General features: G+C 32.9%; 3 protein-coding genes and 1 long non-coding RNA gene across 5 annotated transcripts in view; 3 read left to right on the top strand and 1 right to left on the bottom strand.

Annotated features, from left to right (window-relative positions):
• Positions 1 to 17,731: 17,731 nt before the first annotated feature.
• Positions 17,732 to 24,587, top strand: LOC124354209 (rutC family protein UK114-like). The gene is made up of 6 exons (XM_046804494.1): positions 17,732 to 17,994; positions 19,339 to 19,499; positions 21,110 to 21,178; positions 21,891 to 21,946; positions 23,746 to 23,782; positions 24,361 to 24,587. Exons 1-6 carry the CDS (start codon positions 17,822 to 17,824, stop codon positions 24,441 to 24,443), a joined length of 579 nt encoding a protein of 192 aa, XP_046660450.1. The 5' UTR covers positions 17,732 to 17,821; the 3' UTR covers positions 24,444 to 24,587.
• Positions 24,588 to 31,383: 6,796 nt separating this feature from the next.
• LOC124354210 (rutC family protein UK114-like) lies at positions 31,384 to 51,125 on the top strand. Of its 2 annotated transcripts, none has more exons than XM_046804495.1 (5): positions 31,384 to 31,621; positions 45,309 to 45,469; positions 47,372 to 47,440; positions 49,238 to 49,293; positions 50,959 to 51,125. In XM_046804495.1, the coding sequence occupies exons 1-5, from the start codon at positions 31,554 to 31,556 to the stop codon at positions 51,019 to 51,021; spliced, it is 417 nt and encodes a 138-aa protein (XP_046660451.1). In that variant the 5' UTR covers positions 31,384 to 31,553; the 3' UTR covers positions 51,022 to 51,125. The 2 variants fall into 2 exon arrangements, with proteins under 2 accessions (XP_046660451.1, XP_046660452.1); XM_046804496.1 differs by lacking the exon at positions 31,384 to 31,621 and adding an exon at positions 37,976 to 38,172.
• A 2,483-nt stretch (positions 51,126 to 53,608) lies between these two features.
• Positions 53,609 to 104,082, bottom strand: LOC124355690. The gene is made up of 3 exons (XM_046806850.1): positions 103,806 to 104,082; positions 70,087 to 70,351; positions 53,609 to 60,449 (listed from the first exon to the last, which is right to left on the bottom strand). The coding sequence occupies exons 1-3, from the start codon at positions 104,080 to 104,082 to the stop codon at positions 59,477 to 59,479; spliced, it is 1,515 nt and encodes a 504-aa protein (XP_046662806.1). The 3' UTR covers positions 53,609 to 59,476.
• A 7,059-nt stretch (positions 104,083 to 111,141) lies between these two features.
• The window catches only part of LOC124354208, a 19,893-nt gene continuing 9,213 nt past the window's right edge, over positions 111,142 to 121,821 (top strand). Inside the window, exon 1 of the long non-coding RNA XR_006921664.1 lies at positions 111,142 to 111,326. This is a non-coding gene — a long non-coding RNA (uncharacterized LOC124354208). The remainder of the gene's footprint in view (positions 111,327 to 121,821) is intronic.

Genomic DNA, 121,821 nt, shown 5'->3' with positions numbered 1-121,821 from the left:
GAATGCAATGTTCAAATCAATAGAAACAAAGGAATAGAAGAAAAGTTAGTAAATTTGTTCCTTATGTTGAACCACACAAAAGAGTATGATGATAATATAGCTCAAAGCAGTCAATTCAAAAGTTAATTTAACTTTTAGGACACATTAAATATCCCAGACGAGATAATTTAAAATAAACAAAAGCAATATTTGTTTTATACAAAACCATTAAAAGTAAGTTTTTGTGGTTAACTTTGTTTGATTTTAACCACAGTGAATTGTTATAAGATTTTAAGTGCTGTGAACCATTTTATACATTTTTTAGAACGTTACAAGATATTTTTTCTCTGTTGTTGACAAGGGTTAGGGAGTTAAAATATTTAGATGGTCTTCCAAATGGCTGGAACATAAGAATGGTTGTATTTTTTCAATGAAATGTTAATATGTACACAGTTATGTAAATGTGAAAAATCCTCAATAATGTTAGTTGCAGTTAAAGTGTTATTGTGTAATTGATGTTGGTTGTCACAATGTAAAGTAGTTTGTAAGTACTGTGTGTTGTTTTCACCAGGGTTGTCAGTCTTGAATGAGATAAACCTGAACAATTTTTGTGACAGGAAAAAATCAGAAGTTTCTTCACAGTGTTATTTGGCTTGGATAGAATAACACAGTGATGGTGATTAGTTAGTAGAGGGGGAAAACAACTTTTGTGTATATGAAAAATTGTATTGGAAATTTACGGGGTGGGGGTATAAAACAATATTACCAACTTAACTGTAGTAATAACAAGTTTGGTAAACAAATAAAACCACTTGATAATTCTGTATACATACACAATTATACGTATGTAAACCATATTTGATAAATATATTTCTTAAATTAATTTTATTATAAATAAGATATAACAATTGAGCACAAAACGATTATTAGGACCTGTTTCTCTACTGCAAAGATATATTTTAAAATGTGTATAAATACAACTAGAATTAATAAACAGATATGTAAAAAGACAATTAAATGGGACAAATGAATGTATTAAAACAATCCGGTTAATGGTTTTTTTAGTCCTCCTCATAGCTGTGGAATATTAGAAGTGATACACAGGAGGAGTGTTTCAGTTAAAAAAGAACTAGGTAAAAATAGGATTAGAATGAATACATATAAACTATTCTGTTGCCAATTTATAAAATCAAAATCCTGACAACATGATTGTTGTATCATTAATCAGTTAATTAATATGCTTATTAAAGTTAAATTGGAATAAGCTTATACTGTAAATTCAATATATTACACTGCAAAATTTAAGCCTACAACAAAATTTGAAATATATGCTGATCAAATATTTAATTTTAAGTTCCAATCCCAGATAACACAGTTAATAAGAAATTAGTACTAATCAATGTCCTCAAAATGGACAATGGCTATAGTTAAAATTCATTACAATCACCAAAGAAGTACTAGGTTATGAAAGATCATATTTTTTTCCAAAATACTTGCTTATTAACAAAATATGTAATCAGTTTATGTGGCTGCTTTTATTAATTTTAGCAAGGTTGGTACTGGTCAGAGCCTTTACTTGCATTTTTCTATATACATTAATTCAATTAATAAATGTTTTTAGGGTTTAAGACTTTGTAACGTGATAAACTTTAAACAGATTTACTCTTATACATATAGTGGCAGAGTCCCATAGCAAATCTCACTTTGAAGGTGATTTATATGCTGTGTCTTTTGTAAATGGCCAGTAATTTAATAATAGTACATTTTTGTGAAAATTATTAATTCATTTATTAAATAACCAGTATATTGAGATAATAGTTACATGGCCAAATGAAAAACAAAACAGTTCACATTAACAACCAATAGAAGGGTAAAATGGGTCATTGTTGGTTTTATAGTGCATAATCATAGCTATCTCTTAACACACTGAACTAATGAGAGACAAATATTATTTAAAAGCCAAAATTGCTCTGATCAAAATAATAACAAGGTAGAAGTACACCATACTAAGTTATATAATAGGCTTTGCTGAAGTACAATGCAAACTTAAGTCTATAGCTCATTTAATTATTGACAGACAATCATACAGGGACATACACCATCATCAAATGATGTTGCTCAAGAACGTAGCCAGGAAAAAAATTTGGGTGGTCCAGACAACTCTTATTTTCCTGTAGTGGACAGAGAGTAAGACCCCATTTTGTTCTTAAAAAGTTCTTGACCTGTTTCTCTGTTGAAAACAATCTTTCAACAGTACATGTCAGTAATACTGATTATTTAAATAATATTAATTTTTTACTAAGAAAGAAATTGATAATTTGGGGGGTCCGGACCCCTTGGACCCCCTCCCTGGCTACATCCTTAGTGTTGAGCATGTGGAAATGAAGTTTCATGCACAGAAGTCCATAGGTTAGTTTGTCTTAGAGATATTACATGGACAGACAGAAATTAAATTTTCTCCCCCTTTCCTAAAGCTCAACCAATAATACTAAAAATTTTCATCACTCACTCATAAGATTTGGCAACCCTGTATTTTTTAGAATTTAAATGTATAGAACAACATTTTTTAATGTTCTGCCTCCCCAAGAATCTATTACTTAATTATTAGTTAAACTCAAAATACATTTGAACATTACAACTACATGTGGACCCTGTTTGAACTAAGTATTTTAACTCTTTTAAATATTTCTTTCATTTGTGTCTCTGAAATAGTTATTACTTGTTATGCATTTAAAGACAACACGAGAAGACTTACAGCTCATTTAAAGCTCACTCATAGATTTCATTAAAGTTATACATTATTGTAATGAATTTTCGTATATAATTTTGGAAAGAGATCAGTTCAAACATTTATAAATGTGAAAGATTGCTTAGCCAAATGTTTTAATTTGGTTTAATTGTAATAGGAAATTATTTATTAAAAAAAATTAGTAAGTACTAGTAAATTATGTAAGAAATGTGCCATTATATTTAATATCTACATATTCCTAAGCCATTTTTTGAGTTAATTCCGATCGTCTTAGATGTGTACAGTTGGTGGAAGTCTAGGATTGAGTGTTACAGTGTGGCAAATACATGCGAGTTTAGATTTTGTATTGAGGAACTCAGAAGTCTGCGTGTGCTTACAAATATTGCTAGACATCATATGAGGCTCCTGTTGTAACAACTTATTGGCTGCAATTTAATTTTGTAGCAAAACGCCACTCGTTGTTTTTCCACCAACTGTATTTCCATCTTAAAGTTTATACTCTTTTATCTTGTTCCTAGTAGTCTGTATTTGATCACCATCTCTATTTTTACAATAAAACCGCTCATAAAGGCGTAAGGGAATGTGACATTTTACCAGCTTGCAGATATAAAGTTAAAGCAACGCAAGTGTTTAATAATGTAGTTGATTGCATTTATACGAGGCCGAGGCCTCATAGCTTTTTGTATGGTAAGCTAGCCTAAGCTCGGGTCATGCAGCTTGTTCTATCCTTAAGTAAAACATGTTTTATATGTTTGTACTGGCTTGTATTTATCTACATAAAAGGTTAAGAAAACAGATTAAAGTATACAGTTAGTGCTTTTATACTATTGAAACATGTAAAGTATATTTTTTGATCTTACATTTTTTATTAGTTTCAACTGTTGTAAGTCTATTTAAAATACTTATTTAAAATTTTTAATGGTTTTGGGTATAAAATGTTGCTTGTTGCACTGGACTTGTCCATAAGACACATCGTTTTCCTTGAATAGCTGAAGATGTTGCTTCAAATTTTTAAATTAGATTCAAGTTTTCTCTATCAAAAAGGACTAGAGTGTTGTGTACCCGTATAATCTTGCTCAATTTCAAATTTATCCTCCTGTATCTTTAGAATCAAAGCATATAAAACTTTCAGTATTTTTGGGTATCTAAATAAGTATAGGCTAAGTGGAAACCAATAAGGTTTGTATCCATCTTCAGGCATTTACTTTACATTAAAGTGAAAACGTTTATACACTTGAATGAGGGTTTAGAATAAGATATTCTTGTGAGAAAGTGGAAAGGGAGGAAGGGCAAAGTAAGATGGTAAATACTGAAGCCACTGCAGGAAAATGAAGGGAATCAAGAGATAACATTGGATCATTTATCATTGTAACCATCCTCACATTTCAAAGCTTCTGTACAGTGGTTTAAAATAATAGAACAGACCCAATTGTTGATGATAACACTACCCGGTTGATAAAATGTAAAAGGAGGCTTCAAGATTATGTTTGGACAGACAAGGAAAGTTTTACTTTTTATTTACCTTACATTCTAAGAGAACTAGTTCATTGATGGTAAAATTTAATAGCATGAAGTAAAGCAAAGTTAATTCATTTTAATTAAATAATTTTATTAAAAATAGTAAGAGTTACAAAAATCTTGAAATTTCTCTTTTATTTTGTGTTCTGTTACAGTAAAAATGCTTTTTATTATATTTTTGTTGATTAATTTCCAAACAAATCTTATATCATATAATATAACACTAATAAAAATAAACAAAATTAGGACTATTGTAGAGTAACAGTTAGATATATAAAATCATTATATATCCAGAAGTATTGTTTAGTAAATAAATCATAAATCTCTTAAACAAATAAATAACGCTGATTTTTTAAATATCTCAAATGTACTTGTAATTCAATGTTTTCATGTGAAACCATCAATTGACTAAGTAGGATTTGTAGTTAAAATCCCAAATTATAAGTGGTACCTAATTGTTTTTAAAACAAATTCTTCAAACAAAGTCTGAAAACTGTTTTTAAGACTATAATTTGGTGATATTGCTTCAAAATAAAAATGACAATAATATTTGGTTTTTAAGTCATTTCCTGTGTTATTATGAACTATACAATATGAGACTGTAGACTGTGTTTAACTAAACAGATGCTACAATTACTAATTTTTGTGTAAAAACTAATTCTTTTTACTTTAAGCTATTTGATTTGTGTAAGGCTATGGTAGGCGAGAGACAGAATTCTGTAGAGATAACATATTTTACTCCTTATGATAAAGTTAGAAAAAGGTATTAAAGTTTTCTTTTAACAGAGTATTAAGTGTTTTTATGCTCAGATTGTAAATTGTTAAGGATATTTGCCTTTGTTACACGTTACAAATAAATTGAAGCAAAAACTTCAGAACTGCTGCTCTTTTTTCATTTGGAAATCTTTATCTCTCTATGTTTATGATCTCTTTGTAAATAGTTTTAACGAATGTGTTGTAAAGGATGGAAAATATTAATTTTTATTTACAATGGAAGTATCTGTCTAGAATTACTAAATGCAAACATCTTTCTGTAATAACTATCAGCCGTTCATGGCAAGCTGCCGCATGTACTATGTTCTGTGCAGTGATAGTTTCACTGTTTTAAAGTAGATTTCACACAGCTTTCAGTACCTCTCTGTTCTCTGCCTTTATGCCATTAAATGTCTTGTTTCAGAATGAATGTAAATGGATGAAAAAAGTGAAAGTAGGCACATTTCTCACATTCTCTGTTTGTTCATTGCCATAATAAAAATATAAAACAACTGCAAATTAAGTATTAATTTCAAGTATAATTTCTTAAAAAGGCTGAAAAATGGAAGAGATTTCAACAAACTTTATTTATATCTATAAAATATAAATAATTGCAGGATGCATGTAAAATCTTGCATTCATATACAGTGATAGTAATAAAAATGATAACAGTTACTCTTTGTAATGAAAGCAATAGTGATTACATCTGTGTAATCTTCTTAACAAGAAAATAGTCAAGGTACAGTGGCATTCCATGTGAATGCTTTTCTTGGAACTTTCATCCCTTCCCTGCACCAAGCAAGGATTCAATGAAAGCCACGTTTTTGACATCTACTGCTATATTGATAACCTCTCACAAAAATTCAAAATATTCAGAAACTGAACTTGTTTACACCAATTAATATCCTACTACTAAAATCAATATTTATTAGATAGTACAATAGTCTATGTAAGTGATATCTACTTTAAAAAACAAATATTCTTCCTACGTTTTAATTTTGCATATGATTTTATTAAAATTTAAAACAATGCATTCAACATATTTCCATGCCTGTTACTAACATTGTAAACTATAAAAATGCAATTTAAATCAATATTAAAGATCGCAAAAGTGAAGTTAAAGTTATATGTAATCATTATAAAATGTTTCAAATAGTCAAACTCAATTAATTAAAATATTTTTCCATTCCAATTATTAACTTCCAACTGAGTTTTTTTTATATTTAGGATTGATTTATTTGCAGAATACTAATGTTTGTGCATTTTCATATAATTTGTTCTTTTAGTGTATCATCGTTTTTATGGTTTAATAATGGCAAATATCTTTCACAATTCTGTTGTCTTTTTAAATCATCCCTTACAATATTTTAAGGTAATGTAAGCCAGCCAGTACGTTATGTTTAAATTTATTTCAATAAATTAAAGTTGTGAAATTAATGTTAAAAAATTTTTCAAATGTTCAATGTATATCTTTCACTAAACCTAATTTACACAAAGTTTATAAATATACAAGCAAGTATAGTTTCATTTCATATATTTGTCATAATTTTATAACCATCTTTGTTACTTTATGAGTTATGAGAAAATCATTAGTATTATATGTTTTTGTGTTTTTTATGTAAATGTACATCTGTATATTGTAAATATCAACAAAATATACTGTATTATGTTTGAATTTCTGTTAATGAATTTCAGTCACCCATGTCATAATTAGATAAATTAATTAAAATATATCATGTGATCCATTTAAGGATTAATAAGGAATTGGAAGAAATGGATGTAGAACGTAAGTATGTTGATGAAATAATATGTTTTACTTCTGGATTTGTAATTCAATTCAAACATCATCCATTTAGTAACATTAGACACATTGAATAAATATGTAGTATACATGTATATATTTCTGTTCCGAGTGCTGTACACAATATTTAAGAGCATGACTATCTCCATAATCAGGGCAATATAATTATAACACAATATATTTTCATAAAATAAACACTTTCACCAATTTTATTTGGTGGTCAAGTGGACGCCATTAACCTTATTGAAGCAGTGCTCCATAATAGAAAAGTAAATTTTTTAATCAAAATTCAAGATGCTTTTATTTTCATTAAGCACAATTGCAGATTATGCAATAGACAGTAAAAGTGTCACTGTACAAGTATATTATATGGAATAATTAATAAAATCTTTCTAAACCTATTCACTTGTTTAATACAACAAAATTATTAAATAATATACTGAAATAAATAATTTAATAAATAAATAATTACAGTAACCATAACAAAGAAATAAATAACATTTTATGGATTAAAATCCTACAACTAAGTTTAAACGGGTTTGAAACATTAATGAGCTAACATCACAGGTCAGTTAAATAAATGATAAGTAATCAGAAACAGAGTAAAAAACCTTGCTTTTCATCCATTTTTCTATAGTAACTTTAAATTTACTGACGGAAATATCACATGGTCTTTTTTGTAACTGGTTAAACAGTTTTGTCCTTACAAATGTATATTGAAGACTTGGAACAATTGGAAGAATTTTTTAAATAGTACTAAATGTTAACAAAACAATACTTTTCCAAAATCATTTATGTTTGGGAGAAATAAATACGGTATATGATGATTTTGAATTTGATGTAATCTAACTGAGGGCAGGTTTAACAGGTATTTATTTCTTTTGTGATGCTTATGACCATTTTGTTTATTTATATAGTTATTCAAATTTTATTTCAAGTGGAGTAACAAACAACAAATATAAAAGCTTGGAAATGTCATAATTTGAAATTATTTAACAATGGCACAATGAGACGATACACAATTAGAATAATTCTTTATGATTCTTGATGCCATTTTTTTACTTGAATACTTTTTTTAATTTGTACTGTTCCCCCATAAAGTCATACTACATCTTGAACATCTTGAATAAGAATGGGAAAAGCATAATAGCCAGTAATAATAAATTCCTAACACAGTTTTTGGATTTACATAAAAAATAGATAGCTGTAGAGTATTTTCTATGTAAATAATTTACATGATATTCCCAACACAATTTAGTGTCACGTTATACACAGTAATTTAACAAAATCATTACTACATTCAATAAATTATTTAAAGAGAAACAGTTGTGTGTTCAGTTTTACTACGATTTACTGCCAGACTATTTGCATCAAACCATTCTGAAGCAAATTTAATATTTTTCAACTTTCAGATTTTTGTGTCTATATTTAAATATTAAAGAGTAGTATCATCTGTATACAATATGGTATTGGAAGGTACATTAAAAAACATATTAACTGAAACGACAAACAAAAAAGGTGCAAGAACAGAACACTGGGGCACATCTAAGTGAACTTATCTGAAATTTGATTGTATAGCCTATCACAATTACCCTCATGGTAGCACTTAAAGAAACTTTCTGTACAACTTCATTGAACATGACTCCCAGAGCCATATATTTATATTTATGCTATATAACATTGCTTGTGGAAATGATAACTTTTCCAAAAAAAGCCTAGGCAAGTCGAAATGTCTCAGATGAGTTTGTTAGCCAGCTTGGTATGCTATTAAGTTTAAATTTCAACATGCTACTGGTGCAACCATAAAAATAGTGACCTACCCTCAATATTCTAAAAGGACTCTGTGGAATGGACTATCACATCACTCTTTTGTTAGGCATCTTAAAAACATCATCCTTGTTCAACACCTTCAGAACACTTCACCTGTCAGTGATCAAGACCGAACTTTAATCCCTGCCTCACCAGCCCTAATCGATGACTCCTTAGACTCTGAACCCACATCTCATCCACATTCTGAAGAGCAAACTTCAACCAATCAACAGGACACTGCTTTTTTAAGGGATCTAAGCCTGTTTCCACCATTGTAACAGACTTGGAAAATATTTCAGATAGCCCTCAAATTAAATGCTCCATATTCCACCAAAATGTCCAACACCTAAGTTCAAAAATTGAAATTTTAAAACTAAATTTGATTGAAATAAAACCTGACGTCTTAGCTCTGTCAGAGCATAAAATGTCTGAACCGGAGCTTTCTTTATTACATATTCCTGAATACCAGTTAAACTCCTATTTTACAAGATCTTCCTTTTCAGGGGGCGGAGTAATGATTTTAGTACATAAAAATATTAAATGCAAAAGAGTTTTAATGCCTTCTGTTCAATCATTATTAATCGAAAAAGAATTTGAGTGCTGTCTGTCTGAAATTTCTTTGCCTAATTTTACATTTGTTTTAGGATGTATCTATAGATCACCCTTACAAAACCTTGTTGACGGATTTCTGTTTAAATTTGAAGCAATGTGTAGTATCTCAACCCATAAGTACAAACATATAATTTTAGTAGGAGATTATAACATTAATATTTTAAAAAGGGATAGACTATATTACAAATTTATTAGTATTTTGAAATTATATAACTTAACCTACAGAGTTAACTTTCCAACTCGAGTATATATGGGGGCAGAGAGTGCTATTGACAATATTGTAAGTAACATTAAAGATAAAGAATGTAAGGTAACAGGGCTAATAACACATATCTCAGACCATGATGCTCAACTCTTTGAAATATTTGGTTTAGTAAACAATAGTAGGAAAATCTTAAAGAAATACTGTAGGAAATTTACACAGAATAATATGGACCTTTTCTTGAATAATCTGTATGGAGAGTCTTCTTGGTTGAATGTTTATCAGGCACCAGTAGATTCTAAGTATAATCAATTTTCTGACACCTTTTTTTACCATTTTAACAACTGTTTTCCCAAAATTATTACTTCGTTGAGGGAAGGTGATACAAACCAATGGATGACAGATGAGATAAGATTAAAAAAGGATAACATCTTTCAGTTAGAAAAAGGTTTAGACAAAATAAAGATGAAAAATTAAAGATAGTTATTAAACACCAGAAAAAGGATTTAAAATCATGCATAGAGAGGGACAAAAAAAAATTCTTTGACAGTAAAATTAAAAATTTTGGAAATAGCGCTAAAATTGTATGGGACTTAATAAAATTACAAGTAAAAAAACAATCAAATCAAAATTCAAACATTAAAATTGACTATAATGGTAAAACAATAGCTGATCCTATCGAAATAAGTAATACGTTTAATAATTTTTTTGTTTCAGTAGTTGATCATTTAGTACTACCTAAAATCGATAAGGATAATAAAAAGTGTAATTTTTATGATCCTGTAAAAAACAGATTCAAGTTTAGCTCAGTAAGTGAAAAAGAACTAGTAAAATTAATAAATTCTTTTGAAAATAAACTATCAACAGGTCATGATGATATTTCAATCAATATTATTAAACAAATTTTGCCTACAATAATAAAACCTTTAACTCATTTAATAAACTCATCTTTAATCTCTGGTAATTTTCCTGATAAATTGAAGATAGCAAAAGTAATCCCAATCTTTAAAAAGGGTGAAGTTAATGATCCCTCATGCTACCGCCCGATTTCACTGCTTCCAGTATTCTCTAAAGTGTATGAAAGGGTGGTTTATACTCAACTAGTTAGTTATTTGGTTGAGTGTGAATTATTTGACAAAGAGCAACATGGGTTTCAGGCAGGGAAATCTACAATAACAGCTGGGATTGAATTTATTAATTCTATAATAGACTCAGTAGATAAAGGTGAGAAAATTGTAGGAATCTTTCTAGATCTTAGTAGGGCTTTTGACAGCGTGTCACACGAAGAATTGTTAAAAACCTTATCAACATTAGGTATTCATGGTAAAGAGTTAAATTGGTTTGAGTCATACTTGAAAAATCGACAACAATACGTTGAAATTGAAAATGCAGTGTCCAATATACATCATCAATATGTTTACATCAGAAAATTTAACTCAGAAAAGTTAATTATCCCACATGGTGTCCCTCAGGGATCTATTCTGGGCCCATTATTATTTTTGTGCTACATACGAGGCTTACCACGATTGATCCCTAAGAACAGTACTATTTGCTTGTATGCAGACGATTCTAATGTAACAGTGTCGGGAAAATCAAAGGAAAGATTAGAGGAATCATCTTTTATTTCACTCTCAATAGTCAAAGAATTTTTTGACAGCAAAAATCTTTTAATAAACTCAAATAAAACAAACTTCATCTCATTCTGTACTAAGCAAAATCGAAGTAATATAGAGCCAACTATTTTATTAAGTGAAATGCCACTAAAACAAGTAGAGCATACCACATTTTTAGGCCTCAAAATTGACCAAAACCTTAGTTGGGATAAACACATAGACCATGTAATAAACAAAACCTCTTCTGGGTTATATGCATTAAGACAAATGTCTAAAATATGCAACTTAAACACTTTAAAAACAATATATTATGCTATGGTTCATTCACACTTGGCTTACGGTATAAGTGTGTATGGTTCTACAACAAAGAGTAATCTAGACAGGTTACTTCTTCAACAAAAAAGGGCAATTAGGATAATATATAACTTAAAAAGAGATGAATCAGTCAAGCATCTTTTTGTAGAAACAGCGATACCAACAGTCATTGGACTGTATATATTGGAAACTGTTAGCTATACAAAAAAATTTGCAAATCCCTCTCAAATTCCCAGTAGACATGATCATGATACTCGAGTACACAGGCAAGTGGAACGGCATAATTTAGAGTTCTACAAAAAAAAACCACGTTCATAGGGACAAAACTACTATATCACCTTCCCAGAAGCTTTTTACTGGAGCAAAATAATGAGAAATTTAGGAAAAAATTAAAGGAGTCTTTGATTAAATTAGCTCCCTACTCCTTGGAAGAATTTTGGGAAGCAGATTTAGAATGAGAATTCACTTAATAATTCTATTTAATTATTATCAGTTGCATTAGTTTATAAAGTGTAAATTTAGAATAGATTTTTACTGTAAATACTTTGATTGATCACATATTTAGTTGTTCTTTATGTATTCTTAGTGTAAATCTTTTTTTTTTAGTTCTAGAATAATTTATTTCTTTAAATGCTACAATAGTACTTGTTTTTTGTTGCATTATTGTTAGCATGTTGTAACAGGGACAACTAATTTAGATTTTATTTTTAACTTTAAAGACATTTTTTGTAATTAACAGTTAATACATCAATCTGAGCATTTTAAGCAATAATAGTCTTTTTTACTACCAATGATGGTCCATATTGTAGTTTGTTTTTTGACCATTTAATAATTGTATTTTAATTATAAAACTTCTGACACTATTCAATGTATCATATGTACATTATTAATGAATAAAGGATGTTTTGAATTTTGAATTTGAATTTATATGTGTTTTATAAACTTAAAAATTACAACTATGTTATTTATGAACAGAGAGAAATAAATTTCTAGAATGCTTATAAGATTTACTAAACTTGTTCTTGTTCTATTAAGCAATTTTTTGGTATTTCAAACGGTTTTTGAGATAGTGATTACATGTGAATCCCATTAGAATATTAGGACCAAGAAATTGGTGATAAGAATGCTGAAAAAAGTTCATACTTGCTACTTCCATCATGATGGGCATTTAAATTTTTTCTTAACTCACAACTGTTATTTATGAACCTAGAGATCAAACTAAAACTGTTCTCTAATGCTTATATCATTTCCTAAACTTTTTATAGACACTTGTTTGTACCTCTAATGGTTTGAGAGAAATTATCTCATGAGAATAAATTATTAATATGTTTGTTGCCACAAAACTACCTTCTTCCGACTGAGTCAGAAGGACTATTTCCAAACAACCATTTGTTCCTTGTCAGACAAATAAGATGTTAAAAACTGAAGGTCTTTATTTTGTACACCATAATTACTACATTTTTGTAGCAATAATTAATGAGTGATACAATCAAACTTTATTTAACTCCATTAATGTAGCAGATATTAAAACCTTCTTTTCAAAATTTTGTAAATTACAACTATTTTGTCTAACGGTTTTATTGTATTTAACTCCTTAAGAAACCCATATTGCACTTTGCATAAAGGGGTGTTCATGATTAAGTGGATCAGAAGTTAAGCAAAAGTGTGAGTAATTCTTATTTTAGGTTTTGCACTTCTAATTAAAATTATGTATATTTCCAACGCAAAATTAGAGTTTGCTATTTTACTCCAAGAAACAATATAAATAGACCTATATATAGTTTTGTTATGAGGTTGGATTCAAAACAGTTTTCTATTCTTTGGTATAGTTTTCTAAATTATATGGATATAGATATTGGTATTGAAAATTAAAAAGTAAAAAAAAAACATTAATAGTACTAACACATTTCAATACTTACATTATGACAGTTGCCATCCATATGTAAAGATAATATATGATATAGTAAAGTTCTTGCTTCCCAATCCATGTTCACTATATACTACTATTTCCTCGGTTCAGTCTAGGAATTATATTTTAATTGATATACCCAATCGATATTGTATACCTCGTCAGTGAGAAATGGATGCGATGTTACCTTGACGATTTTCTGTCATAAAAATTGCATTTAGTATCTCGTGTATTGCTTTGTGACCCAGAATAAATAAATTGGTTTGCTTTGTTGCCACAATGTTAAAATAAGAAGTGTTGTTACTTTTGTTATGCTTTCACTGTATAAATGTAAAAATGTGGGGCAATCTGCTTCTCCTGAAAGAACTATGGTCCGGTTCTTTGGGAAGTCCTGACTATCCAGGGTGAAAGACTCTGATCGACTACATCGAAAAGGTACCTCGGAATGATACTGACCAGGCAGCTCTCGATAAACATTGCTGCAACCTGCAGGATCCAGATTGGCCAAGCTGCTTTCATGTCTCTTGCTCCACTTCTTCAATGCTCTTCATCGCTTACCACCTCCACCAAGCTCCTCTTTTACACCTCGATCATATGACCATCCATCACCTATGCCAGCCCTGTGTGGTACTACCAGCTGGCTGCTACGCCCAGGAAACAGCTCGAATCATTCCAACACAGGGCTTTTCGTTTGTTCAGAGCACTGTCATGACATGCTTCCTTAGCATCCCGACGCTGGGCAACTACATCAAGGCGCAACTCTGCACCTATTTGACTCGACTGATTCCTTGGAGTGGGATCACATCAGGGCTTGGTCTTCCCGTGAGGGCCCTGCTCCACTGCACAACCTGAGACGCCCTAGGGCATTGCTGGACAATGCTTCCCAGGCGTTTCCCTCATCTAGACTTGCTGTACATCCTCAAACTCCACTGACCATGTACATTTTCTTCATTGTTCATCTACATGCTATTGACTTGACTCAATTAACTACACTTCAGCACTGTACCATTCTCCCCTAGCACTAAAGTGTATGCTGAAATACACTGATGCTTTGCTCTCCAGCAGTCAATGGGACATTTGTTTCATAAGCTGCTCTGAGGGGAACAACCCTGTCTTCCATGTTTCAGTTCCATTAATGTAAACAAATTGAAAATATTGGTTAAAATAATTAAACATATCGTTGTGCTGTTATAATACAATGTTTACACATAATAGTTGAATACATTTAACTGGCTCTTTGAATTCACATTATACAACTTTAGAGACGAAGATTGGGTTTTCTATGCAATTTCTATGCAACATTCCGTGTATTATAATAGCTCTTACGATTTCAGTAATACAACCTACTTTATATCAATGTAGAGGTTTGATTAAAAACAGTACAGTTTTCTAAATTGTTTTAATACAGACATTGTTATTGAAAATTAAAAAGTAAAATCTTCATCAATAATAATTACACATTTCAACACTTACTTTAGACAGTTGTCATCCATATGTAAAAAGAGATGATACGTGATACAGTAAAGTACATATTCTTGCTTCTCAATCCATGTTCTATATATCATACTACTTCTTCGGTCCAGTCCACGTAGTCCATGAGGTATATGATCAGTATCTACCTCATCAGTGAGAAATGGATGCAAAGTCCCTTCGACAATTTCTGTTTTAACATAAACAAAGTTTTTCCAGATTTTTGTTTATGTAAAATATTTTCCAACCATTCAAGAATGTTGTATTTGTAACTTCTTTTAATAATCGTAAAGTTTCATTGGCAATATTATGTCCAGATTCAATGCAGTGTTATGTAATAACAGATTTGTTCCATATTTTATATGTGCCAAATGTTCTTTAAATCCTGTGTTGATGTTCCTTTTTGTTTTTCCAATGTAAAATTTAATAGTACTAAAAGTTAATAAAACAATACTTTTCCAAATGATTTATTTTTAGACAAGGCCTTTTGAAACCATAACTTTCACAAAGTGGAGTCACCTGTGATGAAACCTTTGGTTTCGAAAAGCCTTGTTCAACAAATAAATTGTTTGGAAAAAAATTGTTTTATTAATTTAGTACTATTTAAAAATTTTCCAATTGCTCCAAGAGTCTTCAAGTATAACTTAATGGCCAATGAAAGCCATTGCATTTAATTTCATAAATTCCTGATTTATTTTGAGATTATTATTTTGTCTGAGATTTCCTAATATTTGTGATAATTTATTGTTTATTTTGTATGGTTTTTAAAATGTTTTCTGTTTACAGAAAGAGGACTAACTCATACTACAAGATCCAAGCCACTTGCTATAACCAGAGGTGTACCTCAAGAATCTGTCCTTGGCCCTATGATGTTTATCTTATTCACAAACAACATGTCACAATACCTGAACAGACTCGGTCATACGTTTATGTATGCAGATGACACCTCCCTTCTGTCTTCAGGGAATTCTGCTAATTAACTGGCAGTAAGCTCATATAAATAAATCATACTTTATAAATAAATTATGATATACATACATATATATTATTATATTATGTATGTATATCATAATTTATATATATATATATATATATATATATATATATATATATATATATATATATATATATATATCACTGAATATGGCTTACCAATACTGCCACACAAATGACCAAGTGGTTAATATATCAAAGACAAACCAGTTAGCATTTGGCAGAAGACGAAACCAAGTCCCAACTCTTCCAGAATTTGAAGTGAAACCACAGGCCAAATTTCTAGGGGTGACTATTCACAAAAATATGTCATGAACATATCATGTTGACGTCCTGTGTAAGAAATTGAATACAAGCCTTTACATCTTAAAACGAATAAAAGCCATCAGCTACACTGCAACAACAAAATCAACATACTGTGCCATATTTGAATTGAAACATACATACAATATGGCACAGCTTTCTGGGTAGGAACATCGCAAGGGAACCTACAAAGAATTCTGCGTCTTCAGAAGTAAGCGACGAAGATCCTAAATTGTCTGGGACCAAGAGATACCCGCATAGGATTTTTTACAGACCTCAGAATTATGACCGTGATTCCTACATCCACGAAGTTATATTACATGTTGATGGGATAAACTTACCTCGAGCAGCCGACCTCCATGACTACCACACCAGACATGCTGCAGACTACCATCTACTGGCACACCATTTCACACTATACCAAAAGAAACCGCCATATTCAGGCCAGAAGCTGTTCAACCTACTACTGGCAGAAATGAAGATTCTCACAGAAAAGAAACTAAAGAAATCGCTAACTGAATGGCTGACTTCTAGACCCTTCTACACACTAGAAGAATACTTCCACTAAGTAGATTTTCAAAAAAGAAATCTTGCATTTTAACTTTATAAACAACTAACTATATGTACTCGTGTGCTAACATTATTATTGTAAATATTACAGACATGAAATTATTGTGAATTGGCGCTATACATTTCTCAAAGATATTGCAATAAACAGTTTCTGATTTCTGCCTTAAATGAAAAGTAGAAAGATTTTTCTAGTTTTTCTTTTTATTGATTCGTGAAGTATGATTCAATAAGTTGTGGAATATAACCATTAAAATTAGCAATATCTTTTATGTAGATAAAGTCTTTGTTGTAGTTGTCAGTAGAGTGGTCTTTAAAAGTCTGTAAATCATTGAATTAAAACTGCTCTTGAGATGGGTGGCTAGATTTATTGACATTAAATATATTTATAAGCAACAGTTTCCTGTAGATATTAAATTCAAATTTATTTGGTTTCTTATTACTACAAAAAAAAATACAGATTTTACCTGCTTCTGAAATTTATTTTAATACCCTAATTTGAAATTGTAAATAGAATTGTATTTTTATTTTGCAATATTATAATTGAGGATATTCACAATGAGTATAAAATTTCAGCACTTAGGTATGCATATGAAAAGTACCTTGGATTATGAACAAAATATATTTGGACTCACTCAAAATAGAGAATATACTTTTTACAAGAAAAATAGGTCTATGACCTGAAAAGTAAGGTTTTTTATTCTAAAGACTTCAGTGATTTTGGTGCACCACTTAGTTCCATTAAATGATAAAAGTTGTATGAACCAAATCTGCATGACAATTATAGTTGTCTTACAAAACCTGAATAAATTTTGATTTTTACATAAACATTATAAAAATTATGGGTACCAAACCTCTCTCTTGATATCTCAGAAATATTTTGAAAATGGCAACTGAGGCATACAATATCTGATATGTAAAGAATTCAGTTTTGTGCTTATTCAGCAATATTAATTAATTTACATAATAATTTTTAGAGGGTGTATTAACTAGTGACATTGTTATGCATTAATAAATTACTTTTATTGTGGTACATTGAAAGACAATTAAATGAAAATTTAATGCAAACTGATATAGCTTATTAAAAGATCTATTGTCCATTGCCTCATTATCAAGCTATAGAATCAGTTAACAACACAATTTGTAATCTTTATTGAATCAGAAAATGGACTTAATATGGAATGTCTGATGGACTTCTTTTGATATACCATTTGTGACTACAGTCAGTATGTGTAACAAACTATATGTCTTTTATAGTGGATTTATTTTATTCTCAACGAATTTTGTAAGTGAAATCAATGCAGGTGTGACATCTGTCTCTGAATCGTTTGAAAATGTTGACATTTTTCACAGGCTGCAAATATATTCAGAAAACGCTCCAAAACCAGTTGGACCTTACAGGTGGGATTATTGAGTTGTTTGTTACAAGAATAAGCTTCAGTTATTAAAATGTAAAGCTACGACTACATTTACAATAAATTAAAGCTTAGGTTATTATCTAATTTAACAATGGAAAAGTACATTTTTTGATGGAACTGCTATAGGATAACAACAGAGCAAATTGTTGTAATAAACTCTCCTAAAGAGAGTGACATAATTTTTGCCATAACCAAGTAGTTTATCATTAAAATTTAAGTTAATTTGATTATAAGTATATCCCCAATAATAGAAAAAGTTTGTTTTTGATCATCTTTTTATGGACCTTGTACTTGACCCTGAACGTTCCCATTTGTAACTGAGGAGGACACTGAAATAATTTTATATTATAGAAATTATATTATTCCTGATTTCTAAAATTACACTGAATTTCAATATGTTATGTAATTCATATTCTTGCTTAGAAGAAGTACTAACAATCAGGTAAGCTAGGTACTCATAAATGTTAGGAGTATTTCACCACTCACTATCAACTAACTTTCATGTCACACTATCATATTCAGTAAGATACACAATATTCTTCAGAAGTTATACATGATATATATCACTTTGTTTTGGTTTTTAGTGGTTTCCATTGTTGATTATGATGCAAAAATACAGAAATTACATAACATAGCTAAGGTGGGAAGTGTTGACTCAATGTGAATGTTGCGTTTAGTTCCATTTCACCTTCCTCTTAGTGCGACATCTGAAATCTAACGCTGTCACAGACTTGTGCACCTGATGAGACAATGAGAGTACCTCTCCACCTAGATTACAATATATTTTGTAGTCTAGGTGTCTCTGAGGTAGAAACGATGCAAGGAGTTTTATTTCTTATGATTTATTCAGACAAACATGACTGACAGTTTCCAGCAGTCAAGTCTGTAATAACAACAGATTTCAACGCTGCACACTTGCTATGGCAGTGTAGGCTGATTGAGTTTAGGCTGCAAAATTGAAGACGAGAGAATTCTGTCTCAATCCAAATCTCCTCTATTCTCTGAAATTGCCACAGATTACAGATCACCTGTCCCCAAAATAAAATTTGATAAATTTAATTGATCCATTTTCTTAGGCTAATGAAAGTTTATAGAAGTAATAAAGTTATCTAGGTTTGATTAAAAAATGGACGTATGAAATAAAAAATAATATTATAACCAATAGAAGGTCTGAAACTCGCATTGTAATGCACACTTATTCCAATACTCCTTAAATACTTCCCCTCAGAAATGATTTCAATTCTTTCAACCTTCAAATCTACTTGCCCCGGAATCCTGAATCTCTTGTTACATTCCTAACAGTATAATACCAAGTGATTGTGGACAGTCAGGCGATCCAGTTTGGGCGGACGGTGTATGTCTCTGCTGTGTTGGGAATGGACAAGGACACCATGAAGCTGGTTCCTGGAGGAGCAGAGGCAGAAGCTAAGCAAGCCCTGGAGAATCTATCTGCTATACTTGACCAGGCTAATACTCACTTCTCTAATGGTAAGTTGCTTCCTCTTCTATACTTACAAGCAGCATTTACTGCCAAATCAAAACACTGTTACAAGGCTTTAATCATATGTATTGTAATCTTTGTATATATTTATATATCTTTTGTGCGTGTGTATATCACTGAACCCCTCCTTAACGGCTAGACCAATTTTAATAAAATTTGTTGTGTTTCTTTAAGATTCAAGATTATTTATTGACCGTACACAATACACGGAACGAGTCTTGTCAAATGTAGAATACAATTAAAAGAACTATTGTAATTTCTATTACAAAATTTGAATTATTTTAGCCCATTGTGAAAGAATTATAATGTCTGAGTCTGTAACTTTTATAATGAAAGCTATCTTTATAGAGCTCAATGATAGTTTTGAAATTGAAGTACCTTTTTATGTTCATAATATTTTTATTAATTTCAACCCAATTGTACATAGTAGCTTTTGCGTTACAGTACCACAAACATCCAAACTATCACATGTATAATACTTGTAATTAGTTTAATTCTCTATAAGAGATCCATATGCATTTTTCGATAGCCACCTGGAAAACTCCAGAGGATCTCAGGCTACAGAACAATAATGGAAAGACATTAAAAGAATTCAAAATGTATGTCAAATAATCTATTATAAATATCGAATATAATCAATTTTAGTTCAATACATGTTTTAAAGCCATAATAGCTCTATCCCCACATCCATGGTGGTGCTATCAATGGTGCATATGAAGATACATTTCCTCTGAGGTATGAATTCCTGAAGGAAGCTCAAGTCCTCCTAAGTTTACTTAGCAGTTACTGAAATAGTTCGTAGACAATATTATAAACTGCTTACACAATTACATATAGCTATTCTAATGCAATTATATTTTAATCACTTAAGGAACTATAATAAACTATTAAATTTAGTACCTTATACTACCATTTTCTGACAGGACATTAATGTATTTTAATAAAAATCTTGCATAAAACCCAAATGACACTAAAAATTCTGAATTATACAAAGTATTCCGAAAGACATTATTGGTGGTAATTAGAGTTTTGAGTTAATTTTGTTACTATAATTGAACTAACTGAAAGCAATAAGTATTTTAGATTTTTTGGTAGAAAGAACATTGTAAAAATGATTACTGATAGGAACTCAGGAATGGTCTGCTACAGGACCCAAAAATACTGACTTCTGTTGTAAATGGGTACTGCTGTCCTTTATTAATGAATTTATTTCAAAATACCAACATGTGGTGGTATTGTGTGAAACAGGCATAAACTTTTTCTATCCTTAAGAATTAAGTCATGTTTTCATGTCCTTCATGTTTTTGAATGGAATTTGAAAAACCACTGATCATGAGTTTAATACTGAAGAGTTAATTATAGTATAAACTGGTTTTTTTATAAATGATACGTGGAGGAAATAAAAGATTTAAATTCAATATTACTAATAATTAACACATTTTCCAATAAAAATGTATATTTAGTGCTAGGCCTTTTAGAGGCAACTCTATACGTAGAAGATGTTCATTTATATTAAATAATGAGTGCTCATTACTAATTACATAGAACTTTGATTTGTTTGTATTTGTAAAGAACTGTTTCTTCTTGTTTGTTACAGTTGTGAAAACCACAGTGTACTTGCATGACATGAATGATTTCTTGGCTGTCAATAAACAGTATAAAGAATGTAAGTAAAGTGATTTGTATACTTTGGGAACTTTTAAAGAGTTTATGATACAATTTTGTTTTACAAATTAATACAAACACACACATATACAATACCACCATTATGTATATACCAATATGTGTGTATGTATTAAAATGTATTTAAACTACCTTGCTATTTAAAATATCTGTAATGAAAATAATCTATAATTCACTATAAGCAATTAGTTTTTGTCAAAATTAAAAGATACATTAAGCACTTAGCAATCAAATCTTTTGATTTTAAGAATTCTGTCTAGCAGTATGTATTTATTTCTAAGACTATTTTGGTTTAATTATTTGTACCCATAAAAAAACAAAATTCTTTTCATAAAAGGAAAAAATCTACCCACACACATTTTACACAATGTATTGAAACATACAATAGTTAATTATAATATATCTATCTATAATACTATCTGGTGTATAGTATCTTTATGAAAGGTTAAAATTCCAATTTTCTTTTAATCCTACCGTTTAAAAATACAATACACATTATAGATCTACCAGTACACTCATAAATCTGGATAAACAATAAAAACATATTAAATTTATTTTAAATTAAATGATTCATGATTAAAAATGGTTTTTAGACATATATTTTTAATGAGTTTTAGATATTATACAATATTAGTCTTATCTATTATAAGAAGTTTCTCACAAAGAAGAAGGTTGTAACTAAATTAAAATGTCAGATTTTAGACACCCTTATCCTGCCAGGACCACTCTGGAGGTTTCCAAGCTTCCCTTGGTGAGTAGAAAATCATATTCGCAGAATACTCCATAAACATTCTTGATGGCTGAGCATTTGATGGCTTTTCACTAGAAGGTCTAGAAAAATGTAATTTCTCTCTGTCTTTCTACGCAATATCTCGAGAACAAAATTACCTATGGACTTTAAATTTTGCATGAAGTTAATTTCTATATAGATAACATGGAGTTCAATGATGATGCATGTCACTTTGCTGAGTACTATCGAATATTTTTTTACATTAGTATTATGGATAACCATGATTGCAACTAGAGAATTGTAGAATAATAATATACTGATGGCGAGAGAAAAGAAGAGACCTGGATTCTGGCCTATCTGAAATTTGCAGGCGCTACTACTAGTATGTTGCCGCGCGTCTTGTTTCGTAATTCCATTATTGTTTCACTGTTCCATTGCTAGGATAAACAATTCGCAGGGTTGGCTGTGGGGCGAAGCGCCTGAAATAACTGCGCGGCAACACACTAGTACACGGCTGTGCGCCGGCACGGGCCAGGTCTCTTCTTTTCTCTCGCCATCAGTATTTGTGAACAAAGTACAATCATATGACATTTTAACATGTGATGTAGCCTACTAGCACATATGTAGCCTGATTATCCACAACATATCTTGAGAAAGATTTTGTCTGTAGACTAAGTTTTACATGAAACTTTATTTCTACATAGACAAGAATGTGGTTCAATGATGGTGCATGTCCAACCATAGGATTTGACTGAATGCCATTAAAGCACATTCAGTACTGTGGTACTGAGTGTCATTTTACTTAGTAGGCTGGTAAATGTCTTCTCTGTCTGTCTGTAGGACGTCTCGAGAATGACATAAGCTATAGACTTCAAATATTGCATGCAATTTTAGTGAAGCCTTTACACAGCAGGAGTAGTTGAATACTCCTAACTTTTATTATTATGTGAATGTATAAACAAAAATTTGTTTATTTCTGTCCCTATATGTTTAGGTTTCCTCGTATGTATAAAGTATACATTATTTAGACCCAAGTGGCATAATTTAATTGGTTATTACATTGTTAACTGCTGTTATTCCTATAAACTAGCTTCTTACTTTATATTTTTAGTTAAATAGAGATTTGTCTCTGTAAAGAAATTCGTACTACTTTCATATAACTTTTGTTTAACTCTAATTTGAACTCTGGAATAACATTTCTCAACTTCTACAATAGATGAACACTGTAGTATAACCCTGCTTGTACAGTATTCCCCAGCTGTTGTCACTGTGTATTGTTCTCCACGATCCTGGCAATAAAGAATACTGTTTAATATTACATTTTTAGATATAAACAGTTTTCAGATATTTAATTTTAAAATCATTTTAAAGTCTCACTATTTTTAAATAAAAAGTGACACTTGATTTTTTCAAGCTTTCCTCACATTAGCTAAATATATCTGTAAAGTTCCAATTTATGTGCTTATATCTTTTTAAGATACGTATTATTTCTGAAATAAAAAGGCACAGACACTAAACAAAGCAGGATAGAACATGCGTTCATTGCCATCAGATATGTTTTTGTGTCTACTATATTCTCCCGAAGATGTGTCTACCTTCGCTAGAGAACCTATGTAGTAGAACTTACATAGTTGTAACACATTTAAAATAAGAGAAAAATTCATATTTTTTGCGTGGTAAAAGTTAAAATTAAAAAATAAAGAAAATTTTGTATTATTTTCAGTCTTTACGAAAATTAGTTTCAAATAATATCTGGATTAGTTATTTATTTTCAATCTTATAAATGCCATAAGTTTATTGTCTTTTAAAATTTGTTCCAGGGTGCTAAAGTAGCGATTGAAGCTATTGTTGGACTAGGTAAGACCATTTTTTTTAAACATTTTAGTAATGTAGTAATTTGTTTATAACTTGTTACTCACGAAACTAATAGGGAAATAGAAAGTTAATATGATTGTAATGTTAACTTCTTGGTGATAGAGAAAAAATTTTCGTCATCTACAACCAAACTGACTGATACATGTCTGCAAATAAGTTTTATTTTTTGTGTGAGGCATGTTATATAATTGTATAAGATAACCATGTATATAGATATATTTCCAAATTTCAGTTACAGAGAGGAATAAGAAAGCACTCAGAGAGAGTCAGCATACACTTTTCATGTCCAGTAGTAGATCAAAATAATTTGTACTCCTATTGTGAACAGTGTTGTTAATTACTCAAATGCGAAATCAGAATTTTTTAATATTGTTAAAAAATCCTTAGTTTAAAATTGGACATCTCTTTGAACTAAGCATGTTTCATGCACAATCAAAAACAGTCAAACTATTTTTTTTGTATACAAAGGATGATTCTTGATTAGTAAGAAATTGTCTGATTTTACAAACTATTCAGCTTGTAGTAGTGTTTCTATCAAGTGAAATATTTTTTGCTTTCAGGCGATTCTTGGAGTGTCGCTCATGCCTCCACCACGGATGCAACAGGCACAACGGAGAAATCTTTGGAAGAAATCCATATGTAAAAATATATCAAAAGAAGAACCAATGAGCAATTCAGTATCACTTCATGCCATTAAGTGTGTCCTTTGTATTTAAATATTCTTCAGTTTTCTTTTAAACCATTTCATCGTTCATTATTGATGCAGAAATTACAGACAGTATTTCTTTTTATTTTTCCTTTTTAAACCTTATTCGCATGAATGGGAAAGTATTTAATTGAGCAGAAAATGAATCTCCAATTTATATGGGAAATTTATACACTTATGATTACATAGAATTAAACAGAATGTATTACAAAAAAAGTTAGTGTCTTCATCCATGTTGCTATTAATAACCTATAAAATGGTATAATTTGATCAAATTTTGTTTAAAGTTATACTTTATTAATATCTGTAGACAAAAAACATTAATTTTACTACTATTATGTAACTCTGAAAAACCATAACATTTATGTCCAATACTATTATTTCATGTGATACTATCATGTTTCAAAAGTGATGCTTAAAATACTACAATTTTGTTCCTAAAGTACTGCTATCTTGATGCATGAGTGGTTATCTTCAAATATGATCAGTGCAGTAATATTTAGTGACACTACTCATTCATTGGTTTAATCAGAATCAAGTTCACAACAGTACACACTGACAGTGGAATTCCAATTCAACAGTGGAAAGTGCTAAATTTGTTTTTTTAAACCCCACATTACACTGGGGATCTAAAAACTTTTAAAATAATAATTTTAATTTGAAATTTATACAGTTATTGAGATTAGCAGCCAAATGAATGTTAATAAAACCGATCTTCCGGTCCACATATGACTGAAAGCGCTAGGCTTTCATGTTTGATTCCCTCCAGATATTTCAACCAAGTTTTCGGATTATTAAATATATGAAATATTACTAACAACTTCTTAAAGAATTCTTTTTTTCTCATTTTTCTTGACTCTTTCTCAATTTCAACTTATGCTGCTATTAGGACATCAATCTGAATATTTCAAGCCAATTCTAAACATCAAAATTTCACTAAGTTAACGTTTATTCATTTTTCATATCTTTTTTTACCTAAAACAGTTGTATTCCTGAAAACTTAATTTCTTATTCAACTCTTTTAAGACTTTTCATTTCAGATTCTTCCATATGTAAAGTTTTTATTTAAATTATTTGTTCTTGACACAAAGCGTATGTTTACTATATATTTGAAAAGTATATATTAACACTTTGACTATCGATCAGCGTAGTGTCTAATATTGGTACACACACAACAGAGTGCTCCTATGATCATTAGTAGTGGACATGTGAATGTCATACGTATAACACATATTCATAAAATGAGACCCTATAGTTTATACTTAAATATTGGCATGCTTGTTCTCCTTAACACTTTCCTAACATCCGTTATATTTGAATTTTCTTTTTTTTCATTTGTGATGTAATAAAAATGATATCTAAAAATATCAAATAAAATTCAGTTTCTTGCCCATATTCTCTGTAATGTAATAGGCTGCTCTAGTATATAATTTACATTGATCATTTAACATTCTACAGATGTTTAAGTGATAACATGCACAAATAGCAAAGAAATGTCTATTAAACATTTACATAGCACGTATCTATTTAGATATAGCATCCTGACTGTGACTAGCATAGGCGTAGCGTGACCTAATAATTTGGGGGGGCACGGGGTCTCCGGGGGGGGGGGGGGTGGTCCCTGTGGAAACTTTTTTGAAAACTACCACTTAAGAACTAAAGTAAAGTATATGTGTATATTTTTGTTAAACATTGGTTTTTAATCAATTTTTACTATATTGATGGATTGTAAAAAGACTCAATTTCAAATTATACAAAGTTTATTCTATTTCTAGACATAACTGCAAGGACATTTATAAACACAAAAACAAATTTTGTGTACAAGACAAAGGTTTTAAGGTGAACAGAACTACAGTAATGGTTTTCAACGAACCAATTTTCGTTACTTCTAATGAAGCATTAGCCTCCTATCGGCTAGATTTGAAAATCTGTCAACTAACAGATCTAGTTTTTTATCTTTCATGTATTCAGACGTCAAATTCTTGCTCAATAGACATCAGGGCAAGCCCACTTAAGCGGTCTTCTGTCATGGTGCTTCGAAGAAATGTCTTTAGCCTTCGGTAGTGTAGAAAACGATCTTTCTGCGCTTGCTGTTGTGATAGGCCACGAAAGTGATATTTCTAGTAGCTGCCAAACATCTGGTGCACTGGCTTGAAGATCATTCTCAATAAAAAAAATCAGCCAACTCTTGGAACGTTATTCTTGTGGTTGCTTTGTCTGTTTTGACAAAATTGTTCTTTGCATAACAGTGAAAAAACTTAAGATGTACAGAGAAAACTTAAAGACAAGTTATAAAACTTTTGGATTGCCATATAACAGCGTTGTTGTCAATTTCGGTCCAATTAAATAGTAACTGGGCAATGCAGTTAGATTTTATCATAATCGTTCTTGGAAAAAACGAGATTGCAGGTTTACAATTACTGTGTCTAAAGCAGCAAAGTAAATGCAGTCTTGAACATCTGTTCAGGGTTCAGGTTCAGGTGATTGATGAAATGCAGCATCTGAAGAGCTACTACTAGCTTCAAGTTTTTTTCGGAATCTTTCCGTTTGCGTGGTAGTGAAGGCCTTTCAACTGACAAAACCTTTCATACCATATTTGTTACACTGTTCTTCTGACTCATTCACATCTGAATAAAGCCATCATCATTTCTGTCCAGTTTTTAAACAGTCAATGACTGATTCAACTTTTGCAAAAACCTTAGAAATGTCAAGAGATTCACTCTGCAGTTCTTTGGGAGAGTATATCAGTCTGACTCAAAAACGCTGTGCAATAGTTTTAAACTGAATACAAATTCAAAATGTGCTGATTTGTTTGGCTAGACCATCAGCTTCGGCTGCAATTTTTACGATTTTGATACATCGTTTGCAATAACTTCCAAAGTTTCGTACACTTCAGGGGAGCTGCTCTAGAATTACATGGATTGCTTTGTGTCGAACTGTCCATCTAGTTCGAGACAAGCTCACCAGTCTTTTCATTTTTGTTTCTCCGCTTTGCTTACATATTGATTCAAATATTGAAAACCTGTTAGCTGATGCATTAATTAAGTTATTACAGGTGATTTACTATGGATAAGCAATTCCGAAGCTGTCTTATTTCTTCACAAAATCTCTGAACAGCCAGATCAAGCAAGTGGGCATGGCAGTGTGTGTACAAAGCTTTAGGCTCTTCTTCTTGGAACCTTGAGGCAACACCTTTGAATTTGCCGCTCATGTTACTAGCTCCATTCATATGCCTGGCCGTGCATTTTATTTAAGCTTATACCCAACTGCCTGCAGATACTGTTTAATAGTGTGATGTAAATTTTCACCAGTAGTGTCTGACACATCAACGAAGCCCAAAAAACCTTTCATTGATTTTAATGTGTCCATCTATTTTAGTAATGTATTCGAATGCAAATGCTAAGCTGTTCACGGGTTGAAATATCCGTAGTTTCATCACAAATAATTGAGTAGGCCAAAGCCTCACTCACCTCTTGGACAATTTGTTGAAGCATTTCACTTTTTATGCAATCTATTATCTCATTTATGTACCTGGGCACTTTTGTATGAATGGACTGGGGATTTCATTAAATGTTTGGATTCCTTCCTCCATTTGAGTAGATCTCAGTTGTAGCAGTTCTATAAAGTTCCCCCTGTTAAATGAAGCAGTACTCTCATCATGTCCTCTAAGGCAAGATTCTGTTTTCCAAGGAATAGGATGTTTTCAATTATGAATTTTAAATACCTCCTATTCATCTCAACCATTTTAGTATGTGCCCGAGGACAACGAATCTGCTACCGTTGCTTTCCTGCTTTTCTATACTCATTGAGAAACTGTTTAGATTTTTGATGCATTTCACTATTCTCATGTTTCCTGAATTTTTCCAAAGCTTTCTTCCAATTGTTCATGCCCCAGTTTAGTGAATGACTCCTCCCCGCGACCAGACTTATGTTGACAAAATAGTCGGCATTGGGTAACAAAATGCAGCGTCTTTAATGGGGCTATATTCGACCCAATTAAATTCACTGTACCAGGATTCTTTGAACTGCCTCGATTTGGATTGAATCTTGCTTACCTTAAAACAATCAACAGGCTGAAATGCCTCCTTTGCAATATCTGCACTTTGTACTCCCAATGAAGGATCTCTACTTTCGCCCTGGAATGTAGCATCACGATCTGGGCGTAAACAAGATGGCGATTCATCACCAACGCTACCTCCAGTGCTACTTCCCGCTAAATGTCCTATCTTCATTTACACTTTCACTTGAATTTCCAAGTTTTTTAAAGAATGTTAGTACAGAGGACTGTTTCTTAGACATGATAACAAACGAAACATCCGCAAAAATTACACAAACAATAGCAGCTCAGCTAGTAACAATAAGCTTATTGAACGAATAAAACGTGGCGACCACCTACACAACACAACACACGCGCACTGAGCTGGTATGATATCCCTCCGCCAGGCGTCGTCAATGCTCGGAGGCCCTCGGCCGGCGTCGGCTGGGCTCGGGTGCATTCGATCGGCTGCTCCAGCTCGGGCGCAACCGGGCCAGAGTCGGCTCACCGGCACTTGTAAATTTAGTTGTAACACGCGCATACTTTACACACACAGAATCAAATTAGATGCATACAGAAAAATAGACTAACGGGGGATCTATATTAGTTATTCATTCGTAACTTTTAGTGTATACATTTTACGTAATTTAAAGATAATTTATATTATTTTTTTCTTTTTTTGCATAATGTTGGGGGGGGGGGCACGTGCCCCCCGTGCCCCCCCGGCCCGACGCCACTGGTGACTAGTCAATTAAAGAGTTAAGCTTACAGGACTTTCAACTATGAGGTACAGAGTTAAAAAAAGGAGCTGCATATGCTGTTTATATATCCTATATTTTAGAATATATACAAAATAGAAAAGTCTATATCTGTGAGATAATTCTAGATGGAAATATTTTAGAGACTTGAAATTTGGTGTGTAGGTTACACTCTTGCTTCAAGAAAGAACAAAAAGTTGATTTTGAGGGCATTAGGTCAAAGGGTAGACTGTCTATCCATCTGTGCAATAACTCTTGATAGATAGGTCCTAGATACTTGAAACTTGGTACATAGGTTCCTCATGGTCCAACATTTTCTCTTGGACCATGAGGAACCTATGTACCAAGTTTCGTTTTTATTTTGGGGTCACAGAGGGCCTGTGTGTCTGCTTGTCTGTGCAATACTGTAACTCTTTATAGAAATTCCTAGAGACTTGAAACTTTGTATATAGGGTGTCCGGTAACTGTCTGGACAAAGGTATACCACTTTATTGCTCATTCGACAAACATATTTCACCATATGAACATGGGTCTCCGATGCTTAGTTTCCCATCTGTCTGTCTGTATGTGTTCTTTATTGAAAATTTAATATCTTAAAAACCATTAAATTAAATTGCACCAAATTTGGCTCAAATGTTTATGATAATAAGCCCAGTTACTGAAAAAAATATCATGACATTATCTTTAGAAATTTCAAAATGGTGACTTTATAAACTTTTAAACTTTGAATATCTTAAAAACCAGCGGTTTTCTCAAGAATTACATAAATAACAGTTTTTAGAGGATATTATCACATATCTAATGACACCAACATTATTTAAATGGAATAGTAAGTTAAATAACTGGTTTAGAGCAAAATTTAAAGACATGACCAACATTGAGGTTCTTAACGAATAGCTAACAATACAAAAACTGAATAAACAGCAGCTATTCATTCTTAAAAATGCTGGTTTTCAAGATATTCAAAGTTTAAAAGTTCTTATGGCCACCATTTCGAAAATACTAAAGATAATTTCATGATATTTTTTCAGTAACTGGCCTTCTTATCATAAAAATTTGAGCTAAGTTTGGTATAATTTAATTTAATGGTTATTAAGATATTCATTTTTTAATAAAAAACACATACAGACAGACAAATGGGAAACTAAGCATCGGAGACCCGTGTTCATATGGTGAATTATGTTTGTCTTGAACAGAGAAATAAATCTCTTTAGCCAGAAAGTTATGGGACACCCTGTATATGTTCCTCTAGATCCAATGAAGAGATTTATTGATTTTAAGGTCAAAAATTGAAGGGTTGTATGCACCTATCTGTGCCTGTCCATCACTGCTCTACTTCATAACATTCTGTTATTCCATTACATTCTGTCGGGTTTTTCAGTTCTCCGATGTATTGGTTTATTACTTTTACTATATTTATTACTATAGCTTTAATTGCAAATGAAAATAACAAAAGTCCCATTTTTTATAATAAACCTACAAAACTATATATTTTTATCTGTAACAACATTTTCTACAGTTATGTACTATTCTAATTCTTTACAATTTGACAGTTCGGTACATTTGGATTCTTTTATGCAATGACACAATTTATATAAAAACAATAGTAACAAGTAATAGGTTAATAGGTAAGAGGTCCTATAAAAAACCAGTTTTATTTCTTGAGAAGAAGGGTACCTGATTGATTTTGAGTTTCTTAACAAGAAAAACTAGATATTACACTTTAATACGCATTAGTAAATTTAAGAAAATTTTGATTAAATTTTAAAAAGTGAACTTATAAAAACAAATACCTTTAAAATTTCAGAATTTCTCATTAGAATTTTCGGAACTAAGGATTACCTAAAAATCTGACTATATTATGCTACTGTAGATGGTAGCTAATAATATAAAAAAAAGTTTTGATATGTTGTACTCGTGAGAAGTTTTTGATAGTAACAGTGTTATGTCATCTATTGGAAGCAAGAAAATCAGAGTTTACAGCCTCATCTGTTCTGGATTGAATGCATAGTATTAAAACAGCATGTTGTCTTGAAGGCCAGGCCACTGAAGTTTCTAAAGGTCACAGCTGAGAGATACAGACCTAACTGCCATGAACTGTTTATCAGCTGATTATTAGTCTTATTGTATATTCTAATCTGTTGTCAGCTGCTCTGCTGTTGAGTGTGCAACAGTCATACTTTGTACATGCAAAACTTCTAGTATTTTAAACTACTATTTGTGAATAAATTTAATAAAGTATACATATCAAACATGTCTTCTGGAATCATTAGAAAAGTGATTTTTGCAAGTAAAGGACCTAAGCCAGTTGGACCTTACAGGTTAGTGTTTGTATCTGCTATAAGCTAAGACATAACACTATCATTACATAGTATTATTGATTTTAAATGCTTAAAAATTCTAAACTTTTTACTTTTTTCATTTAAAACTGTAATAATATATTTTTTATTTCTATGATTTCCTAAATGCAACAGATAATTTATGGTTGTTCACTAAAAAAACAATTATTGCTGTAATCTGCTTTCAGTTTATTACTTTGTTTATTTAAAATTTTGACATCAGTTCCTTAAAGAGACAGCAAAACAATCAATTGTAAATATCGATAATATTGTGATATATCAAATGCAAATATCAATTTTATCACATTAAACCAAATATATATTATTATTATTTATATTTCCATATTATGTTTAGACATAATTTGCTTACAAAATGAGCAATAGAGAAGATGGTGGAAAAATTAAATGTTATGAAGGGTAGACTTGACGAAGTGGCCTACACTCGTTATTTGGTTGAATTTATGGTAATTATCATATTAACCGCCGGGGCGGAAAAATACGAGTTTTGCGTTCTTAACTTATTGGAATCGTCCTATATAAAAAAAAGTATAAGGTTTGATGGGGTGGAAATGAGAAATAACGAAGTTCTAGAAAATAAAAAATTAAATAACTTTCCAGTAATATCTCCATGTTCTACATCCACGTCTAGCGTCACGTGACCTTTTGTGGCCAATGATTGAACCTCGTGATGACGTCATCGGTTGCGCCGCCATCTTTGCAAACGTAAATGAGAAATTACAGAAATGAGCAGAATTTTGATCAAAATTAATAATGTTTTTTCTTAATTTCGAGAAAAAAAATTAATTACGAGTGCTTCCGGCCATCAGCGCGGGGCTTCGGCAGCACCTTCGGTGCTGCCCCGCGCTGATGTCAATAAAAGAAAAACATCCCTCGAGATAGTACCTATCAGTAAAATATAAAATTCTAGAGGGGCTGATCAAAAATATAAATTGAAATGTAATGCAAAGGCAATTATGTAAAGTTTAAAAACTAAATAAATCACGAAAAACTCAAATATATAGATGGATATTAACAGAGAACACTTACCATTAGTGTGTTGGCGGATATAGCTAAACAGCAGCAACAAAAAAGTGGTCTATCACAACGAAACGACACAGTCTCTCCCGGTTTAAAAACACCACTCGACCGCACGACGAACAAATACACTCATTTTTAAAAATGCCCTGTTCTATTAAAAAAGAGATAATTTCGTTTCGGTTAAAACGTAAGCTCTTTACGTGCCCTACGAAACACTCCGACACACACAATTCACTAGGGTTGGTTGAACTAGTGGATGGTTGATTCATCATTGTAAACTCACTCACTCAATCCGACCTACTGAACACAATATCTTGTGTAGAACTGACCTATGCCCCGGACAACTCAGATAACAGGTATGCTATCAGGCTGCTATCAGTCCCGGCCGCAGATAATATTTAAGTAAGTAAACAGATTATCCAGACACAGCACACAAACTGAACATTAAAACATTAGAAACTTTACCACTTATCAATATACCCCCTAAAATCATGTTATTTGTCATTTGCACCCCCTAGTACTATATATATTTTTTGTTCAGGAGGGTGAGCAGAATACGTTGGTAACGTCAAATTCGTGATTTGCCGCCCCGGCGTTTAATCTTACTGGTACCGAATTGATTGATTGTTTTTATTCAATAAATAATTCACTATTACAATTTATTTAACTTAAACTATACGTTAAACTTACTATAATAATCTTTTATATAAAGAACGAATAACAAAAATCAACTAATTTTGGAGAATTTGAAAATGGTGATAAATATGAGATTCTTGGTGAGCAGTCAGAGAGGTTGAGGAGTGGAATACTGGCAGACTGTCTACCAGACAATCTTTGTGATTTTTCTATTGCAGGGAAGTGTGCCTATCTGGGGTGAATCTTTTCCTCCATTTCATAAAAGCAGTTGCTCATTGCTATCCGGGTAAGCTGTTAAGTACTGTAAAGTATCTCTGATATGTAGGCCTAGGTTAAAGTTGTTTTTTTAATTAAAATTACTTTTGTCATTGTAATGTACGATTCTTCTTGTTAACGTATTATAATTCTTGTTAGTACGATTATTATGTAATATCAAAGTTGGATAATATACCAAATTGTTTGATAATTGAAATTGAATAACGAGGCTAGGCCACTCATTAAAGTCTTTCTGTTACGAATTACTGATTCATGTGTGAACATTTTTTACAAGGTTTCATACTGAAAACACCAAATTATAAAGTTGCTGCTGAAAAACTGGTAACAAACGTGAAGTTCCCCTTAGTGCACTAAAAAGCACGTTTTTTAAGGATCAAAACTTGGAATGAGGTACATTCTACCACTGATGTACTTTTTCAGTACAAATATAACATACTATGACTTCCTTGTAAGGAAAAGAAGTAATACATTTATTGCAACAAGTAGAGAAACAATATAACTGTTTTGTATAAAGTCCTTTTTTTCATTTCTATTTCTTAAACTGTTATGTAATATTGATATTATACAATCGATAACAATTTTGTTCCTTATCGATGTTTACAATTAATTGTTTTGCTGGCCTCTTATGGAACTCTAGTCAAAATCGTTTCTAATATTTAACAATTTAAAAAATAAACTAATTTTGAAAACCTGTAAAACAATTTTAGTATAAAGTATACACATGAAATGCAAAAATTGTTATATTTTGATTAAGCTCCATCAAATGAATAACTTATGGTATTGATAATGTAATCCACATACAACAAAAACAAAAAAAGAAGAGTGGTTCAGAGTCTAATAAAAAAATCAAGAGTGCAAGAGTACACTAAAATGCTTTCCAATAAGAATACAAACAAACAGAAACAATAATACTAAATGTTAATAAAAACACTACTTTTTCCAAATTGTTTATTTTTTGGACGAGGCCTTTCGAAACCAAAGGTTTCATCTTCAGGCAACTCCACAAATAAATATTTACACATTGTTTGTTACAATTAATATTAAAATAACATATGGTGTAAAAATGTAAATACAAAAATTTTGGAAATATTTCAGCCAGTATGAAAAATTATATTTGACTAGAGTTTAATTTTTGAATAAACTGAGGAGAAATGAAACAGAAACAAACTAAATACAGTAATTAGCAATATTGATATAGAACGCTAACAGAATGTAAAAATGTTTTTACATGATTTTACAAAGAAAGTACATATGCATATAATATAATGGGACAAAATTGATTACTGAGAAAACTTTTTAAACCTGTATATTAACCATTACATTTTCAATATCATTGACCGTAAACAACAATTTTTTTAGAGCTTTACCAAATGAATGAATTTTTGTGTGATTAGCTTTTAAATAAGCTGGAATATGGTTAAACATTCGTGGTCCTAGAAAAGTTATTGCTTTCGTAAAATAAGTGTTTTCAGGTTTCAGAACAAAAAAAATCACAATTGTTTCTCAGTTTGTGTCTGCAAATGCTATTTGCAACATACAAACTACTTTTTACATAAAAGGTTTTAAGAACTTTGTATACATACATATAAGAGGTTAAACATCGAGGAAGGCAAAAATTGGATTAGAAGATTCATGTTTGTGCTTCTGTGCGATGACTCAAACAAAATGTTTTTGACATATGATTACAGGATTCAGATTTGGTATATATGTCCCACCCCAAGTAATTCCACAGTCAAGCCTGCTGTGCACTAATGATAGGTATAGTATCCGATTAGTTAATTGTTGCAAATTTTCCTTAAAAAATAAAAAAAGTCTAAGAATGCAAAACATTTTTAGTTTTAGTTCAGATACATGTATTTTCCATGAATATGTTAGACCGTTATCAAGCATTATATCTAAATACTTTATCAAATCTACAGTTTGAATTTCATAGGACTTTTCGATGCAACACCTGTTATTTTCAATACAATTAAAACATTTATAAGTAATTACAGTTTGTAAACTTAATTTACGCCTGAGGTTGAAATTTATAATTTTTGTTTTGCCTATTTATTAATTTTAGGAAACAGAGTTAATCAAAGCCAATATCTCACAAAAATCTTTGAAGGTGGTGCCAAAGTTTACCTAGCCTAAAAAAGTGATGATGTGTTAGTGAAAAAATGACATTTGAGGGTAGAACACCATTATATAAAATGTGTTTAAAAAAGACCATCATGTGTATTTTATTGTTATATGCTAGCAAGTCAGTTTAATAATCTGTATTTAAGAATAATACTTTCATGGAGTATACAGCATCTTAAGGGTTATACATAAACATGTATTCATTCACTTCTTAATAAGTAATACCTATTACCTACCGATATAGGTACCTATTGATATTCAACTGTTGGATCCATTATTGTTTTGATGTAACTATTATGCTTCATTTTGTTGCTTGGGAGAACAGTACTCATTATGAAGGACTTTATTAAGGTGAAACGCATAACTTTGGGATTAATTGTCTAATATATTATAAGTTTATATGTTAAATATTTGGCACCACCTTTAGAAAACATGAGAAATCAACTATAAATAACTTTTATTTTCTAAAATTAAAACTATTTAATACATTTTAGTCTTGATTTCACTAGTAATATTATGACATGTCTTTGTAGTCGGTAAAACTTTATTATTTTTATGAATAAAATTTAAACAATATTTAAAAAGAAAAAAACAATTTCAATAGTGTTTAGTAGGTGAAAATTCATGACATATTAATTTAGATCACTATCATTTTGCACAATCCACCAATTATATATTGATTTATTAAGATTACTGGTTCATAATAAGAGAAACTAATCTTGGGTATTAAATCAACAGACTATAGTGATGAAACATCTCTTTGATACTTTATTATTATGATTCATTCTCTTCATCCATTTTGTTGCCAGATGATTAGACTAGGGTCAAGATAAGAGCCAGTCTTGGGAAAAAACTACAAATACTTTTGCAATATTGCATGGAAACCAAATTAAATTTTGATAACCATTGGAAATTTATATTAGCACCTCTGTATAAAAGTAATTATTGACAAATGTCCACCCATATGTTAGTAGTTAGTGTATATAATAGTTAGTTTTATAAAATCAATCAATTTATAAAAGATTTATAGTATACATTTTAATGCATGATACTATGAAAACAATATATATTATGTAAAAGTAGAACATTTGTGGCATATTTTGGAATTATTAATTTTATTTGCTAGTACCTTTAAAGGTACTTCTAAAAAGAAAGATATTTGTGTCTGGTTATGTAAAAGCAAACTAACAAAATTTGTCTCACAAATATATTTATATATTTGTCCTTAGTTGGTATGAAGGATGGTAAATATCCTTAAAGAAAATTACTTTTTGCAAGTCACATGAGAAGATTTAAATTAAATGGTGTATGTAAACATTGAAGATAGTGTTTTGAAGAAGATATTATAAATAATTGTTATAGTTTAAAACAAACTTTTTCAGTCTCAGTGTGGGTTTTTCTAATCACACTTTGTATATGGTTGTGTAACATCAAAAGACAGAAGGGGATTAGGTTGCCACAGTGACATAGTAAAATATCTAGCAAGTGAATGATTAGACCAGTTGTTACTTTGTTGAGGTGTTGTTCTTTTAAGTTCATCTCCTTAGTCTAGGAGTGTACCCTGGGAGAATTAAGGAATCAAACAACTTCCCCACCCACGAAAAATCATTTTACCTTATTATTTTCAGTCAGATACAGCTAAAATCATTGAAAATTCTAAAAATATGTTAATAAACAAAATTAGTACATATTCTTAATATTTTATTTTTAACAATATATACACGCTTAACCTCTGAAACTAATGCTTCCCCCTGAAATAAAATCATAGGTACACCCTTAGCTTGAAATGAAATGAAACTTGGCTGAAGTTAGGACCTGAGGGTTAATCAGTATCTGAACTTCATTTAGCATAGTTCGATGATGCACCATCTAACTGATCCTCTAATGATGTTTAATGATTTTGGGATAAAAAATCCAGTTCAAATTGTTGAATGATTCTCTTATGGCATGAACTGGTTCCATTTGACGTTAATGAATTTTTAATACCACAATGAAAAATTCTCGTTCCTTGGAGTTTTAAATTGACAACCAATTAAGATACAAGAGTTTTTGATACAGGATTATTTACCAACAGTATACAATGCTATTATTAAAGTGATGTGTGTACCATTATTGTTTTAACAAAACATATACAATATTGGATGATGAACAGTATAGTATGCTCTGAGAGGATTATGCTATGGAGTGGGTGTTAGTATTTTGTAATTGATTAGATCAGCGAGGAGGTTCATGTCAGATAACCAAAGTCCAAGAGTCCAATCATTCACTAGTACTCTGTATATGTACACTTCCCAGTCTGACAACACTTGAGATAAGATATATGAATGTGAAATATTCTTGTGCGCTCTTCCAGTTCACTCTAGCCTGGTTGGGTTTCAAATTTTCTCAGTGAGAATGTCCGGTGTGATCAGAAGGGTTATATTTTCAAAACTGGCCCCAATGGTGGTCGGTTCTCCTTACAAGTAAGTACCACTAACCAGGCAGTTTATTATATTATTATGAAGTATATTACGTCCAACATCTGTATCATTGTTTTCACACATTGAAAGGCTAGATGGATGTGTAAATTTACAAGAGCATTTTTCCATAAACATTTCTGAAATTTTTGCTTTTAAGGGAATTAGTTTCTTAACTGTGATGAGATCAAAGTATTATGTGTGGAGTTTTTGCTGTCTTGCAATGAAGCTGAACATTTCATAGATTCTTGAAGCTTTTAATTTTGAACTCTTATCTAATATATTTATAAAATTGTTAACTCTGTAAGTCCCTGTTGGGATCCCAAGTTGGTCATGACAGTTGGGAGGAACAAGTCTGATCGTAGTAACAGAATGCTTGTTATTTTTTACTGGCATTCATAATGTTTTCCAGTAGTGTACAGGTCTTGTATATTGTTATTGTATTCCTATTGGGCTATCTTGGATCTAGATTGTGGAATTGCGAAGGTAGAGGAGAGGAGCTGAAGGATGGTATCCTCCTGGAAAACATCACAGGTTGTTATAATGAAGGAGAGCCTGAGTACCTATTGTGAAAGTGAGACTAAAAGGGAAAGTGAAAATAGAAGAGTAATATGTTGTAGAGCAATGTTATCTCTCAGTCAAGTGACTGAGTGCATCTTTTACCTTCCAGCATAAGTGTTACTGTTATTTAGTAGTTTTATAAATGTTGTGGTATACTTTCCACTCCTCTCCCACCTTCCAGTCTCTCTCTGGTGTACAAAGTCTTAAAGACTGCAGTACACAGTTCCAATTAATATCCTAATTATCAATCCAAAAACAGTAAATCCTTTACATGATATAGAATATATGACACCATGTAACATATTTTTTTCTAAATTAAACAATTTTAAGATAATATTAATTTTTTATATTTAACTATCTGTGTTGTGTTATTTCTTTTATAATTCCTTCTATAGTCTAATTGATAAACCCCAAGACTGAAGATTTAATTTCAAAATTTCTCCTCAGTAATTGAAATTTTAATTTAGCATCTTCAAAAAAAGTTTATACAAATTCAACTTTCAATTGTAGAAAACAAATAACTGTTTTATTACTCTGTGTTTTGAAGTACAGTATGTATTATAGATAATCAATCTGCATGGTTTTATAACGCATAATAATTCTGTAAATTAGTCTTTATTGTTTATACTTTATTGAAGAGAATTTGTTAAAAATACATTGATGTATATTAAGATAGATAAGAGACGGACAAAAACAAAATGACACAGATGATGAGACGTAGCGGTATAAAACAATATAATAATAATAATAATAATAATAATAATAATAATATTTTATTGCCATACAAAATTTTTACATTCATCGACAAAGTCAAAGTACAGCCAGTAGCCAAGTCAAACTTAGTTTACTAATCAAAATGTTAGTGTATATAAACTAATTTACCATAAACTATTATCATAAACTATTACAAAACAAAAAATTACATAAAGTATTTTTGGTTAAAAAACCAATACAAGGTACAGCAAAAAATTCTTCAATTGAATAAAAAGGATTGGCTAGAAGCCAAACTATAGAGCCTATTACAAAAAACCATTTCTTGAATATATTATTTACTAACTGAGACAACTTATTATAAATTTTCAATGATAAAAACCTGGTGACTATTAACTGATTTATCTAGCCTACAGAAATTAATTGTAGTAAGCCCTACTTGCCTTACTCCTCGTATTATAATTGTGACTGGCATACTTTATAGTACTAGGGTGCGAAAGGTATACAAAACCAAGTCATACACAAACAAATTAATAATAGTTTGAATTTTTGACTTAATAAAATAATGGTCTACAATGTTCTAAAAAATTGGCACCACAAATGATTCTGATAACTTTTTTTTGCAAAAATTAATATTTCATTTATCCTGCTGCAGTTTCCGTAAAATATTAAACCGTATCTAAGAATTGACTGAAAGTAAGAAAAATACGCGGATCTAATATAATTTTGTTCAATACGGCTAGTAAGCCTTATCATTAAGAAGATAACCCTAGACAATTTTGAGCTTAATATAATCAATGTGAGGTCCCCAAGATAGATTTTTTATCAATTTGTACTCCACAAAAACTTTACTTGATTAGAAAATTGATCAAAATTGGTATTAAATATTAATATCAAAAGGTTCTTAAAGTAAAAATTATGTTTTGGGTTTTTTCTTCATTCAAAAGAAAACCGTTTGCCTTAAACCAACCCGATGCCCTATCTAAAGCACTTTGTGCCAAGACATTAAGAGTATCGATATTTGAATTGATGTTAACAAATGTTGTATCGTCTGCATACAGGATTGTTTTTACAATTTATAAAAGCTGGTAGGTCATTAATAGAAATTAAAAAGAGCAAAGGACCTAAAACCGATCCCTGAGGGACACCATATTTAACTGAAACCTCCTTTGACCAATCGCCATTTACTAAAACCTTTGCTTACGCTCAAAAAGGTATATGATCTAAAAAATAAAAAATTCCATCTGCAAATTAAGAACTCCATAGTATTTCAATTTGAACAATAATTCTGAGTGATTCATACAGTCAAAGGCTTGCTCAAGTCACAAAGAGTAGCCCGAGCAAAACCCTTACTTTCAAACGCTAGTAGCACTTCATGCACCAGCTTATCTATGGCATCTACTGTGGACTTACCTTTTTCTAAAACCAAACTGAGAAAGACTTAAAAAGATTGTTTTTTTTCAAAATAACTACTTAACTGATCAAAAACTAATAGTTCAAATACTTTGGATATTACAGGATAACTGAAATTGGCCTGTAGCTCTCAGGTTTTTCCTTTGATCCTTTTTTTAAACACTGGACTAATCCTTGAAATTTTTTAATTCATTAGGAAAATATTCCTTCTGAGAGACAAAGGTTAAAGCAGCAGGATAACGGTATAGATAGGTTATAAATGATTTTCTTTAAACAAATTATTAGACATTAGGTATACATCATTACAATCAGAGTTTTTTAAACGCTTAGTTGCTTCAATTACATCGAGTGGTGTTATAGTATTCCATGTGAATTGTACATTCGGGGACAGGTATTCCAGTGGATGCAAGCAACTGCTCAGAGCTAGTAGGAGGAAAGCCTATGCTGTTTTTAATGGTCTCAACCGAATTAAGGAAACAATTATTAAAAGTATCGGGGCATATTAATGAATTTTTAAGACTTACATTGCTATCACTATTATTGCTTTTAATAATATTCCATTGCTGTTCTACACTTGTTACTACTCCCTTCTATGACACTTGTGTTATATTTAATTTTTGGCTTCTTTAATGCTTATTCTGTAATGGTGCTTTAAGTCATTGTATGTCTGTTTGATTGCATGGGAATTCCCTGATGTTATTTTTTTACTAAACTGTCTAAGAAAATTAATCTATTTTTCATGACAGCTAATTCATTATTGAACCAAAGGTTATTACTTCTTTTTATAATTATTGGTATTTACTTTTACTGGTTTAGAGAGATAGTTAATGTTATTTGTTAATATATTTAAAATTATGGAACAGGACATTCTGAGCGTCAAAAACATTAGGGCTCATAATATTATTCCAAATCATAGCACCCCAATCTGTCTGCCAACTCGCATATTTTTTGTTTTGGCAAGATAATTTTAAAAAGAGGCATACTACACGATACGTTAGATTGATTAGGATTGATATTCATTTTAAGTGTAAGACCACAGTGGTCTGAAAACGGAAAATTAAATATACTACAACTAAGATTATTATTTTTATGGGAATTTTACAAGAATATTGTCTAAACAGTTATTTCCTCGGGTAGGCTGACTATTTAGGTGATAAAAGTTATACTGTCGCAAAAGATTAAGAAATTGCTTAGAAAAATTACTACCCTTAGTTACATCAAAATTACAATTAAAATCACCCCCAATCACAGTTGTGTAATTAGACCATTTTATAAAGAATTGCAGTAATTCCTCAAAAGAATCAAGAAAGATATGTGGGTTACCTGATGGAGAGTGATAAACATTTACAACAATCAATTTCAGATTATCGATAAAGATAGCAGCCACCTCCAAATCCAACTCAGAACAAAATTGCTTTACGTCACATTTTCTTACATTAAAATTTGCATGTGTAAAAATTAGAGAACCGCCTCTAATATGGTCAGTTCTACAGTATGCGCTTTTACAAAGATAACCATCAGGCAGAACTGAGAAAATTTCTTCTTCTTTAAGCCAGTGCTCAGATAAACCAATTACGTTTATATTGTTAGTTGTTAAAAAAGATTCTAAGATTAAATTTTTGTTGTTAAGCCCTTGGATGTTTAAAAATAAAAAATATAGTGTCATGTCCTCAGTCGTATTTGCCGATGGCAGTCCCTGTATTGCAGGCCTTACTACTTTTGATTGGATTAAATACCCTGCTTACCTATGGTTAATGGCAGAGACATACTTGAATGATTAAGTTGGACAATATTATCTACACTACATTCTTCTACTTCTATTACACACTCATTTACACTGGACTGACTTTCAACACTGCACAGGACACTTGGACACTGGTATGAAGACTGTAGAGATGTTGGTTCACAGACGATGGGGCTGACAGGACAGGGAGTAGATGTGTTAGTGCCCGTCATCAGCACCCGCTCCCGTGAATCACCAGCTGGTAACTGAGATGCAATTAGGCTCTTCAGGGTCTCCACGAATTTATCATGCGCAAGTCCCCTCCATAGACTTCTTCTTGCTGTTGATCGTACGTGATAATTTTCACATTGGCCCCAGTTACTTTGTGAAATTTTATGATATTTGTAATGAAAATGTTGTGGTTCAATAAGGTCACGGACACACCCCATCGCAGAGCAGATCAGAGTAGATAACCCACTGGATTTGAAATCGTTTTGAAGTTGATCAAAAGCCGCATCATAGTCCAGCCAACGTGGGCTTGCCAAAGTATCTGCTTTTTCGTTACTAAGCTGTAAATAGTAGGTCCATTTATAGGATTTTGCCTGGCCAAATTGTTGTATATGAGGTCAGAAATTTGCGGACGTCCAAATTTCTTCCTAAAAGCCACAGCAGCCACTCCGGCAGACATAATGTTTTGGTCTTGAAAGGTCTGATGATATGGTGTGAGCAAATGCAGTGGATTTAGTTGTCGTGACTTCCCCAAAAACAACCCCTATGTCAGATTCCACAACAGTTATTCCACTTGTTTTTGGTAATAAAGGTGAGCAAGTAGAGTTTAAGGTAGATTGACTTTTTCTGCTAGTTGTGGTAAATGATTTAACTTTCATTTCGGCTACTCTTAATTTTCCTCTCTTGTTCAGGTGTAAGCCGTGATTAGTAAAGAGGTGGCGAGGTAGATGATGAAGCGGAAGAACAAGACAGTTGTTCTTGGCAGCAATAACTTCAATTTCCCCTATTAATTTTGGAAATTTTTTAAATCTAAAATTTAAATTAGGCTGGTCGTGCCTCATTGGCAGCGTCGCAAGAATCAGGTTTAAGTTATTTGATTTTGTTAGAAACTCCTGAACCTCATTCAGGGAAACGTTCTGTGCCATAGCCTCCATATTGTTTGTTCCAGCTATGATAAGGACACTGTCTTCTTTTGTTAAGTCTTTACTCAGATCCATGAAATCCTCCACCACGCCACCAAATCTTGCTCCTGGCCGAACACAAGAGAATGCATTCACTGAAGATCTTTGCTCAACCAAGTGACCTAGATTTTTTCCGTGACTATCAGCCAGTATGAGAAGTCGGTTTTTAAATGAGTCAGCTGACAAGGATGTGGATTTGGTTTTATGAGGTCCAATTTTTGATGGTGTCATCCATGTATTAGTGTTGGTACATACCTTTAATGAAGGAAGACAGTGCATACAACCTTTAGTTTTGTTTCTGAGTAGTAATCATATCAGTATTAAATTTTTTGTTTCAAAATTAATATCTAAATGGGCCTTTCAATGACAGAAAACTTGTATGATACTCTAATGTATCTATGTTTACAAGATACTTATCCTTCTTTATTTAAATTACTATTCTTACTCTGTGTATTAAATTTAATAATAGTGAAAAGTCTAATAAAAGTTACTAGTATAATACTTTGTATTATAGTACTAGTATAGTACTTTATATGACAAGGGGTCTAAAAATGTGCATCTTAACTTCAGAAAATTGAACATAAGGGGTATTTTACCCCTTATATATCTTAAATTTCTTAAAAAGTTTATTTATTATAACTCCCCGATCTCTCTTATATTAGTGGAGATTGTACACATGTAAAATTAGTTTCTCCTCCATGGGAGATTAACATCCTCAATGACGAGATCAACCTCCTACAGTAGAACAAATCTCCTCTGAGAAGACCAACCTCTTCCTACCAAACTCTCATGTGAAGATATTATTTTCTATTGTGAGAGATCAATCTCTTTTGCCTTAGATCACTCTCTTTAAGAGAGTAAGTGTAAGAAGGATCGACTTCTCCAATGAGAAGCTCCACATTTCCCATGGATAGATAAACCTGTGCTAAGAGGCTATCAAGATTTCCTTGATGGAAGCAGACTCTTCAGAGAAGATTATTCTCTATTGTGAGGAGATCATCCTCTCCCATGAGGAGATTAAACTCTCCCATAAGCAGATCAAACTCTGCCATGAGGGATCAACCCTTGATGGGACCAGACTATCTTGAGACAAGAATATTCTCTAATGTGTGGAGATCAACCTCTCTTCTTAAAATGTTGGTTTCATTCACCTTTTCTATGATAAAACGTCACAATGTGAACGACCATGGCCTGCAACACCCCTGTAGTTTTGATCTTGGGTACGCCCTTGTATCTATATAATTTTGCAAATAAAAATGTGTATATCAGAAAACCATATGTGTAATATACAGTTAATTTATTTTTATTTCACATGTGTTATTTATAATTACTTATCTTCATTCTGTAGAGTATAGTTATTCTTCTAGGGTATTTTAAGAGTCAAGTAGTGCTGATGATTAGACTGTATATGTCTCCTGAGTGTTAGATCTCAACTATGAGACCATGAAGCTGGTGGACATTGAGACGGAGAAAGCACTGCAGAATCTTAGCTACCTTCTGACAGCAGCAGACTCTGACTACAGCAAAGATTTTTATGTTAATAGTCAGGCGGTGCAGGCTGGACAGACTGTGTATGTCTCGGGAGTTTTGGGTCTCAACTGTGAGACCATGAAACTGGTGGAGGGAGGGGCAGTGAAGGAGGCGGAGCAAGCGCTGCAGAATCTTGGCCACATTCTGACAGCAGCAGATTCTGACTACAGCAAAGGTACCTTCCACAGTCTTCAAATTACAAATATACATTTTGGAAAGTGAAATGAAATATATTCCGTATTTAAAAATAAAGAAATGACTGAACTTTTCGCATTAAATAGTATTCTTGTAAAATTCCTGGAACTTGTAAACAAGTCTACTAATATTTTAGAAATCTTATTATACACCGATTAAAATTAAATCTTTTTATTCCATTTAAATGAACGTAACCCATCTTATTTACAATAGTGCCTAGGTCTAATACAAAGACTAAATACCAGTGCAATTTCACGATTATGTGTAAATGTATAATTTTATATAATATACTTGAAGTCCTATAACATCTTATTAATTTTGGAATAGTTTATCTTAAAAAAGAGATTCCCTGTACAGCAATATGAGGTATAACCGCTACTTTTTCATACCATTGTAGACTATAAAACACAGGTCTCTAGAATCAGTGGGGACTCTTCTCCACTTCATTAAATTTTGTTCACATTTACGCTTATTCTGATATAGTAAAGAGCCAAACTTCATACAAGGTATTGTAAACATATTGTTATAAAGCATAAAAAGCTAAATGGAAACCTGGGTGATAATGCATATAATTTGGAAAGCCCTAATTATACAGTTATGGTGCTATAAAATTGTGTAATTTGTGTAACATGAGTAATTCTGTTTGGTTTTTAGAGCCACGTAGAGTGTCGAGGATTACAACTATAATAAAAATAGGTGCATATTCTTCTTTTTTCATTTTCCCCTGTTTTAAATTTCTAGAATTTTCATATATAACTGTGGTTAACTTTAAAGAAGTGTTCTACATAACTTGATTTCATATTTGTTTTCAATACTTTCAAGTTGTTCACAAATCTTGTTCTAAAATTTCTACTGGTTTATCCAATATATGGTAGATGTTACTGGAGAACTAATTCAATTTAATTCACTCCAGACCGCATGTATAATTTGTATTAATAACCATTTAGGCTACCTTTATACTCTCATTTCATATAAATATTATGTACTGTAGTTGTAGTTTGACTTTTGTGTGCATTTAACATGTGAACTTACATTGGTTCAGGCCTGATCCAGGTGTATATGCACATATGTTTGAACATTGACATAGTTGATACCTAAAACTTATAATCCATTTACAAGAAAACAAAACAGAGTTTCGTTATAAATTGCTGTACTTTGTTCTTACCATCACTGAAAGTTACATCATAGTATACTTATTTTGTCAGAAGAAGTTAAGAAAACTATTTGCTTCTTATTTTTCAACACACTAGTTGCCTCAGTACAAATGTATGATTTATAAATCCATAAATATATAAATCCAATTGATGCCTTTATTGTGATTTTAACAATTTTGAAAGTTTCCTCTTACTATAAATAAGTGCTCTATTATTTGAAAAATCACGTGTCAATATTGATACCATATAAACACCTAAAATTCCTTTTGAAAATACCTGTAAAATTAATTTTTCAAAATTATTGGATTAACATAGTTTATAATTTCATTTTGGTTATAGTGGGAGGGAAAAATCAAGATTTTTGCCAGTAAAGTAAATTCTTCAGATCTCTATTTACTTACTTTATGATATTTATAATGATAAAATTTGGGTGCAAATATATTTTATATGTTGATTGAGTGCATGTTTGCTATCATCAGTTTGAAAACACAGTAATATTGTATTTATTATTGAACGAAATTCTTCCTGAAGAATGTATTTTTAAAATACACAATATTTTTAAATATAGAGATTTTGTTTATCATAGATAATTTGCATGTTATATTATTTCTAAAATTACTTCTAGAAACTTCCTAATAGATCAATAGTTTGCCTTTAATTGCTTAATCAGCTAATCTTGGTATACCTATAAATAAAACTTACCCTGTACCATTTATGTCTTTTTTTAGTTGTAAAGAACACTGTATTCCTGGATAACATTGAAGACTTCGCGGCTGTAAATGAAGTGTACAAAAAGTGTAAGTTGTTAGTTACTAACACATATTTTATATGAGTTAGAGTCAAAAAAGTTCCCGGAATCGATTTAAATACACACCCAGCAAGCTTGCACATGGAAAATTTATTTTGCAGGTGTTGGTACCACTCATGGGGAGAGAATATCTGTAGTGTTGGTATCGCTCCAATTGACATTTCAAGTTAACTTTTTCAATTTAAAAAAGAGGCAATAAGTGAACATAGATCAAACTTTAAATTCTACGTTTTGCTTCAAAAGTCACCTAGTGAGACTCTTGAGTTATTAATTCCTGCTTAAGGAGACGAGGCGATGAAGAAGAGTCAACAGACAAAATTCCATTTGAGATAAATTTATCACATGGTAGTGAAAATCTTCATGACCATTTTAACATTTATTGAATTTGTTTAACAATTGTTCCAAAAATGTGACCATAAAGGAAATAGAATATTAATGACTGGTTAGTTAACTGATATAGCCGATTTAGATCCAGAATTCTGAAAAAAAAAATTGTAACTCATGATGAAACATGGTGTTTTCTCTAAGAGCCTAAAACAAAACATCAGTCCTCTGAATTAAAAACAAAAACATCCCAGGAGAGAAAAATTTTGCTGGAAGTGATTTTCAGTTACAAAGGTTAATTACACCTTTTGAAAGTGAATTACACTTCGAGTTCATTCCAGAGTGACAAACAGTAACCAAAAAACTTAATGTGGAAATCCTTAGGTGGTTGAGAAGGAAAAATTTTGAAAAATGGGTAGAAAACAATTGGTACTTGCTTTATGACAACACTCATACACATCAGACTTTGTTAGTGCATAATTATCTAGCCAAGAACAGTGTTACTATACTAGAACATTTATCCTACTCACCTGACCTGGTACCAGCTGATTTCTTCCTATTTCCATGGTTAAAAACATCGTTGAAGGGAAAATGATTTGCAGAAGCTGAGGCTATCAGGAATATGGCAATGCAAACAGTAAAGAACTTTCAAATAATGATTTCCCAAAGTGTTTTGAGCATCTGTATGAATGTGGGGTCAATTTTGTTGTTACAGAAGAAGAGTATTTTGAGAGAAAATCTATTTGTAAGTTTTTAACTTTGTTCATAAACTAGTTCCGGGAATGTTTTGACACTACCTCATATTAGCACATGTTTATACCATACAATATTTTTAACTCAAGAACTTGTTTTGTACTAATGTATCAATGGTTTCCACTTCTCAGTTAATTTGTGTTTTTTAAGTTGCAAGCTGTGTTAAGATTTTTCCTACTCTTTTAGTGTAATATAAGTTTAGGATTTTATGTTGTAGGTGGAGCTTATATTGGTACTGATAACTTACTTACATTAAAACATAAAACCAATATTTAATACTTTTATTATTTTGTGAGGCCTTTCGATATCAAGGATATCTTCTTCAGACACATCACAAAAGTCTTTTCTTCAGACTTTTATGATTTGTCTGAAGAAGATATCCTTGATATCAAAAGGCCTCACAAAATAATAAAAGTATTAAATATTGGTTTTATGTTTTAATGTAAGTAAATTAGGATTTTATAGTTTTATAATTTCTCATGTTGTTATGCCATTGTATGCAATACCACAACTTTCTCTTATTGAATGACTGTTCTATTGTGCAAGCTGTGATGATGTTTATGGTATTATCCAATGTTCTTACATTATAACAGTTATCTTGTGATAACAAAGATTTAAGTTAATAAGTTTAAGTTAATATTTACTTTCCTAAAGATATGTAAGAAAGTGTTATTGAAACAAATGTTTAAAGATATTTTTGTTATTTCAGATTTCAAAGAACCATTCCCTGCCAGATCTTGCTTCCAAGTTGCTAAACTACCACTGGTAATACAAAATATTTATTAAATTTCATAAACATAGACATTTAGTAATCTTTTGAGTTAAGGTAATGTGTTATGTAAATTACATTCAATGTTCCACTTACTAGAAGTAGTAGTATTTGATTAAATATCACATACATAAATGAACATACATAAACTATACAGTTTTAATTGATTGTTAAGCAATTATAGTACCCAGATTTATATACTATAGAATACATGTTAGGGTGTGGAGGATGTAAGGCCCAACATAACCTGGTTAGCACGCTTTAATGTTGGACTTGTGTACGGCCACCAAATGAGGAATTCAATTTCCAACTGGAAAATAATTAGTGGCTGTTGTTCCAACTTGTAGCAAATGGGAAATAGTATGATAGGTATAGGTGGATTGATGAGTTCAAGGGCAAATAATAGTCTATGAATGGATATTACCTGCATCACCAACTGTGTTTGAAAACCGTTTTCCACAATGCAATACTCAAACGTCAGGTCATTCATCCAAATCCCAGGAACAAACTGGTTGCAAACAAACTGTAAGTAATACTACACACAATTATACTTTACAAAAGATGACTTTGTTCATGTTACTGCTCTGAGCAGTGTTTGATGAAGATGGTTGTACTGAGGGTGGTTAAGAGGGTGCTTGCTGTAATAAAAGATAAATTGGATCATTATGTTATGAACTACCAGGTGTTTCACTTTTATCGATAGGTATTTCTTTAACTAATAGAGTCTTTACTCTCCTGGACTTAAAGAATCCAAACCCCTTCCCCATGTAGCCAACCAGTTACAGCAGGTAGACCTGACTTCAAATCTGATGTCAGTAATATATATATATATATATATATATATATATATATATATATATATATATATATATATATATATATATATATATATATATATATCAAATATATATATATATATATATATATATATATATATATATATATATATATATATATATATTACTGACATCAGATTTGAAGTCAGGTCTATCTGCTGTAACTGGTTGACTACATGGGGAAGGGGTTTGGATTCTTTAAGTCCAGGAGAGTAAAGACTCTATATATATATAGCCATGTTTTTTCATGTTTTTTTTTTTAGTTATCACTACCCTTTTTTAAAATTTCACTCTGTTGAAAACCAACTGTAAGTAATAAATACAATGCACAATTATATTTCACAAGAGATGACTTGTAGTGACTTGTCCATTGTTACTGTATTGAGTGTGCTAAAAAAAAGATGTGACAATTCCTGGAACAGCAATGTTGGTGAATATGGTTGTTTCAAGGGTGCTTAAGAGGGTGTCTTCTGTAATAAATGATAAATCAATACTATTGCACAATATATGTTCTTGAAGTCCAGTTGGTATGTTGTATTATTATTGTACTTATCCATACTTTGAGATGTACGCAATCATAAATAAACAAAATGGATTTAAATTGTCTGTTTATTTCTAAATTTTTACTTATGAAACATCAATTTTTGTTAAACAATAAAAATACTTTTTACAATCACTATTTGGAGTTCACTGTTCAAAGTGATTATAGTTACCGGTACATAAATAACATTCCAATCTGAGTTAAAAAGTAGCAGGTCCTTATTTCACTGTATACCACTACTTTGAATTTAAACTGATTTTAAGCAAGTTTTTTTGTGATTTCAGGGAGCCAAGGTGGAGATAGAGACTGTAGCCTTGTCTGGAACTGTGACGGATGTCAAATCCTGACTGGATAGGAAACACAAAGACATTGGAAAAATCAAATCAGCTCTCTGAATTCAAACCACTTTATTAATTTACAAACAACTGTTGAAAATATATTACAAAAACTACTAGATACATTTATTTTCCAGTGTAAACTGTAACCTATTGTTGAAACATCTTACCTTATAAGAATATTAATGTAAATTGTTACTATAGCCTATAAGGAGCACCATCAATATTTATTTACTTTATTTATCCATACTAAAAAAACACAAGAAATTACATACTCTAAAAAGAAAAATTAAACTGTATTTTATTACGTTTCAGTTGTGTAACAATGTGAATTATTTCCTTTGTGACAATTTGTGCAGGAACGGAACAGTACCAGAAATAAAATACTGTTATCACAAAATGGCTACTCTATGGAATCCCACTAAGTTGGGTTATTGTTACATTTTCCGGGCATTTCTTAATATCACTTGATCACATAAAAGTAGTGTTCTGTGTAATGTTACTTTTGTTACGGTAATGTCAAACACCAAGATTCTGTAGGGATAAGATGTGAACAGAGGTGAAACTGAAACTAAATTGAGTTTTTGTTCTATAAGGCCAATGTTAAATATAAAGTCGTTATTTCTCTTATTCATATTTGCAGAGTTTTGTCAGGTATTTAATTTTGAAGGGATGGATTGCATACTTTTTTCAACAAAAAAGTCAACTTTATAAGATTAATGTGCTTAGTTATAAAAAGGTATAAGTATGAATATTTTACAAAAATCAGAAACGTATTTGGATAGTTACAAGTCATACTTTTAAAATGAGCCATTTAGCTGCAGTTCAACCAAAAATATAGGTAAACAGTTCAATAGCTAACACTATTTTTGTGGAACAACCGTGAAGATTGTTTTAGCAGAAACATTATTAACTCTCATAATTAAAATAAATTACTATACATTTTTCCAGTTTCAAAATTTAGAAGATTGTTTAATGTTGAGACATAAGTTACTCAGTATATTAGATCTTTAAAAATATTAAACAATAATTCCATTGTTATAACATGTGCCACTTTGTATTTTAATTTCTGTTGTTTTGAGATTGTTTACGAGTTGGTGTCTAGTTCTCTGAATGGACGGACTAGTGGTGTAGGGCTCATGCATTACTCTATATTAAAGTGATTTACATTTCAGCTACAGACAAGTAACTAGCATGTCCAAAATTATTAGATCTTTCAAAATTTTCATTGATTTAAAAAGTTTTTATTGCATATTAATGCTTATCGTTAATAGTTATAATGTAGTTTCACACCTTTGTTGAGTTATGAAATGGTACCTTATATTTTATTAAAATCATAATTTATTAATGACTTGTAATTACATTTTTAAGATAAAATCAAGTATGAAGATGCGACAATTTGGAATATATTGGGACTATTTATTTATAATGTGTTTTTAGAATCAGAAAAATTCTTTGAAACCTTATCAATTGAAGAACCCTTGAATTTTGTTTTGTAAATGGCAGAAGTCTTTTTGTTATTAACAAGATTTTTGTAACATTTGTTTTTTTTTTACTGAATACCTAACTATTTGTTTATGATTAGCTGAGTGTTATCGAAGACTATCACTTGTGAGACTGGAAAAATTTCATTGCTGTCTGTCTGTCTGTCCACATGATATTTTGAGAATGAACTGACCTATAGACTTGAAATTTTGTATGAAACATCACTTATATATTAGCAACACTAAATTCGATGATGAGGCATGTCACTTCATGGAATTTAGTAGAGCATTAGCAAATATTTTTACATTTGTCTAAAGAGAAAATAGTAAAGTTAATAAATTTGTAAACAACTTGTTTACAATCATACATGATTTTAACATGTCACATATTAACCCATGTAGATTACTCATACAGTAAAAAGGAAATATAATAGAGTGAAAGTCAATGTTAAAAGTTACTGACAAATTCTGATTTCATCGCATTCTATTATTGTAGTGCCCTCCCTGACCCACTGGAAGTTCTATTACTTAAACACTCTCATACAGGCCCGTGCGCATGAAGATTGGGATATATCATATTGTTTCCATATATCAGTTTAATTGTGCTCTATTGCGCCATCAGTTTACGCGCATGCGCGTGCAAATATTTCCAATCGTTTGATTGCGCGCGCTTTCCGCCTGATTTGTGTTATATACTGTTTAAAAATTGGAGCTCCAACGCGCTACACAATTGGTCGCGCGGGACCAAAAACGGAGTGCGCATGCGCGGACCAGAGCGATAGAGCGACGGAGCGTTCTACCATGAGTGAAAATCGATTGAACGGATTGGCATCACTGAACATTCATCGAGACATTGAAGTAGATGTGAACTCAGTATTAGATGAATTTTTTTCTGTACCTCGACGCATCAACTTATTGAAAGAGTAGATCACATATGTTTTTACTTGAAAAAGTTTTTACTTTATTTAAAGAATGAGTTACAAATGTATTAAAAGTATGTAGTTTTACAATTTTATAATAAACTCATTTTCCATACGTATTAATTTTTAATCTATTACTTATTTAAGTTTCTTCTTTTTTATTTCATAAAATAAGTATAGAACCCCCCCCCCTAAATAAAATTCTGCGCACGGCCCTGCTCTCATATGAAACCTAATTAAATTAACAAAATTGTGCATGTATCATATTAGAAGATATCTTGATAAACATTTGTAGGCTTTCAATTGTGCATGAAACTTCTTTTCTATGTAGACAAGAATAAGTTTTATGATGGTGGTGTCAACCATGGAATTTGGCTGGAAGATTCATAGAATGAGCTGATAGGCTAACACAATTTCTTTTTTGTCTATTGGGGATTTGTACAAATTGATATCTGTATAATGTATTCTGTCTATCTGACCACAGGACATCTGGTTTTGTTGCTTATTTTGAATGTTTTGAATACATTACAAAATAACAAAAATGAGATTTGGTAATAAGGTTATTTAAACATGTATATTTTGGTTCATAGACATCCTCTAATACAAAACACAAACATATTTTTGTGCCAATTCAAGAAATTCAGTTTTATTATTAAAAATACAAAAATGTTGAATCAGAATCAATCAAGTTAAGCCAGTTTTACTGGATATATTGGTTGCTCGAATATCCAGAAAATCTCATCCAAAAATGAAAGAATAAAAATTATATTAAAAATATACGATTTCCCAAAGAACTTTTGGACATAGCATGACCGGTTCCAGTGTTTGCCAGCTTGAATTAAAATGATATTATAGGTATTGGAATGTTTGTTATTTTTTATTATTTTAATATATAAATTATGTGATAAGTTTTGCAAAATTCCTGATGTTTTGACTTTTCAAAAATTGTGATTCCTAAACCACTGTTACAGCTAAAATTGGCTTATATGAAGTAGAACACTTCTACGTTTACTACCTGGATTTTATTTTTGAATATTTTTTGCTTGTTTATGTAAATGATTGAACATAAACAAACTAATAACCTTCAGAGAGGTGACATTTATTAGCCTTCGTTAGTGAATATGTCATCATGTATATCATCAAAATTGGGTTTTCAGTACACATGTGATTATATTTCCTGTGAGAGCTCAAGCTAAACAAGGGAATACAATCAAATAATTAAACACTTATGCTGTGATCTCTGAATTGACAACACATTTTTTCAATAAAATGCAATTACAAAATTCAGGATAATGATATCTAATAATTTAACTGTGTAGGAGTAGGAGGTCAAAACTATTACAGTATTTTAATACTTGCTGAAATAAACCAAAACTCATATATTTTTCTTCTCTCAGCAGTAAAAGAAAACACTACTTCTTCACTACTTCGCTCAGTGTTTATGAAAAATATCTGTTATGGTGCAGCACAACCAAAACAACACATCAGCAAATAAATTGTTTACAACCTATAGAAACTAAAAATATGCATTGTATAAAAAACAGTTGCATTAACTAATGAATTGTACAGTATTTTTTAAACAATACTCTATAAAAACTATGAATGCTAAGATTATAAATAATATTGTGCGTTTTATTACCTCTCATACAATTAACCTCGAAACTCAAGTAATGAACAATGTTTAACCAGAAGAGCAAGTAGAAAGTATTGGTTACAAAGCTATTCGTTAAAGGCACACATTTCCAAGTCTAATAAGATAAGCTTCATAAGTTACATCCTGGTTTAAAACATGCAATGCCACTGCAACACCACAAAACAGATTCAACAAAAATTCTAAATAATTAAAACTTATATTTAAGAATTGGGGGAAAAAATTAACTATACAACATTGGTATCATCACAGGTATTTACCTCAATAATTCTGTCAATAATCAGATATTTTAGTTTTGTAATGGCCATTTAAAATGAAAAGAATATATATTTATTACATAAAATATGATTTGGAAAATGTTATTAGGTATAATAAATAGCATCTATTAGGCCTATACTGTAGTATCAAAGTTTTTTTATAACTTACTTGATATTAGTGAGAGGTTATATGTATACAACTTGTCTATTCCTCCTGTTACTTGACTTTGACATATTCAGTGCCATTATGTTGTTTAAAGATTTAACTTGAAGAAGAGACCAGATATTAGTTCTTGAAATGTTTTGCTTCAGTTATACTTGTTAACATGGGATATAAGAATGGAGAATGTCCGTAACAGTCCTATTAACCATTACTTTTTCTGTTCCATGTCTCATTTTAATTTATTTATTTATTTGTTGTTATTAACTTATCATATTTGTTTTATCAATTTATTTTCTTTTTTTGTTTTATATTTTACATTTGCCATTAATTTTTTATTACAAGTCTATTATTATTGGTATTTGGTAATTTGTTGATAATTTCAGTTTGAAAAAGTGGACAGTTCTATATTGCATCTATAATTGGGTATAAATCTCTTCATAATATTATTACTGTTAACATCCCCAATTATATAGATGCTCTCAAAAATATAGGATTATTAGGAAAACTCATTGAAATTATTAAAAAGTAACTTCTCGACTAATACATTAAAAACAATGTGTAAAGCATCTTGGAGGTTGAAAACAACAGTATTGAAATGAAACTCGTGTATCTAGTGTTTGTGATAAATTATTTATATACAGTTTACCATTATACGAAGTGGTTAGTCCGTTGTTTGATGTCAATAAAGTTTGCTTATTGTAATAATCTCACATTCAGTTGCATTGTTACAAACTAATGATCTTTATTTTACAAAGTAATTTGTACCATTCATCTTCTCACAGATTTTCATGTTTGCTGCATTGTTAAATTTAGTCATCTTTACTGTATTACGATGTGAGTCACCGCTGACTCATAAAGATGTATTATTTCAGTAAACCACATGTATTGTATGACTCATGAAGAAGACGGACAGATTGTTTATGGTAGATCAGCACTAGAGTGCTTTAGGTGAAATGGCAGGACTACCAGATTGTGTTGTTAGGGAGTACCACCATGTCTGGTGTTTAATTTTAAATGTAATGAGCAGTGGTGTAGTGGAGCGGGAACACGTGGGAACAGTATTTCCACACTGGTTTTGCAGTTTTGGGCAGATAACGAAATGGCCAATTTTTACTGAATATTAATTTGGCATAAAATGATTTATGTCAATAGTGACACAATGTTTTACAAAAATTTATAACCTAGAACTAGACTGACGTTGATCAATCCTTCTTTATTCAGTAATAATATGAATTACTATCTGATTTCAAAAATAACCTCTCTTGTACTCTAGACTATGCATAGAATATTGCAAACCGCACGACTTGGGTGTTTGCAAGGTCGGTAATTGCCAGCCGGTGGCGGGTTGATCCACCCTCCCTCTTTGCTTCTCTAATCCACCGCCCCCATCACCACTATTTATTGCTGGGCTGTGTGCCTGAATTAGCACCCCCTGTCATGACTTCAAAGCCGAGAGGGTGCTTATTCCAGAGGGTGCTAAAGCAGCATCACCTGTCTGTTGTGCATCTAGCGTCCAGCATTAGTTAGGTGTGGTGATGTCTTAGTGTCTATCTTTAGCTATAAGTCTACTTTAATTGTTTATTTAAAAAATGAAAGTAGCAAAGATCTTCCACTACATGTCTTATTCTTGGACCTGATTGAATTGACTAACCAAATTTCTGATTCTATTTATGACGCTCTTTTAGGTTGTTTGAGTTTAGTCGCATTTGCCTGTGATGGTGCTAGTGTCATGTTAAGAAAGATATTTGGTGTCGTATTAAAACTACTAATGAATCATAGAGTTAGAATCATCACCAAGTGATTCAATAAATGACGTAGGAGCCTATAGCCACTTTCAAATTTGTATTGATAAACTATATACTCTTTATAGCAAATCACTTAAAAATCAAAGCGAACTAGCAGAGTGTGCTAGTGAACTTGATTTGTAGATAAATGAAATCGGTTTTCTTGGGCATAAAGTGGGTATCCAGTTCCTTCAAATCAGTAACGACAGTTTAGTATGGCTATCAAGCATTGTACTCCCATTTTAAGAAGGCCCAAGAAGACAAAAACAGAACCACTACTGAACGAGTGATGTATAGAGGATTAATCAAACGCCTCATAACAACTCAATTTCTGTCACATTTGACGATATATACAACATATTAGCAGAGTTGTTGATGGTTTCAGAATGTCTTAAAAACAGGGAAATAACTATAGTCTAGCAGACAAAATCATACAAAGGGCAATTGCTTTTTTCAAATGCTTTAAAGAGAAACATGGTACTAAATACTTTGAGGCCAAAAGAGCTGCAATTTAAGGTAACTTTGATGGTGTCCCCTTAACAAGTAATAGAAAAATATCTGCCATTAATGACCAGCAGTTATTATCAAGTTTAATTAACAACCTTGATAGAAGACTTTTCCCACTAGAAGCAGCAAAAAACCATCTACAGTGACAGTAATTATATCGCCATCTAGATCGAGACTTACCATCAGACATGTGTCAAGCTATCATGTATCATGTATCAAGATGTTTATCAAGCTGAATGGAGCAAACATCTGGACATAGGAACCATAGGGCTATGTCAGGACATGACTACAACAACGCCACTCAGCTGATGACACTAGAACGAGGACGAGCTCAACCTGACAGAAAGAAGTGGAAGAACGTATTTGCTGACTATTTATAAACAGTTAATTTATTGTATTTTTGTTTTATTTCTCTCCTTGTGATTTTTGGAATATATGTTTAATTTAAAGAAGAGGTTGTGATAGTAAATTTAGTTGAACCTTCATAACAATGCTTAATAAAATTACTATTTCTTTATTTTATTTTTCTTGTGATTTTCAATATAAGTTAACGTCCTGAAGGCTCAGTGTTATTCCATGAGCTTATATACGTTATTCAATTTTATACTCATAGCTATTGTAGGCATTCTAGGAAATAATATACATTCAAATTTCCTTTTAATTTGTCAAATGTACCTAGCGTTCCAACACTGGAAAATGTGCCACTAAACCACTGGTAATGAATGAGCCACCTGTGACTCATGCCACACACTATTTATATAAATTAGTTGAAAGACATAAACTTTAGATTGAGGCTGATATATAGTAAAAGAATGAACAAATGGTTGACAAAATTGGTCTTCCCATAGAAATCAGAAACCACAGTTACAACACAAGGAATTCATCAAGAATCCCTCTCCCAAGACAGAACAGCTCTGTTCGAAAAGAAGCCAATCTACATCGGAACGTTTTCAACCTCCTACCAGATGACATCAGAGTCCTAACTGGAGCTGAATTAAAACAAAGAATGGACACCTAGCTGATGGATCGACCCATGTACAAGATCCAAGAATGTTTTGAAAACATCAGGAGATGACTTCTTAGTTAATAATATCATTATTTTATATATTTGACACCATTACTTTTCTTAAAGAAAATGTAAACAAAGATTATGATTGATTTATTGAATTGGCTAAATAATGTAACACATGTAATAAGATACTTCATTGTAACAATTATAAAATATACTTCTCTTGCCATTCCAATTCCCAATTAAATTAGTAAAATGACAGAGTTCTCAACTAAAAGTGTACTATGAGTAACTGGGTCATGCTGCAGTGAACATCCACATGTCATCACATAACTGGTCTAAAGATTCCACATTGAATAAATACTCCTCTCTTTGAATTAATTTTCATAAAGTGCAACAATGTACAGTACTGCAATTTATATAATACCCCCTCAAGAAAACCCCTCATCTTTATTTAATAAAAACTGTGTGCTACATTACAGCTAATGTACAACAAGTTTGGTGAATTGTATTCATCATATTTTGACAAAATTCAAACAATTTGCCCAATACATTAGTTCCAGGATAGGTAGTGACAGTGTTAATTTGACATTGTTTCCTTCAGTTAACCAAAATATAATAGAAATTGCTTTGAAACCCCGTTATTATATTTAATGGGAATAATTATACTATGACAGATATCTATGTTAGCTTTATGCAACTTCTATAACTGGTGTACCTTGTCTGTCATCAAGATCTGGGTCATGCAAATTTTTTTCTGGGCTGATAGATGAAGATGATATTGCGGAGTCATTTTTACCATCTGGACTATTTGTTAAATTGTTCGATTCTTCATTATTGCTGACAGTTTGAGCCAATTCCGAATCTTCTGCAGGGATTTCACATTCTGTGGGTGGGATGACTGTAGCTTCTACAGGGGTCTCAACAACAGGTTGCCTTACATCATTACTACTCGATGATTGAGATCTCAAATTGTTATCTTGAGAGGAAGTTGTTGGAGTTGGAGTTTGGTGAACAGTTTCAGAATCTACTGTAGCAGTTTCTTCTTGCTCTACAGAGCCAGATCGACTTTCTGCTTTTACCTCAGGAGGTAATTCAACAGAAAGAGGTGACTGTTTTCCATCCTTTTCTTTGTCATCTTCAGTATCTTCTTGTTTTGGTGTATCTTTTCGTTCTATTGGAATAGCAGTAAGCGGTGTGTCATTTTCTATTATAACTGTTTCTTCACCTTGAGTCACATCAATTTCACTGCTATTGTGCCTTGAGAAATTTTCTTTTACCTCAGTATTTTTCTCTTGTGTTGGTTCCGAAGTGCTGGATTTTCTTGACTGACTATGATGGGACTCAGCATCTTTGTCTTGTGGGTATTCAATGTTTGTATCACTCTCTTTCGCTTCATCTATTGCAAGACCAGAGTCAGATGACTTTTGTTCACATTCATCTCCATTACTTTGTCCACTTCCTACTTTTAAAGATTTTACTGATCCATCCTTCAAACTGTTCAGTGAGTCATGTTCTACCTTCTGATCTTCATCTTTCTGTAAATCACCCGAACCAGGTGCATCATTCTCCCCCGTTTCAACTTCCTCCTCTCCAGATTTCCTGGACAATCTCGCTGTGCTCGCTTGAGACCCAGGCCGCACCTCTAGTGTGTCCATCTGAAAACTAAGATTTTAGTCAGCTTTGAAGAAGTATGCAACAAATATTAAATATTTTTTAGTTTAAACCTCAAACATTTACTCTAGAAAAAAGTTTAAAGTTTTTATTACTGAGGCATTTATTAATATAGGAATAATACAGGTAAATATTACACATTGAATGACTTTGCTCCTACAATGTCTGATTGGTTGAGTAGTATGATTATTCACGCAATGTACATGATTATCTTACTAAAGTCAACATAAATGGTGGAATAAAGTATCCAATATCATAAAAGCATCAATAAGAGCAATACTTAAGCAAAATATTATAACTACCATATCTAATTTGTGTACTGTAATAACTGTAATCTGAAGTGACTAGTGCGAAACATATCATTTTCTAGTTATCGTGTCATGTTTTGATCAATAACTGAAACAATGGATAACACTTTAAATATATTCAGTTTAGGTTGATTTTAAAATAAAACACTAAATCGTTATTATATGGTTATTGATCTAGGTAATAAAATGTGCCATTGAGAAAGTGAATAAATGTTTATTCTAAAATAAGCTGCATAAGCATAATGTTAAACATGCTGGTGAATCTAGACATGCAAGTGTGGAAAAATCTCAATGTGTGTTGGGGAATTTTTAAAATGAAATAAGGAACAGATTGTTTAAAAAATTGTAGTTTTATTACCATTAAATACCCTTCTATAATAGGGCCTAAATGTGAACAGCATGAGGGAAAACTCTTGATTCAAACTGTTATGTGGAGTTCCCTTAAGTGAAAATTATTCCATTATTATGTTTTTGTAGTAAAACTAATCTTGAAGGTCCATTCGCTCAGACATGATAAATGTCAGGCTTTGTTTAGACACTATGTCATGTTTACCAATAAGTAACATGACATAGTAGTGTTGCAAGTATAAACGTCAGCAGATAAGAAAAAGGAGTGAATACTAGAGCTGTAACCATATAATCAATGTAATGGTAGACTATAGATCTTAATGGACTGAAACTAATATGATTTAGTTTACAACCATTCCAGAAAGTAGTACACAATACAGTGGCGTAGCGAAGGGGGGGTCCAGGGGGTCCGGACCACCCCCGAAATTTTAAGACATATTAAAAAAATAAAGCATGGAGCAAGAGAAAAAAGGAGAGTTGTCATTACTCTTGTCTACAAACATTAAATTGATTGATTTAATTGATTAAAGTGACCGTTGTTAAAAATATAATTGTCCTTTCGTTTAAATCATAAAGTATCAAACGATACTTTTGGGCTCAGCCTTTCGGATAGTGTAGTGTAATCACGGTATTTCTATAGGGCGCGGTCACGTGACGTCGCAAAGTAACCTGAACCGTAACACGGCGAACAGTTTAAATTAGCGACCACTTCGTTCAAATTCGTCTTGAGGACGTAAATTGACTGCTTAGAATTAAGTTACGACGTTGATTTCAGGTGTCATTAAACTGTAGACGTGCATATAATTATCGAAAAAAACATTAAAAATCACTTTTGGTCGGAAAATACACTTGAAAAACTCTACTGATTAGAACTTCAACTAATTTGGACTTCAATGATTGAGGTAAATGTGGTGTTTTCGACTGAGTTAGGACGACGATTTTTGTTATCATTAAACTATACTATTTGTACCTATATAATTATCGAGAAAAAAATCACTTCCGGTCGGTAAATACCGAAGAAAAGCTCTCTACAGATTCAAGTTTTGACGATTTTGGATTTCACTGGTTGAGATAAAAGTAGTACTTACAGGTATAAATTATGTTAGGACGTTTATTTTAGGTATTAATTCAACGTCGACTAATACATAATATATAATTATCGAGAAACAAAACAATAAAATCACATCCGGTTGGAAAATACCGAGGAAAGCTCTACTGATTCAGATTTTGGATTCCACTGGTTGAGTCTTTGAGATAAAAGTGGTACTTAGAATTATGTTAGAACATTTATTTTAGGTATCAATTGAACGCCGACTAATACCTATATAATTATCGAAGAAAAATTGAAAAAATCACTTCCGGTCGGATAATACACCGGAACAAGTCTAATTTGTGGTACTAGAGTTGCTGTGAGAATTGAATTTGCCTATTACATCTTTCCACTTTCTATAAGGCGTAGTTACTAAAGCTCCATATTTTTGGTATTTACCTTTTACCAGTGAACTCATTGGCAAATAACACGGGTCTTTTTCGTTTAAGGGCCAGCACAAAAGACCCTAGCTTGCCTATTCAAAACTCAGATCACGCAATGCTTGCCCGCTGCCCAGTGCTTTGCGCTGCTTGCTCTTTTAGAAAAAAAATTAACTCGAGCTTGCAAAGTCCAAGCCCAGATCAACTCACCACGCTTTATTGAACAAGAAAAACTAAGTATAACTCACAGAACTAACACAGGTTTCATTACAGGCAAAAGATAAGCGGCGCGCGATTATCGCTGATAAGATAAGACGAGTTTATACTAGAAGTAGTACCTGGACTACTGCCCTAAGAACTAATAACACCAAAAAAACGATTAAATGCACTGTCAGTCAGGTATAGTATGTTTGTAAGGTGCTGGCCCTTAAACGAAAAAGACCTAATAACACAGAAAACGTCCCCCCGGATCCCCCGGTTTCGGACCCCCCCCCCCCGAACGAAATTTCTGGATACGCTACTGACACAATAGGCAATAGACAATAGTATTTATTTATACAATTCTTTGAGAATTGTAAATACATATAAAACATGGTTATAAAATTTAAAATCAATACATAATGTCAATTGTGATCAGTTTAAGACAAAAGTTACAAAACATTAACAACAAGTTTGTTAAATGACAAGTTTTCCAGTTTAAAATTCTTCAATTCAATAAAAGAGATGAAATTAACACCACTTTTTAAGCTATGTCTTGAAATTGACTTCTATCTTGATGTCAGTGGGTAGGCAGTTGAATAACTTAGCCCCCATTTAAGAAGGTTTCTCTTCAAATTGGCTTGTATGATGTACTGGCAGAGCAAAGTTGGCAGCACGGCAGGTGTATTAATGAAGATCACCTCTTGTCAAATTATTTTGTACACATACAATATTGCTTCATAGGTATAGAATGAGACCATAGTTGGAATAGAGAGCTCCACAAAGGCTGTTCTGCAAATCGCTCTCCATTGAAGCCCTATAAGAACTTTTATCCTTTTTTTTATAAAACCAATAACCTTTGCGTATTTAAACACAAACATTACATTGATAACTGCAGCAGCCTAGAGTGGTTATGGATAAGACTGATTTCAGTGTTGCATTGATGAATATCACCTCTGGTCAAATTATTTATAGACATATAATATTGCTTCATAGACATAGAATGAGACCATAGTAGGAATAGAAAGCTCCACAAAGGCTGTTCTACAAATCGCTCTCGGATGAAGCCCTACAAGAACTCTGTTCCTTTTTTTATAAAACCAACAACCTTTGTGTATTTAAACACAAACAATACACTGATAACTGCAGCAGCCTAGAATGGACTTTTATATAGATAAGACTGATTCAGTGATTAGTTTTGGCTCCTTCGACATAACCGAAGCTAGCTCTATAGTATACATTTGTTGATACTGTCTTTCATTCTTACCCTACAACTACTCTCTCATCCTGAATTGTCTGTGCTGATGGTATCTACCTTCGCATAAAACTGATAGCATCACTTTCCTCTCAGCTGAGATGTTTTAAACTGAGATGTTTGGGTTTCTGCCATTTAACATACTATGTGAAATTTCAAAAAATGGCTTCACAGAAGCAATATTCTGTACAGCAATCTTTACTCCATCATTCCTCTGCTCAAAACAATATCTAGTCATAAAATCTCTATAGAATACCTTTGGAGAAGACTCTGGTGTGTGCACAGTAGTTTTGACTTCACAGTTTATTTGTTTGCATATAGAAACAAGCAGATGTATTGTTGGCTAGAGCCAGCAGCATACATGACTTCTGTGTGTGAGCTGAAGGAGGTGACCAGATACAAAGAGAAATCATTGTCACGACTGACAGTGTCTGTGCCCAGTACAAAACAGTTTTTATATGGGTGATGTAAAGATGGCTTAGTCAGAAATTAATATTCCGGGTAACCTTTAGGCAAAAGTGTGATTTATTGGTAAAGAGGTGAGGATAAATTAATATTTTCGTTTAAATTAATTTTATGCTGACATGCTCAGGCAGTATTTGTTGTGCCCAAAGTTCAGTACTAATTTTAAATACAGAATTCATTATAGGTAAGTGGTCTAAACTTCAGTGACTTAGCCACTACCAGGTTTTTTGTGGGAGAACTTATGTCGATTTCAACAGGTAATATCAGAAATGTCTTTATTTCAAAATTGGATACAGAGAGTTGTTAGCAGTTGTAACTCCTGTGAGGCTGAGGAAAATACGTATCAAGAACGGAGATTTAAAAATGTTTGAGTCTTTTATTTACAAGATACCAAAATGTAGGTTTGTAACATTTTTATTAACTGGCTTTCTTAGATGTCAGTAAAGTACACATTTTGTAATAGGTTTTCTACTGACTTCCAGATAAGGTTGAGATTTGAAACTTTAAATACTTAGAACTGGATCACAATACAATATAAAAAATAAATACAAATCCACTATTAAAGTATACAAATAATTCGTGGAAGTTCCCAATATTTTCAATAAGATTAATATTAGTATTACCTTTTTCCTTAAAACAGTTCTCAGACAAAATAATTAGCACAAGGTAATTTTATGAAATGGATCTGGTATTACTTTATTTTTATATTGAAATAATTTAGTTTATTGAACAACCATACATGTATTTGAGTTTGAATAAGATGATTTTCATGTGTGCAATTGTTAAGGTTGAGAAATTCATTGATGATGCACTAACTTACTGTGTAATAATTTACTCCTAGAAAGTAAAAGTGCATTAGTCATAAGTTTGACTAATGCACCAGACTTCTAAAATGTATTTGATGTATGTAATGGAAAGAAAGTGGAGATTAAGAAGAAATAGTGGTGCAATATTAGAAGAATGACCAAAAATGCGAAAGAAGACACACCAAGCTGGTATAGTACATGATACTAAAATAGCAAATAGAAATGGTCACGATGTTTTAAGGGTAACATTATTTCAAATGCAGATATATCTGAGAAATGAATTCTTTAGTCTTTCTGTAAAATATTTATCACTTCACTTGAAGGATAGATTGATTGATGAATATAAATGATGCACGTAAGACTTTTCTTGCTCAAGCAATTAAAACCAACAAGGAAACCTCGAGTGTAAGACTGCACTTGAGAACTGTAATGTGGGCTATAAGAAATGGATTGAAGCCTGATTGCTATCTCTGTTTATTGAGACTCACTGTAACAAATTTCTAATTCAATCTGATAGGATTATGAATCTGTATGAACGTTGGAGATACGATTTTACTCTTGCGAGTCTGTTAAAGAATGTGCTAAATATTTTCATTTACTATCTTCAAATTTCAAATCCACTAAAAGATTCTTTGAAATTCTTCAGATACTGTTCATCTTCTTTAGAAATACAATACATTATCAAAAAATTAAGCTAATTTGATAATAGGTTTCTTCCTATATTGACTTTGAAAGTATGTTTGTTGTTTTTGTAAATATACCTCTTCTTCAAAATTCATATATCATATCTAATAGATATTCACGAAATTACTGAATATCTTATTTTGAAGAATCATTGTATCTGTTTAAACATTTTTGTTTATTATTATTACTTTTGTTTAAAAATCAGTGAGATTTTTCCCTTGAGATGAGTCAAAATAAAAGGTGAAAAATTCATGCTATTTATTATGTCATTATTTTACAAAACAGTGGCAAATGTTAAAAACTTTTAAAACATAATGTATTTCAATAATTTTTATTGATACTTAACTTTGGATTTGATTTTCAATATCTTCTTGTTGTTTCATCTTCAACAGATTGTGATATTTCAGTGTTGAATTATATTTATCACAAACGAAATCATAATTTAAGTTTATAAATCTTTTAACGTCCTCAATCAAATTGTTTGTGATGACGTTCAAAAGCCGCTACAGACTGTTGGGGCAAGAGTCTTGACATTTGAGCACTTTGTAAGTAAAATTTTTACTGATTTAAAAATAATTTGGTCAAATTTATTAGTGTTAGCTACAGTGATATTTGACATAGGTTTGGGCTTAACTATAGACAATAATTGATATTTTAATACTATTATTAGTTTATATTGAAATTTTATGTTATAAATGTATAATTAGTATACTATTATAAGATATTTCAATGTGAAAATAATATGAAACGCTGGTAGGGTACTCTAATAAATAAGTTTCATCAATTAATTTTCATGCCAAAAAATTCTACACTTTTAATTTTGAAATTTTATTTATGGCAAAACAAAACATCTTTTACCAAATATGGATTTAGTGAAATAATTCATAATTAAACTGAGACTCAATTTTCTTGTCACTATTACTAATGGTGAAAAGTGTAGTAATTTAGATAAGTATAATATTGAAAAATGGTTTGATGTTTGAATAATATTTTGGATAAGGTATTTTTATTTGAATAACTTGTAAATTAAACAATTTCACCAACAAGTTCAATGGTTTCAACATCATTGTTTTATCACTTTATTGTGGAGGAAAAAACATTAGACACAAATAATTTGTGCTAAAACTAGTTTATTGTAGTTTACAATGTACAATATGGCTTAATATGTATGTTAACTGTATTTACACGAGGTTAGTGGTGTTTTTACAAGGTTACTGGTTTCTAACACGTACATCTGATAACATCATGTACTGTATACTGTGGTTCATAAAATAAGGCACTAAAAGCAAAGATCACATGGACTGCTAACATCTATTCCCATTAACATGCACAATTCTTAAAGTCAACCTTTTCAAATATATTATTTGGAATTAATTGATCACTAGTTTTATTTAGTAAAGCTGAAAAGATATATCTTCATTGTAGAATCATTTAAAAAATTGACAACATTTTTGTACCAAGTTCAACAATTAGAGTATAAAACTTTTCAAAAAAGAAACATTTATAGTGCTAGCATACTCTATTGTATCAAAATAAGAGCATAGCCAAAAATATTCACTGAATATTCATAATATACATACTGTAGCTAAAAGGTTAAAATGTTAATAAAGTTTTAAAATATCTATCACTATAAAATAACTTTCTATATGCTTTTAGTTTTATAACACATATATGTACTATCACTAGGCAAAAAACTAACTATCTTCCATTGTGTAGTGTCACAAATAATGTGTGCAAAATGATATGATACATTCTATGATTAACATCAAAATTTCACACAGAACTAACTGGTTGAAACACAGTCTATGGCATCTGATTTGGGTCTGAGTTAGAGATTACACAGGTTCAAATTCTGTCTATGACCACAGTACTTTTTATATAAATAAATATCGACATATTGTAATATCAACATCATACTATATAGACCTTTCCTCCTTGATCCTTCCACGTAAATGGCCAATAGAAACAAGCAGAAAAAGGCCAAAAAGAAGTCTGGCCTCTGCATTCTACTTTAAATACATTACAAAGTCCATTACAAGGACTTAGCCAGCAAGGGTCTGGATCTACTCCCAAATTTTAAATTTTTTTCCATTACTTTTTTAGTAAACGATTACTATTATTTAAATAATTCAGTATTACTGACATGCACTGCTGAAAGATCGGTCTCAACAAAGAAACGAGTCAAGAACCTTTTAAAGAACAAACTGGGACTCACTCTCTGTCCACTACAGGAAAATATCAGTTGTCTGGAACCCCTCAAAATTTGTTCCTGCCTATGATTTTGGTCCATTTCAAAGCAGAGATAATTGTTTTTGAAGATGTCTATAGAATTAAGTTTAAAAAGAATGTGTGGAAAACATTTACTAAATAATTAACTATCATCACTATCGAAAAGACACCAGCTCTAGCAATAAAATCTCTGCTTCTCTAGATGCTCTCAACAGCTTTGACAAGAAATCTTATGTCTTATCACGAACTTAGTTTCATCTGAGTCTGAAACCCTCCCCTCACCACTGCTGACAATAAACCAGCATTGCCAGTAAACCTACTGTTTATCCCAAACTTTGACTCACCAGACATCTTAAGAAATATTAGCTGCTTTGGCAACAGCCCTTTTCCATTATGAATTCTGTTTCATCAGAAACCCACGCCCTTACTGGAATACAATAGTTTCTGTAATAAATATACTGTTTCATAACTAACTTTATTTCATCAGGAAACTTAGCTGCATTGATAATAGCTATGTTCCATCATAAACTCTGTTTTAACAGAAACCCTCGCCTTCACGTGAATACAATAGCTTCTGTTATAAACCCTCTCAGCGCTGCCACAATCTATTCTGGCACCGTAAGATAATACGCTTTTGCTGTCCATACCATTAACTTGAACACTCCCCTCCTCTTCCTGCATACAAAAACACTACAACAAAATTAGAACTTTTACTATAGTAATTCCATTTTATCTAATTTTCTGTATGGTGAAACTGCAGGAATTTAAACAAACCTTTCCTCTTTTTGGCGTCTTCCAAAACTGACGTCTTGGGCCTATTTTACCTAATGGCCCTTGAACCCACTATTTGACAATGAACTCGGTTTCTTTGAAAATCTTAGTAGCTTTGGCAGGTTCCATACTGTTCCATTATGAACTCTGTTTAATCAGAAACCCTCATGTTGGAATACAAAAGCTTTTGTAATAAACCCATTGTTTCATAACAAATTAAAATGAAAGTTATGTTAGTAAAGACTTAAATGTCACAGTTGATTGCTGATTTCCAAATTTGTACGTATGTAAGGTATGTTAATATGTAAGAAATATGATCTAGTATGATTTTAAAAGATTTTGAAATCATTTTATATTGCAGCAGCATGCTATGGAAGAAAGGCACTTGTATCATATAGCCTCAAGTGCCATAAATTCACAAATTACGTATTTTGTGTGAAAAATTAATAGGTGTTGTTAGGCTTAGAATTGATAAAAATGTGCTTGAAATATGTGAGATGTAGAGGTACGTGATTGGAAATTAATAACTAGTATTATTTAAAGCAATTAGGTAAATTTTTCATACTATATTTTTATTTAGTTTCTCTTGGCTTTTATGCTTGCCTTTACGTTTAAGTGGTAATACATATTTCTGTATACTGTCTTATCATTTTTAAAGGTGGCAATAGACTAGATTTAAGCCAAGAATGTCCAATCACTCTCTAGACTCTCATATTAGTTTAGTAAAGTTAGGGGATTATAAAGATTGCTTACAACTGAAAAAGTAAATTCCAATAAATTTACATAAATATTTAAGAATGAACACAATGTTAAGTAAAATCTTTTGTGAAACCTAAAGAAATGTATAAATAAATTTGAAACTATCAAAAATATTCATACATATTTTAAATTATTACACTATTTTCATATTGAAGGCAAATTAAACTTAAATATTGTCTAAAAACTAGACACAGTAACAATTATGAAATTGCCTGTAGAATTAAATAATAACGCATTTTCTCTATTAATAAAAAAATATCTTGTACATCTTGTTAGTACGTTTTTTTACAAATACCACATATTTACAGTTGGACTACCCCTATGAGGTCACTTACTCCTTTTTCTGCAGATCCTGGGATGAAGGGAGAGGCAGGCTCTCCTCCAAGTCTTCTACCATAGTGTCCACCTCCTGTTCCACAGCATCTTCTATGTCTTTCACCGCCGTCTCCTTCGCATCTTCTTTTACCTTGTCCAGGGCCTCTACTGCCTCATCCATTTCCTCTCCAGTCTTCTCCTTCACAGTGCCAAATGCAGAACCGATCTTGTCTTCCACCTCATCAACAACAGACTCCACCTTGTCCTTCATCGTCTCACCAAAATCTGTAACAGTCAATGATTAACATGTTTTTGCTAGTTTAGGTCAATAAAAATGTTCTTCTTGAATCTGGTGGTTATGAAGTAGTTTCAACCTGCTTTCTGGTTTCTTTGATTTATTAAAGTTATTGTATTCATAAATTGTGTTTTATGCATTACGTATGTATTTTAAATTTATTCAATGCTTTTTGAAAATAAACTAGTTTTGAATTTGAATGTAATAAATAATATTAATATTTCAAATATAATAAATGAATTAAGCATCCCAATATTTTACTATTAAAACTGGTAATTTCCACTGAATTCTCATGGAGAAAAAAAGAAATTGATATAACTCATCTTGTTTTATACCCATGATTATGAAACCGTCAGAAGGTTCTATAATGCAGGGTAATACTCTGGTCTAAGATGTGTACATTACTATATGTAACAATTCCGTCTATAGACCCAAGCCTATAGAACATATTTTGAACTTTTTCAAAATTTGTAATACATATGTCAAAACTGTGTGCATATTCCAACCGATTTTCTTCAAATGTAGCATAATTAGTGAGGACCAATTTGTCAACCACAAAAAGTTGACTAGGACATATTTTTTTAGGAGTACAAATACTGCAGTACTGAGGTTTTATATCCAATTTCTTACAATTCTCTTAAAAAAATTAAAAATAAGCTCTGAATATCCCTTCACTTTATTTTCCAACTACATTAATTGAATTCAATATTTAAGAGTTAAAATATAAATTAGTGTGGATTTTATGTTATGGTACTGTTACGTTTGTCATTGGACTTTAAAACAATAATAGTGATGTAAAGGTAATAGTCTAGAATCCGAGAGCCAATTTGGATTGTATAAGCATACAACCCAGTTCTCACGAGACAGATATAGGAAGTTCCACTAAATGGTAAAGCAACCATCAACCACGCTGGTTTTGGGAGATGACGAATAGGAGGGTATCAAAAGGGTTATAAATACCGAAAAGCGATAATTTTTTTCTTAGGTCATCCCTTTTTTAAAACCAACCGCCAAACATGTAAATAATTGTTATATTACTGTTAGTAAAAGAAATGAAAAAACTAATAAGTTCACATTTTCAGCCTAACATGTAGCCTATCAATACAATTGACTGACTCTGATATCTTTTATATAGCGTAAGCTAAAATAATAAGATCTGAGAGAAAAGATTGATATTTGTACTCTTACACCTTCCTCTTTCTATCCCCAACAAAACTAACGCGCATAACTGTGATTTTCTTCTTAGGGAAAACTTTTTATCCATTTCATGAAAACTATACTCTGTCCAGTGGAGGGAGATGATATTTTGATGCAAGTTCTTAGTTTGAAAAGTGTCGTTTTATGTGTTACATTTATACTGTAAAAAATGTTTCATTCTGATGACTCAAGTGGTTACGCCAATATGTTCACAATTATCAATTCCAAGAACTGAATATTCATCGTCACTCTGACTCAAGGGTGAGCCAGTTCACGTTTTACAGCCTGTACTTGGACTTACACATTACCGTTATCAGATTGTAAGGTCAGGTCAGTACTTCGCATGTTCCGGTCGCGGTCGATACCGTCGCCGCGCCGCGCCGTCTACAGGTCACTTCCCAACTTAACAATAGTTTGTGTTTGAGATGTCAACATCGCCGAATGGCCGAATGAGCGTTCTTAATATGGAAGTAAGAAACTTTTCGTGACGTTCGTGTACAAGAGAACATGAACTCTAGTTCTGATCAGAAAGGAAACGAAGAACTAGGGTGATGCAAGGCGAAGGAGGGTTCCCACAGATCTGCCGACAAAAGTTTTCCCTGTAACTACTAATCTATTTGAGTCTTTTGGTACATGAGAATAAAAAATGAAATATATATGGTGGGAAAGGTCAACAGTAGGACTAAAAACGATTTATATAGGACGATGCCACTCACTGACATCGTTGTCGCTTCAGGTCAGGCGCACGGAGCGGTACATCTGACTCCGATCCTCATCAGGGCCTAGTAACTGGGATACTAGGCCCTGGATCCTCATAGCGTCGGGGCTCCCATGGAGGCGTCGCCGCTATCACTTCACAAAAGTTACTGGCATCGGTGGTAAACGTGGTGGAAAGGAATGCACATGTCTAGCTGAACTTCTAATGGACAACTCTAACCACAAACAGCCCGAGGAGCGTCCAGAAGACGCTATACCGATCGATGACGCGATGATAATCGGCCAATGAAGAACTGATTTAACGTTTGGGTTCAGAATAATACTCAACCCAGGTTATTGAGTTTTGGAAATGCCAAATAAATATTTCTATGTTATGAAATTAAATCACACTCTAATTAATCGTAATTCCAAATATAAAATAGTTTTTATCGACTTAGTGTGGATTATACTGCCCTTTGTGCCTTCTACTGCTTTCATCTTTCCAGGAATTACACAATGCCATGCTGCTGCAGATTCCAGAGTTCCACCCATACTTCATTTCAAATCAATCAACAACACGGCGAAGACAATTGATACAATATACTTATTAAATTTTGGTAATTGAGCGATCCTTGTTATGACTGCAAAGAAGCCATTGGTTCTACTTTATCGTACAAGAGCAGAGCAGCTCGTGGTCTTCAACGCCAAAGTATCTCAACACTATAAAATTAATTTTGTCTTTATAGGTCTTTACATCATTTCCGATTTCTAATCAAAAGGACGAGGATTTAACAAGTTGAATTTTGAACTATTCATACCAAATTCAGCTGGCATTTTTGCTACAAACTTTTAAACATTTGAACGCAATATATATATATATATATATATATATATATATATATATATATATATATATATATATATATATATATATATATAATATATATTATATATATATTTGTATTTATAGAATTACGACTAAACTTTTTTGACGAGGAAAGACCCAGGTTTAATCCAATCAATAATGTTATGCGTAATAATACGAGTATTATTGTATTATAGGCTATTGTCCTATATATTTTACTCTAAATTAAATAATTTAGCAATAAAATACCAATCTCTCAACAATTTCCAGTACTTATACCGACAGTGAAAAGTTATTTTTGAGCAAAAGCCGAGAGTTCAACTTGTTTATAACTTCCTACACTTCATTGTTGAGTCTCGTGCCTGCCGAGAGTTCTTGTCACTATCCAAGTCTGCCGCATGCGATAGTCTGCCGTATGCTGATACTGTCTGACTACTTTCTTTCTGCATAGGTTGGGATTAGAGTAATTATTTGTCATTGTGTGTTCTTACAGTGCGATAATCTATTGTTGTACGTAATGTAACAACACACTTCCCTTTCATTGTTGGGTTCAAAATGATCTCTTCCTCACTTGGGCGGGTTGATGACTTCTCAGAGCAACGTTCTTTATGTGTTCAGCCGTCTCACTTTGACTGCCTAGCGTAATTACGAATAGGGTTCTCTGTTCTAAACTTCAGTGGCTAGAATAGGGTTACCATCAGAGCTGCAGGGGATGCGAGGGATCCCATTATCTGATTGACTTACTTGTATGATTCAGTCCAGCTTTGTGGAAACCAGTGAAGGAGGGTTCTCTGTTGTAAACTTTAGTGGCTAGAATAGGGTTACCACCAGAGCTGCAGGCATTGCAGAGAGGGTCAGGTAGTTGGTCCCATTTTACTTACTGACTTTGAAGAAAATAATATAGCTTTATGAGATTTATTTTAAATATTAAGAAGTGATGAGGACGGTGGGAAAAATACCAGATATAAAACAAATTACCCGAGATCCGCCCCAGTGGCAATGAAAAATCTCCATAAGAAATGCATCGGTGAAAAAAATCGGAATTTTACTCGCGTATTGTACTCTGCATCACTATCACCTGTTTTATTAACCAGCTGTTGAAAATGTACAAGCTGGAGCAAACATTCTTTATATTATTATTGTTTATAGTGTTCTGTTTAATTGATAACGTTGAAATGAATCGTATTAGGGAAAGACCACGAGGTTGTGGAAGAGTATTTTAGGAATGGTGGACAGTAAAGACCATGGTTAAGGACAATATTACAATGGAACATATTAAAGTAAATATAAAAAAGCAGTCGTTGCCCGTGGACTACTAGAAGACGATCAAGAATGGGTAAATTGCTTGCAAGAAATGGTAACTCTGTCAATATGCCTCATTAACTTAGAGAGCTATTTGCTTTCATATGCTGCTTCTGCAAACCTACGTCGCCAATAAATCTATTGGCGGTTAAGGTTTAAGGAATACATGGTTGACGATTTTAGATTTGAAAATGTAGGAGATGCAGAAAATATGGCACTTTTATAAATAAAAAGTGTGTTAAAACGGAATGGTTTAGACTGTTCAAATGTCAACTTAACGATTCTTACACCTGCAGTCTATAATAGCAACGTGTAAATTAACAATCATATGAATGTTCAAATAAACGAAAATAAATGTATGAAAATATTGAACGCTGAACAAAAACATTGACAATATTTTATAAAAAATTATAGCTACTGATAACTATAATAATTGGATTTTTTTCTTGGAATTTCCTGGAAAATGTGGAGAACAGTTTTTTCTTGTACGAGGAATGGGATTGAGTGCGTTAACTGCAGCGTGGACTGGATCAGAGTATCTCCTTTTACAGGGCGGTACAACACTGCACAGGTTATTTGGACTTCCTGATCCATTAACAGAAACATACGTTTCGTCCATGAAATATACTGATACCAGAGAATATCTATTAAAACATTTTTGATCATTGTAATTGATAGAGCTTCAATTATGCTTCCAGTAGATGCAGTTGTAAGAATCGTAAATTACGTGATTTAACTACAGTTCTAACACCAATTGGTGGGGAAATCGTAGTTTTTTGGTGGAGACATCAGACAAATAATATTGCCCTTAATCCCATATTCGGGACAGTATATTTGAAGGAGTAAAATTTGGCCTGCAGTTCAGATACTATATCTTACAAAAAATATACGAACAATGGATGATAAAAAAAGACATTGTTAAATGGTTAATACAGTTAGGTAATGGGCAACTAAGTAATGACTTTGGTAAAGATTTCATCACAGAATGTATATAGTCTACTGTCAACCATGTTTACGTATTTTAACAATGAAAACATTGATGCATTAGCGACAATTGCATTTATCTGCTTCCCTCAACGGCAAGTGTGTAAAACTCCTAACACTCTAGTTCTTAACATGATTCTTGGAACAAAAGTCTTACTTAAGTATAGACTCCACAATAATATCTGACGTTGAAACAGAAATGTTAAACCTACCATTCGGATATTTAAAATCAATAACAGCACCTGAAATGCCACCACATAAGACATAATTTGAAAATAAATATTGGAGCTATAGCTATGTCAGTCAGAAATATGAATTTTTCTTGTGGAATGGTAAATGGAGTTAGATTAATTAATTGTGAAAGCTATGCTTGAAAAATCATTACACTCCGAAATATTTAATGGCAAAAACACAGGCCAAGTTGTATTTTCCCCAAGAATGCAATTAATAACAACAATCCCGCTAATAATAGTTCATAGGTATTTCCATCAAATCGCCCTAAGAACATTGCTCTGGTGAGCTTGATGTATCTGTTTTTTCTGTACGAGCGGCCATGAGTTGTCCTGTATAATTGTAATTTGTTAAATTCAACGAGAATTTTGGGTTTAGCTCAGTTTCATCTTCCGCTTAGTTCAACATCTCACATCTGACACTGCCAAAGAATTGTCTCCTGGAGTCGGCGACAAAGACCTTAAAAATGATCTCTCTGTATCATCTCGACATCAAAGATTTACCCAGCAGCCAAGCCATCCAATGCAATCTAGACGAAAAGGTGCTCTCATTGTCTCATCAGGTGCACAATTGAGCGCACTATGATGTTTTAGGCACGATCCGAGAGCACGTCGGAATAACCAAGTTTTGTACACATAACGTAGCTACGGTGGGGAGAGTTGATTCAATGTGAATGTCGAGGATGGATCCATGTTACTTTCACATCGAAACGATGCAGTTAATTACGAACGTCTTCATCGCCAACTTTTTTGGATCTCTTCGGACAGATGAGGACACCAGATTCCAGGAGTCCAGTCTGTGACAGTGTCAGATGTCAGATGATGCACTAAACGGAAGTTGAAATGGAGCTAAACTCAACATTCACATTGAATCAACCCTTTCCACCATAGCTACATTTTGTGTAATTCAGCTCTGGATCCAGTGACATGTGAAATTCTTGTATCGCATATTAGCGGAAAGTGGGTTTATTTCATAACAACTTAATTATATATTTATATTAATCTGAAAATTTCTCTCCGAATTTCTCTGAAATTTGTCCGTATGAACTTCAGAATTCGAAAAATTCATAAATAAACCACGTTACTGGTTCGCTTCAAGAAGACCGTCAATCATTTGAGAGCAAAAACAAGATGAGGCCTAATTGTATCACTGTAAATTTTCAAGAGAGTTCATTCCTCTAAGGCATGTGTTAATGATTCACCATTAAATTACCTGTGCAAACGTTTAAAATTAAACTTAATCTAAAATTTCATCTGGATTACGTTGAATCTACTTGTTGCATGACTGGTTGGAAGGTCAGAGGTCGAGGGACTGAAAGTCGCCGCCGCCTTAGAGAAATGTACTATCCTGCAGACAACCCCATCCATCACGGACACGACGGACGTAAGACGTCCCAATTGTTTCTATTTTGAGAAGGAAAAAGATATTCTGATTTCAACCATTATTGATAACAATTTGCCCAGAACTGCACTGTATTTTAAAACTCGTTTCCAACTTGATTGTAAAAGTGTTTTATGATTATGATTCAAAGTTTGAATAAACATGTAAAATAAGGAGGGAATCAAATTGAGAAATGACCAAAATAATGTTTATGTTCTCCATTCCAAGACAAATAAGAGAGTTCTTTTATTTATTTATTTCTTTATATGTACAAGTAAAGTGCATCAAAATCATTAGACATTGGAACGAACAGACATTATTGCAATAACTAACAAAACTGAAACTGCGTTGGCAACAAGCTTACATATTTAAATTATTTTCATTAAAATAGCCCTGAATACAGATGCTGACAAATTTACAATTACCCACAAGGAACTAGTTCTATACAGACTAAAATTTAGATGAATTAATTGAATTACACATCAGTTTTGGCCAATTTTCTCTTTAAATAACATTTTTAATTAAAACAATTACATATGTGACAAAGAAAAAGACTTATTTTATATGTACTGTTATTCAGGTTGGTTTGTCCTTAATAATTGTAAAACAAATCTGGAGAAGAAAATAACCCATATACTACGCTGTATACTGACAATTCTTATAAGATACGGAAAGCAACGCCTTATAAACCACGTTTTCATTCGTTTTATTTTATTTTCTCAAAAATTATAAATCAGTAAAATAAGGAAAAATAAGGATGCAACCTCGGAATAAAAGATAATAAGCTAAAAATTTGGATACGTCTTTATTTTGATGGTATAAAACTTAGCTCAAAAGTCTCATATAATCACGTGTACGCGACTTAAGATATTTAAGGTCAAACTTCACGAAAATCAGTTTTTTGCAAATATCTCGTTTCCCTTACGCTAAATGGCTTTGAAGGTGGTTAGAGAAATTGTAGAACTTAAAATTCTCTTCAACTTTTGTCTGTAGTAATTTTATGTACGTTCAACCCGGTATATTTTACCGGACTATTAGGCTGAGATCCTTATAAGATCGGGATGTAATTAAATTTCTTATGTCATGAGAATTCATATACATTTTTGTATTCAATAATTTTTAATATTATTCGAACATTAATTTGATACCGTAGAACTTACCGAGAGAACATGAACATAGTAGGCTATAATGCCAACAATTATTAAGCGGTCTTCGCTCCATATGTCGTCCAAAGAAGACCCCTGAGGTAAAAATGGACGCTGGTAGTGCGAAGCAATGGAATGTTCTTGTACTTTATTAATTTTAAAGTATTGAAAATGGAATTTAGAGAACGAAATACAAGCAGTAAAATATTGTCGTTTTAAACTTCTACTCGTGTGATATATCTCTAGCTATATTACGAGTATGTGTTGTTAACACCTTCACTGCAACACGAGTCATGTACCGACTTGGGGACAGAGAGAAGTATCAGTGTGCGTCCGTCGCAGTTTATTAAATAGATAACTTAATTAACAAAGGATCAAACTCTTGTAACAAGTATTTCGCTTGCAGTTTGTATTTTCTATTTTTATTTTTGTGTAATGTTACGCATCTGCTGCACCTATGCGCAGATATCAGCTGTTCGACGGGAAGCAAACAGGCGACTGTTAATAATTAATGTTAGTAAAGAATTTTCCTAGTTGTATAAACATTCTCTATATAAAATATATTATGCTAATATTATAGAGTTTTTCATCATAACCAAGTTCCTCAAAACTCGTTTTAAATGTTTTATGAGTAAAACAAATACATGATGTAAACATATTACGAGAGTAAAGGCGTAGATTCTGGAAGTTCATAATCAGTTCAGTTAAAGTAAAAGGTAGGGGATATGATTTAGTTGTTAAAATATACCTATTTCTGAGAACCTCTGGAAATCCCCTTAAAATAGAATGGTACTCTTGGATTATACTTTTTATATTACCGGACAATCTCCAAAGATTTCAGTTGTCAGAAATTGGATTGTGAGGTTTTTTTAAATCATACATTAACTAAAAATACTATTAAGATTCGATATTCGAGAATAGGTAACCGTTTTTTAAGATTCGGAATCAGACTCGAGATTTGAAAATTCTGGATTTGCCCACCACTACTTTAGGGAATCATCATCATAAGAGTTCACAAGTCCTCTATTATGAATTCAGAGAGTGAAATAAGACTACAGCCAAAGCTAAAGGGAGTGTACATGGTGCACAGGAACATGCTTACCCACTCCCCTTGTTGTGGAGTGAAGTATTCAGGTAATGTTGGGAGGGTACAAGTTCTCATCCTACTATTACTTTCCTTTCCTATTCATGTTCGTTATCCTTTCGTTTTCGTTTATATTAATGTAAGAATAAAAGGTACTTTGGAATATTATCCGGAGGCCACTCTGTCCCTACCTACTATTTGTTGTTAGGCTATATAAGTAGGTAAATACATATACGTGTGTATTATAAAAAACGTTGGGCGATATGGCACTTGACCTGTGGTCAGAAAAGTACCGATTGGAAATGCTTCTGGCCATCAGTGCGGTTTTCGGTGGCGCCTTCCCCGCACTTCTGGCGATAAAATGAAAATATCCTTCGGATAGTATCCAAATTCAAGGTCAGGTCACGTAAGCGTGCGTAAAGGCCAACTTAAACTTTGGTACTACTAATAACATATTATAACATGATCTAAACCTACTTACAGTAGGGCTTATATCGCGCAATAACAATTAGTAGATAGGGATAGAGTGGCCTCCGAATAATAACACAGCACCAAATAAAAATTAATTGCGTAAGAAATCTATGGTCGTATTATAGTGCAAATTTCAAAATATTATATGGCACAACTTGTTAGCAAACTCTGCTGCAGTACACTAAGAAATTGCCATGAGCAAATTTCTATCCTGTCTTTCAATCAGATGTCTGTGCGTGTCTGCTAGCAGTCCGGCTGCTTTGTATAACGCTGCTATCAGATCGACTTCAGCCAAGGCCACCGCTAAAGTAGACGCTTATAGAAGCGATATCAGTCTGGAATCTACATTAACATAATGCTATACCACGGCCAGCACGATATACTAATCAATATATATGATAAACGTTTTTATTCGGGCTAAAAATCAACAAGACAAGATAAACCATTCAGCTTTGTTTAATAAAAACTTAAAATTAGTAATAACCGACTTCTTAAAAGGTATTTAGTTTGATGTAAGGATTTATGTAGATTTTGAGCGCTACAGTTTAGTATAATTTTAATATTAATTACTTTAAATTGTTTAATTGCCTGTACCAGTGTACAAATTGGAGGAATTTAGCTGTGCTCGTAGGGCCCAGATACTACCCTCTCCACAAACAAACGCTATCTGTGTGGCGGGTTGCGTTTACGTGCTAGCCGCTGAGATGAAGGCGCAACAATCTCTTTAACGACTTTAAACTCACGATTTTGATTTACAGATACAATTGACAAATACGTTATTTTCTAAAACATGTTAGACAGCACTATAACAACTTAAAAACAAGTCCTATTATTCCTATTATTTGGTTTTCTCTTATTATTTAATTCCACCACAATCAGCACTTTTACAAAACAGACTGATTTTAGCGAGTGTGATGAGTTATTCGGGCCAATACGATTCCTGAAAGGAGGGTTTTACCCATGAGTCACAGGAAATGTTTTCCGGGACGCAGCGCATAATGCTACCCCGCCACCCCTCCCGCCTATCATCACACACTCAAGGACACGCGCACAGCTAAAGTCCTCGAACTGTAAATATAGAGTTGATATTACGTATTTGACATTTACTAAAACAGTTTTTCCAGTACAGTCGGAATAAGTAGCTACATTACATATAAGCAATGTCTTGTAAACAGTTTGATATACAAAAATAATTGTTTATTACAAAACGTTTACGGCATGTTATAAGCATTCCAGAACACTTCTTATTTTTCTTTAAGTTCGTAAATACAGTAGTGGAGTTGTGAGCTGTTTTTAATTTGTTACGGCCGCCATATTGGAATGAAATGATGTACCGTAGGCTACCAAGCTAGCCAACGAACGAGACTAAGTTATTAATAATAGATAAAATGTTGCACCGTACCAAATTCGATCTCTTAGCATTTCTTTCGCTGTTTCATGGTAACCATAAAGTGATACAATAAGAATAAATGCAATAAGCTGATTTTGTATACCAAATGTACATAAAATGTGATGATTTTTAACTTTGATGATGCATGAATTTGTTTACTTCATTTCATCTTATTAAAAAGACCGCAAATACATATTTAAATTTTGAAAATGATACAACATACAATCCATGTAATAATAAACCAAATTTGTAACAATTACATAACAGTATAATGTACATTGTAAAGTCCTAACTGTCCACCTATGCATTAAAAATATTATTTTTATTATAACACTGCACCATTAAATATTTCCATACTACTTATTTGTCGATCAAATTCAATTTATAAAAATACAATCACTATAAGAGTGGAGTAGTAATGAAACAGATTTTTATGAAGAAAGATAAATTACTAGATTTAAATAATGGGCAGACACTTTTTTAAACCTGGATTTTACGGTTTAGAATGTTGTAATTTATTTAAAAATCAGTCCATTCTAAGTGGTTAATGGTGAAGATGATTAATTAATATCGTAAAGAAGTCTACAGTAACTGTTATCATATTTCCTTTCATCTTTTTACAATGCAATTGGACACGTCAAAATTTTATTTTGGAGAAAAGTTAATTTAACAAAATTATTACATCCAACTTTGTCACCACATTTTACATGAAATGTATCTAAACTTATACATTTATTTTCCTTTTTGCAATCTACAATAGGCTATTATGGAAATTTATAGTTCTAGTACACACCTACGGTATAGAAAACTTGTTATTTAACCCACTCTATCACAGAATATTAACACATTTTTAATAAGAGGTTTCTGTCAGTTAAAGGTAGTTTATTATACAGGGTGTCCAAAAAGTCCCGGGTCGGTTGAATATTTTTAAAAATATTTAAAATAGAGCTACAAAACCAAACACAAAGTTACTGGACATAAAAATCTATTTTATCACATATTCAGTGATCCGCTACTTCCTCAGGGGGGCGGCCCGCTAGGGGTCAGAAGAAAATCTTAAATGTAAGCATAGGTTGATATGCATATCAAATTAAAGGTCTTTATTAGTAGAGTACAAAGCCGCAAACCCGACCTCAAACGGATGACCGAGTCAAAAATGACAGCTGTTCAAAGATGGCTAGAGTTTGCAACTTAGGTTAATGTAACAAAATACACTGATGAGATTTTTGACTTTAACTTTCCTAACATTAAAAAATGGACATGAGGTGTTTCTTGAGGTGTTGAGGGTCATTTGAATAACTCATTAAATTGTAAACAGTTTTGGGTTAGTAAAGTTAAAATCAAAAAGCTCATCAGTGTATTTTGTTACATTAACCTAAGTTGCAAACTCTTAGCCATCTTTGAACAGCTGTCATTTTTGACTCGGTTGTCCGTTTGAGGTCGGGTTTGCGGCTTTGTACTCTACTAATATAGACCTTTAATTTGATATGCATATCAACCTATGCTTACATTTAAGATTTTCTTCTGACTCCTAGCGGGCCGCCCCCCTGAGGAAGTAGCGGATCACTGAATATGTGATAAAATAGATTTTTATGTCCAGTAACTTTGTGTAAGGTTATGTAGCTCTATTTAAAATATTTTGAAAAATATTTAACCGACCCGGGACTTTTTGGACACCCTGTATAATATAAGCTGCTGATGAACGCGGGTATCTAGAGTTTTGGAAAGTCTTATATATTATGGAGTGACTAAGTTGTTTCTATATCTAATTATATGATCATGACATGAGTTTTTGCAACCAAATTAATCTATATTCTGCTATCGTTATGTAAAGTACTCAAGATATAGGACGGAATCGGGATAATTTTCAGTAACTGTAAGCTTGCTTTACGTGATTGTTGTGAAATTAGGTTGTCCAAGACTTTTAGCCTTTTTCCATATAAAAGCTTTGTAGGAATGGCAAGACCTACTCCAAAGGTGTAGGCCTATTCCATAGCTAATTAGTGAACGTAAAAGGCCATAATACACGATTATCAGAGTTTGTTGACCTATTGATAATTTAAGCTTCCTAAATAGAAATATAACCAAGAAACATGTGGAAATAATCATTGTTTGAGTTTCAGAAAGGAACTTAGATTGGCATTGCAAGGAGTCAAGAGAATTTTAAAAGCAATATTGTAACCAAACGCTTCAAAAAGGGGGGGGGGGTACTAAAAGCATAAACTACAAATAACTCTAGCAAAACCCACGTCTCTGAAATATGTCCAATATAAATCACTGGTTGGTAAAATGTGTGATGGCTACAAGGTGAAAATTGAGTTCAGCCCCATTTCACCTTCCGCTTAGTGTAGCGTCTGTAATCTGAAGCTGTACTATGCGAAAGCTGAAATAGAACTGAACATTCGTATCGATTAACCCTTCCCATCATATTAAGAACCCTTAAGAGGTCTCATTGGAAATCTGATAAACTTTATAAACTCCCCCATTTGGCTACACAACTGCTTGAGGTGGTGCAATAGACTTTCGTTTGGAATATCGTATTTATATTTTTAAACAAAATTTCGGCAGCAGCTTTTCAGATACTTTTTCTAAAGGCTGGAAAAATACAAACAAAAGATTTTGTGAATGTTCAATTTAGCTCCAGGTCACCTTCCTTTTAGTGCAGTGGCCAGATTCCAGAATCTGGCGCTGTCACAGGTTGTGCCTGGTGTTTGGAGATATGTTTATCTTAAGATATCAAAAAATTCGTCGATGAAAAAGATCAAAACGAACTCTTTACATCGTTTCAACATCAAAGATACCTAGACTTCAAAATATGCTGTAGTCTAGATCAAAAAAGTCTCATTGTGTCATCAGGTGCACAATTGAGTGCACTTCGATATTTTAGACACGAACTTTAAGCACGGTAGACCAACCGAGTTTTCTACACATAACTTGAATTCAAAAGTCGTCTATAACAGCATCAGAGTTCAGATGCTGCACTAAGAAGAAAGTGAACTAGAGTTAAACTCAACAGTCACAGTGAAAGAGCATGCCTCCAGATTCTAGAAGGCAAGTCTGTGATTAAGAGGAAGGTGAACTGGAGCTAAACTCAACAGTCACAGTGAAAGAGCATGCCTCCAGATTCTAGAAGGCAAGTCTGTGATTAAGAGGAAGGTGAACTGGAGCTAAACTCAACAGTCACAGTGAAAGAGCATGCCTCCAGATTCTAGAAGGCAAGTCTGTGATTAAGAGGAAGGTGAACTGGAGCTAAACTCAACAGTCACAGTGAAAGAACATGCCTCCAGATTCTAGAAGGCAAGTCTGTGATTAAGAGGAAGGTGAACTGGAGCTAAACTCAACAGTCACAGTGAAAGAGCATGCCTCCAGATTCTAGAAGGCAAGTCTGTGATTAAGAGGAAGGTGAACTGGAGCTAAACTCAACAGTCACAGTGAAACAGCATGCCTCCAGATTTTAGAAGGCAAGAATGTTATTAAGAGGAAGGTGAACTGGAGCTAAACTCAACAGTCACAGTGAAAGAACATGCCTCCAGATTCTAGAAGGCAAGTCTGTGATTAAGAGGAAGGTGAACTGGAGCTAAACTCAACAGTCACAGTGAAAGAGCATGCCTCCAGATTCTAGAAGGCAAGTCTGTGATTAAGAGGAAGGTGAACTGGAGCTAAACTCAACAGTCACAGTGAAAGAACATGCCTCCAGATTCTAGAAGGCAAGTCTGTGATAAAGAGGAAGGAGAACTGGAGCTAAACTCAACATCCACATTCAGTACACTTTTCCCACCATAGCTAAGGTATGTAAACAAATATTTTACCATACCATGGAGGATTTTAGACGTTAGAATCAGATCGTACTGGCATCTTATACTCAATCTTATACCTACGTATACTATATCAGAGCCAAAGAAATCGGATCAAGATATTCACTTTTACAATATGTACATAACAGATTGCTGGAAGATTGACATATTCTTTTATTTATTAATAATAATAATATTCCTCGTAATACATTTTATTAAACAACATATACATTTTAATAATTAATTGTACTACATTAAATAGGTAGTATCATTAAATCAAAGTTATAAAAAATATTACTAATCCTGGGCTACAAGTCGTGTAAACAATGTTATAAGCGTGTATAAAATGCTTAGAATAATAAATTTTAAGCACTTTATATTTGAGCCTAATTGCAAAATTGTTTATTTTCCCTAAGTAAAATGTGCGTGATTCCTAGTGTAATAATATTCAAATGTTCTTCTTTGTCTGTCTTCAATATACTTCAAGTATCTTGGACCAAACCACAAATCCCAGAGATTCTTTGAGAACTGTTGACCTATACTACAACTCTCCACTTTATTCTCTACTTGAAATGAACCGACTTGTCAATTTTCAGAATTCAACATCAAATCAAGTCAAATAAAATTTATTTCAGAATTTACAATCAAATATAGTACACTTTATATACACGAAACTAGTCCCACGAGGGCCACCGAGGCTTGTGCGTGGTGACGAATCGATTTCTTGTTGCTGTGCACGGTGGTGTTATAATAATTAACATATTAATAATAATAAACAATTTTGTATATTGTTAAAACAATTACATTATCTCAAATCTAAAATAAAAACAAACAACTGTAATTTGTTGGTCACATACCTCATAAATTATGCCACAATACTAAATAATCTAATTATTTTGATATTTATTTATTTATTTCCTTCCAACGGTCAAAAACCAATTTACATTAATTAACTTATAATAGATGATTAAATCATACTTAAACAAAAGGGCCAAACCAAACATGCAACTGGACTCTAAATCAGATCTAGGCATAATTAACGTATAAATAATGTAATAAGAAAGTATAAATTATATTAAACATTAGTGAAAGTATATAATAAATTAGTGATAATATTAACTTAATACACTACTGTAAGTGTGTGATACCATATGGAGAAACAAACAGACAAATAATAACAGTGCAAATAAACTATACAATTATCAACAACAATGAAAGATAAACTTTAAATGAATAACAGAGTAAAAAAATATTAACATTAATAACTGATAGTGGTAAATAAAAAACTGAAAAAAATAAAAAATATTTAACTTAAATGCATATTTAACTTAAATGCATGCACATTACTGTCTAAGACGTGACATACTCGTATGAATAAATAAAGAGATAAATAATAACAGTGCAAATAAACTATATAAAGTAAACAACAATGGGGAAAATATTGTAAATAAATAACAAGAGTAATATATATAGGTACCAACAGAGAAAAAAAACTATTAAAACAACAAATGCAAGCAATAAAATGTAAATATATAACCAAGAGGCACAGTCGTAATTATAAATGTGTAACAAAAAACAAGCAGAAACAATAACAGAGCAACACAACAAGAATAATGGGGGAAAAGTAATCAGACGATATGCAAGTCATGACAGGCTAGTCTCAACTCTCTCTTGAAGGCATCACAGCTCATACCAAAGAATTCCAGATGTCTGAGGAGGTTGTTTGCCAGGCGTTGAAGACGTGGATAACCACTGTGGAACATATACTGTGTGGTGTAGTGCGGCCTTGCAAACAGCTGGGGGTGACGAAGATGACGTGATGCCCGGAAGTCCAGCAATTCGAGCAGATCAGGTGCATCAATGACAGAGCAGATCAACTTCTTCAAGAAAAGCAGATCATGAACTATACGTCTTGAATGGAGAGGTTCCAAGTTAAACTGAACTCGAAGGTCATCAATCGGCACATTACGGTACTCAAAGCCCAGCCGCAGCCCAATCAAACGAATGAAGCGGTTCTGTATGTTCTCAAGCTTATCAATGTGACCAACAAGGTAAGGGTTCCAGACAGTAGAAGAATATTCAAGTATGGGTCGAACAAGGTGGACGTAGAGGATGTTCAGAGCTCGGACAGAAAAAATATCACGACTGGTCCTAATAACAAAATAGAGTGCTGCATTAGCCTTTTTAGAAATGTGATTGATATGCTCATGACAACTTAGGTCGGAAGCAAGTATGACACCCAGATCCTTTATTTTAGAACAACGTGCCAGGGGTTGATTATTAAGGTTATAATGATAAAGAATAGGAGTATCTGACCTAGAGAATGTCACAATAGAGCACTTGGAAATATCAAATCATACAAAAATAAGGTTTGTTATTTGCTTTAGAATAAATCATTGAATGGAACATAATTAATTACTAACGTTAATTAAAGTTACATTTAGGATATTAGAGGTGTTAAGAACCATCGGAGGCGAAATGGCGTAAGACGGCCATAGCGAAACAGTAGAACAGTTTGTTCAGCGCCAAACAGCCAAACAGAGATATTTTTGTATGCGGACATAACCAACTGTTATTCAACGTACGAAAAATTGACCAGTATTCTAGAAAAATCTGTAACTTAAATTTAACGCTTCCATTTTAAGAATTACTATTTCAGTCTATGACGTATTGAATGAGCCGTTCTTTAGTGTTCGGTTCTCTGTATACTTTACCGTTTTAAATAAAACGTGTTCTAAGGTCTGACGAGAATTGCTATTACAGTCGACTCTCGATAACTCGAACCTGAATAAGTCGAATTCTTTGATAACTCGAATTTTTTTCCAATCCCTTGAGAAAACCTGCCTAATTCGAAAAAAAACCATGCGTAACTCGAATTAATTTTGTACCCGAATTTTACCTCAATAACTCGAAGTAACAGAAAAATTACCTCTATAACTCGAAGTTCAGTAGATAAGTCGAAGTCTTTAAATACATTACCTCTACAACTCGAAATTTTCTGATCAACCCTCGCTAACTCGAAGCTGTGCTGTGTTTACAGCGAACCTGTGTTAGGTCATAGACCTAGCCGAACAGGTCTGGACATGTCGCTGAATTGTCCGACTGTCTACAAAAGGCCGCAGTGAACACTTTAACGTAGCTACTTAGAACAATCAAGTGACGTACCAGACAACGTGTTCTCTGCTGTTGTTGTTATTGAGAACATTATAGACTTAAATTCTGAAAAAAGTCTTAGGCAGAAGAAGATTACGGATTATTTACAAATTTGAATTGTATGTACGTATGAATTGTAGGCATACATTGCAGTGTGACAGTAAGTACAAATGCTGTATGTAGTTACAGTAGGTACATACATTAGTTTTGTAAAGGATGTAGGGAATAAAAAACATAGTTTATTTGTACCTCTATAACTCGAATTTTATTTTGTTTACCTCTGTAAGTCGAATTACCTCTGTAAGTCGAATTTAGTGAAATATTACCTCTATAACTCGAACTATTCTTAAGTCGAACTATACGTAACTCGAAGAAAACAGCCGTTCCCTTGAAATTCGAGTTATCGAGAGTCGACTGTATACTGTATAAGAACACGCTTTATTTCTTGGCTATGAGTCATAGAGTTGAATGAAATGGAGATGTTTTAGTCATAAACCACAAGAATGCAAGAATCAACTATGAGGCGATATCGTACTTTTTATCGATTGAATGGTTGCAAAACTGCATTAATGATGAGTAACCGTTATCTTTTCATGATTATTTGCACATTACGATCGACTGCTTCCACGCGAACTCTGGAGATATTTCACTATTACATATTATTTTGTTCCGTTTTAGATTAAAACTCGCATATATTTCCTCAATATACACAAAATATGATTTAAATATTTGATAGTTATTAGTTCGGATGATTCGTCTCTAGCTAATTGCACTGGTTTGAATAATATCTCAAACTTATAGAAGGTTGTAGATGGTTGAAATGCATATTAATAATTTACATTCTAAATAGACAAAGACAAACAAAATTCTTTTTTGTCAAAGGGTTGTGGACAAACAAGTATGCAATTGCACAAAGTACCCTAGCCAACATTCAGTACGGCAGGTGTTTGATTTTCATCCACATAAAACATTCAGTAAATCTTTGCTATCTAGTTTATATAATTAAGTTATTTTAAGTTACTCAGTTTTTTTTTACATATTGTTATCCAAAAGGATATCTCAAATCTTTTTCAATACATTGTGTAAATATTTAAAAACGATGGACTTACAATCAAATCTTAAAAGTGTTTGGATGCGTGTTGATTATATCTTTAAAATTATACACATAACATAATTCTATCTTCAAAATATAAGACCGTAAAGGTTTTTTTTTAATCACGTTTAACCATTGTTCTTACGGGATAAAGAACATTTAGTAAGAGGTCGTTTCCATACTGCCTGACGTGAATACTTTACTAGAAAAACTGTAATTGTTTCAGCAATAAAATAAAATTGAGTTTCAGAATTTTTTTGAATGTGTAATTAAAGCATAGAAAAAAACTAAAAAGCGACTGGTTGGATTTTATTAACAATATCTTAAAATGAGTTATCTGCCATAGTTATAGCACTCAAAAGGACGTAGAAGTGTTAACATTAAAAGTTAACAGTGTTCTTATTGGGGCTAAAGTCAAAATGGCCGCCAGTATAGCCAGCTCTCTTGTGTGCTAATATCCTGTGAAACAATGGTTTAGACACTGTTTTCACTACTTAATAAGTGCACTTAGGCTACGATAATTTACTTTTCACTAATTCTACTAACACAAACAGTTTTTATCCATAATATGGAAGTGTTTAATGAAATTTGATCAAAATATTACAGAAATATAGGAAAATTCAGATTTGACTTTATTAATTATTTAATTATGTCATCATATTTGATCAGTTGTAATCAAATTACAGTTTTACGTTCAGTTAAATTTGATCGTTGATCAGTATTAGGTATCTAGCAGTTTTTGTGAAGATATAAGACTATTACCAGGTAGCCTCCAGTTTTTTATAGGATTTAATCAAATTTCAATTATTTCTGTTAGTGAAAATTTTTTATGTGAACCGCAGCTTTGCGTTTAGAATACACATATTTCACATTTTAACTTTTCCTGCAGTTTGATTGCATCAATGATTATACAAATACTAATTAAAACCCTATAACCATTGTTTGTTGAAATGTTTTTGGGAAATCTTCAAAATTTATTTTATATTGATAAATAACGATCTAAAACTGCTGAAATAGTAAGGCAAACCAACAAAACAACTTTATGATTGTTTGAACAAGATTAGAAAGTAATTATAGGTTCCTAAGCGACGAACGACAAACATCACAAATTCCCGAAAGATTTATCAAAGATTGTAAACCAAATTGCATACTTACATAATTATGTGTTCTATGGAAAAAGATTAAGTTCCATCTGGCTAATTGCAAGTTCGTTTTATTTATAGTGGTAGGGTGTTAGTAGTTTCACAGATAAGTTCATAGAACCCATTTTTAGTGGTCGTTTTGTTTGAAGTTTATTTTGGACGAAGGAAGGATTGTGAAGAAAACAGTATTTTCTGGACATTTGCCATCGTTTAGTGATACACAAAATCACTAACGCTCGTTTCGAGATCTGCAATCTGGTTTCTGCGTTAGGTGAATAACCAACCTAACACATAACTACAATCTGTAGATTAACATAAACATATTATGCCAGAGCCTTGTGACACGCTTAAGTCAGGAATCAAAAGAACCATGCTGTGTATCAACTTCATTCACTAACTCCAAAAACAAAACTTAAAACTAATTATTAAAACTGAACTGCAGAGTACAGGCCACAATAGGTCTGCACTCACCGACCAACCATATAGAACTGACCAGAGGCCAATAGTGATTGTCACGGCAGAAACAAGATGGCGGCAAAAAGGGAGGAGACAGGAGTGGGCCTTTGTTTTATTATTGGTTCACTTTAGATTAACTGCTTAAAACCATACTGTCTCCGCATTGAATAAATAACAGTATGGAAACAAGTTAAGGATTTGAATCATATAACAGAATTTGACTGAGTAAATTTCTAAGTAAAGTACAATGTCCCATTAATGTATTGAAGAAAATGTTCAGATACAACCCAACCAATAAAGTTACACAGATATGAAACGCGACACAATTAATGATAGCAAAGTAAGAAAGAAACTTTTTTTGCAGTAAATGCCAGCTCAGTTCTTGGCAGCTGTTATGCGGGCGCCTACTCGACACCATGTCAAGAAACTGCGCGGTCGATGCCTCAACCAATCAGACGTCAATTTATGGCAACAATCGATCACAGGTCATTGACTTCCGGCACCTCAACATCGATTAGTCTTCCTGGGTAGGTGGTTGGGCCAGACGACGCTAGGGAGTCCAGCATGTTGTCGCGGAGAATAGAAACAAATACGGGGCAAAAAGTTATTTATAAAATCTTCTCTTCCCCAACCGATTTTTAAAAGTTCTCTTGCTAGAATCCCATCTGAGAAAATCTTTAAGGTGAAATCCCACATTCGGCCATTCAATAGACTTTCGGTTATGACTCGAAGTCCATGTTTTCGAGTTCATTAAATACGGGATGGTGGGATTTATAAACAAAAATATAGAACGTATGAAAATAGGCTATTTATGTAAAAATAACTTTAATGCTACATCAGATTTTACGGAATGGTGTTCATTCAATTTTAGACATTCTTATAGAAACGAAAAGGGTGGAAATGTAATCGTCTCACCGTAACTAACCCTAATGTTGACAACGATTACGCGTAAATCCGTTACAGATTTAATCGTTACCGTCGTCGTCGCATTTATTCGTAAAAACCTGAATAATCCATGATCAGGCATTATACATGAGGTAAGAACGCTTAATTAATTAGGTAACGCAACAAACTGCAGTACTAACTTATATAAGTATTGTATTTACCTAATTTAACAATTTTTAAAAATGGAGACAAAAGTGACAGCAGGTAGGCCGAGCTGCCGGGGTTTGACTGTGTCTGCGCATTGGGGCGCGAAGGTCGCCAAATCCTCAAGCACAGAGTAATAAGGTATATATACTTTATTACTCTGTGCCTCAGGGATCTTGAGGCTTGGACAAACTATACTTTAAAAGACGAGGCCGGCCGTTGATGCTATGTTCGACATTATTATACCGATAACCTGAGGAGGCGACTATTAAATTATTCCAATATTCATTAATATTTTAAGTGTACTATAGCGTCTAAAAAAGTAAGTATGGTGCTTTAAGTAAAATATTATCAAATTACACACGCGCGTACACATTTTTTTATATATTTGTTAAACACTTTTGTATAGTTTAGTAGGCCTACAGTAAGGTCTATACTGAAGAATTTCTACTTATAAAGCACTGGTGACTGATTATTCTCAACGTTCTAGGAACAGTTCTTACAGAACAAATTTAGGGATACGCGATCCGAACGAATGTCCCTTCGGGTGTTATTCACAAAAGAAGCTAGTTGCAGCTTAAATAACGATCAAGAGAGACGAAAATTATTAGATAGCTTTGTTTACTTGATCACAGATGTAAAATAAAACTCAACAAAAGTGCATCCAACTCTTCAGAAAAAAAGGTTTGATAAGTTGGTGAGTTTCGTGTATTCGTACATATGCTTACTGCTTTAGGAAGCTTAATATAAAAGAGAACTAAAGGGAGCTTCAACAACTAAAACCTGCAAATAAAATGACATGTTGTGTGCCTTTTAGCTATTTGATCGTTCCTGACATCTTCTTTGTCTATTGTTTAAAGAGTAAAGGTATATCGCCATCTTCCCTAAACTATTGTGATTTTAGTCTCTCCAAAACTGATATCCTACATATATGTAAAGTAATGTTTGTATATTTTAAGTAATAAGCGAATGATTAATAAGAAAATGCATCGTCATAATATACGACAGTCTTCAGTGAGTAGTCGGAAAACATCTTTTTAATGATTTGGTACGGACAAGGTGCTTAATGTAATGAAAAGAAAAATATACTTTTGCAGTAGTGTATTTTTTCGTTCACAATTACGAATGTGAGTATTTATCTAACAGTTTTAGAAAACATATAGGAATTTATCAAATTTCTACTTTTCTAGTCTGTTTGTTTTGCAAAACAACCCAGAATCACCAAGTGAAATGTGTACGTCAAGATCCATCCTCACCCTACCGCATTCACCAAATTGTTGGGTGTGGTATTTATTGAGTTTATATGGAGACCGTTTCTTACATGGTGTAAGGAGACAGTGTCCTACATGTAAGAAGACATACACTTACATGATGTCTCCTTAAAACATGGCTTATTAAAAGTAGTTATTTTAATAAAGTAGGAAACTAGGTAATAAACTAGGAGTAGGCTACTGTTTTAACTGATTTTTATATCTACTGCACAATTAGAAACTGATTTATTTTAGAACTCACCTATCCCCTTTCCAGAGTCTGTGTGAGACAGGAAAGCGTACGAGGACCGCTATTACCCGCCCAGACTGGGACATATGACTAGGGTCTCGATTTGCAGTCTTGTGGACAAGCGGAACCTAAGTTATTAGGAGGTGGTGTGAAATGTGAAGTCGATATTGGCGGTCTTCACTTAACATATTCCTGTTCTCATCAGTAATTGAACAATATATGGGTTTGCAATAGATTACAGACTTTTCCCAGCAATTAAATCTCCTTCCCGACAAAGCACGATAAAAGATGTAGACCCTGGAATGTTGGTACCTAATCAATATTATGATAAATTGGCGAAAATGAGGTCGTCGAAATGCTAGAGGCTTATCTGATGTCATAAATGGTTTTATAGTTGGTGAAAGACAATATTCTTTCATTCAGTATTGTTTAGTTCAGACAAGCGAGATTAAATGCTTTATGTTATCGTCAGCCGATAAAATCGATAAAGATAAATGCCTAATATAAATTCTTCAGGCGTGAAATTCAAAATTGTGAATAGATTTTCAATATTGTCCTGTTATGACTTTTGTTTTTCTCTTCTAATTCTACACTTTTGGACGGTAGATGAAGAATCAATATAGGTTATCAATTCAACGCCTATGAACATTTGATGTATGCCAGCTGTAGTCCGGTCCTGAACCCCAAACTGTCACTGTTTATAACCTTGAACTATCATCCGCCACTGGAGTTTTTCAGACGACGTTGCATAGTTAGCTTTATCTACCTAATCCCCTCGTCTTCAATAGATATTTATTCAATAATTTCCGAGTATTCTGTATTTCATAAATTTATATTTTAGGAATTCCCGATAGTATATTAAGTTTTCCGGTTGGACTTCTCATTAACGTTATGTCGATGTCCTGCCAGTACATCCCCAGTTTGTATTTCCTTTATGGAGACACGAATCTCTTGAAATGAAATGGTGTACCAACGAACTTAGCCGAATTATTTACAAGATCAATATTTTGGTAACAAGTTTCAACTTGTTTGGGCTTTTTTGAGACAGTTATCGTTTCCACAAGCCGCATTATATATCACACATTTAGATAGCATTGATTGTATATAATATCTACCTAAATCACTAAAGTTAAACACTGACTATGTTTATTGTTTAGCTGCGGTAAGCCCCACTATATATTAATTGATTTATATGTAAACACACAGGGAATTAAAACTCGGAAGGGAAACGTGAAAGTCTGAAACTTATTTGTGCGCATAGTACCAAAACTGGGACCTCAGGAATCTGCAGAAATGCTGACGGCTTGTAAAACCTCTTGGTATTGGATTTAAGTAAATTATTACAGAGTACGTTATATTTGTCTTAGCATTGGCAATAAAAATACAAAAACAATATAACCTATTACAAATAATTTTCTGCTAGTAGACTGGTTATCTAAAAATGTTCATTCAAAATAAAACGTTGTATAATTTAATACGTTTTATACTTGAAACATTTAATAAAAAAAGCAAACAAATAAAGATATGTGGTATAAATAAAGCATGATATAACGGGTGTTTATTGGATTTTTTTATTTACTCGTACACTCAGATCTTAATAAATTATGTACTACACAAGTGGTCAACAATTATTTCGAAGACTGACGACTTTAGTGTCGTGATCGTGTAGTACGAACACTAAACAGATCGATTTGATGTAATAACTCTGTAAATGGAGTAATAAAAGTTCACTTGGTTCACGGCCAAGCGTAATGCAAGGCTCATGAAGGAAACATGAGGACATTAACTCTACCAGCTGAAGGGTTGCATTTAACAGTTGAATATATTAACCCTGGTGCACACCATGACCAATGGCATTGCATCGATTCAACAGTAGAGGGCAGCACGAGGAAAAAAGTTGTTGCAGGAAAACTGGAGATCAACTGATAAGCAGTGCGGTCATCGACTGACGCTGCCACTGTAATCACCAAGCACAGGGCAGGCAAGAGTTAGCATTCTACACGCAAACAGCTGATCGACTGTCTCGACGCGTTTATGGGCAAAGTAAATTATTGAGCTGTGATTAAAAAATTTCTTGCCTACTTATATAATTGAGTAATTTGTAGCCAACTTCAACTTCAAGTATTTAAGCACCCAAAATTGTATCTGAAAGCTATCGATTATAGATTCAATACATTAATACCCAGAAAGGTAACAGCAGTGAGGTGAGTGAAGAAACTGAATCTGTAATAAAATTGAAGTTAGTTACAGATGCAACAATCTTTCTCATAGCACTACTAATTATAGTCTTGAAAAACTGTAATTGATCATCGGTAAGGGTGGAGTTTTTAAACCACAGACAACGACAGAAGTCCGTAACTTTTACCCAAACAAATCCTTATCGTAAATTTAAATCTTTAAAGGAAGTATTTGTCTCTGTCTTTGGTGCCATTATACCAACTTTTCATAAAGCGTTTCACTCGGTAGGTAGTTGAGTAATTATTGATTCAAGACTAGAGTGAGCTGCGATTTCCTCATCAAGATAAGAAATGCGGTCATCGAACCAATGCAAACTACCTCTTGGCAGTGGCGAGGGGGTGGGTTGGGAAGGGTTGATAGCCGTCTTAGCACGCGAACAGACCATATACAATAAATAGCCTTGTGTAGTGACCACTGGTATTTCGCCACCATTCGTCATCTACACACAGGTCTAGAGGTCAACGAATAGATCATATAACGTGCAGGTGGTGTTTTGTGATACACCTTTCTTCTGCAGACATTAATAATATAAAAAGCGGTCGGGAAGTGCACCGGTAGACGAGGGTTCTTTGTGTATGTTAACTACAAGGTGTAATGCTTAATGCTGAGTGCTACTGTCTACCTTTGTTTTCAAGAGTAAATACTCCCCAAATTTGGATTTTGACTTGCGATGTTTTTGCTGAAAGTTCTATATAATGCACCAACCTTTCTCTTGAAAAAAGACTCTTAGATGTGATCATCTTAAGTGGCTAGAGGTGGAGTAAAATATAAAAACCTTACTACACTTGTAAATAATTAATATTTATAATTATTATTGTTGTCAATAAATACTAAATCTACAGCGTTCGTTGTTGTTACTGAATTGTATAGTGTTATTTTTTGCTACTATCAAAAATTTCTTTATAGACTGCACATCTGCTCAGTAGATAATAGCGACCTTAAAGATAGTAGATTATATTTATCAGTTTACTGATATACGTTCAAATGAATCGCATGCAGTAATCGGTTAAACAAAGTACAAAGACTTCATCACTTTTTACCTCAATTGTTTAAAAATATATAGTTATATCAGAACAAACTATGAAATCGCCATATCAAGATCCATTCACCAAACATGTTGTAGACAGTCCAGTTGGTGATTAGTATTAGCTCTGGGTTCAGACACAAATATTAAAGAATGTCTTAGTAACACACGGACTGTGTCGACCACACACTAACAAAGCTCCCATAATGTTGTTGTAAAACAATTTCACTCTGGGCCTGTATCTCTACTGTATATAACATTTTTCGATATTAATTTCTAGGTACAACACACAAGCAAGAAAATCTATATTCCAAATTCTGATATGATCAGTCTAATAATAAATGTCACTGACCACTGCCTTCTAAGAGGGTGGTTTTCTGGCTGGTTTATACATGCCAATAGAACATTATCTGAGTCTAGAAGAGACAATATTGTCACTCATATGTTCTGGGCAACCTGACGTCCAAAAGCGACATATCACTAACGTCAAATATTGAGATATTTGCGACTAGGGAATAACTTGATCGATAGTTCTAGTTTAAAAGTAAAAGCAAAGTAAAGAATGTTTTATTTCATCAGGCGAAGTTAAGGCTAAGAAGCCTTCTGTGATATTTTTAGGACTTTCCGACCCATCATCAATGACCGAATGGCAACTTGCAAAAACAGGATCGCTCCCCATACAAACAAAGCCACGCTCGACGTTTGATAATTTTTGGAATGGGACTAATTTAGTTTTAATTGTTTCAGTAAACCTATACATGATAGAGATGCCTCCTTCTTTCACTTTGACTGCCAGAAGCTGGAATTTGCCCTCTTCGAAGGCGGAATGGCTGAAACAGTACTAACGATAATTTCATAATGGCTGCAATGATCTATACTACGTACTATAGGCCATCCTGAATATCCTGTCATTTAAGACAGGAGATTTAAGTGCACTATAGGTTTTATCACATTTTTATAGTGAATACAATTGCTGCTTATATACTATAGTTTCGCAGTGTTTGTTCATATTTGACTTAATACTTCCCTTAGCTTCAGTTAAACCTATAACAGAATATGTCAGGGTTATTGAGAACCGGTTACAAACATAGCTAAAAGAGTATAAGACAAATTATTTTCCGTAGGGCTCTGCTCCAAGCATGTTTAGTATCATGGGGAAACTATAAACCATAAAGTATCTATTCGAATTTAGAATTTCCGTCGAATAAATCAAGGCTATACCATTTTCTGTATTCACTGTTTGTATCAGTGGTATTGTCTCTTTTCGACATATTCACCACGTGTCGCTAACAGGTTCCGCTGAGTTTGCGTTGTTTCAAATTCTCGAGATGACTTGCGAACAGATACACAGACAGACAATCATACAGAAAATACAATTTTACACCCCCACTCCAGCAAACAAAAGAGAAATTGTGTAGTTTACTGAGTGATAGGTTTCAATGGTGCTCAGTTAGAAGAACAAAACGTATGTTTTTCAAAGGATGCCCTATGTTTTGGAAGGGCCAAGGAATTATTTCCTCGGGGGTTATAAGTGGTTTGTTTTTATGGAAACATTCTTTATTTTTAAAGGCAAATGTTAAACATTCCATATTGTATATACTAGGAAAAGTAAGTAAATTATTTTCTCTAAAAACACCTTTACCTGCTTGAAATCGGTTGGGTCCAAAAATGACACGTATGACCCTCCTTTGAAGAACGAATAGAGATTTAACCTCGGAGGATTCGTAACCCAAAATGATTAATCCATAATTCAAGTAGCCTACGTGTGGAAGCAACCGTAATACTACTTGCGAACGAGGCTAATCTGCGCAAGGCAAACAGACTACTGCTTAGCTTTTTTGAGACTTTATGGATATGGTTTGGAAAGATAAGTTAGAGTCGATCTGAAGGCTCCCTTCCAAGGAAGTCCGTAGAAGAGTTAGAGCCAAGGCTGATATTTCCTATAAATATATCAGACCAACTTTAATTATTTACACGTTCGTTGTCGCGATATCGTGCGGACTGACGGTAAATAATTTTTTCAGTCTCTCGATGGGCTTCGCCGACCCTCAGCCAACATTATTGCTGACAATAGTTTGTATCATAAAGCTTTGGCTCCCTTAGGCCCAATTGGTTAGAATAATGACCTACGTATTGGCGATAATCGGTTAGATAATACGGACTCTGTTTATGTTCGGGTGGACGAAATATACAGGCAACTTTTGAAAATATCCGTTTCACATCGAATATAAGACTGCGTATCGAAAGGTGCTGTCAATTAATACCGACAGTTATACATACAAAAAGGTATAAAACAGATAAACTTTGAAATGGTTCGTTATAGGTCGACTTCTAGTTCCAGTACATTCAATGAATTTATATCAACCTATTTTGACTAATAATAAATACTATGGGCAAGTAAAAGCTAAACTGTGATGAATACGGCTAAAAATAAATAAATATCGGAGATCATTTAACTCATATTAGAACTTCCATACATTGTAACCTATAATGTATTGGTACATCTATAACACCCAGCCAGTAATAGGAACTGTTGAAAACTGACTAGATTTCAACATTATTTAATTGTTTTAATAAATAGCACTTATTATAATACGTAAAAGTCCTAGTATATTCCATAATATAACCTAAAGATGCTATTGGTCACATTCAAGAATGACCTTATAAATCCTACTTGTTTCAACAATATAAACACGAAGTGAAAGTTTATTGTCTTAACTGTTGGCCTCCTACACCATACGTATATAACTGACTGATAAATTATTATTTTAGGAGTTGCAAGGTTGTCCAGGAAGTGACCTAGTTAAGGGTAAGTGGAAGCTCAATATTTGGCAGAACCACAGCCTAAGCTGCACGCGACCCCGTCCTGACCTTCATCTGTCTCCATCGATTGGCAGACAGTCGGACAGCTGTTTAGTTTTAATCAGCTGTTACTTTTAAACAGTTGGTTTCGTTGTTTGAATGGTAGAATAAAATGATTTTACTTGCAATCAATATTATGATGTTCAAAGTTGACCTGCTGAGGTTTGTTTGTTATACTTCTAGTGGTGTTCCCCTAAACATTTAGAGCATAATATAAAAAAGACAATGTTGATTTTGGTAAAAGAAACTTGATATTTACTTCTATTCTATGACTGCATTTCTGTTTCAAACCTACTTTTATCAATACAAATAAAAATATAAAATATGTTTTAAATTTATGACAATGTAAATGTGTGTGTAGGCGCGCGCGCGTTTACAGGGTTTAAAAAAACCTGCGTTGGCTTTATAATTCCTGAAGGATGATAGGTAAAGCAATAAAAATTGGTACATCATTACTGCACCTATAAATCTACTTAATGGTCTTTATTAGTAAAGTACAATTAGGCTACAATGCCGCAAATCCGACCTTGGAATGTTCACTCTTTTAAAAAGTACGCTAGTTTTAAAGTTAGAAAAATTTACAATTTAGGTCCTTTTCTAGGTGGTTTAATGTACTTGTCTTGGCCCAAGGAAAGCTAAACTTAGAAAATAAATACTGGACTTAAGAAATTATTTTTGTTAAGGTAGTTATTGATTCTTCACATTCAATAGAGGATGGTCTCTAAGGAGTTTGGTAAAGAATTTTAACGTAAGCATAGACCAAGATGTACATTATTTTAGACGAACAATGTAGTAAACTGAACTTAATAAGAAACTAAAATAAATTACTTTCTTTCAGGTGATTAACTAAGTTATTATCAAAATCTAACCGATGCGTAGTATTTTTAAATTATTGATATCGATCAATAAATAAATGTATTATGTTATGAAATATAAATAAGGCTGTACATTATAGGCCTGTATACAATTCAACAAATATACATTAATTGCAACATTTAACAGTCTAAAATTACTGCATTCTTGAGTCTGTACTTGCAAATAATTAGTAATATCGGCATCTATAATTATATATAATAATTGTATATATATAATTTAAGATATTTCGTCGTTTCAGATTATATGGTCCAAACAGTCACTGTCATTAGATGGGACTCGGTTCTGCAGATCGTGAGCAATTTTTATTTTTTCCAATGCAGATAAACAAACAAATAAAAATGCCTTTTATTTCCAAGCGTTTCTATGTTTACAAACAGCTTTTTAGAATAACTTAGGTCAATAAATACAATTTAAAATAAGGCTTAAAACTACACAAATATACATTATTACAAAAACTTAAATCAACAAATGATGGGTCCTAATCAATCACTAATCTTCTTGTCAATAATTTAATTTGGTACTAACTACAATCTAATTAATCAAAATCCTAAGTTGTAATAATCCTGCTAAACAATTTAGAAGCTCCCCTCCTCAACCCCAACTTAACTTTCGAAACGTGGAGTGTATGTGTAACTTGGCGGGTCCCGTATTGACAGAGCTTCTCCCTGGTCTCGTAAGACCTCTCGTTTAGACACTGTGACTCTCCATGTGACAGAACCTCGTGGATCATGCAGATCAGCATCCGGTACACGGTATCCATTGTCAAAACGCCAGCAACAGCGCGAAAAGGAGGCACATACTCGGAAGTTTTCAATTTTAAAAACAAAAACAATTTCAGTTTTGCAGTTTTTGATTCGTTCTTTGGCTCCTTTCGAGATGCTATTACCAATAATAAAACAAAGCAATAAGATAACGATAGTAAGAAAAAAAATAAAAAACTGAAAATACGAAAGCCTGAAAATTAGTTGCAACTTTGCGAACTCAGGCAGCAGATCTCTAAACCTGTGGAGGCCACTTAGCTTACCGGTGACACGAAATTGCGAATATGACATGATCGAGGAATGTGAGGTCTCTGTCCAGCACGATACCGAGTTTCACGCTGGCACATACAGCCAAACCTTCACCACTCTGCCACTAAGGGTCTCCACCATGTTTTGTAAAGCAAGATAAATACTCGTAATCTCAGTGAACTTGCCCACATTGGGTTTGAGACCACTGTCATCAGACATCGGCTAATATTCTTAAGATCAGAGTTTATCACAGAAGTTGCCTCATCAATATTGCCAGAGTAGCTGTGAGTCATCTGCAAATGAACACCACAATTCCACACAAAATTAGGAAAATCAGCAGTGGCATCCCTTGCGGCATCCTTGTTCCTAACCTTGTCACCTAGCATCTATCTTCCAGGTACGATTTCAACCATCCGATACTACTTTTGCCAAATCAATAATAATGCATCTCCGCCATCAATATTTCATGATTTATCGAATCAAAGCCTTGCGAGTAGTCCATTGTATTACATTTTCCCGCATGTTTTGCACGAAACAAATCGCCGAAGAGATTTACCGGAGAAGTGAATGTCTTTTCTGAAACCAGATTGTGTGGTAGTAAAAATGCGTTCTCCTCTTAGGTAATTCACAATATGTCGAACTACCATTTTTTCCAATATCTTAGAGATAGCAGGTTAAAATAGAGATGGGTCGTAACTGTTGGACACTTTTTGGGGCAGCTATTTTAGAAGGCACACAAGCCAATGTGGTTCATTAATCAAATGTGCCTTAACCATCCTTTTTATATATATATATTTCATTGTTTCCAACTGTTTTTAATTTTATCTCGTTCATTGCCGATACCACCTTCTCATTTGTAACAAATTAAAAAATTAAGTCTCTTATTGCGCCATTCCGCTTGTTCTCGTTAAAATAATTATTTTGCCTACACGAACCACTTTTTCACACCCATTGTAAAATACTGATAAATATAAAATAATAAACATTTTAACACTTATTTAGATTTTATTTGTACAATTTACATTTTGAATTCAAGGCATTCATAATCAGGTACTTGTAGGTTAAGATAAATAAAGTAAATAATTAATAATCGAAACCAAATTGTCATATTTTTTAACTACCTTAGTGGCTAAATTAAAGACAAAAACAAAACAAAAAATGTATTTCAAATTCTTTTTGTTTTTGTGATGTATTTGTATTTGTGTTTCAAATGTATTTTTTAATTTGTGTTGTGAGAAACTTTACAATTTTATCGACACTTTGAATTTGAGTGGTATAGTCCCAGTCAGTATCGGCAATCGCAGCGATAGCTCGATCTCGACAAAACAATCTTAATAGGTGATCATTTTTGGTACTCTTATTTCTTTCTTGATCTTTATCTTTCTTATCTTTGGTACTCGTTTATCTGTCTTACGGATCCGTTATCTTCACTCAATTATGGTCCGCAATACTAGGTGCTTAAATTACGTCGATCCTCGACCTCCAGCCTATCTGTCCACTATACGGTAATGTGGTCTAACAGGGAGCTTAGCTGTTCGTGAACAATGCAATCCCTTATGTAAAGGGCCACAACGTCACTAGCTGTGCCCCTTGGAGGACCTTGTACGTTTTCTTTGCAGTCCAAGCGCACCAAAGTGTATCCTGGTATATTGTACCTGTCGAAGGGGTGACACGATTAAGCCAGATCTCAGACACTCCAAAAACTGCAGTAAAAATCACATACCAATGCACTCATAATTATAACTGAATCTTAACAATGCACTCATAATTTTAACGGAATCTTAACAATCCACTCCAGATAAGTGCCTTTCAGAGGAACAGTTTGAAGCAGGAATGATCAAAACGTTTTTAAATCTAGGTTGATATATCTTGTTGATTATTTTGCAAAAACCTCATATAATTTCAGGATTTTGTGCCGTTCTTGTTCTTTCAAGAACACAAAGAACTGCAAACATGATTTTAGAAATATTCTCCGTTTTAAATGACACAGACAATATTGAAACTTTTAAGAGTGTTTATTTTATTAATTTATAGTTTAATTAAGTTTTTATAACCATTTATGCTGAAATAAAGGACTCGATGTGTGGTAAAAATAATACTATTTATATTTAAGGAAATATGAGAAACAAAACTGAATTATCGAATGACAATTTCCATAACAGCAATAAAGAAAATCGGTCGGTTAAAATGCGTCCTATGGGTAGAGTTGCCATAATAATATTGAATATTGAGCTTGTTTTGGCTTTTCTTGATTCAATCACTACATTGAAAAACACACCAACGAATACTGATAACTTTTTATTTTGTGAGGCCTTTCAATAACAATGATTCTTAGACCAATTAGTTTAAGCAAGTAGCCTATCAGTATAAGCTGCGATCGCAAATAAATAAAATCAATGGTGCAGTTCAAGTCTGTACATTACTGCATGTGCAGTGGTCTTGTATTAAACTGAACCACTTACCGTGGAGCTTATGGAAGGCCTCGTCTTTGGCGTGAGAGACCCCGTCAATGAGATCCTGGACCGGGACGGCGTCCGCCATACCCGTGACTGTCTGACGGACTTTGCCCGCCACCGAGTCATCCTGTAGTCCAGGATCCGCGGCCTGTCGTAGGTCGTAAGGCGGCGCCCCCTGGGGGCTGGCTCCTTGCACTAGCGGTGTGCTGCTGGCGCACCCCATGGCGACTGACTGCCGACCATCCCTGTCGTCCCGCCCCCAACCCACCGCCCTCGGGGGCATGCGTCGGTGGCAATAGTTCACCTTATCTTACAGCTACATTGTATACACCTGTAGTATATCATTATCATATTTACCATACGTTATATGTTCTCATATTATATTTACCAGAATAATAATTTTAGAATTAGTTCTCTCTATCTCAATATACTCAGAGATTCGTTTCTACAATACAATAAATAATAGCAAAATATGCTATACACTTCACTTTATCCATTTACGTATTAAATATTGTACTTGGACGTTTTAATGCAAACCTAATTTTAATACTTAAAAAAAATGAAACTTTTTAAGACGATAAATAGTTTAAACATTTTTCAGGTTTAACAAATAGGCTATACATTTTGAAAATAATAGGCCTACAGTCTATTTCTTTGGAGAAAATGTGCCATTTTACTATAAATATTACTTTTCGCAATAATTAACTTCTATTAGAGGATAAAAATGAAGAAACAATATTAAATTGTAAAAACCTTTATCAACTACTTTGTTTGACGTGTTATAAGTTAGACTTACAACGAATTCTACCAAATTAAAACTCTCCACAAAGTATGTACCGCAGTTTCAATTTTAGTCATCATCAAAACTCAATTTCTTAGAATTTTTAAATAAAAGTTTTAGAAGGACTGGTAAACCAAGAGTAGATTTACAGCTGGTGACTACTTCAGATTGATTTAAGTGGGAAATGAGCCTTAAAATAGTTTTCAAGGTCAAGAACACGTCTCACCTTTCATCAGGTAGCATCACTACCACTATGTGCTAATTGCTTTCCATCTCCAAGGAAATTGCCATAACTTTTCATACAGACAAAAGCTGAAACCTATATATGCTGCTAACCGAAACCAATCAACAGACTAGTATAGTGAGTATAAGAACGCAGATGTAAAGCATGTTATAATATTTATTCCAACTGAAATACACCCAAATTTTGTGAGCACTTTCTTTATTAGCGTTCTGTTTAATATCATTACTCTGTTACTCACGTAATAAATAGTCTACATGTGTAATAAATACAAATCAAAACTTGCAAAACTTGGGCTAGAGCTCTATCTGTCAAGGTTAGTTTTTCAATGTTTAAGCTAGCCTCTCAAGGTTAAATTCACACTATTATTCTTGATTTTAAAGAAGTGTTAGTAGCAACTTTCCGTTCTATTTAAAGTAAGGTGGTGGAGGATCAATTTGCTCTTTTGCTTTCATTTTCATTTTTTGGGCTACGTTTATATTGGAGTTTGAAGCGCAATGTAGAGATATATTTAAATGTTGCCACCCCGTAGTCCTTTATTAGAAAATATTGTACTACTTAATTGTTATGGCATGTTCAATATTTCAACTGTTTCGTTTTTGGGTGTATCCCAAACGATTGATAAATTTCGTTTTAAAATTATGGAAGGGAGAATTCACATGAAAAAGACAAAATAAAGATATTACAGACCAAACCCTCTTAAACTGCATGATATACAACAAAATCGACAGCATTAATTAGTGCCATCATAGCGCAAACGTTAATAGTGTAATTATTTATCTTATATGAAGCATTAATTAACTAATTACAACAGGTATATCATGATTAGATCCTTCACGCCGCTCGTGCTCCATGCCGTGACAATCCGTCAACCGCCGCGTGTTGGTAGAGTAGTCCACACCCTCTCTACCAATGGTCGATACCGGTCATTGAGAGGACGAAAGAGACAAATGGTCTATCGAACCCACTGCCTTACACGTGATAAAGGACGATCGAGTGAACAGGTACTTCCGTGTTCCACTTTCCTTTAAATTTCTCGGAATCATGAAATATGAATTGTAGTTGAAAACACAGAACATGTTTACAAGTAATTTAACTAAGCATGGAATAAAAATAAATATTTAATCAAATGTTGCTTTTTAAACGTTTAGCATATTAAATTTTAATTTTGTATACAACAGTTTTAGTAGTCATTAAGTACAGATTTCTGAGCCATTTATTTTCTTTAAAAAAATTAGTTTATTAAACGCATATATCCTTGATTCCATACACCTCCATTGATTTTCGATAGCGCAATTCTAGTTTAATGTATAGAATATCCTCCTCCATTATAATTTTACACCGAAAAACCAATCGTTTAACCGTCAATAAATCTGGACGACCTAACGCCTGATTGCCCATTACCCGTATATAGGTTATTTATCAACATGTATAAAAACACATATAGCACCGACATCCTGTATTGTTTATGTTAATAATGTTTATCATACATCTGATATACCACACATCCTATACTCCAGTTGAGACACCTGAATTCAACTAGCCGACGCTATAACATTATTCATTTTTTTAAACTATTTTTGTACGTATCCATTTTTAAACTCTCCCCCTTGTTTGTATCCATTGAAAAAAAAAATAAAAAAATTACTTAAATGAATAAAATCGTAATATTTTGGTCATCAGTGCTGGATATTCTTTAGATATTTATAAAAGTGGCCACTTTTATAAATGGAATTATATTTTTAAACTTGTTGATTATTTTTGTCCCAAAAGCCTGACTTACCTATGATACTTTAACTCCAGTTTGGACCTAATTTCCATGCATCCTCTGATCACGGTATTGAAACCAAAAACTTAAAAATGCTATTTTTCACAATCTAGCATTTTTAATCCCCCTAGGTCTAGGACATTCCAATCATAAAAATACAATAACGATGAAAATCGTACTTTTTAGGTAAGACATGGCCTTGACATTGAAAAACTATTTTTAGGCTCATTGTTCACTGAAATCACCAGAAACAGGGAACATCCACCAGTTGTAAATATACTCTTAATTTACCAGTCCCTCTATTAAGATGGAACCAATGTTTAATGGAGGAGTGTCTCGAACATCATCTTGGCTACTGGTTACAGAAGTATGAAAATAAGCTATTCGAACGTGTTAATTGAATATATTTTCAGGTGATAAATACATAATCTTTTTCTGAAAACTCTGCCCATGGACTTATGTGGGAGCTTGATGAGTTTCGAAGTTTTTCTTCCGTACTGAACTGGAATATAATTTGTAACCAAATGAATATGGTACAAAAGTTGGTTCCCGTAAAAAGTAGAGCAATTCGCAGATTACAAAGAACATAGGTGCATGTTAGATGAAGAGTCAAGTTGATTTCCGGTACCACGTGGTTCAGCCTAACAGAAACTGGAATACTTTACTCAAGGGAAAACACGGAAAAGTTGTCAAATACACCAGGTGTGACTCATGGAGAGTTTTTGTTAGAACTGAGTGTCACAAAAACACACTTTATGATACGCAAGGTCATGTCACTGAGACGCTATTAGTGATCACTTACCAAGGGCTATGTCAATACGTAATGGCCCCAGAGAAGGATGGAGGATGAATAGCCATTAGCCTATGGCTAATGGCTCGTGTTCTGGTTTCTCGGTAAGGCTGTTCTAAATCTATGTTATCTGAAAAATATGACATATCCCTGCTTTTGTAAAGGAAAGTATTTGTCAACAACATTATTATTTAGCTTAATCATTAATTAAATGTCAACTTATTTAAGGCCGCCTAATTTGATCACATTTACTACTTTTATCTAAAAGTACACATACAAGTTTGTGGGAATTGCGCCAGTACTAGAGCTAAGTGGTAGTGGAGAATACCGAGTGTACTTGTTCGTGGACCCTATCTTTTTCTATAAATCTTGGAGGAAACACTCGTGTATTTAATTAGTAAAACTCGACAAAAATATAACCTGAAGATATGTTTGATATGTAAAATGCTTTTAGTTGACTCTGCTATTAGTGTGTTCCTTTCTTTTGTTCATTGAGCAGAAAAGAGAAAACACCCTCTCTACAGATACAAATTAGCAAATGTCCCCTTAAGAACTGATTAAAAATACATCTGTAGACAAGGACGTAGCAAGCGAGGGGGTCCAAAGGGTCCGGACCTCCCAAATTTTTAATTGTTTGAATTACTTTTTTTTAAATAAACGACTATTATTATTTAAATACCGGTAATTCATTATTACTGACACGTACTGCTGAAATATCGTTCTCAACACAGATACGGGTCAAGAACTTTTAAGGAACAAAAAGAGGCCTTACTTTTGTCCACTTTGAGAAAATATCAGTTGCCTTGACCCCTAAAAATGTTTTCATGGCTACGTTATTGTGTCACTAAAGTGGTTAAGGAATGAACCTTAATGTGATAATTTAAAATTAACTGATCTAAAGACAACCGAGGACGATAACAGTTATCAAGGAGATGGTGGTGAAAACACTTTGCAAGGCTATTGTCCAAGGCACTCCCTGCAAACCTCCCTGGATTAGAGAGTGTCCTACCAATAATACAATAATTCATGTATTATTGGTAGTCTCAATTGTTTACATTTCTTACTTTGGCCTTTTTCTTTGTATTCCACCTCAGTCACAAATAATTCATATAAAAAGATCACGTTGCAAATATCGAGGCTTACAATGTAGGCTAAATCGCCGTACAAACAACGACGCCCGCTGAGCAGTATCTCGGTTCTTGCTCTTCCATTCGGTTTGTTTCACTCGTCTCGGGAGTAGTCAACGTGTGCCGATGGTCACTTTTGTTCCAACCCAACCTTTCTGTTCCAAGACCCAAGTCTAATCCGTCTCAACAGTCTAATTAGATGATCTGTGTAATCAATGAAAAATCAATTTGCATAACAGTTAAAACTAAAAGAAGTAGAAAAGGATACAGCTCTAACTAAATTACGTAAACAAACTTCAATCAAAGTCTGTAAAAATAATCTTGCTTAGGGCAAAATAATTCACGTCGAACTTTGAAAAAAGCCTCTTTTACAATTTACATTAGAACACTTATACAAAGCCAATATGAAGACCTACGCATCAAATCAAACCAAATCAGTTTTATTGTAGCGACAATAGTACATTGTATGGCAAACGTATGAATTTTAATCTAAAATTTCTTAAATTCATATCACAAAATTCTCATTTACACATACAATTTTACAACTATGCACCTTTCATTCTTCGCCAATGTAACCCACTTTTTAAACAGCAGAATCAGTCGTGTAATTGGGTGGTCTCCCAGTTAAATGCTAAAAACTCCCCTGCATTATAGAATGCTTGTGACAACAAAAGGTGATTAAGGCGCATTTTGAACGCCTTGGGCGTTAGGGAATTGTTTTATTGAATTTGGCCGTCTGTTAATAAAATTACACCTGCCTGCGATGGCAGATATTCAAAAACCACTGTTCTGTGTCTCGCAGTTCGTAGTAGTTATCTATCTCGTGTCACATGTATATGTATGTCACGGCCTCTGGTTAAGGCACACTTATACATACAAAACAAAGTTGTTTCCAAAATGTACAGATACGAGAGAGTTAACAGCTGCATAATTGTTAGTATAATTTAATAAGCACAATTCGCGTCAAATGGGACAATATTTATTTACTTTTTCCCTTTTAAAATAAGTTAGTTTAATAAATATAGATATCCGTATCGACAGTCGGTAGCGGGACATGACGGGCTTGACCGAATAACTTTCTGGAGCCCGCCAAAGTTGTGTACGGTTATGATAACAGGGATTTAATACGTGTATATATTTCCTTCCTTCAGTCTAGAAACAATTTCAACTTTTATAAACCGTATCACTGTCGTAGTCCCCATCGGTGCTAAACGCTTCTCCTTCAATGATTCCTCAAGCACAAACATTGCACTTTGTGTCTTGCGCATCGCTTTGTGATTCTATGTGCAATGGTCACAGGCTCGCCGCCCTCTTTGAAATATAGCATCGCTTTGTGATTCTATGTGCAATGGTCACAGGCTCGCCGCCCTCTTTGAAATATAGTCATGGAAGAATGGCTCATAATTTATGTCATTGCTTGTCCCTCTTGTTTTCCCTTCAGCTGCTTTAAATATTCCATGCCACAATTTCAAGAGAACCCAATATTCTGTACATTACGTATACATATTAATCATTCAGCACAATCGATTGTATAGCAATTTAAAAATAGTATACAGAATAGTCTGACCGGGTTAAATTTGTCACTGATGGGATATGTAGTAACAATTAAATTACATTATTGTTATTGATATTTACAGTACGAGTACATTACTGACCATCGGCCGCACATCGGTTGGGTCGGATATACAACTTCCCCCTTTAAAATCCTGCAAATGTTATAAACCGCTATTTCACTTCGGCCGGCTCAATGGGGCTATCTAAGTGATATAGATAGTTATGATAAGACTAAATGGAGAGTGGGTTCCGCTCTGGAAATTATTAGGCTACATCTTGTAATATAACTGAAAGCACAATTAGTTTTCTTTATTTATAAACACAACGGTTCTATTATATAACGCAATTAGAAAATTTTCTCAAGAGAAGATTTTAGTTTTTTTTGTACTCTGGAGCTCTATTTCTATCACAAAATTCAGTAATTTCCGCATAAATACTGATGGGACATCAATGAAATAAAAAAGTTGTATTTTCCCATATTGCAATCACTGATGACATGACGATATAACCACGGGAAAAGATAAAACTTCCAGTTTTAGGAGATTAATTTAAAACAATTTATTACAGTATACTGTTTTGTATAATTTTAGGCCTTGTGCTAAATTTAGAATATATAGTAATATGTTACAATGAGTGGAGTTCAAAAATTATTCTGATATGACAAAAAATCACGATAGTAACCTTGGACTGAGACAACCTTCTGTATAGTAACCTTGGAATAAGTCAGCAGTATTTAGCTAGATACGAATTCTGTAATGTACAGTTGCAAGTCTGTGAATTTCCGTTCTCCGTTCACCTACTAGTACGGTCCAGAGTTGCCAACCCATAACACAAAAAGCAACACTGAATTTAGGATGAATCTAAAGTTTTCTGCATTATATTTGCCATAAAATTGAAAATAATCTTTTAATTATTCAGTTATATTCTTAAAATAATTAATAAGTCGTCGTTTATTTTATTTCATAGTGTAATATTTGTAGTACAGTACTATACCACTGCAGTTGGATACACTGTATAGTACTGCTTTAAATTTAAATAGCAGCGGGAAACCACGAGTCCAAGAGCAGTCAAGTCGTTATAAATGTGAGTCATGGTGAAAAGAAGGTACTCTGTAGTCTGTAGTTATAACTAGCTTGCTCCAGTCGGAACCGCTCATTCTTGCTTGACGTGTCGAGAGGTTCGTACAAACGAAAGCTATCGAGTAATCTAATCTACAGTTATCCCAGCAACTTTATTTTCCAGAATCTACGCCAATCTTTTAAACATGTAAGTAGCAGTTTGTTTTAATGTTTGCTGGATTATGTTTCCTTACACTTTATGTTTTCTGACATGTCTTTCTATACATTAATCTGGAGTGCAACATTATCATATAAAAATTGTGCCTTCTCTTCTCATTTCAATGACAGAATGACAAAATATAAGTTTTAATAAAAAGATACTACAGTAACTATAAATAGTTGCAGAGTTATTAAAAAAAATGCAAACATACTTGTTATGATATTCAATCCATGTAATGTTTAATCAGTAGGTTGTTTAAAAAAGCGTTAATATTTAAGCCAACAGCAGGCCAGTGTATCAGACTTTCCTCTTGAAATGGGGTCTAAAGTTTAAAACTGGTTATAAATAGAAAGCTCCTTAAATCCATAAGTTGAAATTCAGAAACTTATATTTTATTGCCTCCATCCTAAGGTATTATTAAAATACGATTATCTGTTAATACTTTTTTATAATACAAAAATTATAATCTATATTCAGTATACATTTACCATAAGAAATTCCAAATCATTTTTGGCAGATGGTAAACTCTCATATAGGCAATAGACATAAAATATAAGGTAATTATCATATTAACCGCCGGGGCGGAAAAATACGAGTTTTGCGTTCTTAACTTATTGGAATCGTCCTATATAAAAAAAAGTATAAGGTTTGATGGGGTGGAAATGAGAAATAACGAAGTTCTAGAAAATAAAAAATTAAATAACTTTCCAGTAATATCTCCATGTTCTACACATCCACGTCTAGCGTCACGTGACCTTTTGTGGCCAATGATTGAACCTCGTGATGACGTCATCGGTTGCGCCGCCATCTTTGCAAACGTAAATGAGAAATTACAGAAATGAGCAGAATTTTGATCAAAATTAATAATGTTTTTCTTAATTTTCGAGAAAAAAATTAATTACGAGTGCTTCCGGCCATCAGCGCGGGCTTCGGCAGCACCTTCGGTGCTGCCCCGCGCTGATGTCAATAAAAGAAAAACATCCCTCGAGATAGTACCTATCAGTAAAATATAAAATTCTAGAGGGGCTGATCAAAAATATAAATTGAAATGTAATGCAAAGGCAATTATGTAAAGTTTAAAAAACTAAATAAATCACGAAAAACTCAAATATATAGATGGATATTAACAGAGAACACTTACCATTAGTGTGTTGGCGGATATAGCTAAACAGCAGCAACAAAAAAGTGGTCTATCACAACGAAACGACACAGTCTCCCGGTTTAAAAACACCACTCGACCGCACGACGAACAAATACACTCATTTTTAAAAATGCCCTGTTCTATTAAAAAAGAGATAATTTCGTTTCGGTTAAAACGTAAGCTCTTTACGTGCCCTACGAAACACTCCGACACACACAATTCACTAGGGTTGGTTGAACTAGTGGATGGTTGATTCATCATTGTAAACTCACTCACTCAATCCGACCTACTGAACACAATATCTTGTGTAGAACTGACCTATGCCCCGGACAACTCAGATAACAGGTATGCTATCAGGCTGCTATCAGTCCCGGCCGCAGATAATATTTAAGTAAACAGATTATCCAGACACAGCACACAAACTGAACATTAAAACATTAGAAACTTTACCACTTATCAATATACCCCCTAAAATCATGTTATTTGTCATTTGCACCCCCTAGTACTATATATATTTTTTTGTTCAGGAGGGTGAGCAGAATACGTTGGTAACGTCAAATTCGTGATTTGCCGCCCCGGCGTTTAATCTTACTGGTACCAAATATAAATTTAATTCTGCTGAAAATATTTTCACTTAAATAAATCAATATTTACTTAGTTTACTCTGAGTTTTAAGATTTTTGCCCTCAAAAATACAATGGAAATAGAATTTAGCTTAGTGCTAAACCACATAAAACCATTTGAAAATAAAAAATTAGTCCTATTTAACTTAAATAAAATGTAAGAACTACAACACGAATAATATTATCAATTTAAAATTACTTTTCTTTAAATTTATGGAAGATTATAACTTTTATTGGAAAACTATGAATTTATGATTTTAACTTGTCAATTTATACTTGATATATACAATTTTGTTAAATTTTGTTTAAGACTTCCAATGTGTGTATGCAGTTGATTTAAGTATAGAATACACTGGGGTATAACAATGGTATATGGTTAAAAATACTCTTGAATATTTGCATAGGATAGACAAAACTCATTATCACCCCATGAAAAGAATTTCCAGAAAATCTTTGCATCCCTTCAATGCTTATGACCTCCATCCAGATCCAAAAACAACACCCAGTTTCAATAATATATAAAAGAGATATTACAAGAAGTGACAAGAATTTGAGAAATATCTGGTCAGGGTTAAAAATAAGAAAATACTGTAACTCAAAAGGGCATATTTCGGACATAAAACAAAACACTTTGTATGACATCTGTCTAGTAAGTTAAACGTATGTTTCTTAGGAAATTTTGTTTGTTTGTCAATAGACTGAGACAGAGCAGTGAAAATTAGTGTAGCCTATGTTTAAACTAAGTTAGTTATAAATATAACAGAAACATTCGCTTTCAGCCTTTAAAAATAGCTTGAACTCAAATCTTAAATTTTAAAGTTTATGAAAACTAGAAGATTTTACTGGTATTAAATTAAAATGTACAATATTTTATTAAAATATTCTTTCAGGCTTAGGTGAAGGAAAGGTGGATTTCTCATACGGCTGTTATCTTAAAATATCAAACTTGAAATGAATTAATAGTTGGGACAGTTAATTTGCAAAACACTGATGGTATTATTATGACTCTCAAGGTTGGCCTGAGAATACACTCTCAACACTTTAAATTATTTAGAAACATGACAAAAATCTTTACAAGCACATAAATTTGTTTAAGATATGGACTTTATTCGTTGAGACTTGGTAATGAACCACTTCAAGCAATGTGTAAGTACAGTTTTTGTACAAAGTTTAGTTTAAATTGGCTAGAAGTTGTGGCATTTATAGTGAGTGACCATTATTTCTGCAATATTATTTGTACCATTTAAACTTTTTGAGGCCTCTATCTGAAAGACTACAAGATGTAAATAAACTCATAAAAACAAACCATATTGTAAATAACCTCAGAATTATAAAAAACGTTTTTGTTTTAACCTACAATACATAATAACTTAGATGTAACCATCCCTTAAAAAAACTAAAGGTCACCTACCTTAGATTTTTTTAAATAAGCAAACAAGATTATAAAGTTGATTAAAACTACTTAACAGTAGTTTTTAAAATGTGTCATTTTGGGCCTATATTGGAAAAATAGCTTGATGATTAGCTAAAACAATGATAGTGTTTGCAGAAATGTGATTGGCAACCATCTTGAAGAGTTTTATTGCCTAAAACTGGTTCACGAACTCATCCAAGCTATGTTTAAATATTGTAGAGACAATATTTAGTTTAGAAGGAGTTACCAAGATTAGTTGTTATAAAGAAGTATCACAGTTATATATTGTGTTCCCAATTGTTTCCGCAATGTTATTGCATAATATAAATATTTGTGCCTATCTGAAAAACTTTACATGATATTGAAAAGCGTGTGAAACAATCGTTATTGCAATTTTTTTCTTATTTTTAAGGAGAAGCCGATCCCCTTTTCCCTTTTAAGCCTTATTCTGCACGTTCTCATGGGCCACTGGCCTGTGCCAGTATCTTATCAAACAGAATAAGGGGGAGAGTGAGTCGATACAGTACAAAAAAATTGTGTATAATTATGACATTCAAGTTTACAAGTTGGTTAAAATTATTTAATAATTTTACAAAATGTCATTTTGGATCTATATTGAGAAATAGTTAAATTTAAAGTTTTTTACAAATGTGAATGGGTGTTATCTTGAAAGGTGTTATTACTTAATATTGTCTCTGTACCAAGTGTAGTCTGGAGTTTACAAGCTGGCTTCAATTTCGTGCATAATTAAGTCCATAAATACTTATGTAGTATTATGGTGGTTTTGGATTCTTACTGCAATTGGCAAAGTTCTGTGAAATATACCAAAAAAGGAATTGTGCCACGATCGATATATCAATTTATAACTTGTGTTTGAAACTAAACAACGAGATACAGTTGTTGTCGAAGAACTTGTGATAATGACATGTGTGCCAAAATTGGTATCTGTTATAGTTGCTTTGTTTACATAATTAAGCTCAGAGCCATGGCATAGCCAAGAAATTATTTCAGGGAGGGGGCATAGCAAGAGTAGGGGGTGTTATAACCATCAGAAAGAGGATGATCTGGGCATTCTTCCTCAGAAAGTTGGAAAACTATAATGGCTAAACACTACTTTTAGGCAACAATTTATTGTATGAAACCCTTTATTAATTCAAAGTTAATACTGAATAAACAAACATTTAAAAAAAAAAATATTTCAAATTATAATGGCATTTTGGTTCAAAAATGTGAAGTAAACAAACTTTTTGTTCTAAGTTCATCCTACAAAAAATTTCTTCTCATTTCTGATTTTGCCATCTCCTCAAGTACCTTGCCTGCTGTTATAGGAACTGGGCAATGCACTTATAGTAGAGCTAATGCCATAAGTTGATAGTTTTCCAGGGAATTTCTAAAGTAAGTTTTTATCCTCTTCAGTGACCAAAATGTGACAAAAATTATCTCTCAACTCTCAGCTGTAGATACTGGAAAAGTTGCAAGAACCCACAACAGTTGTATAGAATAGTTGGACAACTGTCCGAGATTGTCATAATTTGTTTTGGTTTATCATTGTCTTGTACATCATCCCTTTTTCTACACCACAGTAGGTACTCAAACTCAATACTTGATTGAAACAGTTTAAAGTTACTTAACCACTGAAACTACATACAATAAATATGTATTATTTACCTTTTCATGTTTCTTGAGGGGGATGAGCTACACCACTGCTCAGGGCACAGAATTAAGCTCACCAACTGTCATCAAAAAAACCTCTCTTTTGTGAGACAAAACTTTTTTCCATTCATGGCCATCTTGGATACGAGAACTTATAAAACTAAACTGTTAAAAACTTTTTCCAAATTCTTATTTAAATCACTTTAATTATAACTCACCGTTGAATATTATTTCACCAAATTTACTAACTATTCCGACCTAAACTTTATTCAAATTGATATGTCCCATTGTTAAATTTCTTATAAATAGCATATCTTAACACTCTATTTTGAAAACTTTACTTAAATTTGAAGTAATTCTTATTATTCTTTGTTCACAATTTTCTTAACAATTTAAAACGACTGGCTTTTATTTATTTGATGTAAAAGTTATTTATTTTGTTTGGCAATTATCCAATCGTATCTTTTCAACCACAAGCATGAACCACTCCTGACGAGTTTTACTTCATGAATGGTAAATTTATATTTAAACGTTTCAATTAATAATTTTTTTGGTTTCTAAACTTTGTAACTATATTGTAATTAAATCCATGATGTTTTAATATACCATGCTGTATTTCATCAATAAAATATTCAATTTCATCATTTATCAAAATGACACAGATTGTTTTTGTACATTTGTCTTAGTACACTTACATATTATTTTACATGGTATTATATTGTATTGTACAATTGTGTGGAGCAGTTGGTTACCCATGATGTCACTCTATGTCACCACCTGTTGATTTGTGACCACCTGTTGATTTGTCACTTGTTTGTTCTAACAGTGTATGTAATAAAGGTTGCAGCTGCACATAGTACGTAACATGATGCAATGTTTCAAAATTTGTTCTATGAGTAGGCCTAACTATAGTCTTAGTTTTAAAATGAATTTTAGTTGCTGTGATAGGTTCAGAAAGCAATGTACTAAACTTTATTATTTCTTAAAATTAATTTTCATATATAACTTATGACAGATCATATTTTTTATTGTTTTTCTCGAAGTCTGCCATCTTTTTTATTTTTCTTTTTTTTCTTTATAACACCTTAACTGCGATATGAATCATGTACTGACTCAAGGACAGCCGGAGTACTAATGTACGCCCTTCACAGTCAATATGTTAAACTTTGATACATGGAGGGATCAGGCACTATATGATTCAACGAATTATTTTTTTGCAGAGGGGATGTAAACAATTCATCAGTTTTACGAACGCTTGGCCTTACCGTAACCAAATGAACAAGTGTAGGGCATACCCACAAAAAACATCCCCTCCTCCTCTTGGACCAGCCTGGAAATTATGTTCCCAATACTTTGGACCAGACCTTTTGTTCCCTAGATTAGTTTTTTACGATCTAGAGTCACCTTTTTCGCCCTTAAGATTTTCTCCACGTATTTGGCCACCATATTTCAGCATTCCTGTCCTCAGAGCATAACTCCAATGATAGTCTGCAGTTAAAGATCTTCTTCCTGCAGCTGCATTATAAACTCCCTCCTTTCTTCTGTCCATCGTCTGCACCTAAAGAAGGTATGTCCGCATCATCCCGAGATGAATCTCCAAAAACGCAAACGGGCAACTCCCGTTTCCCATCCTGTGCAGGTTCGTTCCAAAATAACCTTGGCCCAACAATAAATGAGTGAGGAAGAAAACTGCCTCGCTGTGTTGTCTGTCCATCCACTCTGTGATGTTACCGATCAACTTCTTCATTCAATTTCCACGGGATTCAGCAACTCAGCAAACTTCCTATCTCTGCATGGTGCTAGCTCAGAGACTGTCCAGTACAAGCTAGCGACCCTCAAAGCAGCTTTTCTCTGAACAGAAGCCATTCTCCTTCTATACTTTCCTTTCTCTATAGTGACGGTCAAACCTCACATCCGTAGAGTAGGTTTGTAATCAACATTAAGAGTTGCCTTCTCCCTGTGGTCGGGCCCCTGATATTCGCCATAAGTCTGCTCAACGCTGCTGTTACATTGCTATTTATCTGATAAGTATTGGATATGCTTCCAAAATGAGAGCTTGGTATCCAGGTACTAAGGTAGTCCCAGTTTGCTCAGTCTAGGGATGTGGGAGGTGTGCGTGGTTTTCACACAATAACCCAATCGTAAAGTTATCTGTAAACAGGATTATTAGAGGGCGCCTTCTAGTTTTCAGCAGTAGTTTCAGGTTTGAGGACATATCAGAACAAAGTAAAAGACTCGTTAATGAATGAGGTTGAAAATAATTGAAATTGTAACCAATCAAAGTAAAAGTGGCCTCTTCAACTAAAGAATTAAGACAAATAAATACATCTAAGAAAGTTAAACTCATCTAATGCAAATAACAAGTTTTAGTAAAATTTGAGTAATTGTTGTTTTTACTTAAAAATTAATAACTGAAGATAACAAGTTACATTGGCTAGTAATGAAAACCAAGTGAGATGAACAACAATAAAATATTCAATACCTTGGCCGGCCACTAATATTTCTGGTATTTACCCATAAAATAAATTACACAGTTTTTAACTAGACATAGGCACACACTTACTGGATACAGGTATGTATGTAAAATAGAAAATATACAAGTAATTATTCAACTACGCAATGCAAGCTCTTTGAGGTAGCCGCAGCGAGGTAGAGCACAGAGGGTTTCTTCAGAATATTAAAAATATCGTTTTGAGGAAAAGTGAATCTTCAGTCAGACTGTCTAGCCTTACTAGTTACTGGTGTTTCGAGGTAATCCACAAATTGGTTTGAATAACAAAGAATTACTACTTATCGGTACGTAAGTTACATCCATAGCTGATTACATTCCAAAATTAAGACAGTAGCCTCCGGAAGGGTTCACTGTCAGTGGAATACAGCGGCAGGTAATCGTTCATTCGATTTTCCAGGTAGATAGGGATAATGTACGCAGACACTCAGAGGTACACAAATAGCTCCCGTACAAATCCCTGGCAAAAATCCAAAAATGGGCCAGGAAGAGAGCAGTGTGGGTAAAGACATTAGTTAACCTCATGGAAATTCAGTCTAACAAGAAAGTCTGAGTTAACTATTGTTTAGCCAGATGGAGCTGCAGCTTGTTTGACAACCAGCTGATGAGGAGTTACCAGGCTGATCAAACTTGTTTGCCAACATAATTACAATCTAATATTATGGTTACACAATATTAAACGTCCAAATTAACACTGTTACACTTTGTACAACTCTTCCATCTTGGAGTTGGATGGCAGTAGAAATCCTTTCCCGTATGAGCAGAAACAACTCAGTTTTTCTAATCGCTAGTGTTAACCCATGTTCACGGTGCCATGAGCTCACGTGTTGCATTACCATGTTCAGCACCAACTTTTTATATTCTGTACTACTAAGAACTATGATTGCAGCAATGTTATCTACATATCCTACCAGCAAAGCCTCCGAAGGCATTTGCAAACACAAAATTCCATCGTAGAAAACGTTCAACAAGTCGGGCCAAAGATACAACCCTGAGCAGCCCTGCTTTTGACCTCCCTCCTGTGTTCGCCATCTGATGTCATAAAAACCGGCTGCCGATCTATCAGGTAGGTTTGCAGCATCCTACGCAAATATTCTGGGATCCTGAAAAGCAGCTTGTTAATCCATCTTGCCGAGTATTCTTGATGTCCAGAGTGGCCAGTATTACAGTATTATATCCATGGAGTAGTGGTTCCTCTGCTGTGCGACCTGAAATGTACTTACCACTTCTTTAATGGCACCAATGGTTGACTTCCTGACCTGAAGCTATACGGAGAGGTCACCAGCCTCCTGAATCGCCTTTGTCAGATGTGGCCGGAGGAGTTTTTCCAACAGCTTCCCTGAAACATCGAGCATACAGAGAGGCTTATACGCTGATGGGGAGCTTGGATCCCTCTTAGCTTTGCTGATCAAGTCTAGAGCCTCCAAGCAGCAGCTGTATATTCTCAGGAGCACTTCAGAGCACACCTCCACAGCTGCCTTCAGCACTTCACTGAATATGCCATCTAGCCCAGGAATGCCATCTTCTTGTTTCGAAGTGTTTTTGCAGGTCTGTTCATCTGTAAACAGCTCTGAATTGGTGCCAAATGCACCTCCAAATTTCTCATGGGATGAGTTGGAAAGAGAGAGTCGACGTCGTGATACATCCTTTCAGTATTCATCATGGGGTTGGGCAACAGAGATCCGAGCTTTCGCATTAAAATCCTGTATTCCAGCCCCCAGGGATCTGCATAAGCTCTTCCCACTTGAGACGCTTGCTCTAATTTATTGCAAACTTAAATTCTCTTCTTACACACCTGTGTTCCAAGTGAGCTTCATCTGCAACATCACCTTCTCCGTGGCATCTATATGGGTCAAACCCAACTCAAAAGATTTCCCAATAAAGTCACTGGTGACCACTACATTACCATCATGTTTTTAGGGTGTCCTTCAAATTGTTAATCTTTATCTGGAAGTATAGGATACTCTCGGGAGAGAAGCGGCAGCCCTTCCAGTGTGATGCTTATACAAGCAACTTACCTCTTGTACAGGTAGTGTCACCGTGCTCGGCCCGTAGGGGAGAGTGGCCTGAGAGACAATGCCAATGCTCCCACTCCACCTCCCCTACTTTTACTCGGTACAGTCAACTCTAGCAGGTCCCTCTGGCCCTCGTGTCTTCCACAACAAATTAAAATATCTTCGTTATTTTATCAATGGAGGAAACACATTTATATTAAACAGTATGAACCAAAATATTTCTTTAAATTGATTTCATAGAAATGTTTAAATAATATTTCTTTAAATCCATGACATAATTATTGTGATAAGGTATTTCCCTCTGATGGTTACAAATAACTTTCTCTCTGCGTTCAGAGTTTCAATACTCGATTGCAGGCTTGAGAATGCCGGAGGCCGCATTAAAAGTTATTTACATATTTTACATACTCACAAAACAATATTTATTATATACAATAATTACAACATTGTGGGATTAAAGATTCCAAAGTGATATATTGTCCTCCTCGTTGTCCATAAACAATAATGGGTGTAGATTGGAAATAAACATTTAAATCAACTCTTCGATCCCTGACAAATTCCCGTCTTCAATGTCATCTTCAGAAAAGTCACTGTTGTCCTCTTCACTGGACTCTGCACCAAGATCGATAACAAAAGATTCAATGGTATCTTCCAGTTGACTTTGAACTCCTATGAACTTCTCTTCCATTTTCTTCACATTTTCACATATTTTTTCCAGTCCGTTTCAGTTATGGTTTCAAACTTCTGGTTCACAAGGCACTCAACATCATGTATGTTAAAAGTCACATTGTGAGCTGCAACCCAGTTTTTTACATCAGCCCAGATTAGCTCTATGGCATTGAGTTCGGGATGATATGGATGGAGCCTAAGGATGTCGTGTCCATGTTCTCTCATAATCTCGTCAATTTGATAGCGAATGTGTGCCGGTTTGTGTTGCCTAATCAACTCATCACCTTGAGTGATAACGATGAGAATGCAATATTCTTCTGTATCAGCCAATCTTGCATTTCTGATGTAGTGTTCTTCGAAGTTGGGCACTTATCTACTTGGACATTTTGATAAGATATTGTCAATAACCACAACAGTCCGAGGAGGTAAATTTGGAATTAATTTTTCCGTCAGCCATTT

The sequence above is a fragment of the Homalodisca vitripennis genome, chromosome 2, assembly GCF_021130785.1.
Source record: "Homalodisca vitripennis isolate AUS2020 chromosome 2, UT_GWSS_2.1, whole genome shotgun sequence".
Lineage (NCBI taxonomy): Eukaryota > Metazoa > Arthropoda > Insecta > Hemiptera > Cicadellidae > Homalodisca > Homalodisca vitripennis.
This window is presented reverse-complemented; position numbering and strand designations above follow the sequence as displayed.

Bases quoted from the DNA above. Each gene is read 5' to 3' on its own strand.
- LOC124354210 (XM_046804495.1), top strand. From the start codon at position 31,554: ATGTCTTCTGGAATCATTAGAAAAGTGATTTTTGCAAGTAAAGGACCT. The intron at 31,622-45,308 runs GTTAGTGTTTGT...TTATGTTAATAG, and splicing joins AAGCCAGTTGGACCTTACAG to TCAGGCGGTGCAGGCTGGAC. The intron at 49,294-50,958 runs GTAATACAAAAT...TTGTGATTTCAG, and splicing joins AAGTTGCTAAACTACCACTG to GGAGCCAAGGTGGAGATAGA.
- LOC124354209 (XM_046804494.1), top strand. From the start codon at position 17,822: ATGTGTAACAAACTATATGTCTTTTATAGTGGATTTATTTTATTCTCA. The intron at 17,995-19,338 runs GTGGGATTATTG...GATTGTGGACAG, and splicing joins AAACCAGTTGGACCTTACAG to TCAGGCGATCCAGTTTGGGC. The intron at 21,179-21,890 runs GTAAGTAAAGTG...TTAAAATGTCAG, and splicing joins CAATAAACAGTATAAAGAAT to ATTTTAGACACCCTTATCCT.
- LOC124355690 (XM_046806850.1), bottom strand. From the start codon at position 104,082: ATGCCCCCGAGGGCGGTGGGTTGGGGGCGGGACGACAGGGATGGTCGG. The intron at 70,352-103,805 runs GTAAGTGGTTCA...TGACTGTTACAG, and splicing joins GGCCTTCCATAAGCTCCACG to ATTTTGGTGAGACGATGAAG. The intron at 60,450-70,086 runs GTAAGTGACCTC...CTAAAATCTTAG, and splicing joins CAGGATCTGCAGAAAAAGGA to TTTTCAGATGGACACACTAG.